Genomic DNA, 127091 nt, shown 5'->3' with positions numbered 1-127091 from the left:
AGAATTTTAATAAGTCATTGTTAATTCTAAAAAAAATATAAAAATACACTTAATTTTTTTTTAATTTAAGAATAATATAATCTCTGAGATTTTAGTTTTTTAATAATTTAATTTATTTATTTTTAAAATGTGGCTCTCATTAAATTTAAAAAAATAAATTTAAATTATAAAAAAAATTAATAGTCCTTACAAATTTTATCACAAAGTCAGCCATATATTTTACAAATTGATGTTTACATATTATAACTATTTATAAATAAATTTTTTTAATTTTATAAAATTCTATTTTTCACTATTATTTAATTATATATATATATATATATATATTATTTTCATATTATATTGTTGTATATAAAAAAAAATATATGAATCTAGATACAAATCATTAATAAAATAAAACTTAAGAGATTAAATTATTTTTGGACTAAAAGTAGAGTGAAAGATATTTTGAGTCATTTTTACTTAATTTAATAGAGAATTAACTGCGACTCTAACAATGGAACTAACTCATAAGTTTATTAAAATGTGAAGAACTAAATTATTTATTTTTAGTACTATAGGAATTAAGTTATATGTTTAATCAAATTTCAGTAATTAAATTAACAACAAATGATTAAATTATTTTCATATTAAAAATATAATAAAAATATTTTAGCTATTTTTATTAAAATTAGTGGTAACTTAATTGAAATTCTAAGAATAGTGACAAATTTGTAAATTTATTAAAATATTAAGAGTTAATTTTTTTTCTTAAAAACTATAAAATTAAATTATAATATAAGTGTCACGACCCAACCTATAGGCCGGACCGGCACTACGACCTGGGTCGGCATAAAGCCCCCGAGGCCCGTAATAAGCCTTACTGTTCTCAAACCTGTGACCAGACCCACAATTTAGGTCCAATATGCATATGAAACAATTTAAGTTAAACTGTTATAATTTTATTTCGGGCCAACTTAGCCCAGTAATTATCAGAAACTAAAATTAAGGGAGCCCAGCTCAACCCTGTTACATCATTTATAAACTATTTAAAACTCATAAAAATTTTCATTTGTTAATACAAAACTTAAATTCATGCATTCCCTAACAGAATTAATGCTACTACTAGTACATGCGGAGTTCTAAATTACAAATTTAGATAATAATAATACAGTTAAGAAATTTTTATTTTCATAACCTGCGAGGAAAGGAACAGGTTATTCTGAAAAATGTCTTCTTCTCTAGCTTGGAAAAATATGGTGAACAGGAGTGAGCGTTCGATTCAGATAGTAAAATATCAATTTTAACCATAATCTCTATAACTATCTAAAGTTAATGCAACCTGTAGAGTGAAATGCAACATCGTTAATATTTTTGTCACACCTTACCCCTCTGTAAGGCATAACATGATCCCGTAGAATACCTAATGAACTACCAAACTTCACCTACCGATAACTCATTAAGTACCCTACAAGGGATTTTAAAACAATTTTCTTATCTTTGACAAGTGGTGAGCATTTCTAATAAGTATTTAAAACATTTAGTTGAAATTAAAACTAATTAATATTTTTGGCCATTTTAGTTTTTCGCAAATCTTATAAAAATTTTGACAGAGTTTCCTCTGTATTTTGAGAAAACCGTTCTTCAAATACCTAAAATAAAAGCACTTCCAATAATTATCTAACCACTGCTTCAAATTCATACTCAATCTCAACCAATTTCTCAAAATTCACAAGTTCAAAAATTCTCAAAATACTGTCTATCAATATCATTTATTCATATTCCATTCAAGATAAACAATTTATATATTCATCATACTAAAATTTACATTCAAAAAGTCCAAATTAAAATTTATTACAACTTTTATACAAACTTTGTATAAGCTGCTCAAGACCCATGTACATGTCCATACATTTATGTGCAATATATACATCAAAAAAAATATTTGCAGTTAGGGTATAAATTATACCCGAAAACTTTAGGCTGGTAGCTTCTCACACCTCGACTACCATCGCTGCTCCTCTAGTCTCTGTATCTGCGGCAATAAAGCTATCGCTGAGTACTAGGACTCAGTGGTGCACAATATACTAAAATAATCTTTATGCAAAACTTAAAGCACATTCATTCAAAAATTTGGCTAAACATGAAAATTAAATACAATTATGCATTGTAAGATTTTACATGTAAACCAAGTTCATTTCAAAGTATCAAAACACATTTCATAAAACCCACAGTTAGATCACGCCATTCGAAACAAATAGAATCTCAATAGCCAGAGGCTAAAGAGAAATCACATGAATCTCAATAGCCAGAGGCTAAAGAGAAATCATATCACAGGCTAGCTAGCTCAAATATATGGATATCCATTCACATCCTCTTCTACTGGCACACCTCAACACTTCTCCAGAGAAGGAATCAAAATTCGAAACTAATTACCCCCACTAGTCGTGCTAGTGAGGTGTTCAAATATATGGTCATGACACTGTGGTTTCAAAACTTATCTTAACAATTTGCTAAACATTGTCATTTCAAATATACACAATAACTTTCACAATTTAAATCAAACATCATAAAAATGCTATAATCCAATATTTCACATTATTCAAAACATTATGCAAAAGATGATTATAAAAGTATATGTTGTGCACAAACCTCAAACGAGTCGCCTGTTGGCCTTGACTCGACTCCTCGGGTTCTGTCCCGGTATTTTTTTTCCACTGAAACACGAAATTTTCCAATGTTTCAGTACTAAAACTTAAAATAAATCCAAAATAAACTTAACTTCACATTTAGCTAGCTCTAACGTGTTAAATTCGACGTTCTCAAAATTTTGTGTTTTGGGTTACTATTCACTGCACTATTCAAGTCAAATTATTGACTTTCTAAGGCTTAATGAGTATGGGAACTCCAACTTCACCCACATACCACATTTTGGTCACCAAACTTGTTGGTTTTGGTCATTTGTTTAAAGTTTAGGTCATTTTGGCAAAATTGCCAATTTTCGGTTTTTGGTTCTCCGAAGTTGCACTATTCCATTGGTCGGTCTACTGTTGGAATTTGACAAAACTTCCTTCATAGAAAATGTTCCTTATTATCTTAAGTGTATTCTCATTTTTGGATCACCCCAATCAGAGTTCTGTAGCTCAAGTTATGGCCAAAATAAGTTTACTGTTCACGTGTACTGTTCATACTGAGATTTTGGTGCTGGCAGATTTTTGGTCCAACTTTGGTTAATAATTTGATCAAGTTAAGTTCATAATTTGGTCTCACTTTCTTCATATGAAATGTTGTACTATGTCTTAGGTTTCCATCGGTTCAAGAATCGCCTAAATCCGAGTTTTCTAGAGAGAGTTATAACCATCCAAACATTGCTGCTCAATGAAAATTCTGCAGAATCTCACTACAGTAAATTTAAATTTGCTCAATGATTTGAATGAGTTAATGGCCTAATTTGGGTTGGTGTTCTTCATGAAAGTTTTAGGTCTATATCATATCTAATTTCTGGTAAAATTTCAGGTCAATTTGACCTACCTAGCTCGAGTTATGACCAAATGAACAGTTACTGTTCATTTGGTCAGTTTAATCAGATGGCAGCCAGCAATCAATTCACTTTGGTCAATTGTTTCACCAAGTTTTGGTCAGTTTTTGGCCATGGTTCCTTCATGAAAATTGTGCTCTTTTATGTCTATTTTCATCTCCAATTGGTGGCATATCAATGGGACTTGTAAAATTTGAGTTTTGGTCCTTCAAAGTGGGTTTGGTCATGCTGCCAGCAGCATGACCATTGACCTACGAATTTGATTTTTATTCCAACAATTTCCACACAACTTATTTGGTCATAATTGACCATTATTTCATTTCACAATAGGTTAAACATGCCATTTATGCATTTCTCCAAATTTTGGTTCATAACCCTAGCATTGAAAACCCTAACTCATCATTTTCATGCCTTTAACTAGTTCTAATGGTTTAAATGTTAATCATTTAACTATGTAAAGTTTCTAAACTCATTCAATTGCATCATATTCATGCAAACCATACTCCTCCCAACCAGGCCAAATTTCAGCAATGGTCATTCTCCCATGTTTGTTTCATTTAATCAAGTTCTAAGCTCACTTTCAACCATCACATGTGCATTTAAATGGATAAATGAAGAGTTTAGCATACTAACCTTTGTGTAGCAATTTTCTTCCTCCTTTCCTTCAAATTTTCCTTCTTTCTTTCTTGCTCAATCCTCTTCTCAAGTTGCCTAGATAAGCTTTAACTATGGTGGCTAATTTTTCTATGGTGAAATCTTATGATTTTCAAGCTCAAAATTGAGCTTTAATGGAGGTTTTGGGTGAGGGAGAGGGTGAGGGAGAGAGAGTCACGTTTTTGATGAAGAAGATGACTTTATTATATTTTTTTTTCTTTTCTTTTCTTTTCTTTTATGTCTTAGGAAGACCAAAATTCCCAAATTAATAAAATAAATCAATTAAGCCTTGATGACATCATGCATGATGTCATCACTTTGACTTTTCCATCTTCTTTCTTTTTTTTTTTTTCTATTAGTTCTTTAATTTAATTCTCGATTCCAAAATTTTCTTTTCTCCGATTTTATTTGACAGTTAGGTCAGGAGTCAGCTCTCGGGGTCAATTGACCAAATTGCCCCTCGCCGGTTCATCCCGGTTTGCAAATAATCCAATATTTCTTCCGGCTCCCTGACCTAATTATTTGACTGGCTTAACAGTTCTTTTTCATGATTTTCTCTTTTCCACTGTGTTCATAAGGGTCCTAAGGACCGCAGCGTCACTTTTTACGGTTCGAAATTTGAGTTTAAAACGACTTCGCAGTCGTTCCCGAGGAGGTCACTCATCGTTGTGACTCTCGGTTCGTTTAACCTCTTATGTTCTGTTTTTCTTATTTATGGTTAACTAATTAAACATTACTAATTATTTATGTTTATGGCTTCTCAAGTTGTCTTAAGTGTGGCCTTAATCCCATTAATTGTCCGGACCGACACCGGTCACCGGAATAGTGAAATCTACCAGGCTATGCAACGGGGGTGTTACAATTCTCCCCCCCTTAAATAAATTTCGTCTCGAAATTTTTACCTGGTATCAATCTCTGAACAGCTGTGGGTGTTGTCTCCTCATGTCCTCCTCTCGTTCCCAAGTAGCTTCTTGGCCCGAATGATGGTTCCACAGCACTTTTACCAACGGTATCTGCTTATTCCGTAGCTGCTTCACCTCATAAGCCAGAATCTTTATGGGTTCTTCTTCATATGTGAGGTCTGGATTTACTTCTATTTCTTCTATTGGTAGTACATGAGATGGGTCTGATCGGTACCTCCTCAACATCGATACATGGAAGACATTATGTATCTTTTCCAACTCTGGAGGTAGTGCCAACCGATATGCCAAAGGACCCACTCTTTCCAGAACCTCATATGGCCCGATAAAACGAGGACTTAGTTTCCCCTTCCTGCCGAATCTCATAATCCTCTTCCAAGGAGAAACTTTGAGGAAAACTTTCTCACCCACTGCATACTGAATATCTCTTCTCTTCAGATCAATGTAGGACTTCTGACGGTCTGATGCAGTCTTAAGTCGACCTCTGATCACCCTGATCTTCTCCTCAGTCTGCTGAACAATTTCGGGTCCAATCATCTTTCTTTCACCCACGTCATCCCAACACAACGGGGTTCTACATTTCCTGCCATACAAAGCTTCATATGGAGGCATCCCAATGCTTGATTGGTAGCTGTTGTTATAAGCAAACTCAATTAAAGGCAAGTGTGTATCCCAACTACCCTCAAACTCAATCACACAAGCCCGTAGCATGTCCTCCAATATCTGAATTACTCTCTCAGACTGGCCATCTGTCTGTGGGTGGAATGCAGTACTGAAGTTCAATCTAGTTCCTAGGGCTCTCTGAAGACTACCCCAGAATCTAGAAGTGAACCTAGGATCTCTGTCTGATATGATAGATACTGGCACTCCATGTAGTCTCACAATCTCATCAATGTATAACTTGGCCAATCTTTCTAAACTGTAGTCCATCCGAACTGGCAGAAAATGAGCAGACTTAGTTAGTCTGTCAACAATGACCCAAACTGCATCATGACTCTTCTGTGTCCTCGGAAGTCCCATTACAAAATCCATCGTTATTCTTTCCCATTTCCATTCTGGTACTGGTAGTGGATGTAACAACCCAGCGGGTACTTGATGCTCTGCCTTTACTTGCTGACAAGTTAGGCATTTGGATACAAACTCTGCCACATCTCTTTTCATACCCATCCACCAGTAATGCTCCTTTAGCCCTCTATACATTTTTGTGCCACCAGGGTGCATGGCAAAAGGAGACTCATGTGCTTCCTTCAAAATGATCTGCCTCAAATCAACATCATTAGGAACACATATTCTGCCCTGGTGTAGCAATAGACCATCATCTCTGATTGAGAATTCTAGTTTCTTGCCCTGTCGGACTTCTTCCATCAACTTCTGATACTTCTGATCATTCTGAGCAGCCATTCTTATCTGATCAATCAACACTGGCTGTACATGCCATGCAACTGCTATCTGCCCCTCATCATTAATCTCTAAACTGGCATGTAATGATCTCAACTCATGTACCAAAGACAAAGGAGTAACCCGTAAACTTGCCATAGTCTTGCGACTTAAGGCGTCAGCCACAACATTAGCTTTCCCTGGCTGATAGTCTATCAAACAGTCATAGTCTTTTATCAACTCTAACCATCTCCTCTGTCTCAAATTCAGCTCTTTTTGGGTGCTCAAATACTTCAAACTCTTATGATCTGTGTAGATGTAGCACTTCTCCCCATACAAATAATGTCTCCAGATCTTAAGAGCAAACACAATGGCTGCAAGCTCCAAATCATGTGTCGGATAATTCCTCTCATGCGGTTTTAGCTGGCGTGATGCATAGGCAATGACATTTCGATCTTGCATCAACACACAGCCTAACCCATTGTGAGAAGCATCACTATAAACTGTATATTCTTTACCCGGGGTAGGTAAAGTTAGGACTGAAGCTTCAGTCAAACATCTCTTCAATTCATCAAAACTCTGCTGGCATTTATCCGTCCACTGAAATTTTACATCTTTTCTAAGCAGCTTGGTCAATGGAGATGCCAACATGGAAAATCCCTTCACAAATCTACGGTAGTATCGGCTAAACCTAAAATTACGAATCTCTGTGACATTTCTGGGTGGCCTCCAATTAAGGACAGCTTCAATCTTACTTGGATCTACCTTGATGCCCTCTTCTGATACTACATGCCCCAAGAAAGATATTTCCTTCAGCCAAAATTCACACTTCGACAATTTGGCATATAGCTGTTTCTCCCTCAAAATCTGCAGTACAATCCGCATATGTCTATCATGCTCTTCTACATTCCTCGAATAGACCAATATATCATCTATGAATACCACAACAAACTGGTCGAGATATGGTCTGAAAATAGTGTTCATCAGATCCATAAAAGCAGCCGGAGCATTAGTTAACCCGAATGGCATGACCAAGAACTCATAATGGCCATAACGGGTTCTGAAGGCAGTTTTAGAAATACTCTGCTCTGGTACTTTCAGCTGATAATAACCTGATCTCAGGTCAATTTTGGAGAACACAGCTGCACCCCTCAACTGATCAAACAAGTCATTAATGCGGGGTAATGGATATCTATTCTTTATTGTCACCTTATTCAACTGCCGATAATCAATACACAAGCGGAGAGTGCCATCTTTCTTCTTTACAAACAACACTGGCGCTCCCCAAGGTGACACACTAGGGCGGATGAAGCCCTTGTCAAGCAATTCTTGCAACTGCACTTTCAACTCTTTCAATTCTGCAGGTGCCATTCTATATGGCGTTATGGAGATTGGGTCCACACCAGGCATAACATCAATCTCAAACTGCACCTCTCTTTCTGGAGGTAATCCTGGCAATTCATCAGGAAATACATCCGGAAAGTCACATACCGTAGGGATGTCCCTTAGTGCTGGACTCCCCACCTGGGTGTCTATCACATGTGCCAAGTATGCTTCACACCCCTTTCTGATCATCCTTCTGGCTAGTGCAGCCGAAATGATGTTTGATGGCAGTAAATGCCTCTCCCCGTGTATTACCACATCACCGTATAAAGGGAGACCAAAAGTGGTATCTTGATCTGATCAATCATGGCGTGATGCCTGGCTAACCAATCCATGCCCAAGATGATATCATACTCTCTGAAGGGCATTTCAATCAAGTCGGACAGGAAAATATGTCCTTGGATCACCAAAGGACAGTCTCTATAAATTCTATTAACCCGAACCTCTTGTCCTAATGGACTAGTTACTAGCACTTCAAAACCCATTTGCACACATGGAACAGCAAGTGAACTGACTATGCTAGCACTAACATATGAATGGGTTGAACCCGGATTAAACAATACAAATACATCTTGACCAGAGATAGAGAATGTACCAGCTACCACATCAGAAGTCTCAGCTTCTTCTCACTGTTTCATTGCGTAGATTCTGGTTGAAGCACTTCCTTGTGCTGATTGACCAACTATGCCCTGACTGCCTGAAGTAGTGCCTCTACCTCTGCCTCTTCCTCTGCCAAATGACTGTGAACTTCTGGGAGCGGGACTCTGAATAGATCCCTCGGCAGTAGTAGGAGCTGGGCTATATCTCGGAGCACTAGTACAGTCTTTAGCTATATGGCCCTTGCCTCCACAGTTAAAACAGGCTTCAGTGGCCCAATAGCATTCCCCCCCATGAATCTTGCCACAAGTCTCACAGGGACGGGCAGAATGTGAACCCCTGCTCGACTGCTGACCAAACCTAGGGGGTCTCTGTCCGGAGAATCTGCCTCTACTAAATCTTCCACCTCGACCCCTGCTGGGTCCACTAAACTTCTTTCTCTTTCCAGAGGTAGCACCAGAACTCTGTTCAACTGATTTTTCCCCCTTGTCTTTTTTCTAATTTCTCGACTTTTTCCTTCATTGGGTTTGCTTCTGCTTCAACTCTCTCCAGTTCAAGTGCTTGAGACATAAGTTCTGAGAAGTTGCTGTGTCGAAATCCCACAACTTGCATCCTTATGCTGGGCTTCAAACCCGTTTCAAATCTCTTGTATCTTGCTTTGCTGGTAGTAAGGAGACTCTCCGCATAGTGACTCAGGCGGGAGAACTCCCTCTCATACTCTGCCACTGATCGATTTCCTTGTTTTAAGCTAAAAAATTCTTGCAGTTTCTGATCAACATATGCATCTGGGATGTATTTCTGTCTAAACTCTCTGATGAAGTCATCCCAGGTCAGCACTGGTGGTTCAGCCAAGCTGTGGGGGATGGTCTTCCACCAATCATACGCATCCTCTTGCAGTAGCGACACAGAATATTCGAACTTCAACTCATCTGGGCAGTGCAATTTCTTAAATACTCTGTCCATTCTTTCAAGCCATTGCTCTGCCTCTAAAGGGTCCACTGTACCCTTAAATTCTGCAGCCCCATACTTCAATAATTTATCATACTGTCTGGTTGGAGGCAGTGGTTGTGTCACAGGTGGTTGGGATGGAGCTTGAGCAGGCATAACCTGACCATTTGTCAAACATCGCGACCATCTCTGTCAGGCGAATTGTGCAGAAATCGCTGCATTTGTGGGGTGTCACTGACCCACTGACATTCGGTAAAGCTGGGGCTTCCCCTTGTGCCTCAGCTTCAACAGACTGCTCAACTGAGCGATCCCCTTCTTCCATTTCAGGCTGAAGTTAGAGTATCTCCTGAACAAGTAACACAAGGAGATTTCCCTCCGTTAGTTCATATTCATGATGTAATGCACTGTATGTAACAATTATGGACATTGAGCAGTTGTACTTAACAAAGAAAAGACACAAATTCACAATTTAAAACATAATTCAAAAATTTGCTCTGATACCACTAAAACATGTCACACCTTACCCCTCTGTAAGGCATAACATGATCCCGTAGAATACCTAATGAACTACCGAACTTCACCTACCGATAACTCATTAAGTACCCTACAAGGGATTTTAAAACAATTTTCTTATCTTTGACAAGTGGTGAGCATTTCTAATAAGTATTTAAAACATTTAGTTGAAATTAAAACTAATTAATATTTTTGGCCATTTTAGTTTTCCGCAAATCTTATAAAAATTTTGAAAGAGTTTCCTCTGTATTTTGAGAAAACCGTTCTTCAAATACCTGAAATAAAAGCACTTCCAATAATTATCTAACCACTGCTTCAAATTCATACTCAATCTCAACCAATTTCTCAAAATTTACAAGTTCAAAAATTCTCAAAATACTGTCCATCAATATCATTTATTCATATTCCATTCAAGATAAACAATTTATATATTCATCATACTAAAATTTACATTCAAAAAGTCCAAATTAAAATTTATTACAACTTTTATACAAACTTTGTACAAGCCGCCAAGACCCATGTACATGTCCATACATTTATGTGCAATATATACATCAAAAGAAATATTTACAGTTAGGGTATAAATTATACCCGAAAACTTTAGGCTGGTAGCTTCTCACACCTCAGCAGCTCAGTCTGCTGCTCCTCTAGTCTCTGTATCTGCGACAGCAATAAAAGCTATCGCTGAGTACTAGGACTCAGTGGTGCACAATATACTAAAATAATCTTTATGCAAAACTTAAAGCACATTCATTCAAAAATTTGGCTAAACATGAAAATTAAATACAATTATGCATTGTAAGATTTTACATGTAAACCAAGTTCATTTCAAAGTATCAAAACACATTTCATAAAACCCACAGTTAGATCACGCCATTCGAAACAAATAGAATCTCAATAGCCAGAGGCTAAAGAGAAATCACATGAATCTCAATAGCCAGAGGCTAAAGAGAAATCATATCACAGGCTAGCTAGCTCAAATATATGGATATCCATTCACATCCTCTTCTACTGGCACACCTCAACACTTCTCCAGAGAAGGAATCAAAATTCGAAACTAATTACCCCCACTAGTCGTGCTAGTGAGGTGTTCAAATATATGGTCATGACACTGTGGTTTCAAAACTTATCTTAACAATTTGCTAAACATTGTCATTTCAAATATACACAATAACTTTCACAATTTAAATCAAACATCATAAAAATGCTATAATCCAATATTTCACATTATTCAAAACATTATGCAAAAGATAATTATAAAAGTATATGTTGTGCACAAACCTCAAACGAGTCGCCTGTTGGCCTTGACTCGACTCCTCGGGTTCTGTCCCGGTATTTTTTTTCCACTAAAACACGAAATTTTCCAATGTTTCAGTACTAAAACTTAAAATAAATCCAAAATAAACTTAACTTCACATTTAGCTAGCTCTAACGTGTTAAATTCGACGTTCTCAAAATTTTGTGTTTCGGGTTACTATTCACTGCACTATTCAAGTCAAATTATTGACTTTCTAAGGCTTAATGAGTATGGGAACTCCAACTTCACCCACATACCACATTTTGGTCACCAAACTTGTTGGTTTTGGTTATTTGTTTAAAGCTTAGGTCATTTTGGCAAAATTGCCAATTTTCGGTTTTGGTTCTCCGAAGTTGCACTGTTCCATTGGTCGGTCTACTGTTGGAATTTGACAAAACTTCCTTCATAGAAAATGTTCCTTATTATCTTAAGTGTATTCTCATTTTTGGATCACCCCAATCGGAGTTCTGTAGCTCAAGTTATGGCCAAAATAAGTTTACTGTTCACGTGTCTTCGTTCATCTTTGAGATTTTGGTGCTGGCAGATTTTTGGTCCAACTTTGGTTAATAATTTGATCAAGTTAAGTTCATAATTTGGTCTCACTTTCTTCATATGAAATGTTGTACTATGTCTTAGGTTTCCATCGGTTCAAGAATCGCCTAAATCCGAGTTTTCTAGAGAGAGTTATAACCATCCAAACATTGTTGCTCAATAAAAATTCTGCAGAATCTCACTACAGTAAATTTAACTTTGCTCAATGATTTGAATGAGTTAATGGCCTAATTTGGGTTGGTGTTCTTCATGAAATTTAGGCCTATATCATATCTAATTGCTGGTAAAATTTCAGGTCAATTTGACCTACCTAGCTCGAGTTATGACCAAATGAACAGTTACTATTCATTTGGTCGGTTTAATCTTGATGGCAATCAATTCACTTTGGTCAATTGTTTCACCAAGTTTTGGTCAGTTTTTGGCCATGGTTCCTTCATGAAAATTGTGCTCTTTTATGTCTATTTTCATCTCCAATTGGTGGCATATCAATGGGACTTGTAAAATTTGAGTTTTGGTCCTTCAAAGTGGGTTTGGTCATGCTGCCAGCAGCATGACCATTGACCTACGAATTTGATTTTTATTCCAACAATTCCCACACAACTTATCTGGTCATAATTGACCATTATTTCATTTCACAATAGGTTAAACATGCCATTTATGCATTTCTCCAAATTTTGGTTCATAACCCTAGCATTGAAAACCCTAACTCATCATTTTCATGCCTTTAACTAGTTCTAATGGTTTAAATGTTAATCATTTAACTATGTAAAGTTTCTAAACTCATTCAATTGCATCATATTCATGCAAACCATACTCCTCCCAACCAGGCCAAATTTCAGCAATGGTCATTCTCCCATGTTTGTTTCATTTAATCAAGTTCTAAGCTCACTTTCAACCATCACATGTGCATTTAAATGGATAAATGAAGAGTTTAGCATACTAACCTTTGTGTAGCAATTTTCTTCCTCCTTTCCTTCAAATTTTCCTTCTTTCTTTCTTGCTCAATCTTCTTCTCAAGTTGCCTAGATAAGCTTTAACTATGGTGGCTAATTTTTCTATGGTGAAATCTTATGATTTTCAAGCTCAAAATTGAGCTTTAATGGAGGTTTTGGGTGAGGGAGAGGGTGAGGGAGAGAGAGTCACGTTTTTTATGAAGAAGATGACTTTATTATATTTTTTTTTTCTTTTCTTTTCTTTTCTTTTCTTTTATGTCTTAGGAAGACCAAAATTCTCAAATTAATAAAATAAATCAATTAAGCCTTGATGACATCATGCATGATGTCATCACTTTGACTTTTCCATCTTCTTTCTTTTTTTTTTTTTCTATTAGTTCTTTAATTTAATTCTCGATTCCAAAATTTTCTTTTCTCCGATTTTATTTGTGATTAGGTCAGAGTCACTCGGGTCAATTGACCAAATTGCCCCTACTTGATTCATCGGTTTGCAAATAATCCAATATTTCTTCCGGCTCACGACCTAATTATTTGACTGGCTTAACAGTTCTTTTTCGTGATTTTCTCTTTTCCACTGTGTTCATAAGGGTCCTAAGGACCGCAGCGTCACTTTTTACGGTTCGAAATTTGAGTTTAAAACGACTTCGCAGTCGTTCCCGAGGAGGTCACTCATCGTTGTGACTCTTGGTTCGTTTAACCTCTTATGTTCTGTTTTTCTTATTTATGGTTAACTAATTAAATATTACTAATTATTTATGTTTATGGCTTCTCAAGTTGTCTTAAGTGTGGCCTTAATCTCATTAATTGTCCGGATCGACACCGGTCACCGGAATAGTGAAATCTACCAAGCTATGCAACGGGGGTGTTACAATTTTCACGTCTTAACAGCAAAAAGGTAATCTGGAGCACTCACACACCCGATAAGGTCAAACAATACATATATGGGAGCTGATCCCTTATACAGCCCTCTTAATCCAACCTGTGCCAGCGAAGAACTCAAGCCGGACTTTCGCTTAATAAATTAAATCGGGGTCCCAGTGAAGAACTCAAGCCATGTCTACCCCGAAGGACCGGGTCCCAGCGAAGATCTCAAGCCGTGTCTACCGGTCCTGTCCATAGCCAACACCATACCACACGCACGCTAACGCACGCACACTACTCCAAATTACCACAACAACATCCATGGCACTTCAACATTTATGAATGCAATGTAAAACGTGTCTATTGTATAACTACATAGATACATACATATAAGTGATGCATGGACATGCTTGAACATATAATAATATCGAAATTACAATTAAAATTAATATTTTACTCACAGTGCACTGAGAACTATTGTGGCTGCTGGATGGAGGAAAATAGCTGGCATCGATCACCTAATAATTAAATTATAAATTTATTAGTACTAAGTCAAAATAAAACTCTAAATAGGCAACAAACAGCCTAATTCATGCCGAAAATTCGATAGAATTTTCCCTATACTTAGGACCTACCCAATCTGCACAAAGATTCAAATAACACTTCTAAATTCTCAATTTCCACAATCCAATCTCAATCACATCATAAGACCCCTCCTGGGCCCACCCAAACAGTCAACAATCCATAATTTGAAAAATTACAATTTAGCTCCCATAACTAGTCATTTTGCAAAAACTACCCAAACGAGCTCTAAAAATTCTAAAATTTTATCCCGCGGTCCTTAATAATATTATAAGGCTATTGCAAAAGAAATTATAATTTTTCTGATCATCCGCGAATATTTTATGAATTTTTATTCTAAATCGGTATTAGCCGAAAATGAGCAACCTGGAGTTCAGGTTTACCTATGTCAATTCTGACACCTGGGACGCGTCCAGAACGTCTGAAAATGCTAGGATTGACTGTAATATCGACCACGTTCTGAGACAGGCTGTCGGGCAGCCGGATCTGACTGAAAACGCAGTCCCTGCGCCAGTGAGCTATCCTTGATCCGATTGCACCTAAATTAAGTCCAAATTGTGTTAATAATTATTATAAAATTATTTTTAAATTTTGAAAATCGAAAAAGTTTGAAAATCTCACCAAGCGATCTAGACCGTCCGATTGTCACCTTTTTCAAATGGTGTCGGATCGGAGCGGGATCGGTCCTATCTTAAAAATATCGTCGTCCTGAGTCCATTGGTGGCCTCGGATTTCTGATCCGACGGTCGGATCGCCGGAAAAGTGGTCGGAAAGCCACTGCCGTCACTTTCTCTCTCCTCTTTCTCTCTCTTCGAGACTCGCAGGAAACCTCCATGGAATAGAACACCGCCGGTCGGGATGGGAAGCCCATGGTCCTAGGAGTTGAGAGCCACACTCACCTGGCCGGAGCGCCATCGGGAAGCGTCGGAATCACGCCTGGAAGGACGCGGTTGCCGCACGCGTTAGGGGCCTCCTCTTGCCGCCGTTCGCTGTCCAGGGGGTTGCCGGTGTCGCTTGGGACCGCTGGGAGCTTGCCGGACCTCTGCAGACCGTCGCCCACTACTGCGTCGGCTGGAGACGCAATGAACAGAGAGGGAGAGGGAGAGAGACGGGAGGAAGAGAGAGAGACGGGAGGGAGGGGCTTGCTGCGTTTAAATTTTTTTTTTTTAACTTCTAATTATACTATTAGTCCCTCAACTTCTTAGAGGTTTACAACTAGGTCCTAAATTATTTTATTATGTTGAAGTTTAATTAAATTTTTAATTATTTTATTTATTTATTTATTATTATTATTATTTTTAAATTTTTTTGGGTTGTTACAATAAGATTTATTTAAAATGGAATTAATATCTTGTTTGAAATAAATTAATGAATAAATTCAAGGTTTTTTTTTAAATGCCTTTTTAGTTGGGATTTATTTTATTATTTTTTTATACTTCGAAAATTACAGTGAACTAAAACCAATCCAAAAAAGAGGGCTATACCAGAACCAGAAGAGACGTTCCATGTCACCTGCGCTGGGCCGTTGAGGCCCAAAGGAGCCCATTTTAATTGTGCTTCAAATTCATTACTTTCCATGGGCTCTCAATCTGGGCTGTTGAGACCCAAAATCCCTTTAATTGGGCTCTAAATCTGGCCTTTTGAGGCTTCTTATTCAGCAAATGAGCCCAAAGTAACCGTGATCGAGCTTGCAATCTGAGCCGCGGATACTCGAAATCCCTTTAATTAGTCTTTCAAGGTGGGTCTCAGCCCAAAATATTTTAATTGGACTTTCAAGTTGAGCCAATTAGGCCCAAAATGCCTTTCATTGGGCTTTCAAGCTGAGCTACTGAGGCCCAAAAGAGCCCCTTCTAGTTTCAGTGAAATAAATAACCGGTACGTATCTGATCACCTCATCGCCTGTGGAATCTCTAGCTGTTCTCTGCTGGACTTCTATTGTTATGGCATCTATACTCAGATCGAAACCGGTTTTCCTAATTTTTTTCATACAATTATGTCTCTCTCTCCTCACTCCAGCTCTTACGATTTCGTCCGGGTACGGTTCATATATACTGAAATTAACAAAAGAAAAAAAGCAAGTAGAAATCTGAAATTCTTTGATTTGATGGCATGAATGCGAAGATTTTTACTACTAACTAGTTCTTTTAGGTTTTTCCTTGAACTGACAGTATATGAGTTACAGGGTTTCGATTTTCACTGCTTGTTTTTGTTCTAATTAAGTTAATCGTTCTTTTTCCAGGTCTGGCGATGGTTACACCATCAATGGTCGAGTGAAGATTGCAGGTACCTGTTAGTATAGGGCTATAAATGCTTTTGAGTTTTGGTTACGGATGTTTAATTGTTTAGTTTGGATCAGTCATGAGCTTGAGATGGTTTCTTAATTTTATTAGTGATAAATTAAGGATTTAGAAATGCCCATTTCAGACTCGACATGTTATTATTCAGGTAAGGATCAATTTTAGCTGGTAGCAAGTTTCAAATCCTACTGGTGTTTTTTCATGCATTTTGCAAACTCAGATAGAACTAGTTCAAATGGCTTGTGCTGTTCACTTTGATTTTATTTCTAAGTTCCTGTAGAAATTTATTTCTTTATTTATCTAATGAAATTCAATGACCTGTATTTTAGGGCTTTGGCAAGTTTAGAGACACTGCTCCTTAACACCAACCCAATAGAAATGTCTATCTGGAGAGTGTGAGCAAGGTTCCTAGGTTAAGCTTTTTGATTGGGGTTCTTATACAAATTATTTTCTTCTCTATCTTTCTATTGATGTAGCTCTAAATCAAGAAAAAGGGAAGAAAATGAGCTGTATAGCTTGTCCCCTTACATTGGGATTTGGGTGTAACTGTGTAGTTGACTTGAGTTCTTGTGGCACCTTCATCGTGGCTGGAGTTTATTGAAGATCTTCAATGTGAATGCCAAACTAGATGAAGCATGGCTTACCTAGAAAATATTACCTCTTTTTTCTAATTACTAAGACTTTGTTATATTACATTAGGATGGCGATGCTAGACCTGTGGTTGTGGGATCATGACTCCTCATTCATGCAAAAATGAGATGATTTCCTAGCGCTGTCTAATCCATTCCTGCTGCATGTCAATTAAATCTTTATGAAGAATTGCAGGAGGAGTGTATGTTACATGAAGGACAAAAAAAAAGATGGGAAGAAAGTGGTGTGAGTAGAAGACCTAGTTGCGGTTCCTCTAAAGAGAGAAGCTAAGCCCTTGTCGACTAACACTATATTTTGAAGTTTTTGTTCGATACGAAAAGAAAGGATGTGTTTAACCCATGGGGAAGGAAAAGAAAAGAAATGAAATGTTAAGCAATTTATCATGTTTGGAAGATAAGAAAAGATTTTAAGGATATAATAGTCATATTAAAAAATATTTTTAATGTTACTCAATTTTGATGAAAAAGTATAGTGGGGTTTGAAGGATAACTTATCCCTCCTTTTCCTTTATTTTCCCACCTCATAAAACTCCCAAACAAGGGATATCATTTATCGCTTTGTCTTACCCTTTCCTTTCCATTCCTATCCCTCTATCCAAACTAAGTGTAAGTGTATGTGTTGGACACATAATCCGTGTCATGTCATGTCAACACAGGTATGACAGAGCAAAATGAGGAGTCGGAGTATTAGAATTTGTAACTAGTGGCTAGGATAGGAATTTATGACTCATAGTTTGGACAACCATCTAGCTCAAATTAGGGGTGTGCATTATTCAGGTATAACTGAATTACTGAACTAAACCGATGAAAATTCAATTATTTCAGTAAGGACATTTGGTTGTCGGTTTAGTTAGTGATTTTTAAAATTTTTTGTTTTCGGGTATCAATTTGGTTAACTCCAATTTGACAACTAAAATAACCAAATTTTTATTAATTAATATCTAAATTATAATTTTATTAATAATTTCAATTTATAATAATTCTTTTATTAAAAATATATTATGTGTATTATTTTTAAATAATTATAAATACATTTTTATTAATATTTTATTAATTAATAATATAAATGACATATATTACTTTTTTTAGTTATTTTGTTTATAGCTGATAACTAACTAAATATTTTTTATTTTAGTTATGTTCAGTTATTATATTAGAGGTTGTTATTGGTTCGGTTAAACTGAATGCTCACCCTTAGCTCAAACGGTGTCTGGTGCTGTCTTTTCCCCCTGCTTCCATCACAGATGTTGAAATCTTGATGGAGATACAGTGATTAGGCAATTATTTTGAATACAACTTAACTTAACTCAACTAAACCTTTATCCCAAAAATTTGGGGTCGGCTATATGGATTCGCTTTCTCTACTCTAAACGATTTTGGGTTAAATCCTCAGGAATGTGTAATGCTTCTAGGTTATGTTGTACTACTCTCCTCCAAGTAAATTTAGGTCTACCCCTTTTTTTCTTTCTATCCTCTAACCTAATGTGCTCTACTTGTCTAACTGGAGCCTCCGTATGTCTACGCTTCACATGACCAAACCACCTCAATCTCCCTTCTCTCAACTTATCTTCAATTGACACCACTCCTACCTTTTCTCTAATACTCTCATTACGGACTTTATCTAGTCTAGTATGGCCACTCATCCACCTTAACATTCTCATCTCTGCAACTCTTATCTTAGACGCATACGACTCTTTCAGTGCCCAACACTCACTACCATATAACATAGCAGGTCGTATGGCTGTACGGTAAAATTTTCCTTTCAACTTATTGGGAATCTTACGATCACATAAAACTCCCGTGGCACGTCTCCACTTCAACCATCCAGCTTTAATCCTATGACTAACATCCTCCTCACATCCCCCATCTACTTGAAGGACTGAGCCTAGATATTTAAAGTGATTACTTTGGGACAGTACCGCTCCATTCAAACTAACTCTTTCCCTGTCACCAGTTTGGCCTTCACTGAACTTGCAATGCATGTATTCTGTCTTCGTTCTACTTAACTTAAAACCCTTTGACTCTAGAGCACTTCTCCAAAGCTCTAGCTTTCTATTGACTCCTTCTCGTGTCTCATCTATCAGAACAATATCATCCGCAAACATCATGCACCAAGGAATACTCTCTTGTATATGTTTCGTCAATTCATCTAAAACTAATGTAAAAAGGAAAGGGCTTATGGCTGATCCTTGGTGTAATCCAATTGAGATCGGAAAATCTCGTGTCCCCTCCCACTGTACGCACAATAATAGTTGCTCCTTTATACATATCTTTCAACACTTCTATGTACCTAATAGATACCCTCTTTTGTTCTAATACATTCCATAAGACATTTCTTGGAACACTGTCATAAGCCTTCTCCAAATCAATAAAAACCATGTGTAGATCTTTCTTCACATCTCTATATTTCTCCATCAAGCTTCTAATGAGAAAAATCGCTTCCATAGTTGAACGACCGGGCATTAAACCAAATTGATTGAGAGAGATAGATGTATCATGACGTAGTCGATGCTCCACAACTCTCTCCCACAACTTCATAGTATGGCTCATGAGTTTAATTCCCCTATAGTTTGAGTAACTCTGTATGTCTCCCTTATTTTTAAAAATAGGTACTAAGACACTCCTCCTCCATTCATCAGGCATTTTTCTTTGAGTTTAGAATCTTATTAAATAATTTAGTTAACCATGCCACTCTCATATCTCCCAAACACTTCCACACTTCAATTGGTATTTCATCGGGTCCACAGGCTTTACCCACTTTCATTCTCTTAAGTGCTTCCTTTACTTCTAAAGATCTAATCCTTCTACTGTAATTCACATTCTTTTCTATTGTTCTATAATCTATATTCACGCTATTACCATTTTGACTATTATTAAAGAGATCATTAAAATAATTTCTCCATCTTTCTTTGATGCCCTCATCTTTTACCAACATTTTTTCTTCTTTATTCTTAATGCACCTAACTTAATTGAGATCTTGACATTTCCTTTCTCTCCTCCTTGCTAATCTATAAATATCTTTCTCCCCTTCTTTAGTTCTAAGTTTCTCATATAACTTTTCAAAAGCCTGTGCTCTTACTTGACTAACTACCTTTTTTGCCTCTTTCTTTGCTATCTTGTACTGTTCATATGCCTCATTATTATCACATTTAGGTAATTTCTTATACCATTCTCTTTTTCTCTTCACTGCCTTTTGTACTTCCTCATTCCACCACCATCTCTCTTTTGAGGGTGGTCCATGTCCTTTAGACTCTCCAAGTACTTTTCTAGCTACTTCTCTAATCTTTGATGCCATCTGTATCCACATATCATTGGCCTCCATATCCAGCTTCCATACTTCGGACTCGAGAAGCTCATTTTTGAACTTCACTTGATTTGCTCCTCTGAACTCCTACCACTTTGTTCGAGCTACACTATTTCTTCTGACCTTATTTGACTTGTTCCTAATCTTGACATCCAAGACCACCAACCGATGTTGACTTGTTAAAGCCTCTCCTGGAATGACCTTGCAATCCTTGCATAGAGCTCTATTTGTCTTCCTGGTTAAGAGGAAGTCGATTTGGCTTCTATGTTGCCCACTTCTGAAAGTCACTAAATGTGACTCTCTTTTTATAAAGTAGGTATTTGCTAGTATTAGGTCGTATGCCATAGCAAAATCCAAGATGTTTTTTCCCTCCTCATTTCGACTTCCAAAACTAAAACCTTCATGAACATTCTCATAACCTTGTCTATCACTTCCTACATGTCCATTCAAATCTCCACCAATGAAAACATTCTCTTCATTTGGTATGCTTTGCATTAAATCATAGATATCTTCCCAAAATCTTTGTTTACTCTCACTGTCTAGTCCTATTTGTGGGGCATAAGCACTAACTATATTTATTGTTTCTCCTTCTAGTACTAGCTTTACTAGTATAATTCTATCTCCTACTCTTTTCACAGTTATTACTGCGTTTTTCAATGTCTTGTCTATGATTATGCCCACTCCGTTCTTATTTCTCTCCTTTCCGGTAAACCACAGTTTGTACCCTGAATTACCTATTTCCTTACTTTTCTCTCCTACCCATTTAGTCTCCTGAATGCAAGCAATATTCACCCTTCTCCTTTCCAAGGTATCCACAAGCTCCATTAATTTTCCTGTAAGTGATCCAACATTCCAAGTACCAACCTGATCCTCCTCCTAACCTGCTCCTTCCTAATTGGTCTCTTCCTATGATATCTTCTATTGTTTTTTATGTCTATTTTGTGTTCTGTTCCACTATCTGTTCTTTTATCTGTCCTATGGACTAACTTCTTTACCCACACCCGTCTATGATGTGGGAACCCTTGCTCACTTAACACCACACTCGGGCGCCGGCATGGCGCGTCACTTTTGGTGAATGCCCTACACCCTTGCATATTTCTCACTACACCCGGTCTCCGATGTAGCGCATCGTTAGTAGAGGACGCCCCAACGTTTATATCATTTGAATCCATATCATAAGGTGTGACGAAATTTTTACGCTAGTTGTCACCTACCGCAACCCTCCTCCTTTATCCGGGCTTGGGACCGGCTAAGTGCAAACTACTTAGGCAGAGTTAGGCAATTATTTTGAATCCAGATTCAAAATTTTGATTGGTGGCTTACTTTGCCTCTCAATAGCATGAACAATTATGGTTACATTGGCTTGCTGTTTATTTCTCTGATTTGCTTCTTTTCTAGTTGAGTTAGATTATTGATGAATTTATTTGGCAGGTGTGGGTGTAAAAGGATTTGGTTTTCCTGGAAAACTATCCAATGTCAAAGTTATACTTAATGGCGGCCAAAGCATCACTTTTCTGAGGCCTGATGGATATTTTTCATTGTATCCTACTATTCTTTTCTGTGTTTTCTTCCCATGTGCATGGTTGTCAATGGTTCTTCTTATTGTAGTCGTTCTGGGCAATTCTTCTGGCTGCTTTTTCACTAGTAGATTTTAATATAAACTTCAGTATTATGTTATCAAAGGAAATCTTTTCTGGGGGACATCTTGATTCCTTGACTAATATGCTAAAAGCTATAACGTGCCAGCAGGGACTCATTTAATTGAAGTGGCTGCAATAGGCTATTTCTTTTCTCCAGTAGGATTTTCAATCTTCAAAATGATGTTAACATTGAATGATCATGTACAGACTACAGATTTCCCTTTATAGAATTTTCTTTTAAATGTTTAGGTCCGAGTTGATGTTAGCGCCAGATTCCCTGGTCAGGTTCAGGCAGCATTGACAGAGAACAGAAGGGGCCTGAGTGAGTTGGTGTTAGAGCCATTGAGAGACGAACAGTATTATGAGGTTGATCTTCTTTCTTGTATCTATCGTACTAGTTGATTAGCTTATCATTTATTATCTCTTTTCTCATATCTTGTTTTGTTACAGATTAGGGAACCCTTCTCCATAATGTCTGTTGTCAAAAGCCCAATGGGTCTTATGGTGGGATTTATGTTGGTGGTTATGTTCCTAATGCCCAAATTAATGGAGAACATGGGTAAAGTACTCTATTTGATTCACAATTAATATGTTTCAGACATGGCCTTGAGGAATTGCAGGAGCTTTACATTGCCTGAATACTGAGTAGCTGATTTCGCTAAATGATGCATTAGTTGGATCCGCAAATCAACATTACTTTTGCTCACCTGCATTCAATAATCACAAGTTTGGCACAATTATTCTTAGAATATCATGGAAAATCATGTTGTATTTTCTCATCATTCAATATTTTGAGTAAGAGATAATTGGTCATTCCTTTTTCACATGCATTGCCAATCAATTATTTTATTTTGTGTTTATCTTCATTGACCTTAAAATTTTGTGAGGATTTTTGCACTTGTTGAATTACTTTTGACGTTGCTTATTTCTTCACTTATCATATACTCTGTTGTGTACTATAACAGATCCTGAGGAAATGAGGCGAGCACAAGAAGAAATGAGGCAACAAGGGGTTCCCTCCCTAGCAAGCTTATTGCCAGGAGCACAGAGATAAATTCAAATTGGGCTCATCCACTCCATCTGAGAAGCTTAAAAATTCTGGAGCATTGTGATCGAGAGCTGTCATTGGTGCTCAGTGGATCATATGTGCACACAATTATCAATTCTCTCTTATCATACATGACAATTTACTTAGTCTGGAAGGTTGTAATGTTCGTGTTTAACTTACACGGAGACTTCTACCATTATGTTTGTTTATGATTTTGAAGATCCTGTCCCAAATTTTGTATTCTTAGTATTTATTTTCTTTGCTGGAAGAGCAGTTAAAGTACCCAACACTCCTAATAATGCCTGTCTAGTTGTGAACAGAAAAATTATTGATTATTCTTTGTATCCTGAATTTAGGTCATAAATGGGATCTAGAATATTTTACATTAAAGATTTTTTTTTTTTCTAAATATGAGAAGTGAATTCTATATAATTATATGAAAATATTAAATAATTTGGGTCGATGCAGATCCAGATAAAAAAAAAAAAAATCCTTCGAAACGTAACCCCAATTGATGGGCCAGGGCTCAGAGGCCCATTAGTATGTTCATAACGAGTTGACTTACCGCCCGGCTCTATCTAAAACTCTACATTTATGGAGATTCATACAAGGCTTCGTCTGCTACTGATTTACTTTCGTCACTTGCTAAAATTTAAATCCTAAACTTCAGCCTCCATTTCTCTCGGAATTTCTCTGTATGATCGTTCAGTTAACGTACTCTTATGCATAGAATACGTGTATATACGATACTTATACGCCTACTGTACTAGGCTCCGATGGAGAGCATAACAACGACCACAAAATCAGAGAGGCGATGGAGATCGAAGCCTCTGCAGAGCTCCAAACCTTCTCTAGTCATGGCCTTCTTCTCTTGCCTCGCTTGGCTTTATGTAGCCGGACGGTTCGTTACTCCTTTTTTATTTTCTTTGATCATTTCCCATTTTCCTTCAATTCCCGGTTTCTTTCTCCGAAGAATGTAGTATCGGGATTAACGATATAATTGCTGTATTTGGATGTGTTTGGGGGAAAAGAATCTACTTAATATCATAATTTGTATAATTCTGAATACTTGCAATTATAAATGATTGACTTGGTCACTTAGACTTTGTGGATTTGAGGTAAACGGAATTTGGACCTAATTCCAATGGATCCTCTAAGTGACGATTCAAATAGTAACAGTTTTCTGCAAACAAACACTGAAGAAAATAGTTTGATTTTACACATACTGTGTTCTATCTCCTTAGCTAAGCTAACAATTAGTTTATGATGTTTGTTTCATCGGATACGAGAGGACGATAAAGTGGTAAATAATAATTCATGCCTTCTTTCTTTTTCCTTCTTTCTTTTTGGAAAGCAACAGATTGTGGCAAGATGCTGAGAACAGAACATTGCTTTCTAGTCTTCTTAAGATGAATTCAGCCCAGGTTTGCTTTGGCCTCCTCTGTTTCATAAAGACATCCCATTTTCTTTTGGGTTGGAGATGGTGTGGGGGTGCTAATTTTTGGTCATTGTTCCAGTAATCAAATTGAGAAATGGTGTCAAGTGACAATGACTTTCTTTTCCTCTATAAATTCAGTTATATACGGTCTGTTAATTATTTATTCATTTTTTGTACTTGTTGGCAGAGACCCAAGGTTCCTACTGTTGAAGATAAGCTAGCTGACCTAGGATGCAAGTACGTTTCCTATAGTTTGTTTACCTTTTTTTGTCAAAATTAAATTTCATTGACCAAAGATGACCATGTGCCTTTTGCGTTGGTATCAATGATAATGATTTGTAGAGATCTCGAGAGGAGGATTGTGGAGGCTGAGATGGAGTTGACCTTGGCCAAGAGTCAAGGTTACCTCAAGAACCAGCTGCAGCATAGTGGATCTTCAGATCGGAAGCTTCTTGCAGTTATTGGAGTTTATACTGGATTTGGCAGTCGTTTAAAGCGAAATATGTTTAGAGGGTCATGGATGCCTAGAGGTTAGTTGCGATTTGATTGCATAGTATATTGGCTGTCTAGCTCATTGTCTTCTGATCACTTAATATGCTCATCAAAAAAAGAAAGAAATTATTTCAATTAATATTAAATTGCAAATTTTATTTGATTTCATATCTGTGTATTATTATTATTATTTTTGTTCATTTGACTTTGGTTGGGACTCAAACTCGAACCCAAGACGTCATAGTTATGGAGATTAGTACCACCGAGCTAAAACTCTTTTGTATAACATAATTTCTTCTTTTAGCTCCATTGCTTGCACTTCGACGGTCTAAGAACTTTTTAGGTTGAGAATTGAGACTCAAGAATTGATGCTTATCTGCTAAAATAACAGATTCTTGCAATTTGTGAAACTATTTTCATCTTAATATAAATGCTAACTAATGCTGATTTTGACATTGAAGATCAGAATATTAATATAAATGCTTTCATCATTGTGTGTAATGCTTCCCATTGCATTGCCTTCTGTCAGTTGTTCCTTTACCGCACGTCTCAATTTTAATTAGTCCTCTTGAAATTCACCTTATATTACTGATTGGATTCTTATTGTTTATGACTTTGTCACATTGCATACTGTTTCTGTCTCAGGTGTTGTTGGTTTCACATTGTGAGTGGTATTGATTAAAATTATATTCATTAATTGTTGATAAATCTTTTACAAGCTGAGCTTTTGCTTTTTGTAGGTGATGCCTTGAAAAGACTCGAGGAAAGGGGAGTGATGATACGTTTTGTGATTGGCCGGAGGTTTTCCCTCACACTTTAAACCTTATTTTAGCATATGCTTTAGTTTTCTCATTCAGCAGATAGCTTGATTTTATTCCACTGTTTATTCGGAGTATAAAATTGTATTATTAATCCAATGGGGCCTTATACTTCTGGTAACTTATTCTTCTTCTTTTTAAATTGGCAGTGCTAATCGGGGTGATAGTTTGGATCGCCATATTGATTATGAAAATATCTCAACAAAGGATTTCTTGATTCTTGTAGGTGATGGAATTTTATGTTTCGTTTTTTAATTTGTCAAATAGACAATGCTGCTTTTTTCTGTGGAATGATGATATTTTTATTAGTCATCAATCTCTGCATAAACATTTTGAATTTTTTATCATTTTTATTTCCTAATTAGTCTTCATGGAGGAAAACTAAAATATATTATTTGACCTTCATTCTACTGTCAAAGGAGAAAAACAAACTATATCCAAAATGCAAAACAGTTGAAGCAAAAAATCATTTGACATTCATTCAACTCTTGTTGCTGATTAGGCAGACTTTATGAACATTTAAAGCATAGAGTCTGAGAACACTTTTTATTTTTATCAGGAGGGTCATGAGGAGGCAGAAGAAGAATTGCCAAAGAAAGCAAAATTCTTCTTTAGCACTGCAGCACAAAATTGGGATGCAGAATTTTATGTGAAAGTTGATGACAATATAAATCTTGATCTTGGTATGGCTTCAATTTCTTAGCAGTTCCTAAAGCATTACTACTTCGCATGTCTAATTATTTCTTAGAACACTTTTTAATGTTGTTTAAAACTTTTTCTTCTGAGACAGAAGGGTTAATTGGAATTCTTGAACGCCGTCGTGGTCAAGATAGCGCTTACATTGGTTGCATGAAGTCAGGAGATGTGATAACTGAAGAGTACGTGTTCTGTAATTAATTACTTCAGCCTCATTGCAACTGCCTATCCTTTATGTTATATCATACAGTACGGACATTTAGATATATTCTTATAAAATTTATATACTAATTAGAATTTTAACTGAACTTGTTGGATTTCTCTTCCCAATGCATGTGGAGTTTGAATTTTCCTAACACTGGCGTCATTCTGTCAAGTTGTAGAAAATTTATGCTTGAAACACGTGTTAACCATGTTGTTTCTGTTTTTTGTGGTATTTGTAACTACTTGCTAATCCTAAATAGGCTTCCTATGAGTTTAGTTCAAAGGTTCTTATTTGCAAATTCTATTTTTTTTCTTTTCTCTCATAAATGGGTTGAGGGTATATTCTTTGCTTTTGTCAGTCCTAATGCTTTGGTTTCAGTATTTGAACTGCTATTATTTTCAGAGGAAAGCAATGGTATGAGTCTGAATGGTGGAAATTTGGGGATGAGAAATCGTAAGTGCTTTATTGTAGTAATAGTATAGTTCTGAATGCTTTTGGAGTGGTCAAGTTTGACCATATTCATTTTTTGATTGTTTCAGGTACTTCCGACATGCTGCTGGTGCACTTTTAATACTCTCCAAAAATTTGGCCCAGTATATTAACATAAATAGGTTAGTTATAGATGTTGCAACTGGACAAGTGGTGTTTAGGGTCTAGCCTTAAGTTGTGGAAGTCAGTATAAAGTTAAGGCTATGATTGGAGCAGTGGCTCATTGCAAATTGGGTGACAATGAGACCCCCTATAATCATTATTATGTTTTAAAGCTTAATTGCAAGCTACTATATTTGCAAAGCTCTGGAATAATCAGTAATCCATAAATTCTCCTCACTGTGCTTCTGTGTTCATGACACACGAGCCATAAATTTTGAGGAGATAGGATGCTTGTTTCTTGTTCTGAGTAATGATGTTCAGCGTTTTCACACTACTGGTGGAGTTCATTTCTCTGAATTAAATTTGAGCTGTCTCACTCTTTGGTCACCCTGTGCGCATGAATTTTAATATTTCTTTTAATTCTTAATTACATGCAGTGCATCTCTAAAGACTTACGCTCATGATGATATATCTGTGGGATCTTGGATGATGGGTCTTCAAGCTACTTACATTGATGATAATCGTTTTTGTTGCAGTAGCATTAAACAAGGTGAACTTGCTCCTTTGCTGTTATTTTGATGAATTGAGCCTTTATTAGTAGAGCTTTTTCTTCTTATTTGAAAGGCCAACTTTTCACTTGCAGATAAAGTGTGTTCTCTAGCATGATCAGAGCATAGGAGAGGGACTTAACTTTCATCAAAATTCATGTTCTACTTTGCTGTAATGGATGGCATGCATCTGTTGTTGCATCCACTCATTGTCAGGATCAGTGGAGCATCGACTAGATAATTCTTTCCAGATGTGGCGATTGGCTGCAATTCTTTTAGGATAAACACAGGTTAACGACAATATGAACTCAGAGTGGGCCAACTTTTGGCGTACGACTGCTCTCTGATAAGTTTGTTGATAGCCTTGCATGAATTGTGATCAACAGAATAGCTTCTCTACATGTCATCGATCATGTTTTTCTGTATATCCTTTTTTCTCAAGCTGCTGCTAATGGAAAGTAGCGCAAACAGTAGTTTTTCAATTTTCCAGCATGAACAGCAATACCAAGTTTTGTTACTGTTCCACCAAATTATTTGCAACATTTAACATTCTTATCATTGTGATCACTGATTAGCAGTAACTTGTAGCCTGAAGTGTTTATGAGTGTTACACACACATTAACACACTTGATAATCTCTCATGAATTTTATCAGTATGTTTAGGTGTCAAAAGATTTTTAACTTACCAGTTTAGCAGATTGAAAAGTAAGAATTGAAGGTTTAAAAATCTCCATAAATCTTAGTTTTCTTAAGAAAAAAACTTACTCTCAAACAAGTAATTTATATTCCTATTATTAGTTATAAGAATTTATGTAATACAAAAATAAATTTATTATTTAGTAATTTCAGTGGGAGAAGATATTTAAATATATGGGGGACTCCTAATCAGTGCTTAGATATTCTCCCTAATATCTTTTTTTTTTTAATTATTTTATACAAATAGAGAATATTTTTTTGATCACATACAAATGGAGAATTAGATCCAAAAAAAAAAAAAACCTAAACAGCACAATTACGGGCCTATCATGAAAAAGCCAATGTAGAATGCCAGACGGAGGCAAATGTAGAAGATAATACCTTAAAGGATAACAAAAAGCACAGTGCATTCATCAATCTGCACTAGAATTTGCGTTATGACAGGTTTTTTACCTAAACATCCCAATCTGACACTCCCATAACCATATTAACCACATTCGAACTGTTGCATTCCACTAAGAGATGGTTAAAACCCGTTGGTAAGGCTATTTCATGAAGAAAGCCCGTAACTGAGCCATAGACACTGTACATCGCCCCCAATTCGCCAGAAAGCCACATGTGCAGTCCCCAAGTTCTCCTCTAATTAAACAACTGCCATGATCAAACGTTTCGACCCCTTTAGCTGAACAGCCGGTTGGGGAAGCTTTCCGACCCACCTACCGAGTCTCTCACACCAGCTGAAATACCCAAGTTACAGCATCGATTCATGATGATTGTTGAAGACAGCGTTATTCTTCCTTTGCCAAATTCTTCGGCAAGCTGTGCCAAATACAACGTCCCATCTCCATCCCTCTACCTTATCTTCCTTTCTCGTCAAGTTACGCGTCATCCAATACGAAACAGAGCTTGATTTATTATTATTAAAGAAACCTGGCCGCTCATTCGATGGCAGCAACTGTCTCCACACACATGACCCAAACTTGCAGTCCCGCAATGCATGAATAGAAGACTCTGCGTGGCCCAGACACAATTCACAAGTATCCGACGTTACCAGGTGTCGGCGGCTTCTTTCTGCATTCGTAAGAAGCCTGACGTGCTTCGCCAACCAAAGAAACACTCTCACTCTTTGTGGACCTTTCCAGTGCCATATTACCATCCAATCAGATTGCGTTGAGTGAGCCTCACCTTCCATAAACGACATATAAGCAGACTTAATACTTAACTTACCACTGGAAGAAAGTTTCCAGTAAACTGCATCTGCATCACTTGCTTCTTGAGGAGGAAGAATTGCGCAAATATCCTTCAACAATTTTTAGCTTAGCAGGGAAGACAACTTACTCCAGCTCCTTTCACATTAATTTATTCAATTTCTGTAATCCTCCTTCCCCTTTAAAATCTCCTTCTTCACCTATTAATCTTTGTGTAGGTTATTATTAAACGCAGGGGAATAAACAGACAAAACGAATAGAATCACTTGCTGCTCTAGAAAATTTGGGGGTTGATGCCCACAATATACTCTGAGGAAAACTTAATAATGTCAATTACTCCTGTAGTGAGGCAAAATTTTTGCTTGTGAAATTCTAGGCAATTATAAATTTGGAAGAAATCTACCAGACCCCTCCCCCCTCCTGAGTAAAACAGTTAAGGTTCTGATCATTCTTGCAAGTATGTTGTAGCATTGAGACATTGTGCTAGATTTCTAGCATGTATTTATTTTCTTCTATTAATATTCTTTCTTTGTTCCTCAATTAATCCTGGAAATCTTCTCTAGTTTTCATCATGCTGCACCTCATTGGCAGTCTCCACCTTTTCCACGCAGTTTCCCCAATTAATTCGGCTTTATCAACATTCCTTTTAGTGAATCTGTTGCTAATCTTCGTCTATTTTATAGTTTGCTATAAACTATTTACTTCCACAGGTTCTGCAGCAACTGAGGGAAAAGGCACTGAGGCGTGCAAAGTTAACATAACACGAAGTATTGCAAAAAATTGAAGGACTGTAGCAAGAAAGAACAGAGACTATGAAAAATCAGATGCTATTAGGAAGGATTAAGCTATTATGGCAATTTCTCTTATCGATAATCCAGATGGCACAATTTGGCAACCAGCTATTCGTCTTGCACTGCAAGAGCATCATGCTGCTGCAACTTGAATGGTTGCTGGGCTTCACAGTTACTATTTCATGGTTGTAATACCTTAGTTTTGGAATTTTGGCATTAGAGATATTGCCTATAAACAGGATTATATTGGGATGGCTATAAGATAAGCGCGGAATTTCATCTACCATGGAGCAGATTCTTTGATGACAATGTAATGATACGTTCTTTAAATGTGTCACAAACAGCTATGCATTTGAACCTGACTCGCAAAATTTGTTTTCTGATAAGCATCTATAATTTGCCGGCCACATCTGTAGTCCAGATGCTTTTATTTTCATTTTCCAAGTGTGTTTTGTCTCACTGTTATTCTGAAACTACAATGCATGGAGAGGAAAAGAGCCAGCTTGATAATAAATTCTGGTTTTGCATACTTCAATTTGGAATCAAAACATGGTGATTTAAAATAATAATAATAAAATGGTTCACTATATCTTTATACAAAATCTGCTCTCTCAACTTTCACTTGGCCCGGTGGACAATGTTGCCATGGCTTAAATCATATACGATTACAGTTCTTATGGCAGCATGTGTGCATAAGTTTGTTTCTTATATTAAACTATCATCTGCAGACACTTTTCAGCTGTATTAACCTGTCACGGTACAGTATCCCATGAATTCTGACAACTTTTAGCTAAAGGTAGGAAAGTTCTGCACAATTGCTTTGAATCTCATTGCTATACATGAAGCAGCAGAATTAATCATTTTTCACTCACTTATACACAGGCAGGAACTGTCATGTTAGTAATCTGAGCAAATACGATGGACAAAGGAGCAACTGTTATTGGGTTGAAGAGGCCAACTTTTATTGGCTCCAAGGGAGGGATGGCTCCAGATGAACTTACAGTAAGTATTTTCCCATTCAAAAGCACTGTTTGGCTGTGCAGGTCATTATCCTTAGCTGTTAAATGATATTCTTCCCTTGTATCTTCATCAAGTTTAGAACCTCTATGTATTCTAGCAAATTTTGCTCTTCGACTTTGATATTCTTGCAGTGTCCAAGTGCCATTCTTGGCAAAATTTTCAGTTGAAATGCTGACTTGAAATGTAGTGTTACCATCTAGGTTGATTAAGAGCAAAGTGATTCCTTGCTGTAGTGAAGAAAATCCAGGGTATTAGCCTAGTAAATATGTATACATTTGTCTGCCAATCTAGGTTCAAGAATTTACTCACAGTTGCTTTTGAGCAGTGAGCATAAGCTCTTATTTTCTTTGTCCCAGAGAAACTTGTGGACAGGGCATTTCTTCCCATCAAACGGTGCCACAGAAGAGCACTGAAAATGTAAACAATTAATAAAATGTTAAGAATGCAAATTTGCACTCTTAACACATCACATGCAAAAATCCTTAAATTCAACAAAGATTTTCTCGTTTGGAGATTGACAGACATATCTTTTGTGGATTTGGGTAATCAAGGATCCTTTCTCAGCAATAAACGCCCCTTTTTAGGCTAGACATAGACCCACTTCAAAGTAGAACATTATTGAAAATATTTTTTATGAATCTCTTTTGTTGTTTTACCCTTTGATTTTATTCAAGTAAGAAATGTGTCTTTTCTCTTATTGTTCCATTTTGTATGGGATGGCTTAGGTGATGTATGTTGAAGTTCCAGGATTACCTGTAGTAATCAGGATTTGGGACAAAGGTGGTGGTGTTGAGGAGGCCATAGTTTCCACCGATCAATGTTTGTCTACAGTATGTTTTTGTATCATAAGATGATGCCATTCCTAGTTGGTCCAGGTACCTATTTGATTAGTGTTAACCAAGATCAATCAATAACCAGATTTTAAACAAAATATAAGGCAGCAATCATCTGGACTACATTACCAGAAACTGAACACAAACGCGTTTGTGACAAGATTATGGCCACTGTTGTAAGCACCTCCTGCCTCTCCAACCCAAGCAACTGCCTGTGTCCCTGAACTCTTCAAAATTCCTTGAAGGCTGCTAAACATCTGGGAGCCGCCATCTAGATAGGATGGATCTAATATCTTGTCAATGAGATGATCATCAACACCTATACATAAGAAACTCAGAAAATTAAAATGCTTCTTCATTGAGTAATTTCAAGTGACTTTTAGGTAATTTTGAAGAGTTCAGGGAATTAGACTGCCACAGAATAAAGTACTATTACAATTTATGTACCTGGACCGAGGTTATAGATGTGTTGGGTGACTACTTGAAGAGATTTAGGAGTTTTATCTATGAATTTTGTAAACCAATTTGCATCAAAGAACCCTCCAGGTGCTAGGACTAGTGGCTTATCTTCAAAACCTGCATGAATGTTTTCTACTATGTTTTGTAGAGTGTTTATATCTGATGGATATTGATCTGCTGCAAGTCTAGTTCCAACTCCATTCCCACTCAGTTCATTTCCTGACAACCAGTAAAAAAAATCTTAAAACAAATTTAAACTGCAAAGTTATTCACACCCCCAAAACAAATTATTTAACAATTCTTACCAAGCTCCCAGCCATGAATTCTGTAGCCCTTGTTGACGGTGTATCTTATAAGAGATTTTGCATCACTTGGATCCCAAGCTCCAACAGCAGAACCATCAGAAGCTATAGTCCTGCCCTTTAGTGCATTTAACCCGAAAGTAACAACAGCACTGCATTTACAAATTAAGACAAAATTTTCAGACACTAATTTACTTTAATATGTTAACCCAGAAAACAGGGACACAAGAACAATATATCTTACCCAGCTTGTTTGAAAAAAGTGTTTAATTCATCCCATCGAGACATAGGTAAGCAACCTTGGGAGAAACCAAACATCTCTGAGCTATTCTTGACAAATGTATTGCATGGTTCACCTTGTCTCTCATATATGACTTTATCTTGCAAAGTACCCCCCATCCTAATTTTCAGTGGAGAGAAAGCTGCAACTCAATCAAAACTATGTTAAAACTTGTCTCTAAGTACGCAAAACTTAATGTTACCATGATTCTTACCTTTGATGGCATTTAGCAATATTGGGTTGGTAAGATCCTGCAAAAATTTTGAATAGAAATCGAAGAAAGGGATTAGATGCATAAAAAAGGATATAATATCCTGGAATACGTATATGGGATATTCTTCACTATCACCCCTTCTCTTCTCAGGCAGGCTTTTAACAACTTGTTCTCAGATAACTTATATGAGCTCAATTCTATGAGACCATGTGAAACATCTGCTTGAATTTGAAAGTTTCAACATTCAATATCATATAAAATATCTAGTTTCTACTGCTTTGTACAATCTGCATATAATGTATGCATATTCTTGTGAATTTGCTTTGTTGAATATGAACAAGGAACATAGGAGATCGGAGAACTAGACATGGAACTGTCTAAATAAGCAATATTTGACCAGAACTGGCAATGAAAAACTCAAGGTAAATCTTCAATTTGTATTTGCCAAAATCCTGCCTAGGAATTGGTTATGCAGATCAATTCTGCTAAGTGAGAACTCAAAACAACTAGAAAACTTACCAGATTAAGAAGGGAAGCTCTGCCCCAACTACAAGTTCCATAGTCACATTTATCAGGCGGCCACCAGTCTAAAGTAGCACAGATAAAATCATGGTCAGTTGCTCCAATTGAAGCTGTTCCATTGATGAAAAGAGTACCTTGTGTGCTCTGTGAAGGCACAAAGACTGAGCTTTTACTCACCAGGTAAAGCCAAACACACGAAATCAAAAACAAGAGACTGAAGAAAGAACCCATTAGATAAAGTAGTGTCTTCTGCTTTGTGCTTGTCTCTATATCAGCTTTCACGGTTGCCATGCAAGTCAGGAGTAGTTAAATGACAAGACTATCATTGGCTGCAGAGAGAAATTTTTTGTGTTAGAGATGAGAAGCTGAAATTTAATCATATTTATATGCACATAAAGAAAGTGATATAAAACAATAACTTAGAGCATCTTTTGGTGATATTTGGTTTTTTTTTTCTTTTTTGCTGATTAAGTAATCCAATTAATGCTGAATATTAAATATTGGCAATTCAGAAAAGGAATTGTGCTAATTTAGGGACTAGTAGTGGTAGAATGATTTGTATTTTATGGGGAAGGAGTATTTGCAGGGTAAAGCTGATTTCTTTATTAAAAGGATTAATTAGTTAGGAGATTCTCACCAAACAGATGATTAAAATTTTGGATGAGCCAAGCCTAAGCCAGTCCTAATGTATGCCATTGCCAAATCAGATTCAGAAAAACCTTCACCAAACCCATTCATCTTAGCAAGAAATGCATGGTGCCATGCGAATGCTACAAAGTAATTGATGAAGTAGATAATTAGAAAAGGTTAAGGTGTCATTTCAGTTTGATTAAGTGATAATTTTGACTCATGTAATCAAAGAAGTAATAAATGAAATTAATGGAGTCAAGTTGGTGATAAATTAATAATCGCATTGGGGAGGTTCTCTTTAGGTGGATACTGGGACATGGGTATGCATATTCTTTGCCTATTTTCCAGTCAAGTGCTCATGGTTTTTCCTTGGAAACATCGGCATGCCTATGGGAATATAAAATTAACAATTTCAGGCTTTGGTCATTGCATTTGCTAGCACTATATCAATATGTGTCAAATTTCTTGTTCTCTTTTAAGTTATAATAAACTCTCTCCCATAGCACAAGCCAGATAAGGTTTCAGAAGTCAAAGGTAAGAGTTAACAATTAGAAACAAGTGGGGAAGAGAAGATGTGGAGGAGGCAAGGGAGCTTCTTTTTATATATTTATTATTATCAAACAACTGTCGATCTACTTAACAGAATAATCCAATGAGTAACAAAGAAAAAAAAATTATTAATTAAGATTTAACTTCTTTGAAAATTATTTTAAAAAATTATTTACCTTGAACATTACAGACATATCATTAGCAATAATTTATCATTCCTGTTTCTAGCACACCATATGATTGATATTGGTCATTGGGGTTTTGATATAATTCAAATTAAATTTGATTGTAATCAATTTTAATTATAATTAGCATAATTATAATACATCTCATCCTCATATTAAATTTTTTTTTTTTTTTAAATTGATATGGGTTCTGCCCGCTATCGTCATAACAAAGCAATCAACCCTAAACCTAGCATAAAACATTGTAAAGAGCCTACAAAAGCCCAAAGCTAGGAGGCTTGGTTTGAGAACAAGGGTCCAAATTATCCAACCCTGATCCACAAGAAAAAAAAATATATATATATATATATATATATATATATATATATATATATATATATATATATTTCCAATGCCCAAAAAAAGAACCATAGTGTTTATGGGCTCCAAACCACATTCAAGTGACCCAGGTCATTGCCATTTCCATGCAGATGAGCGTTCAAACTAACAACTCGGGGAAGACGAGACGCCAAATGAAGGACAAAGAGGCAGCCATCGATAAATATAGCCATCAAACTGAGAGATTCCCCGACTAAAACAACCTCAGGAGGTGAATAGAACCCAAAATGAACCCAACTCAGAACCAAAAGGGAGCTAAACAATGCTTAAAGGAAGCATCACAGGTCAATTCAAGGGCTAATGCAGCAGAGCTCCGCAGCATATAAGCTAAAGGGATTTGCCATGGACACGGCTTAACCAACGAAAGACCCCCGAACTACCAATATCCCATGAAAGATTGAACCCCCGCCCCCAAAAGTCGGGTTTAGCTAGAAATCGATGAGAGTAACAAACCAGCATGCAATACCCAAGACCAAACAAAGCAACTTCAATCGTGGTAGGTCAACAGAAACTCTCTCAAATTAGCACCATATACCACAAAAATAACTCAAACAATATTTATACACATCACCACGCTCGAAGGCCTTGATGATTATTTATAAAAAATTATTTTTAAGAAAAAATTAATATAATTTTTTAAATAATCATGTAACTTTTATTTTTTTTTAAATATTTTTTTAAGTTAAAAAAAATTAAATTTTATCACTTATTATGTTTTCAAACATTAAAATTATAAAAAAAAAATCAGTTAAATTTATTTTTTATAAAATTTAAATTTTTTAAAACTTCAGATCTTACCTCTAAAATATTCATCACAAAAACATCTGAAAAATGAATAGAAAAGATCATCGGCTTCTTTTTCTTTGTTTTTTAAAATACAGGGCATGGGCATTGTGGAGAGTTGGACACGTTGACTGGTTCATTATTTAACTTTACCACATTGTCTTCTCTTAGTCTTCAGTTATCAGAAACTTCCACCACCAACACAAATTCAATTCTCAGAGGTTGTGACAGTTACTTCTTCGAAAGCGCCAAAGCCATATTTGGTATTACTCAGCAATGGCCACCTTTCTCAATTTTCTCTCTGCAATTTTCTTCCTCAGTCTCATTGGCCAAGGTAGGCAACTCACTACTCTACTCATGTTTCTTTGTAGAAATGGCTACTCTTTGATTAATTTATTTATAGTAATAATAATAATAATAATAAATTTTCATTTGCAGGCAATGGCCAATGCTACCCAGTAACTGATCTGAAAGTTTTCCAAACTCAAACAGGAGATCAAGTGGGAAATAAGCCACAATGGAAAGTGACAATCTTGAACGATTGTATATGTACTCAAATGAGTATCAAATTGGCCTGCAATGGGTTTCACAGCACAGAGGAAATTGACCCATCAATGCTGGCCAAAGCAGATGACACTGCTTGTCATATTAACAATGAGCAGCCACTCCATGGACATCACACCTTCAATTTCACCTATGCTTGGGATGCTATCTATCCCTTCAACCCTATCTACTCTGAAATTGCATGTTCTTAATTTTATATATATGTTGAAGGCTTGATTGCCCAGGACTGTACTGTACTGTATATATGTGTGTGTTCCTCATTTTGTGCTGCATTTGATCGTTGATGCAATGGGAATTACTTTGCTATTTTGATATCATTTGAATTTTCTCGAAATATTCTTCTTTTTCTCTTCTCACGATTAGTTTTGATTTCACTCTGTACACATAAAATATAAATTAAAGGTGGAAGAAAATCAATCAGATAACCTTAATTAGTATTAACTATCTGTTTATCTGTTAATGTTTATAAAATTTTTAAGAAAATTAATTAGGTAGGATAGTCTCATTATTGGTTAAACAAATGTATTACAGATTCTATTACGTGAGACTCATCAACCTACATCCCTAGAACGGAAAGACCCAATTATAGCAAGGCCCAACCCAACCAAATGTCCTCCGAAATTGCTTCGTTCAAGCACCAGAATGCGTGGATCACATTGGGGTTTTTTTTTTTTTTTCCCCCTAATAGGTTGAACCCTAGAAAAGTAATTTCTTCCATTTTTTTTTAAATTGCATACAGTAATCTGATTGAGTCAAAAGAATTAGTCTGAAATCAGCCATGACAGCCACTGTTACAACTCAGATATCCAATAATCCATATCAATGGTGTCAAGCCTCATGGAGTATATCCATTGCTTGTGATTTAATTCATTAAATCATTAGACTACAAAATTTAAGATCTCCATTAAAAAAAAAAAAAAAAGCAATTTAAAGTACACATTTAAAACCAAAGCATACAGCAATTCTATTGTAACAACCAAGTCAAAATGCTCAAATATTTAATTTCTGTATTGATACTAAATGAAAAGTTATAACCTGACTAAACAAGACAATAGCAAAACACATTCATTCCAATCCTTTCCTTCCCACCCATTCTCAAAATCTCATCTTTGTCCAACTCCAAAACAAACAAAAAGTAGCTAACAAAACAAAATCTTTTTCCAAGAGAACTTGGAATGCAGAAAGCTAGATTACTGGGAAACATTGAGCCATTTAGAGAAGCTCTCAAACTCCATGTAGTCACCATATGATATCATTGTCTGATACCATGACTTCCTTGCAGCCTTGATCGCAGCTGCCTCCTCCCGGTAAGTTCACAGGGGAAATGAAAACGAAACAGTTATTAACGAACCAGTAGAATTAACGCACACGTAATTGCAGTGATTTTTACTATCAAACTTCACCAACTAATAGAAGAAAAGAAGTTGGACATAATTCAATCACCTCAATTATCGTCGGGATTTTTATCAAAAGGGTGTAATAAAAAAAGAAATTATACCAAAAAAGATGAGTTTAAGAGTAATTATCAAAAAGAGGTGAATTATACTGAGTTTGACGAGGTAAGTGCGGAAAGCTAACTATAATAGTTTTTTTAAGGTCCGGACGCTATTTATAATAGCGTAGGCATTAAAAATGTTAAAAGAAAGCTGAACGCTATTCATAACAACATCCAGCTTTCCTTTAAATAATAAATAATAATTAAAAAAAAGTTTAAAAGTTGAATACTATTTATAGTAGCGTTCAACTTTTCTTTAAAATTTTAATTATTTTATTTTATATTTTAAATAAAATATAAATATTATTTTAATAAATAAAGTCATAATATTTAATATTATATATTATAATATGTTTATTATAAATATTATTTTTAAATTTAAAATTAAATTAAAATTTAATGAAATAAAAAATTAAAATTAAAAAAAATAAATAATTAAAAAAGTTTAAGAAAAGTTGGACGCTACTATAAGTAGCGTTCAACTTTTTTTAAAATTTTAATTATTTTATTTTATATTTTAAATAAAATATAAATATTATTTTAATAAATAAAGTCACAAATTAGTTTACTACATAGACCAACACTAAATGGAGCAAAAAAAGAAGGAAAAAAAAAAAAAAAAAAGAAGGGGGGGGGGGGGGGGGACGGGGAGGAGAGAAAAGCAATAATGATACATACCAAAAGAGGCATTTGAAAATTATTCAGCTAACAAACAGGCAAATAGGCAGGGCAACTGCATTCCACCTAAAATCAAGTTATTCAAATATAAAAAGATCATAAACAATTTGGATTCCTTGTGTACTAAACAAGAATTGGCATTCTATTCCAAGAATTGAATTTCACTCCCATTTCCAGAGGGAACCAAATGTGGCCCGTGAATGGAACCAAGAAACTGAAAAGCCACTTACATACACACATCAAGAAAATAAGCAGATGAACTAGCACAAAATCATGACAAGCGAACACATTAAAAGGTCAACTAGTATCCTTGCAACAACTAATACAAGCAAGATAGATGGAGACAGAATCATTTGAAATGTTATTGGCACCACATCTGTAGTAGAACAATCCTAAAAATTCGAACAGTGAGGAACAGAAGATTTTCAAGAGAATGTATGATAAAACATTTTCCAATTTCCACATAAACAATCGCTTGATCGATTTCGTTATAAAGAAGCACAACAACTAACTATATAATAATCGAAACAAACTAACAAAAGGGCAATGGGAAATCAAATTAGTCCTAAATAAATTGACCTACAGCAACATTTGCACAATAACCCTGCAACAATCATATTAATCATGACAAAGAAAGAGAGCACTGAATAGTAAATGATATACCTTTGTGACGGTCTTCCTCTTCTTGTCCAGCTTCACCTTGTTAGCCTTGACGCGCTGGACCTCAGCCAAAAGTGACATCCTCCTAGCAGTCTTAGCATAGGGGGTTTAGCTTTAGCATAACATTCAAATTCTTGAGAGGATTCTACTTCAATGTAGCCCTCTTCACCTCCTTCTTTATCGGCTTCACCACGGACTGCACCTCATCAGAGTTGATGATCCTAGCAAGGTCAGCATTCACCATCTTAGCTCTCGGCAGCACATAACCCTTCTTCTTCTCCGATGGCTTCTCAAATGAACCATAGATTGAGTCCAGATTCTCGAATGCAGACTTGGTCCAGATGATGAAACGTCCGAGATGACCACCAGGTGCTAGCTTCAGGACATTGAGACGGTCTACGTTGGCCAGCTCTACTCCTGGGATGTTCCTGAAGGCCTTAACCAACTTGGCTCCTTCAGTTCCATACACAACTAGCGGTCCCTTGCGAGAGATGTAGCGGCGGTTCCTCATTTTACCCTTCCCTGGCCGAATCGCGTGGCTGTCTTTGGCCTTCTCCGCGTCAGAATACGCCCCGATCTCCTTCAATACCTTTATTGCAGCTGAAGTTTTTTCGACGCTCTCTGCAGAATCGCTGATGACCAATGGCATTTCAGGGACAGATTCTACCTTATGCCCGCGAGCCATCACCAGAGAAGAGATAGCAGAGGCAGCAATAGCAGATACGACGGCGTATCTCTTCTGATTCACATTGATCTTACTGTGCCAGCGCCGCCAGATCTTCGTAGTAGCAAACATTCGCCCACCACGACACATGTTACCAAAAGCGCCCTGGCCAGCGCGGTAAGTACCACCACCGGGGACACGGGGGATACGGGATACGGCACGGCCAGTGCCCCAGGACTCGGCAGAGGTCTAGTGGCCAGCGAGCTTGGACACAGCGAAGCGCTGGCGGCTGTTCTTGGAGATGTTGGCGTGGACAAAGTTAACGATGTCAGGTCCGATCGAGGCCTTCATCACGTCAGGAGGAGCCAGAGTAGTGGAGGAGTCTGTGGCCATCTCATTTAGAGATGGAAGAGACTGCACAGTGACCAGAGGGCGTACGGCTGAAGTGTCGGCGGCAGCCATGGTGGTCGGCACGTGCAAGAGGAAGCGAGTGACTACTGATACCCAAGTAATGACATTTAAAACTTAATTTATTATATTTAAGTCCTAGGTTTACAAAGAATTATAAATTTGGAAAATATTTTAGTAAAACTACACCCTCATCCCAAATATTTGCATCATTTATAACATTTGCACCAAAACTTAATTTGGTAAACAATCTTTCCTAAATTGTTGACTCCTTATCTAAATTCTTTAATTATTTCTTATTTGCAAAAACACTCACTATTTTTTTTTTTTTTTGATACATTGGAAAGAAATCACTATTATAGTAATAGTTATTTCAATTTTAATTGAGAAAAATCTTTGTGTAGATTTAATATATTTTATGATTGTGGACTAATCCAATAATATCATGCCATATCATCTATAATTTAAGGATAATTATATACAATTTATATAACCTATCCACTCATCCATGAAATGAACATTAAATTTAACTCATTCCTGAAACGAACTTTGAATTTAAGCTAATTAAGTTTAAATCCTAATCCTAATTTAAATATACATAGAAGTTGATATTTATACAAGCAAACAGGGAGAATGGTTTGTTTATTCCAAGCTCTGGGGTTGATCGAGGGCAATGATTGGAGGGTTGGGAGGAGGAATGCCACTTGCGGTTGCTGGCCCATTTTCAACAGCTGGGGACACACCCCATTTGCCCTCAAACTCAAGAGGCTCAAAGACTATAACACCTCCATCTGTTAGTCCTATGGCAAATTGGTAAGGTTCTTGGGGATTTGCAGCTATCACAAGCGGGTATACTGTAGAACTGCAACAAATGAACAAAGATGGATCATTCAACGGTGACATATATTGGAAACAAAATTGATTACTAAGCCTAACAAGTTGCAGGGGAATTTCTAAAACATGGCATTGAACACGTAAGAGATCTAGCTTCTTCAAACATACACTGCAAATAGAACATAAGAATCAAGTACCTGACAATATCTGATTGAAAATAAGAGCAAGGGTTAATTTGACACCGCACTTCAAGATTGGATGCAGTAAATATGCGCAGAATTCCATCCAAGAAGCTACCATACACTAGCTGGCTATCACATGAGAATGTTGCATGAGAGATTGGTGCTGAAAATTCTCCAACAATCCGCTGGAAATAAAAGACAGAAAAAGGTTAAAAATGTAAACAACTAGTAGAAAGTTCTAGTGGGAGGATGGGAGCACAACGAAGTTAATAAGGCCATCACCTACCAAAAATGGCGTGTTTATGTTCTTTTCTCTGATTCAAATATATGTGTAAAGACTTTAGCAGTAGCACCTCTAGTTCCTCCTTGGCCTCCATATTAAGTTACCAATTACTAAATTTAAGCCACTAGATTTTTAGCTAAAACAATTTTGAAGTACTTAATTCATAGGAATGCACAATTTAAGTGCTTAACAAAACACATGTTCAGATTAGGATACCTGCTTTTTGCATTCAAGCTTTGTTGTTTCATATATGGCAAGCTGAGTCTCATGTACCATAAGGAAGTGGATCTGGTCCTGGTGAAATTGAACTTGGGTGTTTGACATTGCCGCAGGCGTCTTCCCTGCTGGAATTTGCACCGAAGTGTTCTTTTGTCTTTCCCAATTGTCAGAGCTCCACACAATAATCTGAGGGGAAAAAAAAATATTACTCTGTGGTCCACTTTGTTTGAATCCCTCTTGCAGTCTTGCCATAACCAAACAAATAGCAAAATATGGTATGGGAGTTATCATTTCTTGCAATAATAGAACGCTCTAGGAAGAATTTACATTCCTCATTTTTGTTCTATAAAAATTAGATGTTAACCTGAGCATCAGCCCCAGAGGAAACAAGCACATTCAGCACATGGGTGAAGGCAAGGCCAGTAATTCTCTTAGAGTGGCCCTTAAGCTTGCACTTAATCTACATAAAAGAAAGAAAATTGATGAAATCCCTGGGTTTTTTGTGTATTTGGAATTACAATGATCATCATCCAAAATTGTTGATACCTCATCCACGCGAACATTATAAATGTGTATTGTGGAATCATCCATGCCTACTGCAATTATATTATTATCTTGAGGATGGAAAGCAAGATATGTTGCCGCAGGTGGCGGAGACATGAATGTTGTCATTGTCTACAGTTGCCGAGAGGAATCAATAAATGGTTAGGAAAAATGAGATTCTGCATTTTCTCAAATTTGGCAGTAATAATTTTCTTAAGGCCTTTTTGGCTAAATGAAATTTCTGGATCACCTTAAATGTCATGGTGTTGAACAAGGAAATTTTCCCTCCAGATGCTGACATAATGTAGGAATCATTCTTAGACAAAGCGAAGCAGGGCACAGCCTCTTCTGATTTAGCATCTGTTAGATCATTGGTCATTAATGTGCCAGAAGATGGTTGCAACAGTTGAGGGTTAATCTTGGTTGTCACCTAGACCATGTAACACTTAGTTAACAAAATCATGAATTCAATTTTTCAATAAAGGAACTTGACTACAGAAAATGGAATCACAAGAAGGAAACTCTATACCTTCCCAATTAAATTGGGGTCTGTTCGCGTCCACTTCCAAAGTAGGTGAATGCCATTCAACGCCAGTGCCAAGATGGCAGAGCCTGAATTTGTGTAGATCAACCTTGCAATCTCCAATTATTAAGAACAGAAATTTATTTCATTTTAATGTCAGCACACAAAAGCTAAGCATCAACTAAAATATGTGGCCATACATTTAGAGTTTTACTATTGTCATACCTTATCTGGTTTAACACGAGCTGAGAGCCTCAGCAACCGAAGCCGGGAAGGATCATTAATCTCAATGAGCTTCCATGTCTTTGCTGGGTTTGGTTCTTCAGGTAATCTTGCTTTTACATCATCCAAGTTTCTAGTATCAACATTCTAGCACATGCAGGAATGGTATTATTTCAAAACTTCACATGCATAAGGCCAAGGTTAGGAAGAAAAAACATTGAGAAAAGACGGTTGGGTGGGGGGATGATTTCTTTTCTATACTTGAAACTCCAGAGGCCTTTCTGTTATGTTGATGAATAGCACTAGCCCATTGGTTGACATTCTCATAATAATAATAATAATAATAATAATAATAATAATAATAATAATAATAAGATAGGGAGACGGGATACTGACCTTTGTTAAAGTGTCGGATGCTATTCCAAGTCTAGAAGCAATAAGAGAATGGCCTTCGAATGTGCGCATCAAATGTAGCCCGTCAATAGTTGCCAAGATTTTGATTCTATGATCATTTGCAGAAACTGCCAATAAAGTGCCTTCCTTGTTGAATCGGATTCGTGGACTTGCCTTCAAGTAAAGAACACAAAAATACAGAGGTTAGATCTTCTTTTTTTTTCCCCTTTCGCATCAATCATATCACTATGGTATGGTTTGAAGATAAGAAAACTTACTGGTAGTCCTCCCTCAGCATCAATGGCTGTCAAGATATTGGGATTATCCATATCCCAAAATTTGATTGAGTAATCATCACCAACAGCTATGAACCTGTTCTTGCTAGTGTCAAATTGAACAACTCCCAAAGAACGTTTATGAAACCCTTGATATGTTCTTTTTATGGAACCTTCATTTTCATTCCATTCCACCATGTGCGACTCTCCCTCTTGACTTGTCCCACATGAAAATAGCCTAAAATGTATTCAATCAAGACACCAAATCAGTTTGTCTTTGAAATATAAAATTTAATTGCAGGGAAAATTGGTATTTATAATATATTATTGCCTGTGTATAACAAACCTTTTCCCATCAGAACTGTAGGCCATTGTGGTGCATGAGTGACCAGGAGCATCATAATCAACCCTGGATCCCATTGAATCATATAACCATGCCTTTATTTTTCCATCCACTGATGTTGAAAAGATAAACTGAGGCACAGCAGCATAAAACTTTAGTTCACTGTGTAAAACAGTTAGAGGAATAATTTTTCTTTTTTAGAAAAAGCCGTGTATCAGCAGAAAACTAAACAAGTCAAGAGTCCTTACATGAACGTTTTCCCTAGAGTGAGGGCATATAGAATGTACAGAAGCATCATGACCTTCAAATGTATACAGTTTTGCACCAGTAGCCACATCCCAAACCTAAAATTTGTAAAATTGATAAAATGTCATGACATCAATTCTTCTATGACTAACAATATTGCTAGCAATCTCATAAACTATTTAACCTTGATGGTCTTGTCATCACCACAAGTAATAACAGAGAGTTGCTTGTTGGGGTTGCAGAATGCTAGATCATTTACACTTCCAATATGAGCATCAATCTAGAAATTAAAGATGAACAACTTTTTAGAAACAAACTAAAATTGTTGTAAATATATCGGATAAAATGTGACAAAACTTACCTCCAAATGATGCCTGATATCTTGTCCACCGTAATAGGTGTATAACTGTACCATATGTTTGGAATGTGCAACTCCTGTACAATGAATAGCATGAATATATAATTGCTGAAATTGTAATCATGAGCAAATAAAAACATTTTTTTAGTCTATTTTTTGAATCTTACCAAATAAAGAACCATCAGGACTCCATAATATGCGTTTAACAGCAACACATGGATCTTTGATTATAGATGCCTGAATTTGGCCAAGATCAAAATACATTTTGAATTATTTTAATGAAAGAATCATTATCTTGCTCAAAATCTTAACTCATAGCTCAGAAAGAATTATACCTTCAGTATCATTGAACTCGCTCCAATATCCCATACCTGAAAATTTTTGGAGACCAACTTCTCCCTAGAACTAACTTCCCACAAGCTAATGTCCCCAATACCAGTTCCAACTAAAATCCATAAATAAAAATCAGTACAGCTTTACCAACAAAAAGGTACATTAAATTGTGGCACCAAGTTAAGAACTAACCAAGAAGTAGAGTTTGCTGAATAGGATGAAAGTCCATGCTTGTGGGAACAGAACCCTGATTTAATGTACGCGCCACAGTCTTGGGCAAGTCATCAATTATATTAAAAGCCAAGACATGATGATTTTGACCAGAATTATTTCCTGGCAACATTACCTGCAGAAAATATAACAGGTACGGAATATCAAATAGATAGAAAACCCAGATAATGGAATCATGTTCTTATGCAGTTAAGAGTTAAACAAACCCTATCTTGAGCTCCAGATATCCTTGGTCTAGAAGCATCAGAATCGCCGTGACCCTTTGACATTGCAGCCATACCTGAAAAGTTAATTATGTTAAAAATTAATAACTTCGAAGTTGATGATTCAGTGTACAGGTGTGAGTGTAACAAAGGAAAACTAATACCTGCATTTAGGCTGCTGAAACTTAATCCACCTCTAGAAACTACTGGATGAGTTGCAGTTGAGGGATTAGACATCCATGTGGTCAGAGGAGTCTGTACTGGTACTGGTGCTGACGTAGGTTGGAATGGCTAATGCAGAAAAGAAAATATAAGAGTCAAAAAGCCTGAGAATTTGTCCACAGAGAGAACATGATTGACTACAAAGTGAAATCAGTCCTGTACCCCATTTGCAACTATTGGAAGGAAACCTTCAGTTTTTGGAGCAGAACCTACGAATTGATTGCTTGCAGCGAAATGGGCATATGCATCATTGGAATTTCTACAATTGTGGTCCACAAAGAGTGTTCTTATATCAGGATTTTGCCTTGTATTTCCACAAAGGGAATGCTGCCAATTCAAGCTGTCATATTATATACCAAGATCAGTACATTCTTCATGGCTAATCAGAATTCCTACACCAAGAAACCAAACTTCAAAAATATATTATTGGGATAAAATGATAAATCATACAACTCCAAAGCTATACATATTTAACTGAACAGAAGCATAGGGCTTGCAGCATCCATTTGAAAATAAAAGAAAACTTCTTTCTTATTCCTCTAAGAGCCTACTTGCCTTTGGTTGATAAGCATCCGCAACCTTGAGCCTTTTATGTTAGGAAGTTGCAATTTATCACGGAAAAGTGGATTGGCCTCAATAAGCTTCTTGAGCTCAATCAGCATAATTGTTCTTGCTGTCTTTGTGTCCCTATAACTGGAGAGTTGATCATTTTCCCTGCAATGTGATCTAAGCACCTAGCACTCATCTACTTATAGCCAACAAAAATTGGGCATAATCAACAGAACAGTCATACCGGAAATTATCCAATGTGAGGAGTTGAGTAATTTCCTTGAATAAGTCTTCATTGAAAGAGGAAAACACCTTCAAATCCTTTGCTAGGATATCTACAGCCTTGGCTCGATCATGCCTATTCAATTATGGGATCTTAAGCAAGCACAATATCAAAGGTGAACCCAAATAATATATATATATATATTAAATTCACGGACTTACTTATCCAATGCCTCGAGATACTTTTGCTTGCGGATTTCGAAAAAAATCTTCATAGAGTAGCGGTTATCATCCACTCTAGTAAACCCAGAGAGATACTTCTCAACCTCATCCCAGTTGCCATTCAAGATAAGTTCCTCAAAGTACTTTACATTAAAAAACAATCCTGATTCTTGCTCAAGCCTAGCCAACAAATTAAACAAGTTTAATTTCATCCAAAGAAAAAACCGAATATTTCAGAAACCAACAATATATGCCTGCATGTAAATATAGCAAAAAAAATTTACTTGTGAACAGTTTCTTTCAACTTTTCTTCATCAAGAAACTGTAAAATTAGGAAGATGAGGTCTCTACTAAGAGAAGACGTCATCACAGCTGCCGGTCCTTATCTACGTAACCTCCAAAACAGAACAAATATCATCAAAAAAAAAGAAAAAAAGAGCAGCACACACACACATATATATATAAGACAATTTGGAAGCAGAAACAGACAAAGAAACAGCAAAGAGCCTTCATTTAGTTTGAGAAAAAGAGAGACAGAGACAGAGAGAAAACTCTCTTTGTTAATAATGAAAATCTCACACATATTTCGACTGAGAAAGATATAACTCTGCATGGAAGTCAAAATCAACATCAAGAAAAAAGAAAAGAGAATTCGACGATCGTACATAAAAAGACAGTTTGATTGATCAAGATCATTTAAAAACAGTACAGAAATTTCAGATACCAAAGTAGGACAAAATTAGGGTTCTTCACAGATCAGAAACAGTAAAGTTAGCTTTAACCCATTAAAACTGAAGATGCTCTAAAGTAGAGTACACATGGAGTTTTTAAAAAAATGAAATAAAAGTAAACCATTTGGCAAGACTTCATAGGTAAAGAGACAAGCTCACCTCTAAAAACAGAGCACGCAGAAACAGAGCAATTCTGCAATCTTCACCCTTTCTCTCTCTATTAAAAGCTCTCTGCTCTTCCCCAGAAGATGATTCTGCTTGAGTTTTGAAGGCGCTAGAGAGAAGGGAAATTTATATAATGCTGGCGGCGTTCTCGAGGTGTAAGTGACTGCACTTATCATATAAGTAGTGTAAACAAGAGCGATAACCACTCTTACTTATAAATGCTAATAATGGGTCCCGCAGGTAAAGCTCTTTCGACAGGTGTCTTCGCTTTGTTAAAAGAAGACAGTGACGGTTGTGGTGTGTCATCACGCTCTTGTTAAGCAAGTGCCCAAACAATCTCTTTTATGGAATTTTTATTTATGACACATTAATTTTATGATGAATTACAATAATGTATATGGACTTTGATGTTAATTACAAGTTCATCTCTGTAATTTTGTAATTAGATTAATATATGTTTAATTTTTTTTTATTTCATTTATATTTCAGCCGTTCCATATAAATGAGTTCACTTCCCTTTTTTATCCATCCCAAATAATAAGCTATTCTCTCTTTTTAAATGATAGTTTTTTATTAGTTTATTAATATGCAATTATTTAATATATATTAAACTTTTAAATTTTATTAATTTTAAGAATAATTTAATAATATCAATAATTTAATTTATAATAAAAAATAAGTGAATAGTATATTTTAAAAATTAAATTAAAATTGTTATATTTATTTTTTTAAATTATGTGAAAATAAAAGTAAATCTAGGATAGATGAAGCAACAAATTTATATATTAAATCATTTACATGTGATAATATTCTTTTCAAAAAATTTCCTTCATTTAATGTAACATTCAAAATCAGGGAATTTTTTTTCTATTTACTTTTCTTTATATTACCTTATCCTCAACGGTGACGGAGGCAGAAAAATCAAATTAGGTAGTCCAATTTTTATTTTACTAAATAGAGAATCCAATTAAAATATATAATTTATAAAAATAATATATATAAAATAAATAAAAGTTGATAATAAAATTTGTTTAGATAAAATTGACTTGTTAACAATATAATATATGTTTAATATTATAAATTTTTGAACTTAAAATAATTGATGGCTTAAAATTAAAAAAAAAAAACTTTCTGTTGGACCTAAGTGTCTTAACCCATGTTGTTTTGATGATAATAAATAATTAATATGCTACTAATATTCTTTGAAAGTGTCTGTGTTGAGTTTGTAGGCCCTAGATTCAAAATTATCAAATTGCTTCAAATCAATGTTAAAGAAAAGCAAGATAAGAAAGCAAACATTTATGGGACCTTACAATATAACTTTTATTTATTTTATATCTTGTAAATCTCATTTTATTAATTGTGTTGGCTCAAGTCTAGGTGGTACTAAGAATATCTTGCTCAACTTAGTGATGTGATTGAGTTATGGATATGTAGCTTGTGAATATAAAAGTGCAATTTGAACCATTTTTCAGGTTGGGTTAGTCCTAAGTATAGGGGAGACTCTGCCAGATTTTCGACACCACCTAGGGTGTCTTTGATCTTTTCCAAACTTGTATCGAGTCAATATATTAAATAATTACTATAAAATTGTCAGGTGAGCCGGGACAGCCTTCCTCCTCCACTCAGCTGCCGCAGTGACCTCAATTAAATCTGTGAGTAAAATATTAATTTTAATTATAATTTCGATATTATTATATGTTCAAGCATGCCCATGCATCACTTATAAATATATAGCTATGTAGTTAAACACTAGGCACGTTTTATATTGCATTCATAATTGATGAAGTGCCATGAATATTGTTTGTGGTAATTTGGAGCAGTGTGCGTGTGTTGGCGTGCGTGTGGTATGGTATTAGATATGGACAGGATGGGTAGACACAGCTTGAGAGACACCCGCTGGGACCCCGTCCTTTATAGATAAGTTGGGGTAGACACAGCGTGAGAGACACTCGCTGGGATTTCGCACTTGTTTTATTAAGTGAAAGTTCGGCTTGAGAGACACTCACTGACAGAGGTTGGATTAAGAGAGCTGTATAGGGGATCAGCTCCCATATATGTACTGTTTGTACAGTGTTGGGTGGGTGAGTGCTCCAAATTGCCTTTTTACTGCTATAATGTGGTTTGTATGAAAATTAATGATGGTGTTGCATTTCCATTCCTTATGATGCATTAGCTGTAGTTAGCTATAGAAATTATGGTTAAAATTAATATTTTACTATTTGAGTCGAACACTCACTCCTATTCATCCATTTTTCCATGCTACAGGAGGTTATTTGTTATGGCTAACCTGCTCTTCTTCTTTGCAGGTCCCTTAATAGTATTTAATGTATTTTGTTCAATTGAGTTAAATTTTAGAGTCCGCATGTGTTAGAAGTACTTATTTTTATTTTGGACCTGTATTATAAAATTTATGTTGGACCTGTAAAATTATTAACTGTATGTATGACTAGATTGGATGAGGGAGCTGAGCTCCGATTGGATTTTTGATATTATGAGCATGTGAAGGGTGAGCTGAGCTCTCCAATTTATTTTATATTGTGTTTACAGGTCAGGCGAGTTAAAAACTCCCCGTTGAATGGTTCATTTTATGGCCGGAGTTTATCCGGTTGAATTCTTAAAATTAGGCCCAAATGGGCCTTAGGATTGGGTTGAGAAATAGTTAGGCTTACTACGGGCCTTGAGAGCTTTAGGCTGACCTAGATCCTAGTGCCAGTCGAGCCCATGGGTTAGGTCATGATATTTTGAGTGTAAAGGGATTTGTAAAAAAGTAAAGGTTTGCTATTGTGGTGATTGTAAAGAGTTTATTTTTCATACAAAAAAGAATTTTAGTGGAGTTAGTTTTCAAGGAAAGCCTTTTCTATAGCCGAACCTTTATATATTTCTTGTGTTATCGTTCTTCCTCTACTTTTCTTTGTGTCTAAATTTCTTTTAGTCTTTAATTTTGTAATTAAAATCTAATTCACCCCCTTCTTGAGTTACTACAAGAGACAATACTTTCCAATTTATTTTTTTGAGTATGATGAAATTTCAGCAAAGAGAGATTTCAATAATGGTAATGAATTATGAATAGAAAGTCACTAACATTTTTTAAATTGACAAAAAGATGATAAAATATTTAATGATATTGTCCAATAATTTAAATTTCAAGACCTAAAATTTGGTGTTTATGGATTTATTGAAAAAGTAAAAAAAATAATATAATTAATGAATAAGAAGATACCAAAAGGCAATGATGTCTTGAGATTTTTTTAGCAAAAATATTTGTGTTCCGCTATAGATACGATTCCTTCAATAAAACAGCAAAGGATTTAGAGTTTTTTTCTTTTTAATTACTAATAAACTACTAAAATTTTTTAAAATATTTGGCCAGTACTCCATCAAAATTTAGTAAATAATAGTAAAAAAATACTAATTTTTTAAAAATTACTACACTTCTAAAAAATTTTAAAATTCTAAGGGCTCTGTGCCCATCAAAATTTAGTGGATAATAATAAAAATATTTTATGAAATTACAATTAAACCCTTCAAAATTTTATAATCTCAGGAGGGCCCAGCATCCCCTTGGCCATGAGTGGTTACATCCTTGCTTATCAGTACCTTCTAATTTAGTTTTGCCCAATTCAATTCTTTTACTTTTTATTTATTTATTTATTTTTAATATCATAAACTAAAATTTGAATTTTCAAAATTTTAAATTTTTAAGAATAACTATATTAGTTGAATTTTAATATTCTCTTCATTAAGAATTCTACATTATTTAAATTTAATTAAATATAATTTTTCAAAATAATTTTTTACCTTTTTCTCGAGTTATTTATCACGCGTTAATTTATGCTTATTATTGTACTATGTTTATATTTCTAATTAGATTCAAATTAAAATATAAAAATATTTCATTTAGTTTAAATTTTTAATTTGACTCTAGTCAATTGATCCATAAAATCGATAATAAATCTAATTATCAACTAAATTAAACATATTAATTTTAAATTTATTTTAAAATAAATACATAATAGTTTATAATATAACAATTTTTTAAGAAATAAAAATTCGAAAAATATTTTTAAAAAACAATTATTTAATAAAGATTGATTCCCTAGGTAATTCGCGTAATTTTTTTTGGGAGGATGGGCTGTGAAGCAGTGTTTGATTTGATTGGACTGGATGTTAATCCAAAGCGGGAAGAATTAAAAAAAAAAAATTGATTTAATTGACAATAATGTAGGCAAAAAAAAATTAAAGTAGTTGGGGATTGAATTTATCGAAATAGGGATTTGCGATGGAAATGGCAATAAATAGAATATTTTTTAAAATTATTAAATTTAAATTTAAATTAAATTTATATTTTTAATATTTAAATTCATTTTGAATTTGATTAATTTTATTTTTAATTATTTAAATTCGTCTTAAGTAGAGCTATACAATATTCGATTCAAATCGAAAAATCGAATCAAACCAAGTTAATTTGGTTCAATCGATTTCATTTTTAATTTAGATGATTCAGTTTTAAGTTTTAAATATTTTCAATTTTTCAGTTCAGTTCGATTATTAAAATAAAAAATTTAGAAAAATCGAATTGAATCAATTTCTTTTCTTCTTTTAAAATGTTGCGTTTTGAGCTGTATATATATAACATTTTAATAAACCCTAATCAACCTCTTTTCCTTCTTTCCCATTCTAGCCGCCTCTGCCCTTCTTCTCTCTGTATATCACAACACCTTTCTTCTTTCTTCTTCTTATCACGCCATCACCAAGGGATGCGACTATTCTACACTTCTTCTTCTTCTTCTTCTTCTTCTCATGTAGCACCATAACCACGTGACAATACTATTCAGTCTTCATGCATGAGCTTCTTCTTCAATCTTCATCCTCAAGTCCTAAAAGAGCAAAATCAAAATGTCATTTGAATTTGATGATTTAGATATTTAAATGACATTCTTGATTTTACTTTTATTGTAACACCCCAAAATTTTAAATTTTATGAGCATTTTTGGTATTTTAATTTTATTTAAATTTTAGGAATTTTTTTGAGATTTTTCGGATTTTAGAATCGGGTTTGATTTTCCGAAAATATAAACTTTGATGATTTTTAAAAATTAATTTAAAGACCACGTGGCAAAACTAAAAATATATTTGGAGTCTATGTATTTTTCTGAATTTTATGAAATTTTTTCGGAATTTTTGGACCTCGTTTTCGGTCCCGAGGCAGAGTAAAAATTCAAAATTTTGTATCCTGAATCGAACCGGCCGAATCGAACCAGACCGGATCGGACCGGTCGAATCGGACCGGCCCTTTTCCTTCTTCCTTTTTCTTTCCCCGCGCGTCGTCCCTCCCCTCTTCTCTCTCTCGTTTCTCTCTCCTCCCCTCCCCGCCACCACCGCCTCCCTGCGTCCTCCTCGCGCCGCCTCCCGGTATCCCAGCGACCACGAGCAGCGGAACGCGAGCGATCTCCCTTCCTCGCGCGCGCGGCGTTTTGGCTTCCTCGGCCAAATCCGGCCGATCCGGCCACCAATTGGACCGGGTCTTGTGTCCAAAATCATCTACTCGGCGAGAGCTTTCCATAGACACCAAGAACGCCGAAATCCATCGAGCGGATTGTCCGATTTTTGCTCGGGAAGATTTTAGCCCATTTCGACTTTTGGGCTAGATTTCTCGAAAACCGTGAATCCCACGAGAAAACCGAGGCCACCAGCACGCTCCATTCGTCGAGAGCTTCGCAACGACATAAATTTCGAATTTTTCCGACACCGTTTTTTGGTGGGTCTCACGGAACTTCGCAGTGTTTTTTCGAGCATTTAATGAGCTTAGAAAATTCTGAAAAATTTATGTACTAACCCCCGTGTTATGGGCTTCGTGTAGATATCCTCGATTCGCGGAAATTCGGCGATTGGCCGCAAATTTCGGGCGAACAGGAAAAGTCTCCGAATTGGACCGAGGTTTTGGCTAGCCCCATTTTCAGACGTCCCGAGCGTTCGAAGTCGAATCGGCAAAGGTAAACCCGAACCTTGTTTTTCGTAATTTTACGGTGCTTAAATAGGATTAAAAATCCATAAAATATGCGTGGTAGCTTAGAAAATTACGCTTCTTTTTGCAATAGCTTAGTAAGAATGCTAAGGACCGAGGGGCAATGGTTGATCATTTTTAGAGCTTGTTTGAGCCGTTTTTGCCAAAATGAACAATAATAAGGACTAAAATGAAATTATTCGTATTGTGATTGGTGATTGATTTGATGGGCGAGGGCTGTGTGATATGATTGAACTGTTGATATATGGATTGTGAACATAGAAGTGCGTTTTTAGCCCTTTGCAGTTGGGTAGGTCCTAGGTATAGGGAGACTCACGGATTTTCGGCACGACTTAGGACGTAATTGGTCTTTTTCTTTGTTCGTATTGAGTCAAATTGTATTAAATAAATGTAATATGATTGTCAGGTGAGCCGGGACAACCTTCTTCCTCCACCCAGCCGCCACAGTGATTGTCATCAAGTCTGTGAGTAAAATATTAATTTTAATTGTAATTTCGATATTATTATATGTTCAGCATGCCCATGCATCACTTATATGCATATATTTATGTAGTTGAACTCTAGGCACGATTTATGTTGCATTGATAACTGTTGAAGTGCCATGAGTGTTGTTGTGGTAATTTGGAGCAGTGGGCGTGCGTTGGCGTGCGTGTGATGTGGTGTGGACTATGGATAGGACGGGGCAGTCACGGCTTGAGTAATTCGCTGGGACCCGATCCTTCGAGGGGTAGTCACGGCTTGAGTAATTCGCTGGGACTCTCGATTTGGTTATTAAGTGGAAGTCCGAGCTTGAGTAATTCGCTGGCACCAGGTTGGATTTAAGAGAGCTGTATAGGGGATCAACTCCCATATGTTATGATTGATACTACAGGGTGTGCGAGTGCTCCAAATTACCTTTTTGATGCTATGATGTGAATATGATGTTGATGTTGCATTTCACTCTACAGGGTGCATTAGTTATAGATAGTTATAGAGATTATGGTTAAAATTGATATTTTACTCTCTGAGTCGAACGCTCACTCCTGTTCAAAAATTTTTACAGGCCGCAGGAGGATATTTTATTCTGGGTTAACCTGCTTTTATACTTCGCAGGTTGTTTATCGATATTTGTGTAATTTTATTTACTCCTAGAATTTCCGCATGTGTTAGCAGTAATTATTTGAATTTGGTCTGTAATATTATTATCATGTTGGACCTGTAAACTTAATATTTTAAGTCTGTTTTGATGGATTGGATGAGGGAGCTGAGCTCCCATTTATTATTATGTTGATGAGTATGTGGAGGGTGAGCTGAGCTCCCCAATGGATTGTTTATTGTGTTTACAGGTCGGGTGAGTCAAAAACTCCCCGTTGGTAAGTCCATTTTATGGCCGGACTCTGTCCATTTGTTTTCTTGAAATTGGGCCCAAATGGGCCTCAGCATTGGGTAAATGAACAGTTAGGCTTACTAAGGGCCTCGGGGGCTTTAGGCTGGCCCAGGTCCTAGTGCCGGTCCGGCCCATAGGTTGGGTCGTGACAAATGTGGTATCAGAGCTTAGGCTCCAGATTCTTAGGGAATGTCTGTCTAAAATGTTGAGAAGAGTCTAATAGGAGTCACATGCGGAAAAATAGGGCTCACATTCGTCTTGCATTGTCATCTTTGCTTCTAGTTTCTGCTCCATATATTGTGTGTAAATATGAGTCTATAGAGCTGTGTAATGCACAGTTTTGAATTTTTGTGGGCTAATGCTGCTGAATTTCAGGAAAATGCGTAGAAGCAGGAGAGCTGCCATCGCACGGATGTGCTCGACGAGGTGTCGGACAGGATGAGGCGCCTGCCCCAAGGAGGCGGGGTAGGAGGCCTAGAGCTGCTCAAGTAGAAGAGCAGCTACCCACAGTTCAGGAACAGTCTTTCATGGCACAGGGTCCCATGGACCCCATGGCAGCTACTCTAGCTGGTCTGCAGAGAACCATCGACATGATAGCGCAGTATATGGTCAACCCTCTACAGCAGCAGCAGTCCACCGCACCAAGAGGGGAACCTTACAAACAGATCATAAATTTTAAGAAGTTGGTGCCTGGTACCTATGATGTGTCAGACGATGCATATCGGTTTTGGATTCTGCATGCAGCGAGAAAGTCTGATTGACTGATAGAAGATTGATAGAGTGTATGCAGCACGTCATGGGGCCCATGCCTAGACAATGGATGAATGACTACGTGTTACCTCGGATGGAGGGTTTGACATGGGCTCAGTTTGTGGAACTTTTTATCAATCGGTTTGTGCCAGAAAGCTTCAGAGATCAGAAACAGTGGGCCTTTGAGGCCTTAAGACAGAATAGCAGTGCAGTAGATGAATATGCAATTTCGGAATTGAGCAGATATGCCCCTACAGCAGTATCTACAGAGACTATGAAGGTGAAAAGATTCCTAAAGGGGCTTGACAGGAGATATGCAAACCTGGCCATGATGTCTTATCAGTCTTTTGATGTGGTGGTTGATCGAGCCAGACAGATTGAGATCAGTTATGCTGTGGATGACAGCGGAAGAGCAAAGAAAAACAGAGCAGAGGGTTCTTCAGGTGTTCCCCACATAGGTACTATGGATAGTGGTGGCCAAACTACTTACAGAGGAAGAAGCAGGAATAAGAAGAGTGGTTTTAGACACAAATCCCGAGGGTTCAGACCAAGGTACGGATCCAGCAGTGGTAATGCAGCCTGCTCGTTCAGATCCTCTTTGGCACCTTGTGCACAGTGTGGAAGAGGACATTCAGGACCTTGTTTGATGGGTTCAGGAGTATGCTTCTGGTGTGGCCAACCAGGTCACTTTGCTAGGGAATGCCCGTGTTCTGAGCCACGAGATGGGGTCACAGTGGTTCATTGCAAATGTTCCTCGCCGATTGTATCCAGTGCTTCCAACATGGCAGCGATCGATGGCCAACAGGGCCGAGGACATAGTGGACGTGGATGTGGAGGCGGATCAGAGGTAGAAGCGATCGTGGTTACGCCACTCGGGTAGGGGTCAAGCTCGGGTTTTCACCGACCCACCAGATGCTCAAGCTTCAAATGCCAGCAGGTGTATTCTTCCGTCCATTCTTATGAGGCTCGTGTTTTGATAGATCCGAGTGCTACGCACTCCTTTGTCTCCCCTGTGTTTGCCATGAGGTTGGGTAGAAACCCTACAACTTTAGAGTGCCCTTTGTCAGTAGCTGCCCCACTTAGTGACAACATAGATATAGACATGGTATTTCCGGGTAGCCCAGTGGTAGTGGATGGAAAGATCCTCCCAGCAGACTTGGTTCCTCTACCAGTAATGGATTTCGATGTAATCCTAGGGATGGACTGGTTGGCAACTCATTATGCCACCTTAGACTGCAGGAACAAAAAGGTATACTTCCACATACCTGGTGTGGAAGAGTTTAGCTTTGATGGTGACAGGAGTGTGGCTCCATATAATTTGGTGTCAGCAATTAGTGCCAGAAAAATGTTGAGGCGTGGATGCCAAGGGTATTTGGCATTGGTGAGAGATACATCTGTAGAAGGTGTCAGCATGGAAAATGTTCCTGTTGTCAGAGAATTTATGGATGTCTTCCTAGAGGAGCTTCCAGGGTTGCCACCAGGAAGGGAAATAGAGTTTTGCATTGATGTTGTGCCGGGTACAAACCCCATATCGATGCCACCTTATAGGATGGCACCAGTAGAATTGAAAGAGCTGAAGGAGCAACTACAGGAGCTTTTGGACAAGGGTTTTATACGTCCGAGCACTTCACCTTGGGGCGCTTCTGTTCTATTTGTGAGAAAGAAGGATGGGTCATTGAGGTTGTGTATCGACTACAGACAGCTGAACAAGGTGACAGTGAAGAATAAGTATCCACTTCCTCGGATCGATGATCTGTTTGATCAGCTCCAAGGAGCTAGATTCTTTTCCAAGGTAGACTTGCGATCAGGCTACCATCAGTTGAGAATCAGGAATGAGGACGTGTCCAAAACGGCTTTCAGGACAAGATATGGTCATTATGAGTTCTTGGTGATGTCTTTTGGACTCACTAATGCACCAGCAGCCTTCATGGACTTGATGAACAGGGTGTTCAAGCCATTTTTGGACCGTTTTGTCATCGTATTCATAGATGACATTCTAGTATACTCTCGGACCGAGGAAGAACACGTGTGGCACTTGAGAATGGTGTTGCAGATGTTGAGGGAGCACCAGCTATATGCCAAATTTTCAAAATGTGAATTTTGGCTAGAAAGCATCTCATTCTTGGGACACGTGGTTTCAAGTGACGGTATTCAAGTGGATCCCAAGAAAATTGAAGCTGTAACTGATTGGCTTAGGCCTACAACAGTCACTGAGGTGCGAAGTTTTCTGGGTTTAGCTGGCTACTACAGGCGTTTTGTGCAAGATTTCTCCAGAATAGCGGCTCCCCTAACTAAGTTGACCAGGAAGAATGTTCCATTCATTTGGACAGATGACTGCGAGGTGAGCTTCCAGAAACTCAAGGAGTGTCTAACCACTGCCCCTGTGTTGACACTACCTGTGAATGGTGAAGGATACACCGTGTATTGTGACGCCTCCAGAGTTGGCCTAGGGTGTGTTTTGATGCAGAATGGAAAGGTAGTGGCTTATGCTTCAAGGCAGCTGAAGAGGCATGAGCAGAACTACCCCACCCATGATTTGGAAATGGCGGCTGTAATCTTTGCACTAAAAATCTGGAGACACTACCTGTATGGTGAAGTGTGCGAGATATACACCGACCATAAGAGTTTGAAGTACATCTTCCAACAGAGGGACTTGAACTTGAGACAGAGGAGATGGATGGAGCTTCTGAAAGACTATGATTGCACCATCCAGTACCACCCTGGGAAGGCCAATGTTGTGGCAGATGCTCTGAGCGTAAAAATCTTACAGCGATTTGGCGCACATTTCAGTAGAGAAGAGACTGTTGATTCGGGAGGTACATGAGTTGATGGATCAAGGTTTAATCCTAGATCTGTCAGATGAGGGGGTATTGTTGGCTCACTTTTCAGTGAGGCCAGATTTGAGGGACAGAGTTAGAGTTTCCCAGCACAGAGACCAACAATTGATGAAGATCATAGAAAGAGTACAGCAAGGCGAAGGTGGTGAGTTTGGATTTGCCAATGATGGCGCCCTAGTACAAGGTTCTAGGATATGTGTGCCCGATGTGGACAATCTCAGAAATGAAATCATGCAAGAGGCACACTATACACTTTACAGTGTCCATCCAGGTTCCACCAAGATGTACCATGACGTGAAAGATAGCTATTGGTGGAATGGCATGAAGAGAGACATCGCAGACTTTGTGTCCAAGTGCTTGACTTGTCAGAAGGTGAAGTTTGAACACCAGAGACCGTCAGGGAAGCTGCAAGAGCTCCCTATCCCGAATGGAAATGGGAAATGATTACTATGGATTTTGTGGATGGTTGCCTCGTACCACGCGAGGATATGATTCGATATGGGTAATTGTAGACCGCTTGACCAAATCAGCTCACTTCTTACTCAGAAGACTACATACTCGTGGGCACAAGATGCCCGCTCTATATTCGAGAAATAGTCGATTGCATGGAGTTCCGCTTCCATAATATCCGGCAGAGGGCTGATTCACTTCTGGTTTTGGAGAAAGTTGCAGGAAGCACTTGGCACACAGCTTGAATTTCAAGACGGCTTTCCACCCTCGCATGACGGACAAATTGAAGGACAATCCAGACATCGGAAGACATGCTTCGCATGAGTGTCTTGGATTTTGAGGTCAATGGGATGAGCTAGCTTTGGTGGAGTTTGCCTATAACAACGATTATCACTCCAAAGATAGGGATGGCACCCTATGAGGCACTATATGGAAGAAAGTGTAGGTCTCCTCTGTGTTGGACAGAAATGGGGGCAGCAAGGGTGCATGATGTAGACCTAGTGCAGTACACTTCAGAGGTAGTTCCTTTAATCGTGAACGACCGAGGACGGCTTCAAGAGGCGAAAAGTTATGCAGACCCCAGACGGAGGGATGTGGAGTTTGCAGTGGGCGACTATGTATTCCTGAAGGTATCTCCAATGAAGGGAGTCATGAGATTCGGAAAGAAGGGCAAGTTGGCACCTCGGTATATCGGACCTTTTGAGGTTACGGATAGAGTTGGAGCAGTTGCCTACCGGTTGGAGCTACCACCCAACCTTTCTCACGTTCATCCCTTGTTTCACATCTCCATGCTCAGGAAATACATTCCCGATCATTCTCATGTACTGCAGCCGGATGTGATAGAGCTAAAGGAGAATTTGACATTTGAGGAGCAACCTGTAGCCATAGTGGACTACCAAGTGAGACAGCTGAGATCAAAGCAGATCCCTATGGTTAAGGTTTTGTGGAGGAGTCAGTCAGTGGAAGAGTGCACCTGGGAGTCAGAGCGGGACATGCGTAGCAAGTACCCTTACTTGTTCAATGTATAATCATGTGCTTTATTCTGCCTTGTGTAAAATTCGAGGACGAATTTTCTGTAAGGGGGGAAGAATGTAACACCCCAAAATTTTAAATTTTATGAGCATTTTTGGTATTTTAATTTTATTTAAATTTTAGAAATTTTTTTGAGATTTTTCGGATTTTAGAATCGGGTTCGATTTTTCGAAAATATAAACTTTGATGATTTTTAAAAATTAATTTAAAGACCACATGGCAAAACTAAAAATATATTTGGAGTCTATGTATTTTTCTGAGTTTTATGGAATTTTTTCGGAATTTTTGGACCTCGTTTTCGGTCCCGAGGCAGAGTAAAAATTCAAAATTTTGTATCCTGAATCGAACCGACCGAATCGAACCGGACCGGATCGGACCGGCCCTTTTCCTTCTTCCTTTTTCTTTCCCCGCGCGTCGTTCCTCCCCTCTTCTCTCTCTCGTTTCTCTCTCCTCCCCTCGCCACGGCCACCGCCTCGCCCTCGTCCTCGCCGCCTCCCAATTGTCCCGGCCACTGGAAAACGCGCGCGATCTCCCTTCCTCGCGCGCGCGGCGTTTCGGCTTCCCCGGCCAAATCCGGCCGATCCGGCCACCAATTGGACCGGGTCTTGTGTCCAAAATCATCTACTCGGCGAGAGCTTTCCATAGACACCAAGAACGCCGAAATCCATCAAGCGGATTGTCCGATTTTTGCTCGGGAAGATTTTAGCCCATTTCGATTTTTGGGCTAGATTTCTCGAAAACCGTGAATCCCACGAGAAAACCGAGGCCACCAGCACGCTCCATTCGTCGAGAGCTTCGCAACGACATAAATTTCGAATTTTTTCGACACCATTTTTCGGTGGGTCCCACGGAACTTCGCAGTGTTTTTCCGAGCATTTAATGAGCTTAGAAAATTCTGAAAAATTTATGTACTAACCCCCGTGTTATGGGCTTCGTGTAGGTATCCTCGATTCGCGGAAATTCGACAGTTGACCGGGTCTGCAAATTTCGGGCCAGACAGACCCGTTACCGGAAAAGTCTCCGAATTGGACCGAGGTTTTGGCTAGCCCCCCATTTTCAGACGTCCCGAGCGCGTTCCCGAAGTCGGAATCGGCAAAGGTAAACCCGAACCTTGTTTTTTCGTAATTTTCTAGTGCTTAAATAGGATTAAAAATCCATAAAATATGCGTGGTAGCTTAGAAAATTACGATTCTTTTTGCAATAGCTTAGTAATATTGCTAAGGACCGCGGGGCAAAGTTTTATAATTTTTAGAGCTTGTTTGAGCAGTTTTTGCAAAAATGATCAATAATAAGGACTAAATTGAAATTTTTCGTATTGTGATTGGTGATTGATTTGATGGGCCCAGGAGGGGCTGTGTGATATGATTGAACTGTTGATATATGGATTGTGAACATAGAAGTGCGTTTTTAGCCCTTTTGCAGGTTGGGTAGGTCCTAGGTATAGGGGAGACTCTGCCGGATTTTCGGCACGACTTAGGACGTAATTGGTCTTTTTCTTTGTTCGTATTGAGTCAAATTGTATTAAATAAATGTAATATGATTGTCAGGTGAGCCGGGACAACCTTCTTCCTCCACCCAGCCGCCACAGTGATTGTCGTCAAGTCTGTGAGTAAAATATTAATTTTAATTGTAATTTCGATATTATTATATGTTCAGCATGCCCATGCATCACTTATATGCATATATTTATGTAGTTAAACTCTAGGCACGATTTATGTTGCATTGATAACTGTTGAAGTGCCATGAGTGTTGTTGTGGTAATTTGGAGCAGTGTGCGTGCGTTGGCGTGCGTGTGATGTGGTGTGGACTATGGATAGGACGGGGCAGTCACGGCTTGAGTAATTCGCTGGGACCCGATCCTTCGAGGGGTAGTCACGGCTTGAGTAATTCGCTGGGACCCTCGATTTGGTTATTAAGTGGAAGTCCGAGCTTGAGTAATTACCGCACTGTGTTGGATTTAAGAGAGTCAGATAGGGGATCAGCTCCCATATGTTATGATTGATACTACAGGGTGTGTGAGTGCTCCAAATTACCTTTTTGATGCTATGATGTGAATATGATGTTGATGTTGCATTTCACTCTACAGGGTGCATTAGTTATAGATAGTTATAGAGATTATGGTTAAAATTGATATTTTACTCTCTGAGTCGAACGCTCACTCCTGTTCAAAAATTTTTACAGGCCGCAGGAGGATATTTTATTCTGGGTTAACCTGCTTTTATACTTCGCAGGTTGTTTATCGATATTTGTGTAATTTTATTTACTCCTAGAATTTCCGCATGTGTTAGCAGTAATTATTTGAATTTGGTCTGTAATATTATTATCATGTTGGACCTGTAAACTTAATATTTTAAGTCTGTTTTGATGGATTGGATGAGGGAGCTGAGCTCCCATTTATTATTATGTTGATGAGTATGTGGAGGGTGAGCTGAGCTCCCCAATGGATTGTTTATTGTGTTTACAGGTCGGGTGAGTCAAAAACTCCCCGTTGGTAAGTCCATTTTATGGCCGGACTCTGTCCGTTTGTTTTCTTGAAATTGGGCCCAAATGGGCCTCAGCATTGGGTAAATGAACAGTTAGGCTTACTACGGGCCTCGGGGGCTTTAGGCTGGCCCAGGTCCTAGTACCGGTTCGGCCCATAGGTTGGGTCGTGACATTTATGAGTTTTGAATATCGATCTGTTTGGGGTTTATTGATTTGAATTTTTAATTGTTAATGTTTAGGGTTTGTTTATTGAAATTTTGTATTATAATTTTTTTTTTAATTTAGATTCAACTTGTATGTTGATTGCATTATGAAATTGCAAATGTAAATCTATATGATTGTTATTTATTGAAATTTCTTGTTCTTAAAACTGTAAATTTGACAATAATTAAATCTGTATAATTAGCATTTGTGTTTGTGATACCTGTGATGTTGAATGTGGAAATTGAAATTGTAGAATGAGAAATCGACTAAATCGAATCGAACCAAATCGAATTAGTACGGATTGATTTAGTTCAGTTTCCTTAGCTGTTCAGTTTTATTTGGTTTGCAAAATTCATGATTTTGGTTAATTCCATTTTAATAGTTCGATTCAGTTTGAACCGAATGCTTACCCTTAGTCTTAAGTTCGATGATTATTATTTGAAAAATACATAAAATTTTTTAATTTTATACATTTTAATTAATAATTTACATAAAATATATTTTTATTAATAATTTACATTTTAAAATTTTAATAATTATATAAAATGTTATAAATTCTATTTATTTAAAATATAATATATAAAATTTTATAAATACTATTATAAAAACATATATTTTTTATTTAATTAATTATTTGCATAAATAAATTTGGATAATAAATAATAAATGCTCAAAAACTGAATTCAAACAAAATTCGCCACATTTATTATTTTTTAAACTTAAACTTATATTAAATCCAATTATATAATATACGAGCTCATTTTAATAAAGTTCGGATAAATCAAGTACATGTAAATATTCGACTCATTATCATCTCTAATTTAAAAAAATGACTTTTCGTTTGTATTTTAAAATTATTTTTCTTTAATTAAATACATTATTTTCTTTCAACTCTAAAATCTTCAGAAAAATTAGGAAAATGTTGAAATTTTTATTTTTTATAGCAATAATAATGTTGCTAAAAGAACTATATTTTTTATGATATATGAATTTTTTTATTAATTTAAAAACTTAATAGTTAAAATGTGATATACCCTCCAATACATTAGAATTGTCATTATCATTGCTTTTCTTCCCATCACGATCGATGCTAAAATTATTCAATTAATTGAAGCGTAGTACTAATAATTGAAGCCTATTATATTCTCGTGTGTGCCTAAAAAGGAAGCAGCACTATCGTTAAACTTTAAAACGCGTGGCTTTCACCCACACAATATGATGCAGTGGGGAAGTATGTATATGGCCATATCGGGTCCACCAGGGTCAGTCAGTGCATGCATGACTGATGACTCCATCTGAAGCAGCGACAACTTACAATGACAAAAGTCCTCTTCTGGTGGTCCTAAACTGTCGCTTGATGCATGACAATTTTGTCCGTACACGAGCTTCGCTTCCACCACAATCAGATGCATAGAACTTTCTTGCCTCGTTTGTCGAAAACCCACGTGTAAGCCCCTCAATCAAAAATCTTTTACGGCATAAATCAAAATTTTTTCAAATATTTATAAGCTCAAAATCAAAAAATAAGTTGAATTAAGCTAAATTTTAATCAAACTGAATCTCAAATAATTTTATTTATTTACAAATGATGACTTGTAAAAGTTAAAATTAAATAATTTTAATTAAATAAATTAATTCATAAATTTAGGAGAAAATAAAGAGGGATTTATATTTTTTTTATTTGAAAAAAAATGAAAAATAAAATGAGAAAAAAAATAAATATTATAATCCCTTTATTTTTTTCTCTCCAATTTAGGAGGAAAATAAAATGAAGAGCAGAAAAAAGTAGCTTTTCATAATAAAATTACAAAATTATCCTCTATATTTAAGTTCCTTTTTAAAATATATGGGATTAAATTATAAATTTATCACAATTTTATTTTCTTATCTTATTTTCAACCCTTTCTAAATAATAAAAAATAATTTTATTTTTATTTTTATCTCTTTTATTTTCCTTTCATCCAAATAAAAGAAAAAAAATAATAAAAAGAAAATATTATTTATTTTCCTCTCTTCCCTCCCTAAAAAGTTATCCAAACATAATGTAAATTTTTGCTAGGAAGATGTATCTACATTTATTTTCATATAATTTAAAAAATATAATTAAAATAATAAATTTTTATTTAATTTTTTAATATACTCTCTACTCGTAACATTCATTAAAAATTAAGTGACTCTGTATTATTTATGTTTGAAATTTTTAATAAAAATTAAAAAATTATTAAATTTGATTGCTAAAATTTTAGAAAAATTAAAAATATTTATTAAAAAAATAAAATAAATATATTCAATGTCAATTTGATGTCATATAAAAATAAATTTAATAATTATTATATTAAATATTTATATTAAAATTTATATAAAATTAATTAAAAAAAAAGTATATGATGCATGTAGGAATTTAAATTCAAATATTTAAATTAATTGTGTTACAATAAAGTTATTATTCCTTGACAAATACAAAAAGTATAACACGTGTACGAGTGCGCGTTAAAGTTGGGCTGTCCGTGTGGACCCCACATAAAGTACCAGTGTAAGGCAAGTTGTCGATTTAGATGGTACGCTTTCCCCACGCGCCTTGAAGAGGCGAATATGTGGACAGTAGATCATTTCGAATTTCTTGTAATTTCCAAGTAGTGTTTTTAAAAAAAAAATTTAAAAATATATATTAGAATAAGCATCCTGTTACACACTAGACATTTATACTGCGTTTGGAAAATTTTTTAAGGAGAAACAAAATGAAGATTGAAAATAAAGAATATATTTTATTTATTATTTTTACACATTATTAGCTTGTTTGGTTTAGAGTTAAAGAGTACTTTACAAAAAAAAAAAAAACTTCCGATAATATTGAAAAACAATTTAAATTTAATTTTAAAATAATTTTTAGAATAAAGAATATTTTTCTTTTATTATTTTTATTTAGATGAAAGGAAGACAAAAAAATATAAATGAAAATAAATTTATTTTTTCTTTTTGCAAAAATGGTTTAAAATAAAGAGAAAAAAAAGAAAGATGTGATGAATTTATAATTTTTTCCTATAATATATATTACAAATAAACTTATGAATAGGATAATTTTATAATTTTTTTGTGAAAAATAAATTTTCTTCACTTCTTTTCAACCGAAAATATTTTTTTATTCTTTTTATTTTTTCCTCTTTCGCAAACAAGAAAAATGTTTACCCTTCCTTATTTTTCTTAAGTTATTTTCTCTCCCTTTATTTTTGACTTATTTGAATAATGAAAGATTAAAAAAATAAATTATTTTTATTTATTTAAAAAATAAAAAAATAAAAAAAAATTATGATGAATTTATAATTTTATCTTATATATTTAAAAAAAAGAATAATTTTATAATATATATATATATATATAGAGAGAGAGTAAATTTTCCTCTCAACTCTTGTTGTTTTCTCTTCTATAAGAGAAAATAACAAAAAGAAAGAGAATATTTTACTTTTTTTACTTTATTTTTTCTTTTCTAAAAAAATCAATTTCTCATTATTTTTATAATTTTTTGTTCTTACTTTTCACACGTCCAAACAAGGTCTTAAATAGTAAAAAAAAAAAAAAGAAATACACATAACAAGAAGAGTGTACTTTTTGTTTTAAAAAAAAAAGGGTGGTGTACTTTCTTTTTTATTTTTTTGGAAAACTGGAAGAGTGTACTTCAAACGCCTAGACTATGGTTGAGGGCTATTTTTAAGTCATGATTGGCTGTCAATTTTCTCAGGCCCCGCCTGAAATTCACGAGACAACTGAGGTCTCATTTTGGACAGTGACCTCACGCAGAAATACTGACTATATATAAGCCACCTAGCTTATCTGCACCTACCAACATGGGAACAAGGCCCAGAACTGACCAGAAGGCCGGTCCGGTCCATTTCTATTTGTGAAACTGAATTCTAAAATCTATTTCGATTCAATTTGAAGTAATATGATAATTAAAATTTCTTTTTCAAATCTTTCTTCTTTTCCTTAAAAAAAAAAATGATTTGAATCAGAACAATTGAGCTTCGATCCAATTCTAAAAAAGAGAAAAGTATGGTTTCAATTTGGATTTTTTAAGAATTGATTTGGGTTAGACTAATTTTGAATTCGACCCGGACTCCGTCTTGGTCCAACTAGGCCCATCCCAACATAAATTCATCGTGCTCTTGCCTAGGGCTGGCCATAACCTAGTTCTAAGTTGACATCAAAATCAAATTGTTTGTACGCTAAATGAATTTTGTTACACTGAACAAGTAAAAAAATTGCATGACTTTTTTCTCAATTATGAAGCTGTGAATAATTGTGGGTATGTTAAAAACGCTAAGATTCTAATTGAATGATGTGAATGTTTTTTTTTTTTTTTTAACATAATAATTATGTAGTAAGAAATAAATAATCTAATCTTGTGTAGAGTTTTTTGATTCCATTAAAGTGTGTTTCGTTTAAAATTTAGGCTCTATTTATTTCGTGTTAACATGTATTTTTTAACCTTTAGGTATTTAAAAAAATTAATCAATAAAAAATATTTTTTTAATAAAAAAAAATCAAGTCATTTAAAAAAAAAATGACTTTCTGTTTTCAAAATAATCTTGATTCTTGATTTTACTAAATGTGTTTCGTTAAGTTTTTAATTATAATATCTTAATTTACTGAATTGAGAGCTAATTGATTATTGAAATATAAAATGAGTGTTTGTGTATAAAAAATAAAAGATTGTTTGAAAACTGAATGTAAAGATTGTGCATGAATTGAAAATTTTGATTTATTGCCGTAGGTAGGACTAAACACTTGTCATAATGCCAAAATCTTAAACTATTAGTAAAAACGAAACTTTAACTCCATATATATAGCAGCCCAAGCGCTATATGCTATATGCAGAATAAATATAAACAGAATATTGATCTACTAAGCTATCATCACTTAGTGCTAATAATATCTCAACAACTATAAGGGATCCATGACCATGATAGTAATATAAGCGATATGAGCTTAAAACAAAATGTTAATCCATTGAGTTATCTTCATTTAGTGTCAACAAAATTATAAAAATATGTGTGAGAAAAATAAAATGAGAATTTGCTTGTAAAAAATGTAAATTGATTGCATTTAAAATTAAAAAAATTAATCGATTGAATTAGAATTTGAAAATATATACTATATTGTTTGATTGGATTGAAGAGTGTGTAGGTAGGACCTTCAATGCTACATCTTCTACTCTAATCATAGTTGCACTTGTGCTTCTTGCTTGTTTCAACGCCTCTTGATGTTACCTCAACTGCACTTCACCACTGCACCGTTGCTCATAGCTGATCCACGTTCATGTAACCATCTTTGAGTGCACGTCCACGTTATGTAACTGCTCCTCCATATTTCATTAACAGCAATTGCCCATTGAACAATTCAGAAGCTAGTTTTGGCTCATATGCATTTATTTCACTGGGTTTAAATTAAATGGGTTATGGATCTTGGGCTTCTAGGCGAATGGGTTGTTGATTAGGCTCATGGGTATTGGATCTGGATCATGGATTCTGGGTAATGGGCCAAATTGCATTTTGGCTTTGGAAATTTTTTAATTAATTTTAATCTTGAAATCTATTAATTAAATAGTTAAACAATTGTAGAGATTCATATTTGTGTATGCATTCATTCTTCTTGAGAAAATAAGAGAAAATCCAATTTTTTCCACAAACTTTCTCAGAATTTAGAGAGCGGTCTCAAAGTCAAACGGGTCCAAACGCTCCTGTGGACCAATTTCTCTCGAGAATTTTTGGCATTTGGGTGTGGGGGGGGACATCCTTTGCGAGCTAGCGGTGGACCCAGTGTAACGCTCGGATACAGTCTGATATCTAATATTTTTCAACGAAAAGATCGGCTTTCTTACACCGATAAGCCCCTGTACTTATAATCTCGAATGCATCGCCACTGTTGTCTACCAACCCCTTCTCCAGTCTCCTCCTTACCTCTAATTTTATATGATTGTAACCAGTCGGATAGTTATAAAGAAAGACACTGAGAATATCCTTGGAAGCTGAATTTTGTGTTTATAAAAGTATGTCTCTTTCTCTGAATCCTTTTGATTTCTTTGCTGATCAGTTGTTGCTGACTTTAACCTTGTGGATTTGTTTTCCTTTCTTTTTTTCTTTTTTTTTTTTTACTGCCTTCTTATTTCTTAATTTTAAGATAAAAATTGATATTTCATTGGTTAAAAACCTGAATTTCTGGATTGATTATTTGAATTATGTTTATCAGACCTCGAAGTTGTTCCTTTATTAGTCAAGGATTTGATTATCGGAATCTGGATATTTTTTTTTTATTCTGATCATAGCCTATGTGCTTAATTTTGTCAATTCTAATGTATGAAATTATCTGATTTTGGTGTTGTTTTAGAGGTTCTGGTGCGGTGGATAGATGTCTACTCTCAATAAAGAGCTTGTCTTTTTAATTTTACAGTTCCTCAATGAGGAAGGTTTCAAAGGAGCTGCTCACATGTAATGTTTCTTTCCCCTCTCTCCTAAACGCACACGCATGTGGTTGCCCATCGCCCATCCTTTAATCTCATATGTTGCTTGTATGTAATTTTTCTTTCCTATTGGATGTCTAGGCTTGAGAATGAAACTGGGTTTTACTTCAACATGGAATTTTTTGGGGAGTTGATACTTAGTGGGAGTTGGGATGAGGCTGAGAGGTATCTTGCTGGTTTCACTAAGTTAGATGACAATAGATGCTCGACCAAGATCTTTTTTGAGATCAGGAAGCAGAAGTTCCTCGAGGCATTGGACAAGTGAGACTGCCTTTTCCTTTATACCCTTCAAATTTTCTATAATGAGCCTTATACAAGTATTATTGCACTTATGTTGCCTTAGAAACAAGCGTTGATTGTTTTTTCACAGGAATGAACGTGCCAAGGCTTTAGATATCCTTATGAAGGATTTGAAAGTTTTTACACCAAATAACGAGGCCCTCTTCATGGAAATGACTCAGCTTTTGACATTAAACGATATAAGGTACAATTTGTATACTAATTTTTGCTCCAGTATTTAGTTTTGCTCACGTAGGCATACTTAGGAGTTAAAGAGCAGCTTAATGCTTAATTGAATTTCTGTGAGTTAAACAGGGAACATGACTCACTCTCCATGTATGGAGATACAGAGTCTGCAAGGCAAATCTTGATGCTTGAAGTTAAGAAAATTATAGAGGCAAACCCCCTTTTCCATGACAAATTAAAATTTCCCAGCATTAGAAGTCAGAGATTACGCCGTCTCATAAATCAGGGGTAATGTTTTTCTCCTTTCTTTCATTTCCCTACTTTACATGGCACATGCATATACCCAGAGATGATGATGGATCTATAGTTGAGTATAGTACAGTTACTTGAACATGTGTAAATATTAGCAAGGGCTAAATGAATTTGATTAACTGTTTATTAAAATTCAAATGAATTTTAAATTTGTTGCTGTTGCTTTAGCATCTTGGATACTCTACATTTTCTAGATATATTTATATACTTTTCGTGGATAACTTATTTCAGTATTTGATCTGACAGCCTGAATTGGCAGCATATACATTGTACACTTCCTCAACCAAATCCCAATATAAGTACCCTTTTTGTGGATCATGTTTGTCTACCACCAGAGGATCAGTTACTTTCAACATCAAGTGATAACAATCTATTGGTATGATGTGAAATAAAAACTGATATTTTTCCTTTTTCTTCTTTCAACAAATTGGCTTCTAGTATGGTTCCTAATCCTAATCAAGCCAGCTTGATTATCCATCTAATATTATTTACATTAAATATCATTTTCTAAGTGCTTCAATTTTCATTTTGCACTTCTCAGGCCACATCAATGCCAGCACCAATATCCCCAGCCAGTTCTATATCTACACCATCAACCGTGTCTCATTCTGAAATTTCTAGCGGAGCCATCTGTCTTGGTGGTTCAACAAACCTAGGTATTGATTTTCAATTAGTTGTTGGTATTTCTTTTGATCTATGTCATAGCCTTATTGTAAATACTTTAACATGTGAAAGAAAAGGGGCCATTTTCTCATCAATGTCCTAATCGTAAGCCACAACTACAGATGGATTGAAGAACACTAATGGATTATCTGAAATTTTTCCTTTAGAGACCTCTAATAAGGTAAGCTGGATGAACTTCTATTGCAACCTTGCTCACTGAAATCTTATGTCTTTTCCTTTTCAACCATTGTTTTCATGCATCCGTGTAGGAAACATCAGCTGTCACACATCCTGGTGAAAGCTTTTTCAACATTGACAATGATTTCTCGACTGTCATTCATCCTGATCAAAGTATTTTCAAAATTCCTGATGACTTGCCCAAGAGTCGTCAGAAGAACAATACATTTGAAAGCTGCAGACAGATAAACAATACTGACTTGCCCAAGACTGTTGCAAGGATATTGAATGAGGGGTCATCTCCAATGAGCATGGATTTTCATCCTGTTAAACAAACTATTCTTCTAGGTTTACACAAAAGGATTATTTCAGTACTCTTCGATGCATTTTAGGATAAATAGCTTATTTGAACCTGATGTTTACTTGTGGAATTTGATGGTTTGATGCTTCAGTTGGAACTAATATGGGAGATATAGGATTGTGGGAAGTTAGTTCTGGGGAAAAGTTGCTGTCAAGGAATTTTAAGGTTTGGGATATTGGAGCATGCTCAATGAAATTCAAGGTTTGTCCCCACTCATGTGATCATGTTTTATATTAGCTGGAAACACAATTATACGAGTGAAATCTGAATCAATCTCACATATAAGCAGGCAGCTCTTCTTAAGGATCCATGTGTTTCTGTTAATTGTATTGCATGGAGCCCTGAGGGTTCTTTATTTGGTAAGTTGAAAGATATTAAAACACTCAGGTGGAAACAATAGCCAGTTACTTTGGATTTTCGTGATCCTATCTTGTCTGCCCTTCCTAAACCAGGTGCTGCGTATTCGAAACACATGGTGCAAATATATTCTTATGTTGGTGCGAATGATGTCCAGCAGCAAATGGAGGTAGCTCTATGACATCTACTCTCTTCCTAAAACTTTTTTTTTTGCCTCTAGAATTCATTTTTATCTCATCTAGTTTTTTAAAATTCATTTCTTATTCTAGATCGATGCTCATGTTGGTGGTGTAAATGACTTAGCATTCTCTGCCCCTGAGAAAAAACATTTGGTCATAACTTGCGGTGATGATAAGATGATTAAGGTTGGCTTTCATTTATTTTATATAATCAGTTGTATTATATCATGGAGAGTGTGATGTTATATTTCTGATGGTTGTTTAAGGTATGGGATGTCACTACTGGTGTCAGAATGTATAGTTTTGAAGGTCATGATGCTGCTATTTATTCTATCTGCCCTCATAGCAAGGAAGGCATTCATGTAAGGGTTATTCTTGATTCTACTTGTGGCTGATTGCCTTGATAATTTGGAGCATTTGATGTTTTCCTTGCTTTGAGATTCTGTACCTCAGTGTTTGCTTTCTTTGAATCAGTTTATCTTTTCAACATCAGTGGATGGCAATATAAAAGCATGGCTATATGATAACATGGGAGCCAGAGTTGATTATGATGCTCCTGGTCTGGGGTGTACATCAATGGCATATAGTGCTGATGATAAAAGGTTTCATTTACTTGGTTTGAAAGGTTCAGACATTTTTAGGTTCCAATTATATTTCATGGTGAATAAAAATGTCAATTTTGAAATGGATAACTTTGCAGGCTTTTCTCATGTGGGACCAGTAAATGTGGGGAGTCATTTCTTGTTGAATGGAATGAAAGTGAAGGTGCAATAAAGAGAATCTACCATGGATTGCAGAAGAATTCTTTGGCTGTAGTACAGTTTGATATAATGAAGAATCAATTCTTGGCTGCTGGTGATGAGCATGTAATTAAAATTTGGGATGTGGACAATGTTGATCTTTTCTCGACTATTGATGCAGATGGTGGATTACCTGTAAGTTCCTTAGTGTTTGTTTTTATGCGTCAGTTTGACTCTGACAATTAGTAAATGGACAAGCTCAATTGGCCTTTACGTTTCTGTTTTATTAGTTTTGATTGAACTTACAAGTAAATATTCCACACATATAAACAAAATCTAGGAGGTAATGTTGATTAAATTGCAATAAAGTATTCCACATGGAAAGAAGGGTGGTATAAACTAATCATTGAGTTCTCTTCTCTTCTAATCTGAAGGCAAATCCACGTATTCGGTTCAACAAAGATGGCACATTGTTGGCTGTTTTTGCTAATGAAAACAGAATTAAGATTTTGGCTACTGATTGTGGTCTTCAGTTGCTGCACAAATCTGAAAACTGCTCAGTTGATGACTCTAGAGTTCTTTCTGATACTTTTAGGAAGGTCAGCATATTTAATGTGCTCTGTTTCCTTGCACTAGAAAATCTATCCTGTTTGATGTGTTTATTTTTTATGTAGCTTGCAATTAACCCAGCTTCAACTGTTACTTGTGCCGGAGTTGCTGATGAAGCACTGGAGGTGGGTAATTCTGAATTGTTTTGCCTATAAATAATTTATTATCTTATCTGGTAATGGCTAAATCTATGATCTTAGTTGTAATTTACATTTTTCTATTTATGGCATCTTGACTCAAGTTAGGCCTCATTGTCATGATAAATACTTTAGAAATTGCATCTGAGGTGCCATCGAATAAATAAATTATTTTCCTGTAGAATGGGGACTCAAAAAGTTTGGAGGCTGTGAAATATGAATTTACTGGGAAAGCTGATCAGAATCTCTTTGAAATGAACAAGCGTTCTCAGTGCCAGACCTTGCGGCTTCCTTCATATATAAAAGCTAACAAGGTTAGATCTTCCAATGAATAAAATTCTATGGTTTTCTTCTTTTGGTGTTCACTTCTCATTCTTTTTGTTTTACATAATTTACATGGTCTGTTATAAAAAAAATTCAAATATTATCAGATTGTTTGCACCATGAGAGTAGATAAATGACTATATTGCAAAAATTTAAGTTTTAATTCCTTTTATGTTATGGGTAGTTTAAGCTTCTTGTTTGTTCACTCATGCATGCCAATTGTATGAGTACCATTTTTGTGTGTTGAAAATGAGATCTCCCAATACATGTGTAGAAGTTCATAAGGCTGCTGCACCTTCAGTTTTATCCTGTATACCTGTGATATCTTTAAGGTGGTTATGTTGGTAAGCAATACAATATCTTTCTTTTTGAAATATGTAGACTTGCTTGAATAAAAAAGGCATGAGATTTAAGACCTTGCACACTTATAGTTCCTTGTTCTAAAAAAATGTGGTGGTATTGATAGCTTTCTCTCTGATAAATGCAGATATCAAAATTGGCTTACAACAATGCAGGTAATGCCATTTTGGCATTGGCATCAAATGGTATTCATCTATTTTGGAAATGGCAACTTAATGACCTTAATATGAGTGGCAAGGTGAGCAAGTGAGGGGCATAATTAACAAATTTATTTCCCATTTGAAATTATTCTGTAAAAGTTCTTATATTAGTAATTGATTGTATGTCATTGTAACGGGACATTAATTGCAGGCAACTACAGAAGTTCTCCCTCAACAATGGCAACCAAAGAGTGGCCCAAGGCTGATGACAAATGACCTTACAGACACAAAGTATGGAGAAACCCTTTCTTGTTTTGCTTTGTCCAAGAATGATTCATATCTCATGTCATCATCAGGAGGGAAGATATCCCTGTTCAACATGGTGACATTCAAGGTAACCTGTAGTAGTTTGTCCACTGTAGCAATTTCTTAAAATTTATTGGGTTCTAGATCATGCACCCTTTTCATCAGTCCTGGTTGATTTGGTTTGGCACCAATTTATAAGCTACACTACTATATTGTTCTAAATTAGCTTATTCTGGAAAATGTTTACAAATTTGATACTTTCATATTCTGTGAGCAGCTCTAAATTATTATTCTTGAAATTTCTAATGCTCGTTGTGGTGGGATCTTTGCTTTTTTGTTGAATTACATCCCATTGGCATTTGACATTTTAATTTTCATATGCAAACCAATGTGTTTGTTGTTCTTATTCATGATAGGATCTAACCGACCATTCTTGAATTTTATTGAATAACAGACAATGCTGTGTATCAGGCCTGCACCACCTGCAACAACTAGTCTTGCTTTTCTCCCTCAAGATAACAACGTAGTTGCTATAGGGAGGGACGACTCCACAATTTTAATATATAATGTTCGTCTAGCTAAGGTATGTTCTGCTCCTAATTTGTACCAATTCTGTGTTTAAAGAAATCCAAGCAAGTCTGTTATGTACATGTTGCATGCAGGTTATCAGTAAGCTTGAGGGTCATTCCAAGAGAGTATCTAGCCTTGCCTTTTCTAAAGCCCTGAATTTGCTTGTTTCTTCTGGAGCAGATTCTCAGGTTAGTATTTAAATGATATGAAACGGATGTCTGACATCAAATTTCTTAGGGCACGTCTTGCTGTGTAGCAGTTAATTACCTATGCAATGTCAAGTGTACTTTCCTACAGTGCAGAGGTGTCCCAGATAAAAAAAGGGCTTTGCTTTGCTGATGTTTGCTTAAGCAAAGAGCATATTCATGTTCAGCATAGCTCTTGCAAATGACTTTGTAGATACTTTGACTTCTGTATTCTAATCATGTTGTTGTGTTTCCTTTTCTTCTGCAGATTTTGGTGTGGAACGTTAAAGGGTGGGAAAAACACAGAAGCGGATTCTTACAGATTCCTGACGAGAAAAAGCATGAAGCATTATTGGACACCCATGTCCAGTTTCATCAGGATCAAACACGCTTCCTTGTTGTACATGAGAGTTGTCTCTCAATTTATGAAGCCAGAGATTTAGAATGTTTAAAGCAGGTAATGTATATTTTAAGCAGGTTTTTCCCCTTTTCCGTTTGTCTTTTTGTTGAGGAGATAAATGAAAACATGTTTTGTTTTATGTTTCCAGTGGGTTCGAGGAGATCTTGTGCCAATCTCCCAAGCAACTTTCTCATGTGATAGCCAAATGGTGTATGCCACCTTTGTGGATGGAAGTGTATCTATATTTGATGCTTCACGTCTTGAACTACATTGTCGGATTACTTCCACTGCTTACCTTCCATTTAGTTCATGGTATGCCACTTGCTCATGCCATATAACAGCTTTAGTGAGGTTGTCCACGCACAGAAAAGCATGTGTTTGTTGTCATTGCTCTTTCTTGTTCATTGTTTTCTGAGACCTAGTATCTTACAGCTATGTTGTTGTCATCTCAAGCAGTTCCTGAACATCGAAACTTGTTTTCCTCTTCATCGTCTTTCTGAATTTTCTTTGTTATTCTTTTGGGTTTTGTTTGTAATGTTCTGGCCTAACTTCAGAGTATGTTCATTTTTCCCCATGCTCAAGTCAACTTTCTTTTGGCCAATGATTTAACCTCAATAGTTTCTTTTTTTGGCTGCAGTGATGATGGTTATCCGCTAGTTATTGCTGCACATCCACAGAAACCAAACCAATTTGCAGTGGGGCTATCAAATGGTGGGGTGATTGTATTTGAGCCTCTAAATCCTGCTGGCAAGTGGAGTACGTTGCCACCATATGAAGATGGGTCAGAAGGTGCCATGCCTGTCGAATCTGATGTTGACTAATCAAAGTTCCTCGCAATCTGATTTCAACGATTTCAGAGTTTGATCAAACCAAGCTTTTTACATAGAAATGACGAATTGGACAAAAGTCCCTTGGCTGGAATATATATGCCCCATATATAAATCAACATATTTATGTGCTTGTGCTTCCTATATGGTTTTTGGGTGGCATAGACCACACTAAAGTTGCTAATAAGAGCCACATCCTCGTTACCAGAATTTCCTTTCATCCTTTGCAAACATAACGAACCCCACACTCTCTTTCCTTTCTTTCTTTCTTTCGTTCCCTTTTCTCTCATTTAAGAAAAGAGGCAAAAAAGTAACAAAATTTACTATGCTGTCGATTCTGGCTTATCTAATATTTGGGGGTTTGCTGTATGAAAAGCTCATGTTACATCAACTCTGTAGTTGAAACCTGGAAAGAGCCAATCTCATCAATTGTGAGAATCACAGAAATATGATATAGTTATTTGTGTTAGAACTTTCTATGGATTCATTGCAAGGGCCATTCTGATTCTAAAATGCGGCCATGACTCGAAAGATATTAGCTCTTGTAGTTGTAGTGGACTGAGTTTGAGAGTGTCTGTTCGCTTCCCTCTCTTTTTCTCTCCTCTTCTCAATTTGTTTCATGCTTGAGTAGTTAGAACGTAGCCTAGTAGGCCACGCAAGGCTCGGAAGGTCTGAGAGCCCACTGCACTAAGCATTCACTTGGTGGTTTTATATTTGTCCTTCGTGACTGTGCCATGCTTTTCTAGCGTCCCAGCTAAAATTTCTCCCAAATATGATGATGATGATCACAACAATGATATAGATCTAGAGAATTGATATGGAAATTTTACAGAGCTGGACTGTTACTCTTCATGGATAAGTATTGACGGGGTGTTTAGTAATTGAAGTGTTTGGCAATTTTAAAAAAATATAATTGATAGTTAACTAATATGATATCTATTAGCTGTAGTAGTTTGTATTAGTTTTAAAAATAGAACTATTTTCATGAGTTAATAGCCGATTTGATTTTATTTTTTATTTAAACTATATTATTTGTCTTCATGAAACTTGAAAATTAATATTTTTAATATTATTTGTCTTTATTTTTTTAATTTACAATCTTAACACCTTAATTAGTATATTGTAATTTTGTTAAAATATTTTTTATTAATAATATAAAATATAAAATACTTATTTATTATGAAAAAAAATACATTTTTTTGTCTAAAAACTTAAAATTATAAGATTTTCTTTCTTTATCAATAATAAAATTACTTTATTATTTTATAACTAATTTTAAAATTATTTAATTATTTTTTTAAAGAATTTATTTTCTTCTTTCAATAATAAAATAAATAATATGATATAATAAATAATAATAATATTTTTATTTTAATAATATAATAAATAATATAATATATTAAATTAATAATTATATATTTATTTTAATGATAAAATAAATAATATAATAAATTTATAATTTTATATTTATTTAATAATAAAATATATTATATGATATATACTTTTATTAGTCATTTTATATATTAATAGCAACCGTTGAATATAATTTTACTAAACTCTATTAATTACTAATTATTGACTAACAATTACAGCTATCAGCTATGTTCAATAATTAAACCGAGCAAGCACCTAAAGAAGAACATAGTCGAGGCAACAACTGTTATTTGGCAGGAAATTTTACCGAGCTGGATATTGCAAAGAGCCCTTTTAGTTAGCGACCTTGCTTAGCTAAATTGGTTTCACATTCAGGTGGCAGCAGCCATAAGCAGTACAAGTTTTCACAATTTAATATTTATGCCTTTTGTACTATTTTCAGGCATAACGCCTACTCTGTTTTTGAGAAATAATATCAAGAGAGAGGCAGAAGGTTCAGCATCAGTAAGTACTCCAGTAATGAAAACTTCGATACGAGTTCTGATCACAAGAAGTTTATTGCATCAGCTTTTTAACATCCAAACACTTGGTTTACTTCCAGGTTTTAAGATCTGACACAACTATGATCTATGCAGTATCTTCGCTAAAAGGATAGTTTTCTAGCAACAAGACCCTTACTCTCACCCCCCGACAAGGCTACAACCATCGTTTTTCGATCAGATTTTTATTATTATCATGTCCTGCTTTAGACAACAGCAAAGCTTTCGGGCACATGGCAACAATGCTGACTCCACCACCCATTCAACTGCCATAAGCCCAATTCCACCTCAGTAAACAAGGGGAAGGTAGACAACAATTCATTACTGTTATTCAATCTATAAACAGGAAATAGATAGCATGATAGATTCTTTCAAATGCCTGAGTGATCAAGTTAGATGATATATTCAATTGAAAGAAGTTCAAATTGTTAATTGTCTCCAACACAAGCACATTTGAAATGCTAATTAATATAGCTTCAAGAGTCCACCTTCGCTGCTGCAGATGCATAACTTACACTGCTGTCCCCCGTTGTTTTGCATTGGCTTGATTGCTCGCATTGGAGAAACTGAATCTTTATCTTTGTTGAGCAATTCCTTAACATCTGGAAGTATTTCAGAATAGTTGTAGGGAAAAGTTAGTAATCCAATTTAATGCAGTCGCCTAGATAAATCATAAATAGCAACCATCAATAATGACTATGTATACAAAATCAATGGTGCAAAAGAGCTAGAGAAAACTCAGGTAAACACGCTAGGCACCACTAAGATAATGATTTGGCTCTTCCAGAGTCCCATGCTATCCTACATGATCCTGGCAGTAGAACAGGCATTTGGCCTCCACCATATAGGTTACAAATACTAAACTTGCCGCGAAAAAAAAGGGTGATTGCAAGGCCTCCTATTCATATCCTTCTAAAATTAGAAATACAGAAATAAAAAAGAAGACAATAATTGGAAATAGAAAAATTGTTTTTGCAATGAGCTTTATTTATTTGTTAGGGGGAGAAGGGGGGATGTTAAATAAATTTGAGCCATTATTGGTAATTGGCAACCTTGCTGAGAAACCTGAGGAACTTATATGTAGGAAAACACTAATTGGATGGCGCCTACAAATAGCACTGTCATACTCCTGCAAATACAGTTTAAATGCATCAGGATCCCCTGTTTCTATTACATCCATACCCATCTTGTCCAACGCCTCAATGTATTTGTGTATAGCCCCATATTTCTTGTCCAACGCCTCAATGTATTTGGTAAGCAGTTATATTGACTAGGTAAAGCGAATATAATTCCAAAGAACCACACATTTGACATTCAGTGAGCACAGTACACTAACTCCTGAATGATGCTTTATGGAACTACATATACAAAAAGGATATATCCATGACATAAGCATGTCCCAAAAAAAAAAAAGGCATCTCCATTTCATGAATCATGAGGCTCCCTAGTTTGCAAGGGTTGGAGTAAGGGCATGACCAAATGGACGCAATGATACAAAGCACAATCTTAAGGCTCCCAAAGTTGATTCATAATCCAGCTCAGAGGTATGAGATGTTCCATAAAACTCTTCCAAGTGATCTCATGAACACAAAATTAAACTAGAAGATAGACCTAAAAGAATGTTGCATAATCACATACATGAATTAACAAAATGTATCTTTGGCTGGGATGGAAGACAGTAACAAAGCTGTCTGAATCCATGATTTGGATAGACACAAAAGGATATTTAGGAGGAGAAAAAGCTAGAGAAACCAACAAAATGTCACCCATCATAAGTCTGCATGTGGAACATACCGAGAACCCCAATGACAAAAATCTGAGGAGACAGAAAAGAAATTAGATGGATCATCTACATATTTTGCTAAAAATTGTCCATACATAGCTTCATTATCAGCATTAAGAGCCCCAACCAATATGGGCACAACTTTTACCTGATGCCTGTATAAATATTACCCAAAGTCAGCCACAAGCAAAATAAATACAAGTTCACCATACAACAGATAGATATTACCCTTCAAAAATTTTTACAAGATATAGCAAGTGCATTTCCATGCTGTGTTCAGCTTCATCAACACGAAGATCCATCAATTCAAAATTTCCTGTTGCTTTAAGTTCCTCAATGACTGAAAGATAGAAAATGGAAAATTGATCAACTATGCAAATGAGCATAAAAATACTATCCACAAATTATTAGAATACTTGCACTTTAAACAACTAAACCATTTCAGAAATCATTTAAAATTAGCGCATCAACCCAGTTCATATTAAATCTAACCACTTCAAGGAACTTATAAATTCCATTTCACCATTCAGGCATTCATATCTTTCCACCTATGATAAACAAATGGATATACATATAGATAAGCAAACATGTTTTTGCACATGTATACTCATGTCCCTATTTATGTGATCACTGGAGCCATGCATGTTAACCATAAGCACACCACATTCATCACTCATAAAAATGACCTAGCCATGTTCTCCAAAAGGAAATAAATTAAAAGATCAAATAAGAAAAATAATAAAACTAATACAAGATAAACCAAAAATTGAAGGGATAAAACACCAGCTGCTTGGCATCCTTCATTGAATTTCACTCTCATGCCTAGATGTGTTACCTTCCAAATCAAAAGGTAAGTCTCCTATTGGAGTCTTGTAAACTGTCGCTTTTGAAAAAGCACATTTTCGAGTATAATAATGGTGTGATGGACCAAGCAAGAATACCCGAGAACTGAAATGTAAACTTATTAAATATCAGCAACGCTTGTGGCAGCTGATAACTAAATTTCAAATACAAAGATGTGATGGCACATGTTTACAGAACGCAATCACACATGATGATTAAGCATTTGCTTAACAACACATTAGTTCATGAAAAGAAGCCACTTGTTTCACAAAAGGCAAAACAGAACACATTAAACATACATGTTTGTTGGGTCTATATTTCCAAAAGCATAAGCAGCAGCACGACCTGAATATGAATAACCTGCATGACTGAAGTACCAGTGCCACCAAAAAAATGAAAAGGAAAGAACATTAAAACACTGAAACCTATTTGATAATCAAAGGAGGGAGAGAGAGAACACAGAATTAATAATAGCCTACGGAGCAATCACGCCTCGAACATCAGGAGATTTAACCAGAGCAGCAGCCTTGAGCCATCCATCAAGTTCTTCTTCCAGTTTTTTAGCTGAAAATGCGAAAGTAACAGTATTACATCCCAATAACACCAAAGCTACTCATCTAGAAGGCGAACAATTCCAAGATTTGCTTGAAAGCTAAAGTTACCTAAATTTCACCCTCTCAACACATCTCGTTAAAATTGGGCGCTGTTTAATTCTTTTGGAGCAAAATCACACCATAAATAAACCCTAAATTGAGCTCTCCAAACCCAAAAATCTTTGCACTTCAAAAAAAAATTCATTTGATCAAGTGATATTTTAACTCTAATTTTAGTTTTTCTCACTTGAATTATTTTTTCCAGATGTGATTCTTGTGAAGCAAACGGTGAAGCCTTGAAATGCAAGTCGAAAGAATTACGATTATCGGTGTACCATTAGCCAGCATGTAATGCTCTTCTGATTTTCTCCATTTTTGATTTCTTGGTAAGCTTTCAAGGATTTGAATCTCGTAAAATGCCCTTATTCTGAAGCCTCTTGATTGGAATTTTGAAAGATGAAGGCAGAAAGGAGGAGCGAGACCTGAGAGTACAGCCACGTTTCCTCGTGTCATTGCCCTTTTTTAACCGCGAAATTACTCTTGCCAGTTACCATTTTACGCTAGTAAACCACTGTAACGTTCGAAAAGAGCAGGCAATTATGTTTCAACTAGGCCACAATGATTGCACATTGAAGGCCTCTCCGAAATCCTAGTTTGGAATTTGCGTAATTCACAGGGATACCTCTCATCATCATTTTCTTCCAAGCAAAAACCTTCAGCTTGCTTAGGAAATGGAGGCTCCAAATGTTTTTCCAGGAATTTTGATAAGGTGACGCTGCTCTGAAAATCACCTGTTCCTCGTTCCACAAGAACTGATGCGCTAAGTGGTAGTCTCGAGCTTTACGATACAAGGTTTCGTAATTAACAACTTATTGGCTTTATTCGCATTTCATACTTCGTTAATCTGGAAGGGATTATATTTCAATCTACTTAACATTATTAGATTGCAAGAGCGTTGAGCTTACTCAGCTCCTGTTACTGCAATGGAAATTCATCTAGCTCAGGCAGCTTAATGCATTTCCATCCGACATACAACAAATCAGGGTACATGTCAAAATATCAGAATAGGCACCACAAAATTCAAGATCATGGGAATACGGAAGAACACTGCTTTATTCCTTAGAAAACCAACAAATTGTTACAGAAAGACAAGCTAACAATCTATAACAGGCGCCAAGCCCGTATGAAAAACAAACCTTCTGTATTTACCACTTATTCTCTGGAATGAACAAATCAATCATATACCACTATTTCAACTTGTGAATTACAGAAACTATACTATAGAAGGGGGCAAAAACAAAAACTATAAAAATCACAAGTATGATATAACCAGCTCAACAACTTGCTTTTGGCAAAAACCTTGAAAATCCAATCACAAACTCAGGTTCATCCCAAAACAGAAACTTAGACATACTTCTGTTATTCGCCTCCAAAGCAAACAACAATCTCAGGATAGAAAACAATTCACAAGAACAATTGACCTGCAATCAGAAGAAGTCAAGAGTCAATCCAAGTGGTGTGACCATAGAATATTTAGTACTCTTCTTTCAGTTTCACAACCAACACTATCTAGGGTCAACAGAAAGATCCATAAATAGTAAACGAAACTTCCAGGAACAATTTCTATGCCCAACAAAGAAGGAAAATCACCCTCCCCAGCTTTGAGGACAACAAAAAATCTCAAATAGAAACTTACAGAACTCAATAACAAGTGTCATATAAAATAAGGTCTGACTTTTCCGATACAAGGATTGCTATCAAAATAGGATAAAATCAGTAGAATAAAACCAACATTATCCAAACAATTCCAACAATTCAATATCCAGTAAGCTTAATGATTCTCCAAAAACAAATTGTCTGTTTTCCCCAAATCTAAAAAGCCATCTGCAATGCAGCATTTATCAAATGATCCTGAACCCCAAAGTTGCAAAAGCATTCTCATCTCTCATCTGCCCCCAGTCAAAATGGCATTTGAAGCCAAAATCACACCCATCCCATGAAAATTTATCATATCAAACTCTTCATCCAAGATTAAATACTTCATGTCAAAGTGAGATTAGCAAACAACAGGGCTGGAATTAAAGAATAGCTTCTTATAATAAGAGGACAAGTGAAATGTATATAACACCAGTTATGTTGTTCTCTAGGTTGTCCCTGACAATATTGAAGTGCTTCTCTTTCACTCCAACATGTCACTGTATAGTACATTATATAAGTGTCATTTCCCACATGTATGTAAATCAGTGGATGTTAAATAAAATCATATCCTGGTAAAGAATAAGCTTCCTAAATTTTTGCCAATTTTCAATATAAATTCTTATAGAAGTTGAAATTTGAATAACAAGTTTATCATTCTTTCAAGCAATTGTAGCTCAGTCTAGTACAACTTAAATTTGAGGATAAGTACATCTAAATTACGCTGCATCAGTGACCCCAGTACAAATAATGAGAAGATAGGATAATACTGGAATTCCTTAATTCAAATGGCAGAGTAACATTGTCGTACCTATCTTACTTGGTAGAAACATAGCATTTGGAAAGATGAACTACTGAAAACTGAAGCATTGCCGATGCTCCTAAAGAATAATCAACTATCATCAACAAAAAATCAAACATTCTCCAACATATAATGAAGTTTTGGAACCCGCCGACGAAACAATGGCTCCAGCCTGAAAGATGGAATACCAGTCTCCCACCTCTTAACATCATACATCTCATTCCACGCCTGTACAATCTCATCAATTTTGAACCCCAATCCTGTGGCAATTGCAAAGTGGTAATAATTATCATCTTAACAGCAAAATATGTAAAACAACACAAATAGAATACATGCTGGTATTTGTACTCTATGTACCTTCAAGAGCAGTTTCATTGGAACAATGGTTCTTTATCGTAACAGCTATATCTGTAGGAGAAGCACCAGCAAGTTCAAACTTCTCAACTGCAACCTCTAAACATTCTTCCCAAGTGGGTAGCTCTAGCTTATATTCCACAACAGAGCGCTCATAGAGCATGGTACCCCATAAGAGGTATATTTGTGAACTCATATTTGCTGCCTGCTCTGCAGCTTCTTCGGCAGATACATCTTTCAATAGCCCATCCAACCCGAATTTCTGCAACTGGGCTTTGTATTTGTCAAATTTGGAAAGCCCGTTTAGACGCTGCTCCTCCATCTCTTCCCACATCTGCATACCTTTCTCCATGCAGTCCTCAGCCTTGTTATAAAGATCCAGGACCTCCTCAGAGGGCCCATTTTCTAAATCCAGCTTGCTTCCAATGGCGTGATACCAACAAAGCTTCGCTCCATCAAACTGCTGTTGCCCAAGTGCAAGAAGACCTTCATAGAAGTCTGGTTTAATTTTTAAAGCTTCTTGGTATCTTGTTCCTGCCTTGTAATATTCTTTCTTTGCCCACTCATATGCATTCTTAACCTGTGCAAGTATAGACTCCCTCGAACCATCTTCAGAAAAGAACACCCGTTTCCTTGCCTTGGACATATGAACACTTCCCCAATTAAACAAAGCCAAAGCTGCCATTTCTTGGAACTTATCTGCAGCAATATCAAAAACTTCCTGTGCTTCTTCACTTGTCACAGTGTCCTCCATTGCCTCTGAGTATAATTTCATACCTAGTTCATGAAGATCCAAGTATGAATCAGAATCAAAGCCAACATGGTTCTTGAACAACCGTGCAAATTGGATAATCCAATCGTCTATGGAAATTGGTCCCTTTTCAACATCTACACCTTTCCCAACATTCCCATTCTCAACAGCATCACTTGGTTTATTATCAATCTTGTGCAGCTCCTCTTCAACTCTCATCCCCTCATAAGCTGGTTCTTGATCAGGCTCAACTTCAACAACATAGAACCTAAGCGACCCTTGAGAATCACTTGACGATTCTACCAGCCTTAGCTCTTCTGTAGTAGTGATTGTAATCAAGTCTCCCTCTGAGTCCCTATATTTCATAAGGACACCCTTCAAGCCAGGATACCTATCTCTGACTATATCCCTCAGCAGTCCAACACTACAATTCACAGGCAACTGTGCCCACCTGATATCCTCCCCAAAGACTAACTTCACTGTCTTGGTAATCACTTTCTCCTCTTTAACATCCTTTGTAAGCACCTTCTCTTTTTCAATAGTTTTCATTACCACCTCTTTGTCCTTGATAACAGAACTCACCTTCTTCTCCTCCACAACTATCTTATCCTGGTCCTCTATCTTCCTCTTCACCTCTTTATCATTCTTCTTCTTCTTCTTTACCTTCTCCTTCACCACCTTACGCAAACGGGCGGCACCACTCTGCTCTACATTAGCCAAACTAATTAATTTCTCGTCAAAGTTAATACCCTTCTCAGTCATAGCCTTTTTAACGCTCTCCAATATCTCCAACGCCGTCATATTATTGGGTTCCATACTCAAAACAATATTAACATCCCTCAAAGACAAATCCAATCTATTCAAAGCCTCATAACACCTAGCTCTTTTCAACAAAGCTTTGCTATACTTGGGCGAAACCTCTAAAGCTAAATTACACTCATTGATAGCTCGAGGATACTCACCTAGACCCATTTGCATATAGCAAGCGGCCATGTTGCTTCGAAGATAAGCGACGTCGATGTGGTTTCTGGGAAGCAGCTTGACAGCTTTCTCGTACTTTAACATGGCGCCTTCGTGGTCGCGCTTCTGAAAGAGTTTATTCCCTTCTTCTTTGAGCTCTTGCGCCATGTTGATAAACATTGCTGTGTCTTCATCGAAGGCCTTCGATGTCCGATCCGTCGTGGGTTTACTCTGCTTACCATTGGCGTCAACGGCTCTGGGTGAATTCGGGTTCTTCTTTTTCCCAGTTGGCTTTCCCATTTGATAGATTCTCAGATAATATAGAGAGAAGAAACCCTTCAAAATCAAAGCTTTAAGTACAAACCCCGATTCTAATTTCAATCAAAACACTCTCTTTAACCATCAAACATCCATCAAAACAGAAGGGAGGGGAAAAAAACTAACTTATACAAAATCATATAGCTATAATAATTGAAAACAAAAGCCCAAACCAAACCCCAAAACACAAAAACAAAAGAAAAACCTTGTTCTTTCTTGTCTCTCTATAACCAGAATAAGACAGAGGTGACGCAGAGAAAGATTAGCGTTCAATCTCCAATCTCTCTCTGACTTATCTAAAAAGGTTATAAAAAAGGAATGATTTCTATCAGGTAGAGTGAGGATTATAGAGGGCATGCGTGCATGCTAATGTTCATTAATGGAGGATTTGGCTGCAGAGAGAAATGTGTAGAACGACAAACATTACAGCGGTTTTCTCCTTCCTAGGGTTTCAAATTCAATCCCCCAAGCAGAACAAGGTCAACCCTTCCCAGCCCGGAGAAATGCCAAAGCACCCTCCTAAGGAGCGCGTGTCTGCACGGCCTGGAATAATAATAATGCTAGAATGTAGTGCCTGGTGATGTCTGGTAATGATGAGTATGTTAATAAATTTATATAAATTTAAATAAAAATATTTAATTTAATAATTATTAAATTTATTTTCATCCCAAATTAAATTTATAATAATCACATTGATAACAATTTAATTTTTGCTACATCCCTCTATTTTTATTTATTATATTTATATTTTATATAGTAATTAATTAAATAATTAAGTAATTTTATTTTTATAAAAATGAATTAATAATTAATTAAATTATTTTTATTTTATATAAAAATATAATTAATATTTTGTATTTTTTAAATATAATAAATAATTTTAAATAAAAAAAAGCTATAATTGCAAATGGATTTTAATCATTTTGGGCAATGATAGTGGGATTCAAAGGGGAACAGAAAAAGCATAAAAACATGATTATTGGCAAAATTATTAGTCGTTGAGCTTTAGATTTAAATTTTTCTTTATTCAGGACGTGGAAAGAATTAACATATTAAAAGCATAGTTAATATAGTTAAGGTATTAGAAGGTGTCATTATCAAATCATTTAGATCTTCATTATTTTAAAAAAAAAATTATGATAAAATGCTTAATTTCACTTTTTATTTATTGAAAAGTTTAATTTAACTTATTTTTAAATTTTTATTCTAATTAATTCATAAGTTTCAATTTAACTCAAAAATTAAATTTATAAATTTCTTAATTTAAATAAAAAAAATCAAAGGATTTAATTTCTTAAATTTTAGATTAAATTTCATAATTTAAACCTAAAAAATAAGAGACTTAATTTTTTGATTTTCTTATTTTTTAGTTAAATTGAACTTAAATTAAAATTTTTTTTACTAATTTAAATAAAAAAATAAAAAATAAATTGAATTAAACTTCCTCAAGTGAAAACAAAAAAATTTTCAGTCAATTGGTTAAACGATAATTGACATTAGTCAATGATATTTGGATAGCTGAATTTTGAGTAAATTAGTGTCATAAATGTAATTTCGTGTTCACAATTCACATTTAATTTTCATCGAACTAATAATTTAAATTTCTTATAATTCTATAAATTGGAATATTAAGTAATTGTTGCAATTAAAAGAACATACTATAATAGTGAAGCACTACAAGGGTAGTGATGGTCCTCGGTTCAATTTAGGCTAATTTAAGATTGGGATTGCAGATTTCGGTTTAATGAGACTTGGATCAGACCATAAGGTTCTTTTATAGATTCTCTTATAGTTTTGATTTGAAATATGATTGAAATCAAATCAGCTCAATTCGTAATCAAAAAATTGATTAAAAAAAAAGGATTAATCAAAATTGATTTTGAATCAAATTAAATTGCATTGGAATAGACTAATTTTGTTATAGATCAAGATAAAATTTTTTATATAATAAAAATGAATTTTTTAAAAAAAAAAGTTAACCATTAAATTTAACCAAAATCAGATTAAACAGAATTAAATTAAAATAAAAATTGAAATCTAAGTCACTCTAAAATTTATTTTTGATCTCCTAAAACTTAAAGCAGAATTGGTAGGATTTGATGCTACCCTTATTCGTCAAATCCTAATTTTGATAGGTATTTAATTTTAATTTGATTTTGATTTAATTTTAATTTTATTTTTTTTAAATTATTAATTGTTTTAAAATTTATATTTTTAAAATTTTAATTTTTTAAAGACAATTTAATTTTAACTCTCAACTAAACCAAATAAATTTAAATAATTTTAATTCAATCTAAAATTATTTTTTTTATCAGAATATAAAAAGAAATGGTTGTGTATCTACTAAATGATTATGAACATATTTCGTACTGCGTTGACCGGAGTAATTGTTGGGAGACGAAGAAAAAGAAAACCACGCGCCTTCCATGCGGCGTGATCACAATAACAGGCCCAGTACAGCACTGAGCCGGCAAAGACAAGCTGTGGACATTCTATTCCGACCAGTATTATTACTTTATCAAATTATCCAAGGCGGTAATAAAATCAGTTCCTCACGTTTGTACTAAATGGTAATAAATTAGAGTTAAATTAGATGGTTTTATCGACATTGCATATCAACTTTAATTTATATTATAAAATTTTTAAATTTTAATTTAAATATTATTAAAATTATTATGACTTACTATTGCAGATCTTCAAGTTAAATTATAATTAAATGTTACTAATAATCCTCCAACTTAAAAAAGTTTATGATGAACAAATTTAAAATTTTTATTTATTTTTAATTTATTTAAAACAAAATCATATTTTTAAAAATAATTTAATAATTTTATAAATATTTACAATTATTTAATTTATTATATAAAAATATTATTTTATATACATTATTTTCTAACTTAATTTTAAATTAATATCTAAAAAATTTCTCTAATTTATTTTTAATGCAAGGAAAAAATTAATAGTATACAATTATTTTACTTTGTTTTGAAGATATTTAAACCTTAGTGTCTCTTACTTTTATTTAAAAATATCGACAAGATTTTCAAAATGAAAGATTATTTTTTGTAAATTTAGTGATTTAACCAAGTGTCATTGATACACTACATTATAATGAAAAACTTTCCATTGAAAGGATTAAAAATGAAAGAGTTTTAAAACTGAAGGGCTTAGAGGAGCTAACCATGAAGACGACAGAGGAATTAAGTAAAAGGAAATTGAATAAAAGGCTGTCTCGTGAAGAAATCTTGAATCAAGTTAAAGGTCAAGAATTTAATTTTTTTTATAAAATTATTACATATAGTTTTATTTTTATTTACTAAATTAACAAAATAATATATCCACTTTTAATTATTATTTAATAATTTTATATTAAAATTATTTATATATTAAATTAAAATTTAAAAATTTGACATAAATTAAAATCAAGAGATGTGTATAATTTAAAGAGGATGAGTAAAATTTAATAATAAATTAATCTAAAAATCTGCAATATCAAATAGAAATTTTAATGATATTCAAAATAAATTTTAATAATTTATATTATATAAGTTAAAATTAGAGACATTATAGATATAATTAAAACTAATTTTAAAAGATTATAAGGGAAATTAATTCTAATAAATTAAGAATGAAAAAATAAATAAATAAATAAATAAAATGCCATGTCAGGTGGTAAATAGGTGATTATTAGCGCGAGGACCACGTGAAATAGAGGGTGGTGCCTTTTTTGTTTTCTCCTTCTAAAAATTAAATGCTCACAAGTTCCCTACCTTCTGCGTAAGAATCACGTTCCTTCAAGTGTACTGTGTACCTTCTTCTTCTTGACATATCAACAAGATTTTCCAAAAGGGTCCATATATATACAAATTGATTAGCAACAGGACATCACCTCAAGATCATAGCCAGTAAGGTTTGCGCGGAAATCAAAAGGAAGACACCATCTCAGATAACATATTAAGCAGTAGCTCCTTTCCCTTTGCACAATTTGCCACAATTGTGAAAATCTCCTTGTTAGACATCCCTCTGGCGTACAAACTCGCTCTGAAGTTAGCAGTCCATTCTGCAACAGATTCGAGTCTCTGGAACATGTGAAGTACTCGAGAACCAAGCGGACTAATCAAACAGCCATCTAAAGGGGAGGTCATTTCCACAGTTAAAGCAGCCAGACAGAAATCCCATAACTCCTGATTCCACAGGTTGAGCAATGTCTCTTTCCCGTTTTCGTAAAACTCTTACAAACTCATCTGCGCTTAAATGCCCGTCGCGATTTGAGTCAAACACATGGAAAACGATATCAATCACATTGTCCGTGAGGGTGATGCCACAAACCTGATATTTACCAAATTAATCATCAGACTACTTAGAAACTAAATGTTCTTAAAGCATAAAAATATCTACTTATTTCTCAGAAGATTTTCACAACAATTATAAGAACAAGTGTATCATTTGCAATATTATCAACTGAACATCAGCCTCAACCTAATTAGGATTTGTTGGATCAATTTTTTTAAAGCCATTTAACTCTATTAAGGGAAAAAATCTCCATGATAAACAAATTTATTTAATCTAACGACAGAAAAGCCTCTCCACCTGATTATTTCCCATTGAAGTTACATTAATTAAATGAACCCATATGAGCCCTCGAAATAGTGGAACCTGATTACGCCCATTTTAACAATTCTCCACATGAATATCCATAACAGATCTCAACATGCGCATATAAACAGAAAACGAATATGCTACATCATAAAGCAAGGCCAAGCATCTTACATAGGATGCAGCTCTTTGAAAGTCCTCCTTTGTTAACAGGCCATTTACTTTCCCATAACTAAAGAGGGCCAAAGAAAATGGCCGCAACTTTCTACGCAATTCTGCAAAATTTTTAAACTCCTCAAATGTTATTCGAATGTCCTTGAGGCGTGCCTCATTATTTAATTCATCAACCCGATCGAGTAACTTATCCAAGTGACTCAAGTCAGCAGAAGCAACCATGGACAATGCAAAATCCTTAGCTGATATGGTTTTTTGTAATTTATAGTCATAGTGTGCAAATTCCAATCTCAAAATCTGCAAAAGACAGCAAGAGTAATCATATAAGAATATTCCTGTTAGCACTAAATTCAGCTAAAGCCCCAAAAATAAGATTTTAAACTGCTACACATCACAAAGAGTGTAACATGCAAATCAAATGCATGGATGCCCAGCCATACCATAAGTGAAAACAATCATTTCAACTTGATTGAACGTGATATCAATTGTCATAGGCCTATCCCCGCCCCTGCACGAGTTGTGTGCATCTAGAGGGGTTGGGAGAGAAGGCTACTTTCCTGCTGACCTAGTCAAACCTGACACATGAACAAGGTTATCATGAACGTGATGCAACATACTTTTCATACAATCTGAAATTCCCAAAGAACAAAATATTCAGCAGAAGAGAGAGAGGAAGAATAAGAAGAAGAGAAAAAGCTTGCAAATGTATTTTGCTTGATAGCCATTTAACCTATCTTAGAGCTATCCAAATCCACCCTATTCCTTCACCATTTTAACAACCATTATCATATTCATTGCAAGTATTTGACCACTGTCCAATGTAGAAGTATGCCTATTACAGTAAAAATAAAGGAACTCACAAGAAATTAGACACAAGTCTTCTTTTCTAATATAATCTAAATTCCTTGAGACAGACTGACAATCTCTATCCGTGTATGTCATTACAAGTGACAATCAGACTAATTTAAACATCTAGGGAATAATTTCAGCTGACTAAAAACTGATATTATATATCTTTATGGCATTCCAACTTTGGCACTATAGTCGATCAGTTATGGGCTAGAGCCCCAGGTTTGAAAACACAATCCTGGTGGCATCAAGTGACAACATTCAAGTTCTACTTCTAAATACTACTGCTAAGCTATCTAATGTTGCATTAATGTCAACTCACATAAAAGCAGGGCCTTTTATTGGTTCTAGATTCCTATTTCTTCCTCAATTTTATTCAGTTGACCACAGGTTTACCCAAACTTAAGAATGCCACATACAACAACCATTGCACTTTGTTATGGTGCACCTGCAATATCACAACAATAAGATCACATTGGATTCACACCATGTTAAAAAAAAAAAAGCACAATAATAAATATGTCTCTCACAACTCTTTAGTTTTGGGTCAATATAGGAGAGGTAAAGGTTTACCTCATGATGCAAATCCTTCAAAAACTGGACAAACTTATCATGATGGAGGCGTCCATTTCCATCTTTGTCAAAGAAGTACTCCACCACACCTCCATTTTCCACAGTGCCACTAACTTTCAACCCTGTTCGAAGTCCATTCTTGTGGACAGCCCCTTGTCTGTTGTGAGCTCGCATCAAGGCCATCACTTTCTTAAACTCTTCCTTACTGATCTCCCTAGATAAAGAGACAAACAGAATCAGTCTAGAAAAGGCAAAAGAGGATTGACAAGCCTAAAGTCTATGTTTGGCATATAGCAAAAGTAATCCAGAGTACTAAACCACATCTATTAACTTAAACAATCTGTAAACATATAACAGGATAGGGAACAATGAGTGTGTGCTTAGCAGATACCATTATCTCTCTTTGTCCAAGGTTTCCATATACACTCACCCATTGCTGTTAATGTCAAACATTTTGAAAGCCACAGAAAAGCTTGATTCTGGAATACTAAGTAATGTTACAAAAAAGATATACCTGTTACAAGGAAACATAAAGGAAATTCATTACACAAAAAGCATTAAGAGCATAAACTAAATATAAATGAAAGCGGGATACTTATTAAAGAATCTAAAACTTTCAAAACAAGAAAATGAATGCAATGCACAACAGTGACATATCTATAACTCACTCCTTGAATGATATAAGCCCATCAGTGTCCAGATCAAATAGCTTAAACAAATCGGATGGAGGACATCTTAGCTCGCCAGGCCTCCTTTCCCCACTCAAATATCCTTCTCTAACAAGGTGGGATTCAGAAGGAGGGAAAACAGGAACAACGGCCCGCATCAAATCTGCTGGTTTCATTAGTAACTCTCCATCTGCTGCTTGGAAAGATGCAAAGTACTCAAAAACCTTCCAAGGAAAATATCAAATACAAGCGTCAAATTTTTGAAAAATTCACAAAATCAATCCAAAGGTTTAATGCCTAAACAATCATTTTCTAACCAAAATAAACTAAATACCTTCTCAGGAGGACTTCGCAGCCTTATCCTCTTCTCGTATTTAAAGAAAACCTTTCTCCTATACGCATCTGCAATGACCAGTTTAATGAAATCAAATTTGCAAACTTGATTAAACAATTAATGGAGAATCTATAATGCTAACAAATATTCACCTCCAAAGATAAACTTTGAGCTATAGTACGGCAACGAAAGTTTGCCAAATGTAGAAGTAGAACACGGATTCCCCACCGTCGATCCAGCCGCGGTGGCCGTTGTTGGCCAGTCGGCGAAACTCAATAGCGATCTCTTGAAGAATAGAGACTGAGAATCACTGGTAGAATTTGATAGCCAGTAAAACAAACCTATGGTGGAGCCCACTGCGATCCCCGAAAACCATCTCTTGAAGGATCCATGAGCGTGATTGTCATTTTCATCGTTACTCTTGCGTGCGGAGGCGTAGATCACAGACAACGAAGACATAGAGGATGGTCCTGTATTGGAGTACTGGCGAGCTTGGAGCCATTGGATGAGGTAGAGTTGATGGATAGACGGTCGAGATCTTTTGAGAGATGACAAGGCAGGCATGGCGAAGACTTGGAAACAGATAAACAGAAGATCGAAGAAGCGAGATTTGTTAATATGATTTCCCCATCCGATTTTCGGAGTCTCACTGATATAACAACGTCGTTTCAGCCTTCGAGGGTGATCTTGATCTGCGTGGATTGGGCCAACCCGAAAGCCATTGGATTTGAGTAGGACAATTCGTAAAGTGGGGGCTTCCCACCCACTCTTAGCCCTACCTTTCAGAGTCCAGAGATATGATACTATGCATAAACTGGGCCCATTAATACACGTTATGTTTATAGGTATGTGGATGGATCTATATAAATGTGAGAGGTAATATATCTATTTTTAAAGTATTGAATAATTTTTTCGATGCACAGTTTAATTGAATTCTGAAATTATATCAAAATTAAATTGATTAAATAATAAAATTGATCTCATTGTTGTAGGATTTTTCAAGTTTTCCTTAAAAAATCCTCTCTACAAAAGCTCTATCAACTCATAGCTAAATATGACAGAGTGTTGGTTTCTTATCGGCAATAATCTATATATATATATATATATATATATATATATATATATATATATATATATATATATATATATATATATATATTCCTACGCTTGTCATTTCCTGTGCTTTTTCTTCTGTTTTTTTTAATGTTTTGTATTTTCTCTATATTTTTTTCCAATAATTTAAAATGTATCATTTTTTTAAGAGAATTTATTTTTAAATCTATTTTTTTGACAGATTTTAAATTTATTTATTTCTTATTTAATAAAAGTTATTATATTTTGTCTTTATTTTTTTAGTCCTTACTTTTGTGACAATTTGATATTTGTTCTTATAAATAAAAGTATAATTACTGATTTATTTAGTTGAAGATTTTAAATCTTAATTTATAAATATTGATAATGAATTAATAAAGTTAAAATTAAAAGTTTTCATTTAAAAATAATAATAAATTTAAATGATTAAATGTTATAAAAATTAAATTAAAATAAATTAAGACCGAAAAACTTACTATAGTCTTAATCTCACTAATTTTTAATTGATTTTAATTGAGATATGGAGATTTCACAACCTTGACATAAAATCACAGATTTCGAGGGTGGCACTTGGTTATCTGATAGGCTGAAATATTATTAAAAAAAAAAAATTGTACCCATTTCTTTCTCCACTTATCCAGGTTCGAGATCCAGAAGCTCATCCTTATCTCCACAACTGCAGAACAATCCGGCGAAAAATCAAGTGTGTGGACCAGTCTTTTTCCAAAAAGCCATTAATTACATGTACATACGTATTAACGTCTACATGTGTTCACCCACTCAAAGATTTGTCCTTACGTTCAACTAAAAAGTTCGATTTTTATGGTGCTTTTATATCTGAACTTAAACTAGCTCATAAACCTTGATTTAGATTTAGTTTTGAATAATCTGTGAAAAGTTTGAAGCCCGCCTAAGTTATGAGGAGGACAAGTCCAATGATATACATCAATCCAAACAAGCGCTTATGTGTGTTACACCCGAGCTATTGAACGGTCCCCCCCAATAACCTTCTTTCTTTTTTCCATGTTTGATGAGGAAGTAAAGCATCTGAATTTGAAAACTTGCTTCGATATTTGCCCTCTTAATGCGGATTGCCTTATCTTCTTCGTGCCTGGAAAGGGGTGGGCGTAATAACACAACTCAAGTCCGATAACACAAAGGGAACAACCAATCGGATCGATTCCTCTGAATTCCGTGGCTGTGATAAGACTTGTCTTTCGAATCAATGTAAACGAAAAATTCCAAAGTCACGAGTGGCTTCAAAAGGTCGCCCACTGAATTTGTTTAATCGTCTCCCTATACGATATCTAGGCGCACCACATGCCAGCCTACAACGTGACAAGTAAAATATCTCCTATGCTTAATGCTCCGAACGTCATTATATGAAATGTTACCTTCCAACTTACAAGTACTAGGTAAATCCTCCTTCAGTTAACCAGCAAAATTCCTTCATTTTCACCTTTCCTTTTGTTCTTTCTTGCCATGTTAGGTCATCGGTAATGGGCAGGGTTAGATGTCCTTTTTACTTTTATTTTTTCTGGATTATTCTCCTTTTTAGTAAGACATAATTAATGAATCCAGCTGTCTTCGTACATTTGAAATTCTTTCCGTCTCTGGTAAGCAAACAATTACCATTTTATAGTTTTCATCGGTTTAAATTTTAATTTTTTTTTTCCCCCAATTTCCACTGTCCACCAAAGCTTCAGACCTGAAACATGGAACACAAAACAAGTCAATAATGATTAAAAAAAGAAACGCACAATACAAAGAATATACCTCGCACGCGATACAAAGCAACAGGCTTCGGCAACGGCATTAACAACGGCACGTACAACGGATGACGTATAACGGTAACGATGAAAGGACCCACGATCCGCCAATGTAAGGGGATTGTTAAAGTCAAGCGTTACGGGTGCCCTACACCCCCTGCGCTGCAAACACAACAGACGCATCGGAGGTCAAACCAGACGGTCATTTTGCAAATTTTGCTTGAAATTGATTGTACAGGATTAAATTAATTTTATTTTTAATTTAGATTAGATTAGATTTTCACGTCCCAAAATCTCCTTCCATAGCAATTGATATGTACAAAGGATTTCCAAATTTCCATGTCCAACAAAAAACTCTAGCCTTCGGGTCTCCGTTTACAAAACTCATCGACGTTGACTCAGTCCGGATCAAACTTCATTTCGGATTCGACACGGTACCTCGAGCAGATCAATCGAAACTCCTCCGATTCGATTCTGTTTTGACTCAGCTATGCACACCTTCGCCGAATCCTACCATACGTCACCGGAATCTGATGATATAAAACGAAAAACAATAACCAACCTGTAATTCCAACCACAATCAGATATCATCGGCTTTCGACATAACCGAGAGCCGACTTGGCCTGGGCTGGAAATCAGCACGACGCCTTTGCTGATGCGAAGACGGCCGAATCAACGCCGTCAATGCTCTCTTCACCCACTCACCTTCGACGCTACCGATTCTCACAAGTGAATTCGTCATCGCCGATCGCCTCATGTTCAGCCGGTTGGGCGTATACGGTACAGAACCACTTCCATTATTATGAACACCAGTATTCTTGTGCAGACTACACCGAAATGATCCCGGATGCGTAGTTGGAGAACACATGCAAGTCTTCTTCGGGAGAGAGATCGGGTTATTCTGTTTGGTAACCGTTATAGACCGATTAGGAGAACTAGATCTGCCAATAGAAAATCGAAAGGAATGAGAATTGGGACATGACGTCGTGTAGAGATTAACGCGAGTAGGGGAAGCTGATCTATGGTGGCTAGCATTAAAAAAGGCAGTTGGTGGGGAAGAGAAACTGGAACTGGTTGAAGAAGCAAAGGCAGAGGATGATGCGGAAGATGATAAATAAGAATTCGTATGATGGGTTGGAAATCTTCCACAAGGTGAAAGAGAACGTAGGACTGGTCCGCTAGATCTTCTTGACTGCGAGCTCGTAGCCATTTTCAGAGGGACGAAAAAGGGGAAAGAAGACAGAAGAAGAAGAAGAAGAAGAAGAGGGGCTTTTTGGGGAATTTTCTCCTAAAGGACCCCTAGGCTAGCTGGTTTGGCAAACCTAGCGAGTCTCGAGGGCTTGATTTATAGATTGGAGATATAAGGGTAGGGTGGTAAATAACGGGATATTGTAGGGGTTATCATGTTGCGGACGTGTTGTTGGTTAATTTAACCATGGTTATTACACGGTCGGTCTGACTACAGGATGGGGTTAAGGCATTGGGATTCTGATCCAACGGCTGGTGTGATGTGATGCGGACTGCACAAGGAGACGAAAGAAGCGGCCGTTCATCTGACAGCTGTTCTGAGTAGACGGAATAGATACCACGTGTAAGGTGTCTTGGAAACGGTCGAAATACGAAAATGTGGCATTTGCAGGTATGCAATTACAAACTGCCATTCTCTTCTGCTTTTCTATTGCCTAAACTAGGGCTTTAATAATAATAATAATTTTGTTAAAATTAAATTACATTTTATTTTATTAATAATTATTTTTAATAATAAAAAAATATTTTATTTTATAAATCAAAATAATAACGAAATTATTTTTTTTCAATTGTCCTTAAAAATTAGTATCTGAATTTCAATATAATTTAATTAATAACAGAAAATTTTCTTTTATAATATTAAATATATATAACGTAACAAATCATAGATCTCTAAATTTAGAACTTCAATACAACTTTTCTTTTTGGACTGCCGTATTGTGTGAAGCCACCAAATTTTGGGGAGATGGTGGGGAAAAGGTGAACCATAGTAACAATGCTAAATATGGATTCAAATCGAAAATTAAATTAAATTAATATTGATTAATTTTAATTAATTAAAAATCAAATTTAAATTTCTATAAAAAATTAATTTTAAATGAAATTTAAATTAAAAAAAATTAATTTTTGAATTTAATCAAAACATAATGAAAGTGAATCAAATTGTGACTGACCTACACTCTATAATGCAATGTGTTCTTCATTAGTAGTCTATAAATCTAAAAATTGTATACAATAAAGAGAGGATATGATTATTTCAGAAAAAAAAAAAAAAAAGAAACTAGCTTGAGGCTTTTTAAATCTGAATGCAAGTGTTCCATTTGACCATCTAAAACGGCAGAGACCACAAAATTCATTTTTGGCGAACAACGTGAATTTATTCTGTCTATAATGTAGAACCAGTCAATAGCTGGTTTAAAATTAGAACCGCAACAGAACAAGATCGGTTTAAATTGATGCTAAAATTGAATTAAAATCTATTAAAATTGCTATTAAATTATATTAAAATTAGCTAATTCAATTTTAAGTTAAATCAAATTTAAAAAATAAAAAAAAATCAAATGTTTGATTTTATTTAATGAGTGATATACTTTTAACTATTATATTTATGTCTCGTTAGAGATATTGACTAATATTACTATAATATTGTTATTATTATTTTTTAATGTGGATGACATTGTAAACCTATAATTATTAATCATCTAATCAAGTATTAGAGAGTGTTTGGTATGAATTTAATGAGTATTTATTGATTTTATAACTTTTTAAACTTCCATTGTTATTGTTTGTATGCCATGAGAGAATTGATTACTGGGTTCATAAATTTTAATAATTAATATTTTATTTAAGCTTTTGCATATTAAACTCATACCAAACACTATTAACTACTACCTTTTCCTTTTTTATTTATTATATCTGAGTTTTTCTTTTATCTAAAATTATTTATCGCATTTACAAAATCAATAAGTATTAATTATTTTATTTTTAATTTTATACTTTTATCTTTACTAAATATAATAAATATTTATACCATGAGTGATTAGATGGGACTAGTATGTTTCTATAAAAATAAATTATCTAATTATTTTCTTAATTATCGTATAAAATTTAAACACAAAAGATAAAAATGTATAAAAATAATTTTATACTATTAATTATTTTTTACCTTTCAATAATTATTTATTTAAAATTTATAAAAATAATATTTAAGGAGTTTTTGATTTAACTGGTAAAGACTGAATTAATGTATTTAGTAAACTAAAAATAATGTATTTAGTAAACTAATAAAAAAAAGTGGCTGCTAGCTTATAAAGTACATATTTAGTAATATTAAGTATAATTAATTCCGTTTTTCCAGCAAGACAAGGTGCAAGGAGTTGGGTGGCTGATTTGTTGGACTAATTTAAATGTTCAATCCCACAGCACGCTGGTTTTGGCATTAAAGCAATGGACCTGGACTTCCTCCCATTTGATCCGTAATTGTTGTGTCAACTGTTCTATTATTTGTGTTTTAATTTAGAATGGTCTTCGGTCAGACACGGTGCCCTAGTCAAACTTTCTTCTGGGTCAGCCTCTCTCTCTCTCTCTCTCTCCTTTATTTTTTAGCACTTCAAAATTTTAGTTTACTTCAAATTTATATGCATTTCCTTTGGGATTTACAAAGAGTTTAGCATCAGGACTATTAATTAAGCTATAGGTCATTTTTTGTTGAAGAAAGAACCCATACACACAACTTTCAAAGGATAAAATTTGATATCTTGATAAAATTATTTTATTAAAATTCATCATTTTATATAAGCGCCACGTACGTATATCACATATTCGATATGAGATCCTGAAAAACCGGTCTTTAGGCATGCTCATCACTCGCGAACTTCAATTAGAATCGCACTGAGATACTCACTCGACTTACCTCTTGAGATTTTCTTTTTTTTTTTATCAAAAAAAGAATGCACACACATAGCACTTAAAAATAGAACTTGACATATTGATAAAATCAAATTTTATTAAAATTTTTTATCTTTTATAAATATTTTACATGCATAATTTATATTCGATGTGAAATATCGAAAGATCAATTATAGGTCATTAAGTAAGCCTTACCTGGGAACATATATAATACGGCCATTAAATAGAAGGTGGATGCTCATAAGATATTAACTGTGGAAAACTCCAAGGTAAATTAGGAAAAGCTGATGGGAACATGACAGCTGTAATGGTGATGTTGGCTCCTAATTCTTTAATGTCACGCATAGCAGATATTTTTTTATACAATAAGGTGTAATAATTGAAAATGATTGATCATTACATTGACCTCCATTTTATTGTAAGCAACTTGCTGTATAGGAGGATTAAAGTACAAGAATCCCTCAGCTTCCCAACGATGAATTCTCCCAGCACTGAACTCGAATGCGTGTGTCCATTATTATTTAGCAAAAAAAAAAAAAAAAAAGAATTCTTCAAATATTGAATTTTCTCTTTGAGAGTGTAATGACTTATTGGTATTAAGTTATAAATTTAAAAAATATTAATTTAAAATATTAAAAAGTGATTTAGACTTGAATTTATTATATTTAAAAGTTAAAAATTCAAAAAAATAATTAATTTTTTAATGATATTTAAAATAATAATTTTTTTCAAAAAATATAATTTTATTTTTCCAATCACAATCCAGATGAACTCTTTATGAAATTTTGTATATCTTTTGAATCCACCTCTTTGTTTTTATGTCACGGAAATAATTAACACATAATATAATCTTAAATAGTTAAGGCTATGAAAATGTCATTCATTCGAATATTAAGAAAAATTAATTGATAAAAATTGTAGTAAAACAAGAAGGGATTAGGTAGCAGTTTGATTCTAAGCATTATTTATGTTCTCAATTTATCATTTTATTTAAAAAAAAAATTAAAGTGTATGAATTGACATAAATAGATGGCTCAAAGTCACACAAAGAAAGCTAAAAAAATACAACAATCTTGACAATTCTCATCCTTTTATATTGCATTGTGGGTTTAGATTTTTAATTATAATATGGGTGTAACTAATGTATTTTAATATATAATGTATTTATTATAATTTTATTTAAAAATATATTTAATAAATTTTATAATAATTACATTAATAAGGGTATGACAAAATTATATACAACCAATTAATTATAAATTTAAGATATAAATATATTAAATTTATTTATTTTATATATAAATTTCACTTGATATAATATATTTTGAATTCGTAATGAATGAATTATCGGTAATATTGTTATTGATTGGATGATATGTGGAGAAAAAAATTGCATTGCAGGTAGGAAGAGAGAGTGTAACACTCACATGGGTAGTAGTTGGGAAAATTAAGAATGGTTGGTTAGGAGGGAAACATGGATTATCAATGTGGTGGGAGAAGGGCTAATTGTTGGATTAGAGCACTAACCTAATGGGGGGCCACCATTTTGGCCCCCAAATTAAGGCAAAGTGCATTCTCATGTTATCTTTTCTTGGAAGTCCCCTCTCTATTATGTGCTTATCTACTATTCCAATTCCAATATGCTTCATCGTCAAGCTATTCACATCACATTTGAGGCTTTTAATAAAGCATTCCAATTGCATATTGACGAGGGTAAAGTGACTATTTCATTAAATAGGAGATTTTTTGGATAAAATAAATTCTTCTATCATCATGACAAATTCATATAATAAATTATGAAAAATCAAGGTTTTGTTTAGTAATATTAATTATTTTAGTAATTGTTAATTATTTTAGTAGTAATTAATTATTTTATTAGCTATTAGTTGTTAGATATTAATTATTAATAATTTAATCATTTATATAATAATTTAAAATAAAAGTACTCGGTGAAAATAATTGATGGATTAATTGTTAAATATAAAAATAAAGGTATCATTTTATTAATTTTAGTCAAAATGTGCTTTCAATTTCTAAAAATTGAGAATGATAATTTTTCATAAATTACTCCATCAACCTTTAAATATTATTATAAATAATATGTCACTGAACATTATAAATAATAGATGTAGTGTTTTGATTAAATTAATTAAAATATTAAACGCTATATTTGTTTAAAAAAATAATTTATATAAAAAATATTTATTTTTAATATTTTTAATTAATTATTTTATTAAGTGTTATAATCAATAAAAAAAATATAAAAAAATATTTTTCATAGTACAAATGGAGCCTTACTTTGAATTGAAGTGGGAGATGGTTGTTTCCAATTTGAAAGACAAATAAATGATGAATGGATTGGCACATTAATTTCTAAAGTGGTTGATTTTCTTAAAGATATAAAAGCCCATTTGGTCTAAAGATGTGGAATTTGGACCTAAACTTGGTAATTTTAGTCACAAAGGGCAGCCTATAAAATGGACCCCCCAATTAAACATAATAGAGAGGGTGATGAAAAGTAGGTCCCCTAACCCACCAAGAGTCAATAAATTATCATTATGATTATTTTTTAATTCAATTGAGTTAAAATGGCAATTGGTGCACATTAAAAAAAAAAAAAAGCCAATTCTGCTATTTTTTCTCAATTTTTGATGGGGTTAAATTCTCATCAATACACATGGACTATATTTTAATTTAATAGAGACATAATCAATTAACTAATAATTAATGAATTATATAATATTAAATAGCTCTTTACCTTTATCAGTATAAAGATGAATATTCTATTTTATGTACTTTAAAAATAAAGCAAAATCAATCAGGTTATTTCTTATTATATTTGTATTTATTTTTTATGTAACTTTAATTAATAATGATGATAATTATTTTTTATTAATTAGATTTATTTTTATTCAAAATATTTAAAATTTTTTATTTTAAATGTATTAAATTAATTTGTGAATATATATATTTATTTATTTATTTATCAAAATGAGGTTATGAAAGAGAAGTAAAATAGTAAAAAAAATAAAACAGTAAAATAGCAATTACTTCAAGTTTACTTGAAATTTTAAACAAGGATTGAATATTTGAATAAATAATAAAGAAATACAAGTAGATTTTGATTAATGGGATTTATTTTTGAAGTATTATTATGCAAAATAATAATTGATTTGGTCAATTAACAATATTACTTTTCTCCACTAATAAACTTCCATGTAAAAAGTCAATGAGATTTGGTTTACCACATCTAGAACTCCGTCCCTTGACTCCAGCAAAGGCCGCACTTGCAGTTGCAGCCAAAGCCAATTCATGATCCTTTTAGCTTTATTTTAATTAAATTTTATTTTAACTTTTAATCATGGCTTAACAAGGTTATTCATGTTATGAACGAGGCTGCTGCCGATAAAATATTATTCTTATTTTTTTTTTAATTATTTGATTTCAACTTGTTATTTTATAGTTATAAATAATAAATTTTACGTAAAAAAGTATTTATTATATATATATATATAATAGTTACACTGAATAAATTCTTGTCATATATAGACTCTAAACATTTTTAAACTAAAATTTATTGATATTATTCTCATCAGACTTTTGAGATGGATGTAAGTTGCAGATTCATTTATGTTTGATTTCTTCTTGAAATATTACTGAAAATTGACTTTTTTTTTTTTAAATATTTAAGATCATAAACATAGGGATGGCAATGGATCATTTGTATTGATACCCAATCTGATCAAACTTTAATAAAATGAATTTTGATAGTATATAATTATGTTTTGATTTGAGAAATAATATTTATAACGAATTCGAATTTTACATTTTGAATATTTATTTTTTAAATTTATTTATATAAATATTTAATTAAATATAAATATATTTTTATAATAATATTATAAATTTTTATATATTTTATTTTAAATAAAATAAAATATAAATATTTTATATAATTATCAAAATTTTAAAATATAAATTATTAATAAAAAATAATATTTATATAAATTATTAATTAAATTTTATAAAATTAAATAAATTTAATATTTTTTAAATAATAATAATTATATTTGAAATGACATTAAATATTCGAAAATAAGTTTTGTCAAGCTTGAATGAATTCAAAATTTTAAATATTAATAAATTTGGATTATTACTACTACAAATATAAATATTTTATTTGGTAGCAAAAATTCGGAAGGGGTGATAAGAATTTTTATTTTTATTTTTATTTTTATTTTTTTAATGGAAATCAAAATGCATCGCCACTTCTTGGGAAAATTATATGTTAAAACTGTGATTTCTTATAGACAATCATATAAATGAATTTAAATCCTATAAATATAAAAATAGATCTAAAAATAAAAATAATTAAATAATAATTATATTTTTCAAGGGATCCAACTCTTACTTTTATAATCCATCAAATTAATAAATTGACATATTTTGATGTCATACCTTCCTAACTTGACCTTTAAAAAAATCTCCACACCCACTACCAGACAAAGTAAAAAATTAAAAAGACCACGATGTACAGATACAAAAACGCAAACCAAACCCAGCGTAAAGAAACTCTCCAACCAACGAAGGCCAGCAGAAGAAGAGGTATTGAGTTTTCTCTTAGGATTGGGACTGCTTGTCCTCTTCCACTCCTTGGGTTGATTCAGCTTGGAGTTGCTTTGTGTATAGACGCTGACGCCTTTCTCTCCCATATATAACCCAGAAGATAATAGACAGCATAACTGCAGTAGAGACCATCACCAGTCCAACGTAGATCCACCTGGTGTATCGCTGCAGCCTGGGACAGTGGTTCTTATATATTTCGCTGAAAGTTTCCCTTACAAATGTGCAGTCTTCTAGCTCAATCAAGAAAGGCCCATAATTTTCCAGTCCATTGCATAAATTCACTGCAGCCGTCATTTGGTCATATATGGCCGGGGTCAAACGTCCTGTTGTGATGCATATACCAGTTGATGAAACCTGACATACATAGCTCTGCCATGCCTGTAGAAGATGAACCAACAATATTAAACATCTCTTGCATCTTTTATGCAGAATTGCATAGATTGGAGGAAAGAGCTCTGTTCAAACTTAATAATATTGAAATCGTCTCCAGAGATTTGAGGTTTGAGTTCAACCAAAACAAGAAAAAGAAAAGAAAAATTCTATATGGTACCAGCATTTACTAATTACTACTTACATGTGTTGCATTGTTCAGATCCACTTCACCAGGGCTGCAAGGTCGATCTGTGAAGTCATGGTAAAATGGGTTGCAGAGTATCGGCACCAATGGACCAGATTGATTAAAGTACATTGATGGAAAGTTGGGGGAGAAATTAATATTAGAAACATTGGTGATAACTGAGTTAATCAAATCAACGTATTGAAGAGTGATTTCTTTGCTTCGTAATAAGGTCTCTTGTGCAGTTGCACTGTCCACACAGGGCAATATATCATCTAAAGCTGTATGAGCAGTGGGATTTTGTACCCAGTGATTCATTGCAACACAAGTGTCTCCAGCCACACTAGCATGGGTAAGAGAAGATAAAAAACAATTACAGAAGTTCAGTGATAAATTATAAAGAACAATAAAATAAACATACTAAGGAGAACTGGCATGACTTACTACAGAAAGGAGAGGGACAGAAGAAGAAAATGATAAAAAAGAATTTCTAATTGGCAAGATGAGATCCTCCAAAAAGATGAATCAATGTAACACAAACACTGCATTTTAAGCCTGCAGAGGCCCTGCAATTTCTTTGTTTATTCAGATAACACCTTTAGGGATCCTTAAATATAGAGACTATAGAGAATAGGTTCAGGTTTGGAGTGAAGAGACCAGACATCTAGCTGACGGAGCTAATGTGGAAGCAAGCACAAGGAAAGAAAGCAGAGAATAGGGAGAAGGAAATTGCTATCTGACATCAAAAGGAACAGAACACTGGCCTATCAAGCATTTGCATTACTAGGTGGAGATAACTGAAAACAAAGAGATGAATTCAACTAATCAAGTCTTCTGAAATATCTTATGTAGAACAAATAATGGTTTGTTCTACAAATCAAGTATCTCTTTCTCGAAAGGAGACCAAACAAGAATTCAATTTCAGAACTGTGAATAGGATTATATTGTTCCCATCTTTTTTAGCATATGTAGAAGTAATACTATCTAATTGAGTTTTAATCTATTCACAAAGACCTAAGAAACAATTTTAGTTCAGTAGAAAGAAAAGAAGTTGACATTCTTAGCCAGTAGACTTGCACAAGAATAAGACATGTAAATCTGGATTATTATGCAAGCTTATACAGCAGAAGACTTACTTGTGGAGAAGAAGGAATGTACCACATAATATAAATGTTCCAGCAACAAGTATCCATCCAACAATAACCAAGCTGCAATAATTTCATAAAAAGCAATGCATTTAAAAAAATGTCACAATCAAATGCAAAAAAAAAAAAAAGGAGAATACTAAACTAGGATCACAAAGATTGAAGTCTGAAATATCACTTATCTCACTTACATGTACACTAGCAATTGGATGCCGAAAATTGAAAATACTGTAGAACAAAAATCCATACATTAATATCGGAGTTCTACATGGCATCTCATAAACTGAAAGTTTATCAAGCAAATTGAAAGGGGCTTACAGAATCCAAGGAATGTCAAGAGAAGCATAATACCAGCAACAACAATGAGTGCCAGTCTCCTGCATAAATAGTAACACATTCATTTTATGACTGAAGTATGTTTGTCAAGCACTAAACTACTGAAGCATATGGACTAAGTCTAAGTGTCCTTCACTTACACAGAATCCAAGAGATCACGTATGTCACCCGAATTCTCTACTGTTCGATCAGCAAGGATGCTAGTGGAAGAATTAATTCTGGTTTCGATCTGATCAATATCAGTTTGGACATTGGAAGGTAGATAAACTTTATCAACTGCAGTTAGCTTGGCTGAAGCAAGAAAGTTTGACACATCCTTTAATTTCTGAACAGTAGTATCTGCCTGATTCACAACATACTCCAAAGTTTCAGTTGAGCTTCTGTGAAATTTTCCCTGACCAGTATATAGAATCACACACCCAATGCTGTAACCACAGAATGAGACATTAGTATGCCTTTGTGGACATGAAAGTGTGCAAGGGAGATAGAGAGAGAGAGAAGGATTTACATAGCACCAATGCTGAAGACGATGAGGAAAATAAGAGAAAGAGCATAAGCTATTGGAGAGTAGCCATAAGACTTCTTTCCACAGCAGAAATAACAGAGGCAGAAAAGAAGCAAGCACAACCCAAAGCCCATGAACCAGACTGCAGCTATAGCAAACAGGGGAACTGCAGTAAATCCTACAGACTGCATTCAAACAGAACTCAAGAGTTACCAGAGAAATCCCAAACAAATCTGAAAAGTTAAAACTAAAACGTTGGAGTGTGCTTAATTCAAAATAAGGCAAACCCAGTTGAGAAAATTTGATTAAAATTACTTGTGCTCGTATTAATATAAGATTTATCATTCATGTTTCTGTAAATAACTAATCAGTGATATGATTATATTTTGATTAACCTGCATCATATAACCAAAAAAGATTATATCTTTCTAGTTCTAGACATTATAGTGTAGCACATAATAACAATCATTTACATAAAGATAAAAAGATGTCTTTTCTTTTTTGAATCAAAAGATAAAAAGATGTCTTAATCAGAACTAAAATGTAGTTGTCTTAATCAGAACTAAAATGTAGTTATCAATGAAGTAAGGCCCAAAGTAACTTGAACCTTTTTCATAAAATTTTGACACTTTAGTACTTCCTTGAACAAGAGAGATAGAGAGAGAGAGAGAGAAGACATTTGAGTTTTCATAACCCTAATTTCTAAAGCATTATCCTAACCATATTATTGATCAATTTACTTCTTTTCCCATCTATGTGTCAGATTCCTAAATTGCCGAGTGGAAATTAAGGGAGAAGCTCAAGCACTACACATTTATCACAACCATATTACAAAATAAAAGTACCCAAAAGAGAAAAGATGGTTCCTGATGGGATTGATAAACTTACAGCCCAGTAATGGCGGTTACTGATATTCCATCCTCCAGTGTACCTTTTGAACCCATCTAAAGGGTCTTTTCTGTAAGTCCTCCTTGGAGCTAGCACAAGTGTTGAGCTCTCAACGGGTTCACTAAGAGGTGCCTCCACAACAGACCTCCTAGTCCCCCACGAGAACTCCAAATCAAGCTTTGCTTCATTTTCCTTACCTGTTAGTTGGAAGATCAGCAAGAAAGTGAACAACTATATGCCATGCGATTTCCTTCTAAAATACCAGCCATTAGCAGACCATTAAATTTTCTATTCTTGTGTTTGGTAACTTAGAAATTTGAGGGAAAAAATTAATTTTCAAGCTTATGTTAACGCTGTTTAGTATTCCAAGAAACATGAAAACTCGCATTAATTAGAGCAACAAGTTCTAACAGGTACATTGGAATGAGAACCCACGACAGAAAATGCAGACACTGGAAATGTAAAAATATATTTCCTTTATGGAAAAAAAAAACTTTCTTTTCCACTACATTTTCTTGGAAACCAAACACAGGTTAAGTAAGCATTAAACCAAAAAGAAAAAAAGAAAGTATACCAGCAGGGGGTAGAGCATGGAAGGAGTAAATATGAGAAGCACCATGTGAGAAGGGCAAGAAAGTTGAAGAAGAAAAGAAAAGAAAGGTGAGGAGAAGAGAAAGTGAGAGCAGCCTGCGACACAACATCATGACACAGATAGTGTAAGGAAGAAAGTGAGCTTTGCTTGTTTCTTCACGGAGTTTTCTTTAGCTTTTGAGGGGAAGAGAGAGAGGGAGAGAGAGTATAAAGAGACTTGTACGAGAACTGTATCCAGCAAGTGAAAGAAGAGAACCGCAGTACATTTTTACCAATGGCCTGCAAAGTGCATTACTCGTAAATTCTTGTTTCGTTCAAGACACAGTAGTTTACACTCATAAATACATGAAAAATACAAAATATGTAAAATAAAATTAATAGAAATAAAAAATAATAATGCAATTTCCCTTATAGGCCACAAGAAACTTTGTCCTAGTTAAACTTGGTTGCAATCAAGTCAAAATTGTACCCCCATCTGATTCTGTGGTGCAAATTTTAATTGGGTAAACTTTCAAAATAGTGAGAGCAAATTCATCTTTTCCACTGAAATCACGTTACACTCCTATGTAGAGAAGCTTGCTTTAAACATTATATCATATATATGTGAATATAAATAATTTATTATAAAAAGTTGGGCTTGGCGTTTAAAATCTATGCAAGTTAATCTTACTGAAATTGATCTTGAATTCAATCAAAAACCGATTAATTAATTAAAATTGAAAGAATTTAAATCTAATTTCAATCCTCTTGAATTAATGAATAGATATGGATTCAGAATGAACAGACTGCCAAGTGTAGGTTATAAATTTAGGTGTTGATACTCTAAAAAAATCTGAAATTCAAAGAAAGCAAGGGACAGAGAGAAATGATTGTGGGGAAATTATGATAAGTGTATAAAATGATATTCCCTTTCCGTGGAGGTGCAGCTGCAAAATCATCAAAGACTATGGGGTCACAGTAGATGGCCAACAAGGGAATGGCCATGGGAGTTGCAGGAAAGTGGAAAACAACTGGATAGGCCCCTAAAAAGAGATCGTAGTGACGCGTTCCCCGATGTATCATCCAGCCCTTTTGGCTGTTCCATGCTTCGTTATTCCTTCAAACATAGAGTTTGCATATTCGCCACAATTTCCGGCAATTTTCTTGGCCTTCAGTGGTTCCATTTCCCGCCTTCTTCTTTATACCTGATTTTATTTTCACTAGGAAAATTAAAAAAATCGACTCAAAAGTCAAAAAGGTTACTGCAAAACTAGGTAGCATGTCGGCCATTCCATCACCGTTTAGTCAGGCGTACACACTGAACTCGCTCACGCAGTGCCTTTGGTAGGAGTTCGGCTCTGGGGATGTGGGAATAGGTGGCCCTGGTATTTTAAAATCTAAATTAAAATGATAAATTATTAAATTAAATTAAATTAAATTAAATTAAAGTTTGATTTAAATTAAATTTAAATTTAAAATATTTAGTTGGATTTCAAATTAAAAAAAAAACAATTTCTCTTAAAAAGTTAAAAATTTTAATCATTAAAATTGAATTAATATTAAATTTAAAATAATATTATTCTTAATTTTTTTAATTGATATATTTAAATTTTTATTTTTCTCGATAATAATAATAAATAAATTATTTCGATTATCTATAATTTCAGCATATTCTCCCTTTTTTCTTTTCATAAATTTTTTGTGGGCTCCTCGTGATGAAAGAGTATGCTAAGATGGGCCTTTTTTAGTCAGTAAGATGTTGATTAGCCGTGGTAGATCTATATTTAAATAAAAAAAAAAAAGTCCATTAGCACAACGTCAAGGGCCATAATAATTTTTTGCCCAAACACTCTTTGTTACAATGAGTATATGTAGAATTGATTATTTAAATAATGTGTTTTTAAAATATTTTATCAAATCAATTAACTGGCAATACCGTATCAAAATTAGCATGTGTCGGGCATACATAAAATTGTCAATCAAATAGATGTTTCAGAGTGTATCAGATTATTTATGAAAATATTAATTGAAATGATATTTTTTTTAAACATGTATTATAATATATCAAAATTTAAAAAGGCATGAAATGCTTAAAATTTATTTCTTTTAATGATAATTTAAGTTCTTTCTCCGCTTCTCATAATACAGATTTTAGAAGCATAGAGAGAAGATGGTGAAGTTTTTAGAGCTTTCCTATTATCTTCATATTACATTTTTATTTCTCTCTCTCTTCTCCCCCTACACTAATTTATTTATTTTTCATATATTTAGTTTGAGGAATACATATGAGTTCTTTTTTTGTGTACAACTTGTCATCTTATATTTATTTATTGTAATAAGTAAACATATAAATATTTATTTTAAAATTATTTTTTAAAATAAAAATTAATGAATAATTTCAAATAAACCGAGAGTATTGTAAATTATTATTTATTTACATTTTTATTATGAGTATAATTTTTTGTGTGATTTTAATTGTGCTTTAAACTGATTTATAATATTATTACTCTAATTTCATAAAATATAACAATTTTATTTTAGTATGAAATTTTTGCTTTGCTTTTAAATTAATGGGAATTCTCATATGCCAAAAAAATTCACCCTTTCCGATGCGCTGCCGTAACCATCAAATGGAATAGCGATTTTATTGTCAAAAATTGGAATCTTTAATTAATATGACAATACATAAAATTACAATTTTAATTGACAATTTTACGAGTAATATTGCTCTGCTATGCTAACACAAAGATATGAAAAATATATTTTAATTGTTAATTTTTTATTTAAGTGCTTAAATATGAAATCACTTATTCAAATGATAGTTTCTATGATACTATATTATTTTAATAAATATTTTAAATTTTACATTATTTTGGTAAAATATTTTTAAAATCACATATAACAGATATATTTTAATAATTAATTGTAATTTACATTTAAGTTTACATATTATGATTAATAAATAAAATAAAATTATTATATATATAATAATTATATTTTAAAAATTTCCATTAAAACAACTTATGAGCTATCATTTTAAATATTTTATTTAATTATTATATATTTAAGGTTTTTATAGTAATTATATTTTTCATAAAATATTATATATATATATATATAATTAAGTGAATTATTAAATTTTAATATAATAGAATGTAAAAAATAAAGACAAAGTGAATTAAAATTGAAATAATCATTTTCTAATTGAATCAATTCCTATTTTATTATTTTGGTTCTTAATTAAAAATAAAATTAAAACTGTATCCAATTCATATCAAATTAAAATTGAATTGAATACGTGTATTTTTTTATAAGTTATATATATTAGTATGTGATTAAGGTTGTAATATATATATATATCAATTAATTATCTTTATTTTTTATACATTTTTAAATAATTTTAATTATAAATACATTAAATTATTTTATAATTTTAAATTATAAGTATAATATATATTACCAATATGCTTAAATTTTCATCTTATATGTAACTTGTAGTTAAAAATTATAGAATTAAAAAATAGTTAAAAAATATATTATATAATTTACTAAAAAATATATCATGTAATATATTTATATTATTATATTATACAGGACGTTTAATATTTAATTGTATATTTACCTTATAGTCATAGATTAAAAAGTAATAAAAAATATATCATATGGTACATGGCATATTAACAGTCAATTTTAAAATTTAAAGGGTAATTCATTTATGATTTTAAATGAAAATAATTATATAAAATTATTTTAAAAACCAAAACATGGGTAAAAATTGTATTGAATTTAATTTAAATTATTGAGAATTGAACAAAATTGAGACCAAAAATTAAAGAAATAAATTAAAATTGCATCAAAATTTCAGTTCAAATTTGATTCTTAAACAAATTTCAAATCAAAACTAAAATCACATGACTTTAGTTTTTTTTTTAATTAATCCTTAATAATAAAGATAATAATTATTAAAAAGAAAAATGAATGGGAGGAAAGACTTTGAAGATATTTTAGGACTGTTTAGTTTAGCTGTTGAATGTAATTGATAACTATTATTAATAATAATGTTCTCGTTGATATGTAAAATGACTATTAAAAGTATATATTATATAATTTATTTTATTATTAAAATAAATATAAAATTATAAATTTATTATATTATATTATGAAAATAAACATATAATTATTAATTTAATATAATATATCACTTATTATATTATTAAAATAAATATATAATTATTGAATTATTACATCATATTATTTATTTATTATTGAAATAAGAAAATGAACTAATTTTTTTTAAAAAATTAAATGACTTTAAAATATAATTATAAAATAATAAAATAATTATTATTATTGATAAAGAAAATCTCATAATTTCAAGTTTTTATATGTATTTTTTTTTCATAATAAGTAAGTATTTTATATTTTATTTTATTAATAAAAAATATTTTAATAAAATTAGATTACATGAATTAAAATATTAAAATTATAAATAAAAAAATAAATAATATTAATAATATTAATTTTTAAATTATATAAAAAAATAATATAATCTATATAAAATGTAAAATCAACTTAATTATGAGGTGATGATAAAAAAATAACTACTGATGCTTATTAAATGCTTTAATTTACTTATTTAAATGTACAATATGAACGATACAGTAAACCAAACGCCATCTTTAATATGCATGGTGTATTTTTGGAGGCTTAGGAAATATTTAAAGTGTTAATTTCATCCGACGATTTGGAGAACGTAGAAAGAAAGTAATCTAATCCAACGGTCAAAACAGAACGCGACTGCAACGTTTAAATACCATCCGCAGAGCGACAGAGCAGAGACAAATCGGCAGGCAGCACACCAGCTTACCATTTTTTATACAAAATTTTCTTTACACCCTTCGCTTGCAAATTCTCTCACCACCACAATCCATTTCTACTTCAAGGATTTTTCAGGTAAACATCTCGCTCAATTCGATGCTACTTTCTCTTTCTGAATCGATGTGTTTATTTTATCACTGCATCCATGGCATAGGCACTTTTTTCTTGGAAGCAATTTTGTTTTTCAGTTTTGATTTTTGTCATTTCTGATTCGTTAAACCCTAGAAATTGATGGGCTAATCGATTTGTTGTTATTCAACGCTGAAAGGACTACTTCTATGACTACCAATCGAATTTGACCACAGATGAATACAGTTGTATTAGAAAAGTAAGGTTTTCTACTTGTATCATAGGTGCATGCATTAGCAATCAACGGAGTTGAATTTCGAGGTTTTGTTCTCAGTTTGTGAATGTTTAGTCATTTGAGTTTACTGTGTTTTATTTCCTTTTCTTATTCATACACTAAAGTTAGAACCTTGCGCTAAACTGTTTTAGCAGGGCAGTATGCTTAATATTGATTGGCTGCTGAGAATATTGAGGGGAAAAAATGGAATTAAAAGATTTCATTTGATATTTAAAAATTTTCTGGTTATTTTTTGTATCGGGTGCTATATTTTTTTACTTGGTAAAGGGATAAAGGTCGCTCTTTTAAAGTCTGCAACTGTTTATTTTTTATTGTACTTTTACTTTTCTGCTTATCAAATATAACATCTACATATTTTACCTTTCTCTTCGAGTGCATGGATGATTTCATGAGAAGTAGAAGAGTGGTGAATCCATGAGACACACTTTATTCATTCTCGCCATTATGTATTCTTGGTTTGGAAATGCATTTTGAATTAATCTACATGAAACTCTTCTTTTTCTTCTTCTTTGTCTTCTTCTTCTCGCCATTATACATTCTCACCATTGCATAATTACCTGTTGTGTTTGAAGTCTGAGTTCATTTCTTTCTACGTTATAGAAATTCAATTTTGTTCACTTACATTAATAATTGTGGTGGTGATTGTGGTGGTGATCACTTACATTATTCAGGTTTTGAACAAAAAGGAAGATTGTGGTGGTGATCAAGTTATGGCTTCTGGGAATCAAAGGACAAATTATTCTGAGGCAACTGTTGAAATAAAGATCAAAACTCTAGATTCACAAACCTATACTTTGCGTGTGGATAAAAGTGTAAGTATCGTGTGCTTTTTCCGTGATTTGTTCATTTTATATGCCTGCGTGCTATACTTGTACAGTTTCTTAGGAGTGTGTATATGTGTTCTGTATTTGCCTTTTATTCTAAGGCTCTCTTTGTTGTACAGGTTCCAGTACCTGAGCTTAAGGAACAAATTGCTACTGTTACTGGTGTGCTGTCTGAACAACAACGCCTCATATGCCGTGGAAGAGTTTTGAAGGATGATCAGCTCCTCTCAGCATACCGTATCCTTTGTATTTGTTAATTTCCTTATCTCACTGTTTTGGGCTCATTCCTTTCTGCCATGGCTGATATTAATTGGTTAAGTAAGAATATTTCTTTTTGCACATTTGAAATAACTTGCTTTTTAATTCCACTGTCTCCATCTAATTTTTGGTTCCTGTTACCCTTATATTTTCTTAGATGTGTCATTGTTAATCAATTTGCCATTTGTGGCTGTAATTTTTCACTCTATTGGCACAGCCCTTGTGTGTCTTTTGGATTTTGATGTCTTATATGAAGTGTATGTTTGGAGTTTTATCCTCAAAGTAATTAAAGCCTGCATATTTTTATTTTCTTGTAGATAATTCAAGTAACACATGAAGCTTGTGTATATCAAATAGAAAGTTTGATCTCTAGGGAAAATAGCTTTATGTTCTGCATGATTAATAGTTTCTCTACAAATTGCTTGGTTTGTTTGGAAAAGTTTTCTTGCTACATTTGGTTTAGATGTGGAAGATGGTCACACTTTGCATTTGGTTGTTAGACAACCAATTCCCCCATTATCAGATAGCTTACCAATTAATGATCCAGGTTGGTTGTGCTTTAAGGATGCCCATCAGTTTGATTTTAGAGTAGGACGTTATTTAATTATAGACATTTTGACTTCATATATTTGCATTAAACTCTAGTCATCACATATGAAATTTTGTTGAAGCATAGGGAAACAAATTGGAATTTATTAACATGATTGTGATTTTTGAGAAAATATATGCCAGTAATACAGAATATAGCACAATAAATTAAGCAAACATAAGAAAATCATTGATTGCTCTCATTTTTATCATTGATTACACTATTCATAAATTAATGAATTTTACAGGAAAATTTAAAGTAAATGGTGTCATTTGCAGAAACTGATCATCCCTCAAGTGCTTTCCATAGTCAAGGTATTCGAGCAGGTCCAAGTGTATTTGTTGGAGCCTTCAGTATTTCTGAAAATGGAGATGCGGTTCTTCCAGCATTTAATCAGGTGAGTTGATGTAGTTGCAAATTGAATTAGTCTTTAGTTCCATTCACATGAGTTGGAAAACATGTCCAGATGATTCTTGTGCTTTTGTCTTGACTTTCTTATTTTTTGTGAACAGATTGTCTCAGCTTTTCTCAATTCTATTGGTGTTGGAAGTGGCAGTGAAGGAGTTAATCTTAGGGTACATATTTAATATTATTCTGAACAAAGTGACTATTCTGGAATGGCTGGATGGTTTTGTTGTTTTGCCATTGTAGTAGTGCAATTTCTTTGGCACGAAGCTTTCATTTAACCACATTTTTAACATGCAAATACTTTCTTTTGAAAAACATTTATCGTTTTCATTCAGGTCCAAGATGTTTATAGTCATTCATTGCATTTAGAATCAAGCTTTGCAAATTGATGATTTGTTGACCATTGTGCCTCATGTTGAGTTATGAATTGATTTTTTTAATGAAAACAAGGTCAATGCTCGTCTTTCTTTTTCTCTCTCTCTCTCTCCGTTCTCTGTTTCCATTATCTATTGAGATACTGTAGCACAGATTAAGGCTGATGATAAGATATTATCCGTCAAGCTCCTTAAAGATCAAAATGCTTCTTGAGGACTTGAAGTTGAGTGTCTATTTGATATGTGTTTATGGATAGAAGTGTGTGTACGTGTTTCCATCATCTATTGAGATATTTGAGTACAAATTAAAGCTGATGATATGATATCATCCTTTGTGTTTCCATCCATTGAGATACTTGAGTACAAATTTTTAGTACAAATTAAAGCTATATGATATCATCCCTTGAGCTCCTAATCCTTAAAGCCTTGAAATGCCATTTGAAGACTTGAAGTTAAGTGCCCACTCGATACATTTTTACCGCTAGATTTGTTTGGCAGGAACCCTCTAATAGTGGCTTGGGAGATTCTAGTGGACAACAACAGCACCAAGCAACTCTGCAGCCACCTGTATGTTTCAACTCTTTGTTTTCTTTGTGCTGCTGCCATTTCTTTTTAGTGTATAAACACGGCCCTTCATCTTTTTTATAGAAGAGAAGTGATTATCTTTTTACTGGCTGTGAACCTATTACAACCTTCATTTTATGTAAGCATGGACCAGTTATGTTGGATTTGAGTTATTGTCAAATCCAAAATTAGACCATTATAGTTTAGGCTGTGAAAAATCAGTGCTCCCTTAAAATGAGTGTAGTTCAGATAAGAAGGCTAAGATAGATGTGTGAAAGGATACAAGTCTTTATGAGGACTGATAAAAAATAACAATATTTGTTGGTATGAGAAGGTAAACTCAATTGATTAGTTGGCAGATGATTGTTTAAAATGGTTTGCCCATATGCAATGTATTGATGTAAAATTGAAATTCAAGTAGTAGTAATATAGAGGAGGTAGATAAAAAGAGATGCACTAGAATGATTTAAAAAAATGAGTATCACAATTAAATCTAAAAAAATTTTCCTTAAATGAATGAAATAGTTTACTAAAGGACTTGCATAGGCTGCTCCAACTACTTTAGATTGTTTTTTAGTTGGATACTTGGGTAGGAATACATTTTGTTGCACGCACGAAATACTTCCTTTTGCATAGGTGACTCCATTTAGCTTGAATTATGGTTTATTTGGGTAGGAGCACATTTTTGTTGACACACGAAATACTTCTTCTTGCATGATTGAAGTATATAATATTATTTTTGTTGTTTCTGCAGGTGGTTCCTGATTCCTTGGCAACTTTGTCCCAGTATCTTAGCCAGTTGAGACATGAATTTGGGGCTAATGGTTAGTCAACTTATATTATATAATCCTTCTCAATATTACCCATAAAAATTTCTGGTACTCGTGTTCTTGAAATTTTGAATTGTTTTCAGGGGGAAATGGAAACAATTCACACATTGCTGCAACTAATGGGAGCAATGAACAAAACTTTGACCCTGCGCTCCCTTCAACTGCTGGCGAAAGAGGGCTTTCAAGGCCAGCATTTTTGGCAGAAGTGCTGTTTTCAACGAGGCAATTATTGATAGAACAAGTTGCTGATTGCCTATCTGTATGTGCTTCTGTTTCAAATAGTTTCCTCATTTATCAAACTGTCTAATTTAAGTGAGCCAAGTGATATCCAAGTGGGATTAAATTGATAATTTTAGGTTTTATGGTATACGGTTCAACAGGATTTGGTCCCTACATGAACTTAGGTTGTACCGTTACCTGCGTTAAGTAGTTGAATATGGAGCTAAGTCTGACTTTATTTGGTTAAATTTCTTCTAAGATTACTGCTTTTCTCTAGAAGAAGCTCTATGTAGTTCCTGCAAACCTAGAAAGTGAAGATAGAATATTTGGATTTTGCTCCTAAAAGCAAGGAATAACTGTAGGGAGCATGGGGGTAACTGTAGATGGGATAAACTTGTTCCATGAACAGTGCAAAAATGTGAATTTTGTGTTAACACATTGTTATGGCCTATATTTTACTTGCAGCATCTTGCACAACAACTAGAGGATCAAGCAAATGTTACAGATCCATCAGTTCGGATGAGTTTTCAGGCAAACAGTCTTAGATATGGAGCTCTTTTCCAGAATTTGGGTGCTTTGCTACTCGAACTTGGTCGTACAATAATGACATTACGAGTGGGCCAAACACCGGTTCGTTAATTGTTCTGTTTGCATCGTGGGATTCAATTTTGAGCTCTCATGAGCTTAGCAAGCATTAGCACTCAGCCCACTCCCCCCTTCCTTCCTCTCTTGTCTTTTCTCCCTGTGATTGCCTGCCTGAGGAGTGTTGTTGAGAAATCTTCTCAAACAATAATAATGAGCTGGTTTGTTCCTTCTCAGGCTGATGCTGTGGTAAATTCTGGACCTCCTCTATTTATATCAACTTTAGGCCCAAATCCTATGATGGTTCAGGTAATATGCTCAATCTTGTTGGTTATCTTTTTTTATGCATTCAGCCCATCTTTAATCAGTTCCTTTTTTGTTTCCTTTATGCTTGTTTTGCGCAAAACAAACCATGAACAGCCATTCCCTTTCCGATCTGGAACAAGTTTTGGGACAACCCCTATTGGAAATGCTGAAGTTACAAGGAATATCAATGTGAGGATACGAACAGGTGCCTATCCATTCAGAATCTGTTCGCTTAACAAGCTTTGAAAAATCTGATGGGATGTCATCATCTCAGTTTGGTCTGTTGTGATAAAAGCGCCTGTTTGATTTAAAGTTTCACCTTGGATTTGTATTGCTGTGTTATATGAGAGTTTATTGGATGTTAATGATGTAATTCGTGTTCAGTCTTTTCTAATTAGATGTCAGTATCTCATTTTGGTTTGTCAAAATAAAAACACTCCTTGCCATATATATGGTACTTTTTGTTTGTCATCATTGTCATTGTCCATTTGTGTGTGTGTGTGTCTCTCTCTCTCTCTCTCTCTCTCTCTCTCTCTGTGTGTGTTTATTTTATGTAATTTTATCCAATAAGTGATATAACCTTCCCTAAGTTTGATATGCAAATAATGTAGGTTCATTTATGCCCAGTGAAAGGGATTCTAACAGTCCACAGCCAACCACCGGACAAACCAACCCGGCTGTTTCTGGTGTTGCAGATTCTGTTAACCATGCAACTGCTGCATCCTTGGGGAATCTGCCTTCCATTGGGGTGTCTGAAGTGCGGGTAGTTCCTATTAGGACTGTGGTTGCTGCAATTCCTGCTTCAGTTAGGCAAACATTTTCTAGTTCGACTCATAGTTTGATGGGCTTATTCCATCCGGTCTTAGATGGAGTTCATGATGTGAATTCTGAAATTCTGGATAGCACAAGTGATTTTCAGTTTCCTAGTGACCAAAACCGTAGTTCACCTATCAGTGTTGGTGGTAATGTTGACTTTCAGACTACGGCCACAAATTCTACCCCACATGTGGCTGCTGCTAATGCACAAGAGGCAACACCAACAGTGGGTATTGAAGGAGCTTTCATCTCTAATTTGCTTCATCAAATGATGCCCTTCATAGCTCAAAATGTAGCCTTGGGATCAGAAGTGGCATCTTCAGGGAGAGATGCTGGTAATACAGAAGCTTCAACACAGGCAAGCATGATTTGTTCCTCAATTCTCTTGTTTTCTTTCATCCTTGTAGCATTGTGGATGGTTCTTTTTTTGGGTACATGGGATGGGAAGGGGAAGCTATGGATTATTCTACTAGAATATAGATAATCAACCTTCAATCATTCAACAAATTTAAAATCTTTGATATTTTTGTGTCATCCACTGTGAACATCTGGCATTTCAAGTAACCATGGTATTTCAAGTACAGGCTTCAGACTCAAATGTTGGCACTTCCTCCAGGCCACTAGGTGACCCTTCATTTGCTGGTCCTAGCAAGCGTCAAAAGGTAAGTAATGTTGTCTTTTGTTGGATATAATTTTTGAAGGAAGGGTTATTACCGTTGTTCATGATGGAATTATTTTTCTTTTTTTTTTTTTTGGAAAATCTGTGAATGCAGAGGGAGTGATTTATCTTGAAGTCCTGTATATGAAAGCAACACTGGTGCGCTTGAACTCTTATGGCAACATCGAATTAGGGCGAAACGTTTAGAGGAACATAGTTTTATTGTTTCACTTATTTCATTTATTTTGAAGATTGATAAAGCATATGCCCATATGTAAAAAATTTTGCATGTAACAAATTTTCTTTCTTTTCTTTTTAGTATAGGTGGTGATTCAAACTTGACGCCACTCTTAGAATCACTTGTACCAAATTTATATTTTTTGATTTGCTTCTTATTTGTTCAGTAATTCTATAGTCTAGCGGAAAATTTAATATATGGATGGACAAAAATTGACCAATTTTATATTGCACGACTCGATACATTCTTTTAACTTGGGTGGAATCCAACTTTTATATATGAAACTTCTAACCATGGGATGGTCCGAGTTGGTTTTCTTCATCTTCAAACATGCAGGGATCGAAAATTTTAACGCTCTTGTGAGGCTGTCGCAGGGGGAACGACATGTCGTATTAAGTGCACGACGTGCATAAACTTTCAGATCATGTCTGGTTACCATATACATAATGACACAAAAGGGCATAGTTAGAGAGTACCTATGGAGAGGGAAGAGGCATAGCATGAGTGTGTTATGTGTATGGTAAGGGCTTCCGGCTTATCTTGGTATCAGAGTCTAGTTATACTTGTATGATATATACTTCAACGATGAGTAGGGAGAAAACTTCAAACCCTAATTTCCATTAAATCCTTGTTTTCTGTTTTCTACCATATTCTTTCTAAGTGGTATATCGGCTGGAAACTAGTAACTGCTTGAGCCCTTTATTTGTGGAAGGTAGAACAACTTTTAGACACAACGTCACGTACCAAACATGGCTTGCCAAACACCTACCCCTACTACTGAAACAATTCTACAACACCCTTCACCTTCTGAAATTGTAAACCTCACTTCGTCACATTCTTTTTCATCTCCCTTAAGAAGAACACTTTCTTCTCGAATACCCTACCTGAAGATGCATAGGTTGGAGAATCTCTTCTTCCTCTTCTCAGTCCCTACAACATTTACAGACGATCTGGATCATTGACTAGATCTATTAGATCTCTTATCTCTTCTAGAAGATCTCTGTCAAAGGAATATGTTCAGGCTTCCCGCATGGATCAATGCTCTCTCCAAAGCTCATCAGCTGAACAATACGTGACCTTAGAGATCTCACCTCCATTAATTCCTAAATGGAGACAAGAAGGATATTCTCATATTCACTTCGGAGCAATAAGACTTATCCTCAGTCTACATGGAAGGCGTGGGCTTCCAGTCACTGCTAGAGTGTCACTTCTTGACACCAGGTTTCTACAATATGAGCATGCGGTCATTGGGATGTGTCTCACCACACTACATGTTGGGAGTGTGGTATTAACATTTTTTTCAAACTACAATCTCTGGTTGAGAGATCCTCATCTCACTACCGCCCTTAAAGTACAAGTCCAGCTCACAGGAGCAGCTCAAGTGACATCATCCATAATGGCTACTTTGCACCATCAAATTATTTATAAATTACAAGATCATGCAGTATCTATCACAGCCGTCTGTCTCAAATGATGCTCTGCTCGTCTTGGCTGATACTGAGACTACACCAACAATAGTACAGATACCTAGGCAACTGCCTAGAAGTGAGCTTGAACAGCTCATTCCAAAAGACTGACTGACCAACTACGAGAGGCTCCACGCCACCTCTCAGCAAATCCAGATCACAGAATCTTCTTTCAGAAGAAATACTGATGGCACGGTGCAGACCACTTTCCAACCACCTCGACACTCCACAAGATCTTTGCCTGTATTCCAAACTATGATGGTCCAGCCATTAGAAAAGGAAAAGAAACATTTTCCCATCAAAGTAGTAACTCCAGATAACCACTATGTCTATCCTATGAAGATAGATGGTCATTGTCCTTGGGATCTCCCAGGTTCTAGCATGTGTGACCCGGACTGTGACTGCTACGACAACTATTGGGAAAATGAATACGACCATCCTCTGTCTAACAATAATTGGAAGAAACTTACAAAGAAGTCCAGAGCTTCGTGTAGGCCTCCCCAGGTCCTCAAGAAAGATTATCTTGACAACAGCCTATGGATAGGCATCCATGAGAAAACCAAGCAAAAGAAGTCTCTTCCAATTTACGAGATTGCCTTAGAAATCATCAGAAAGGAAGAACAACGGCAACAGCCTTCTCCTACTCCTCCGCCTCCTGCACTACCATTGGTGTAGCCTTGCATGATGTTTTCTCCAACCTCATATGAAGCAGATTTTCCCCCGCTAGCTCAACAGACCGACCAGAATATGAAAATCTCCACGAGACCTTTTACTCACTCAACTAAGGTTGATACTGAAGGCCAGATCACTCTGATCACTCAAGCTGAAGAAGTCCTCAACTGGCAAACAAAGAATGCAGCAGTATAAAACAAAACTTTGCAACGGATCGACTTCAAGATTGATCAAGTTCTTATAAGAACCAAACACATTGATTAAATGGTTGATTCATTCATTGCATTTGCCCAAAACATGTACAGAGACTTACAAGGAAAAATTATCCAGCTTGACAAGGATCTAAAATCCTTGATTACCCAAAAAAGATTTGGAATGGAGTTTATCCAGAAGGAAGCTGAGATCAGGAGATTAAAGAAACAACTAGCCTAGGTTGAAGTAGATCTTCACAAGCCGACAGAAGCACCGGCTTCTTACAGCCCATTCTCTACACAAATGTCTCACAACCCTTTTCTCCCCACACCTGAACCAGCTTATTCTCCTTCAGCAAAAATAAGATGTATCCTGATCCACCTCCTCAACATATGATGTTATAATACCTTCTGAACACGAAGATGTTTCTTCGCCAGAAGAAGAAGAAGATCTCTCAAGTGATGATAGTGAAACAGAGAGGATGGATGTTACGACATTACTCATGGCTAATCGGCCCAAGACCCACATGTAGAAATACCTGAAGATGATCCAATATTGGATTTTGGGGTTCCGGGAACCCAGCAATAACAGAGGCCTAGCTCAGGTCCATGGTTCACTTTGGATGATGTTTCCCCATCCAAATGGAGAGACCGACTTGCAGAATTCAAAGCTTGGCTAGATGTCCAAATGCTTTAAGAAGGAGTAGACTCTCACACTGTTCTCAGAGAGTTTATATCTCGAACCATTGGAACACTCCAAGACTGGTTTGCTTCCCTTGGAGAATACCACAAGGCCCAGTTTTGCCATTTAAATGTTCTATAAGCCATCAATGCCATTTTCGCTGAATTCCTCGGAGACGCATCATTGTATAGCAATCAACTGCGTCAGTAGTTTTTTGACATGCACTGCTGTTCACTCCTTTTAGCGCTTTCAATTACTCCTATGAACCATCTCCAGTAACCTATAACCTATCTCCCTTGTTTAGACCAACTCCTTCTCCTGCACCTACCAGATATGAGCCCAAAAGCCCATCTTTTTCGGAAGAATCCCAGGCTATGAAAAGAAAGATTGACAAGGGCAAAGATAAGATGTATCCTGATCCACCTCCTCAACACATGAAGTTAATACCTTCTAAACCCGAAGATGTTTCTTCGCCAGAAGAAGAAGAAGATCTCTCAAGTGATGATAGTGAAACAGAGAGGATGGATGTTACGACGTTACTCATAGCTGATCCTCCACCAACTACATCACAAACTGGCCCTTCACCTACTACAGACTCTACCAGTGGCACTACAGGTCCTACAGGGCCTCCCCAGGCCCAAGACCCACATGTAGAAATACCTGAAGATGATCCAATATTGGATTTTGGGGTTCCGGGAACCCAGCAACAACAGAGGCCTAGCTCAGGCCCATGGTTCACTCTGGATGATGTTCTCCCATCCAAATGGAGAGACCGACTTGCAGAATTCAAAGCTTGGCTAGATGTCTAAATGCTTTGAGAAGGAGCAGACTCTCACACTATTCTCAGAGAGTTTATATCTCGGACCATTGGAACACTCTAAGACTGGTTTGCTTCCCTTGGAGAATACTACAAGGCCCAGTTTTGCCATCTAAATGTTCTATAAGCCATCAATACCATTTTCGCTGGATTCCTCGGAGACGCATCATTGTATAGCAAGCAACTGCGTTAGGAGTTTTTTGACATGCGCTGCTGTTCATTTAGGAGGACAGACATTGAAAAGCATTATCAACGCATGGTCCAGCTCTATTATTTGCTAAATGGCTACAATGACATTAACCTGCAGCACACTTATATTGCCTCTCTCCCTGAAGCATTGCAACCAGAATTACATAGAAGTATTACCGCCACTCGCAGGGCAATGAATGCTATCACTATTGGGGAAATACACCAAATGACATTAGCTTGTCTAGACAAAATGTGTGAGCAACAGAAGTTGTTCAAGGATATTATTGACAATAGTAAAGCCTTGAAAAAATGTTTGCCAGAAGTCCCACCTTGCCATCAAATGCAAGGAAAAGAATTGTGAATACAAACTAAAGAAAAAGGGTCACTACAAGAAGTATCCTAGCCCTTTCGGATCCAAGCCTCCTTTCAAATACCTAAAAGGGAAGAAATCAGTTAGGTACTTCAGAAAGAGAAGATTGGGAACAAAGAAGTCTGATCGATGTTACATTTGTGGAAACAGGGGGCACTGTGTGAAGAACTGTCCCAAAAATCCTAACAAGGCCGTCAAAACTCCTACAACATATCCAGCAGGCCTCTCATATCTCTCTAAAAGATGATGATATTGAATCCTTGTTCTTTGAACAAGATGAACCAGATGAAGAAACTGTTTTCGCTCTTAGAGAAGACACTGATTATGATCAGACCCAATCTCTGTCTTCAGAAAGTTCTGAATCTGACTCTGAGGCCCATTTTCCTTCCTACTTGGCCCAACATATTCAATCATCTCACCCAACCTATGGCCCAGACACTATTCCTATCCCGCTGGTCCCATTGCATATTTTATCCAGCAAATATGAACGGCCCATAAGTGTTATTGGATTCCTTGATACTGGAGCCCATAAAAGCATGATGAATTTCGCCATCTTACCTCCAGAATATTGGGTTCCGCATACAGAATATTTCAAAGCAGCGGATGGGAACATCTTTAAAACCAACTTAATCACCAAACAGCCCATTGTAATTCAGTTCTTTCTGACTTGTGTTCTTTGGACAAAAGTCATTGGATCAGATCTTTCGGACAAAGACTTATTGATTGGTTTCGACTTATACCAATAAGCAAAATATTTGAAAATCCTCCCAACTTGATTAAAATACAAAAGGAACTTTCAGCCATTCACCGCTGTTCCTAGGCTATATTCCTTAGCCGATGCCTCAGCTGAATTCCAAGAATACAAAGAACTCCTCCTAAAGTCCTGTGCAG

The 127091-nt window shown here is 34.8% G+C and overlaps 12 protein-coding genes, 2 long non-coding RNA genes and 1 pseudogene across 27 annotated transcripts; 7 read left to right on the top strand and 8 right to left on the bottom strand.

The window, feature by feature from the left end:
• Positions 1-16026: 16026 nt before the first annotated feature.
• Positions 16027-23483, top strand: LOC110672733 (ER membrane protein complex subunit 7 homolog). Its single transcript, XM_021835598.2, has 7 exons — positions 16027-16189; positions 16394-16437; positions 21837-21945; positions 22138-22201; positions 22295-22411; positions 22496-22604; positions 23011-23483. Exons 1-7 carry the CDS (start codon positions 16095-16097, stop codon positions 23097-23099), a joined length of 627 nt encoding a protein of 208 aa, XP_021691290.1. The 5' UTR covers positions 16027-16094; the 3' UTR covers positions 23100-23483.
• Positions 23484-23670: 187 nt separating this feature from the next.
• LOC110672732 (hydroxyproline O-galactosyltransferase HPGT3) lies at positions 23671-28553 on the top strand. 6 transcript variants are annotated; one of them, XM_021835591.2, is made up of 13 exons: positions 23671-23788; positions 23864-23994; positions 24454-24517; positions 24719-24768; positions 24874-25061; positions 25764-25824; positions 25991-26063; positions 26401-26524; positions 26632-26719; positions 27145-27195; positions 27282-27353; positions 27771-27883; positions 27977-28553. In XM_021835591.2, the coding sequence occupies exons 2-13, from the start codon at positions 23870-23872 to the stop codon at positions 27997-27999; spliced, it is 1032 nt and encodes a 343-aa protein (XP_021691283.2). In that variant the 5' UTR covers positions 23671-23788; positions 23864-23869; the 3' UTR covers positions 28000-28553. The 6 variants fall into 6 exon arrangements, with proteins under 6 accessions (XP_021691283.2, XP_021691287.2, XP_057985590.1 ...); XM_021835595.2 differs by lacking the exon at positions 24454-24517; XM_058129607.1 differs by lacking the exon at positions 27977-28553 and having other exon boundaries at positions 27771-27912.
• A 2526-nt stretch (positions 28554-31079) lies between these two features.
• On the bottom strand, positions 31080-34521 carry LOC110672735 (heparanase-like protein 3). Of its 4 annotated transcripts, XM_058129604.1 has the most exons (10): positions 34384-34521; positions 34204-34271; positions 33685-33721; positions 33435-33590; positions 33194-33342; positions 32877-33107; positions 32559-32748; positions 32350-32475; positions 31906-32005; positions 31080-31823 (listed from the first exon to the last, which is right to left on the bottom strand). In XM_058129604.1, the coding sequence occupies exons 4-10, from the start codon at positions 33587-33589 to the stop codon at positions 31449-31451; spliced, it is 1326 nt and encodes a 441-aa protein (XP_057985587.1). In that variant the 5' UTR covers position 33590; positions 33685-33721; positions 34204-34271; positions 34384-34521; the 3' UTR covers positions 31080-31448. The 4 variants fall into 4 exon arrangements, with proteins under 4 accessions (XP_057985587.1, XP_021691291.2, XP_057985588.1 ...); XM_021835599.2 differs by having other exon boundaries at positions 33435-33612; positions 34204-34497; XM_058129605.1 differs by lacking the exon at positions 34384-34521 and having other exon boundaries at positions 34204-34301.
• Positions 34026-34644, top strand: LOC131170505 (uncharacterized). Its single transcript, XR_009141241.1, has 2 exons — positions 34026-34106; positions 34207-34644. It is a non-coding gene; the product is annotated as an uncharacterized LOC131170505 (long non-coding RNA).
• Positions 34645-36800: 2156 nt separating this feature from the next.
• LOC110672739 (uncharacterized) lies at positions 36801-37894 on the top strand. Its single transcript, XM_021835603.2, has 2 exons — positions 36801-37065; positions 37170-37894. Exons 1-2 carry the CDS (start codon positions 37008-37010, stop codon positions 37484-37486), a joined length of 375 nt encoding a protein of 124 aa, XP_021691295.2. The 5' UTR covers positions 36801-37007; the 3' UTR covers positions 37487-37894.
• A 1996-nt stretch (positions 37895-39890) lies between these two features.
• Positions 39891-41370, bottom strand: LOC110672709 (60S ribosomal protein L4-like; annotated as a pseudogene).
• A 339-nt stretch (positions 41371-41709) lies between these two features.
• Positions 41710-48651, bottom strand: LOC110672707 (topless-related protein 1). Of its 2 annotated transcripts, none has more exons than XM_021835562.2 (25): positions 48494-48651; positions 47888-47998; positions 47604-47783; positions 47404-47517; positions 47166-47324; positions 46773-46950; positions 46553-46679; positions 46392-46465; positions 46147-46300; positions 45957-46066; positions 45789-45858; positions 45625-45698; positions 45448-45543; positions 45266-45361; positions 45021-45148; positions 44678-44912; positions 44403-44573; positions 44010-44153; positions 43791-43901; positions 43512-43691; positions 43265-43393; positions 43083-43178; positions 42716-42904; positions 42232-42401; positions 41710-42062 (listed from the first exon to the last, which is right to left on the bottom strand). In XM_021835562.2, the coding sequence occupies exons 2-25, from the start codon at positions 47968-47970 to the stop codon at positions 41843-41845; spliced, it is 3288 nt and encodes a 1095-aa protein (XP_021691254.2). In that variant the 5' UTR covers positions 47971-47998; positions 48494-48651; the 3' UTR covers positions 41710-41842. The 2 variants fall into 2 exon arrangements, with proteins under 2 accessions (XP_021691254.2, XP_057985585.1); XM_058129602.1 differs by having other exon boundaries at positions 47888-47989; positions 48494-48644.
• Positions 48652-61507: 12856 nt separating this feature from the next.
• On the top strand, positions 61508-63365 carry LOC131170401 (uncharacterized). The gene is made up of 3 exons (XR_009141160.1): positions 61508-62060; positions 62510-62567; positions 63144-63365. It is a non-coding gene; the product is annotated as an uncharacterized LOC131170401 (long non-coding RNA).
• Positions 63366-69279: 5914 nt separating this feature from the next.
• On the top strand, positions 69280-77486 carry LOC110672694 (protein TOPLESS). Its single transcript, XM_058129601.1, has 26 exons — positions 69280-69693; positions 70032-70132; positions 70246-70425; positions 70535-70648; positions 70759-70917; positions 71188-71317; positions 71483-71597; positions 71727-71785; positions 71874-72129; positions 72234-72343; positions 72432-72501; positions 72595-72668; positions 72769-72864; positions 72945-73040; positions 73153-73280; positions 73379-73613; positions 73853-74017; positions 74093-74152; positions 74347-74478; positions 74976-75086; positions 75200-75382; positions 75749-75877; positions 75957-76052; positions 76318-76506; positions 76598-76761; positions 77087-77486. Exons 2-26 carry the CDS (start codon positions 70053-70055, stop codon positions 77268-77270), a joined length of 3315 nt encoding a protein of 1104 aa, XP_057985584.1. The 5' UTR covers positions 69280-69693; positions 70032-70052; the 3' UTR covers positions 77271-77486.
• Positions 77487-79324: 1838 nt separating this feature from the next.
• LOC110672719 (uncharacterized) lies at positions 79325-82921 on the bottom strand. The gene is made up of 8 exons (XM_058130081.1): positions 82696-82921; positions 82295-82379; positions 82115-82183; positions 81808-81920; positions 81201-81312; positions 80971-81127; positions 80268-80429; positions 79325-79791 (listed from the first exon to the last, which is right to left on the bottom strand). The coding sequence occupies exons 1-8, from the start codon at positions 82919-82921 to the stop codon at positions 79666-79668; spliced, it is 1050 nt and encodes a 349-aa protein (XP_057986064.1). The 3' UTR covers positions 79325-79665.
• Positions 82922-83503: 582 nt separating this feature from the next.
• LOC110672695 (protein PHOX1) lies at positions 83504-87802 on the bottom strand. Its single transcript, XM_021835544.2, has 3 exons — positions 85263-87802; positions 84915-85165; positions 83504-83889 (listed from the first exon to the last, which is right to left on the bottom strand). Exons 1-2 carry the CDS (start codon positions 87268-87270, stop codon positions 85017-85019), a joined length of 2157 nt encoding a protein of 718 aa, XP_021691236.2. The 5' UTR covers positions 87271-87802; the 3' UTR covers positions 83504-83889; positions 84915-85016.
• Positions 87803-90953: 3151 nt separating this feature from the next.
• LOC110672701 (calcium uptake protein, mitochondrial) lies at positions 90954-95502 on the bottom strand. Its single transcript, XM_021835549.2, has 7 exons — positions 94635-95502; positions 94483-94550; positions 94149-94372; positions 93911-93994; positions 93481-93694; positions 92059-92355; positions 90954-91617 (listed from the first exon to the last, which is right to left on the bottom strand). Exons 1-7 carry the CDS (start codon positions 95044-95046, stop codon positions 91402-91404), a joined length of 1515 nt encoding a protein of 504 aa, XP_021691241.2. The 5' UTR covers positions 95047-95502; the 3' UTR covers positions 90954-91401.
• Positions 95503-96052: 550 nt separating this feature from the next.
• On the bottom strand, positions 96053-98677 carry LOC110672724 (uncharacterized). Of its 3 annotated transcripts, none has more exons than XR_009141238.1 (3): positions 97906-98677; positions 97351-97505; positions 96053-97282 (listed from the first exon to the last, which is right to left on the bottom strand). XR_009141238.1 is itself a non-coding variant. In XM_058129600.1 (2 exons), the coding sequence occupies exon 1, from the start codon at positions 98551-98553 to the stop codon at positions 97924-97926; it is 630 nt and encodes a 209-aa protein (XP_057985583.1). In that variant the 5' UTR covers positions 98554-98677; the 3' UTR covers positions 96053-97505; positions 97906-97923. The 3 variants fall into 3 exon arrangements, 1 of the variants encoding a protein (XP_057985583.1); XR_009141239.1 differs by having other exon boundaries at positions 97351-97500; XM_058129600.1 differs by having other exon boundaries at positions 96053-97505.
• Positions 98678-105635: 6958 nt separating this feature from the next.
• Positions 105636-110308, bottom strand: LOC110643197 (uncharacterized). Its single transcript, XM_021795467.2, has 9 exons — positions 109910-110308; positions 109336-109532; positions 108451-108632; positions 108083-108367; positions 107925-107983; positions 107798-107834; positions 107598-107669; positions 106480-106804; positions 105636-106283 (listed from the first exon to the last, which is right to left on the bottom strand). Exons 1-9 carry the CDS (start codon positions 110037-110039, stop codon positions 105900-105902), a joined length of 1671 nt encoding a protein of 556 aa, XP_021651159.2. The 5' UTR covers positions 110040-110308; the 3' UTR covers positions 105636-105899.
• Positions 110309-114714: 4406 nt separating this feature from the next.
• LOC110643203 (ubiquitin-like domain-containing protein CIP73) lies at positions 114715-121982 on the top strand. Of its 3 annotated transcripts, none has more exons than XM_021795486.2 (15): positions 114715-114858; positions 115819-115959; positions 116091-116208; positions 116693-116776; positions 117097-117215; positions 117331-117393; positions 118099-118167; positions 118919-118988; positions 119078-119253; positions 119679-119843; positions 120033-120104; positions 120216-120306; positions 120713-121275; positions 121502-121579; positions 121691-121982. In XM_021795486.2, the coding sequence occupies exons 2-15, from the start codon at positions 115858-115860 to the stop codon at positions 121697-121699; spliced, it is 1779 nt and encodes a 592-aa protein (XP_021651178.2). In that variant the 5' UTR covers positions 114715-114858; positions 115819-115857; the 3' UTR covers positions 121700-121982. The 3 variants fall into 3 exon arrangements, with proteins under 3 accessions (XP_021651178.2, XP_057985581.1, XP_057985582.1); XM_058129598.1 differs by lacking the exon at positions 114715-114858 and adding an exon at positions 114961-115111; XM_058129599.1 differs by lacking the exons at positions 114715-114858; positions 115819-115959; positions 116091-116208 and having other exon boundaries at positions 117066-117215.
• The last annotated feature ends 5109 nt before the right edge of the window (positions 121983-127091 follow it).

This window comes from Hevea brasiliensis, chromosome 11, assembly GCF_030052815.1.
Source record: "Hevea brasiliensis isolate MT/VB/25A 57/8 chromosome 11, ASM3005281v1, whole genome shotgun sequence".
Classification (NCBI taxonomy): Eukaryota; Viridiplantae; Streptophyta; class Magnoliopsida; order Malpighiales; family Euphorbiaceae; genus Hevea; species Hevea brasiliensis.
This window is presented reverse-complemented; position numbering and strand designations above follow the sequence as displayed.

What these genes read in the sequence shown, in the direction of transcription:
- LOC110672695 (XM_021835544.2), bottom strand. Translation starts at nt 87,270, where the DNA reads ATGGGAAAGCCAACTGGGAAAAAGAAGAACCCGAATTCACCCAGAGCC. An exon ending in CAATGAAACTGCTCTTGAAG is followed by an intron (nt 85,166 to 85,262) that starts GTACATAGAGTA and finishes CAATTGCCACAG; the next exon opens with GATTGGGGTTCAAAATTGAT.
- LOC110672724 (XM_058129600.1), bottom strand. Translation starts at nt 98,553, where the DNA reads ATGGCTACGAGCTCGCAGTCAAGAAGATCTAGCGGACCAGTCCTACGT.
- LOC110643203 (XM_021795486.2), top strand. Translation starts at nt 115,858, where the DNA reads ATGGCTTCTGGGAATCAAAGGACAAATTATTCTGAGGCAACTGTTGAA. An exon ending in CTTTGCGTGTGGATAAAAGT is followed by an intron (nt 115,960 to 116,090) that starts GTAAGTATCGTG and finishes TTTGTTGTACAG; the next exon opens with GTTCCAGTACCTGAGCTTAA. An exon ending in ACATGAATTTGGGGCTAATG is followed by an intron (nt 118,989 to 119,077) that starts GTTAGTCAACTT and finishes AATTGTTTTCAG; the next exon opens with GGGGAAATGGAAACAATTCA.
- LOC110672701 (XM_021835549.2), bottom strand. Translation starts at nt 95,046, where the DNA reads ATGCCTGCCTTGTCATCTCTCAAAAGATCTCGACCGTCTATCCATCAA. An exon ending in TGAAGGATTTGCATCATGAG is followed by an intron (nt 92,356 to 93,480) that starts GTAAACCTTTAC and finishes TGTCTTTTGCAG; the next exon opens with ATTTTGAGATTGGAATTTGC. An exon ending in TTCAAAGAGCTGCATCCTAT is followed by an intron (nt 91,618 to 92,058) that starts GTAAGATGCTTG and finishes GGTAAATATCAG; the next exon opens with GTTTGTGGCATCACCCTCAC.
- LOC110672732 (XM_058129607.1), top strand. Translation starts at nt 23,870, where the DNA reads ATGGAGAGCATAACAACGACCACAAAATCAGAGAGGCGATGGAGATCG. An exon ending in TTAAGATGAATTCAGCCCAG is followed by an intron (nt 24,518 to 24,718) that starts GTTTGCTTTGGC and finishes ACTTGTTGGCAG; the next exon opens with AGACCCAAGGTTCCTACTGT. An exon ending in CAATATAAATCTTGATCTTG is followed by an intron (nt 26,525 to 26,631) that starts GTATGGCTTCAA and finishes CTTCTGAGACAG; the next exon opens with AAGGGTTAATTGGAATTCTT.
- LOC110643197 (XM_021795467.2), bottom strand. Translation starts at nt 110,039, where the DNA reads ATGATGTTGTGTCGCAGGCTGCTCTCACTTTCTCTTCTCCTCACCTTT. An exon ending in CCATGCTCTACCCCCTGCTG is followed by an intron (nt 109,533 to 109,909) that starts GTATACTTTCTT and finishes TCCAACTAACAG; the next exon opens with GTAAGGAAAATGAAGCAAAG. An exon ending in GTCTTCAGCATTGGTGCTAT is followed by an intron (nt 108,368 to 108,450) that starts GTAAATCCTTCT and finishes CTGTGGTTACAG; the next exon opens with CATTGGGTGTGTGATTCTAT.
- LOC110672719 (XM_058130081.1), bottom strand. Translation starts at nt 82,921, where the DNA reads ATGACACGAGGAAACGTGGCTGTACTCTCAGGTCTCGCTCCTCCTTTC. An exon ending in GTTCGAGGCGTGATTGCTCC is followed by an intron (nt 82,184 to 82,294) that starts GTAGGCTATTAT and finishes CTGGTACTTCAG; the next exon opens with TCATGCAGGTTATTCATATT. An exon ending in CTTACCTTTTGATTTGGAAG is followed by an intron (nt 81,313 to 81,807) that starts GTAACACATCTA and finishes TCTATCTTTCAG; the next exon opens with TCATTGAGGAACTTAAAGCA.
- LOC110672739 (XM_021835603.2), top strand. Translation starts at nt 37,008, where the DNA reads ATGGCCACCTTTCTCAATTTTCTCTCTGCAATTTTCTTCCTCAGTCTC. An exon ending in CCTCAGTCTCATTGGCCAAG is followed by an intron (nt 37,066 to 37,169) that starts GTAGGCAACTCA and finishes TTTCATTTGCAG; the next exon opens with GCAATGGCCAATGCTACCCA.
- LOC110672694 (XM_058129601.1), top strand. Translation starts at nt 70,053, where the DNA reads ATGTCTACTCTCAATAAAGAGCTTGTCTTTTTAATTTTACAGTTCCTC. An exon ending in TTTCTGATACTTTTAGGAAG is followed by an intron (nt 74,018 to 74,092) that starts GTCAGCATATTT and finishes TTTTTTATGTAG; the next exon opens with CTTGCAATTAACCCAGCTTC. An exon ending in TTGCTGATGAAGCACTGGAG is followed by an intron (nt 74,153 to 74,346) that starts GTGGGTAATTCT and finishes ATTTTCCTGTAG; the next exon opens with AATGGGGACTCAAAAAGTTT.
- LOC110672735 (XM_021835599.2), bottom strand. Translation starts at nt 34,497, where the DNA reads ATGGCAACCGTGAAAGCTGATATAGAGACAAGCACAAAGCAGAAGACA. An exon ending in GAGCTTCCCTTCTTAATCTG is followed by an intron (nt 33,722 to 34,203) that starts GTAAGTTTTCTA and finishes AAATTTTTGCAG; the next exon opens with GATCTTACCAACCCAATATT. An exon ending in CCAAATCCTGATTACTACAG is followed by an intron (nt 32,006 to 32,349) that starts GTAATCCTGGAA and finishes TTACATTTTCAG; the next exon opens with TGCTCTTCTGTGGCACCGTT.
- LOC110672733 (XM_021835598.2), top strand. Translation starts at nt 16,095, where the DNA reads ATGGCATCTATACTCAGATCGAAACCGGTTTTCCTAATTTTTTTCATA. An exon ending in TGGTCGAGTGAAGATTGCAG is followed by an intron (nt 16,438 to 21,836) that starts GTACCTGTTAGT and finishes TTTATTTGGCAG; the next exon opens with GTGTGGGTGTAAAAGGATTT. An exon ending in CCTGATGGATATTTTTCATT is followed by an intron (nt 21,946 to 22,137) that starts GTATCCTACTAT and finishes ATATGCTAAAAG; the next exon opens with CTATAACGTGCCAGCAGGGA.
- LOC110672707 (XM_021835562.2), bottom strand. Translation starts at nt 47,970, where the DNA reads ATGACGTCTTCTCTTAGTAGAGACCTCATCTTCCTAATTTTACAGTTT. An exon ending in ATATCAGGCATCATTTGGAG is followed by an intron (nt 45,544 to 45,624) that starts GTAAGTTTTGTC and finishes TTTAATTTCTAG; the next exon opens with ATTGATGCTCATATTGGAAG. An exon ending in TCAACACCATGACATTTAAG is followed by an intron (nt 43,394 to 43,511) that starts GTGATCCAGAAA and finishes CGGCAACTGTAG; the next exon opens with ACAATGACAACATTCATGTC.